Here is a 144,179-nt window from a genome sequence, read left to right as displayed (position 1 = left end):
ATTAAAAACGTGGAGGTGGATGTGAGAATATACAAATCAGAGGACTGGCTTTGCTCACACTTGCATCAGCATAAAACCTGACTGGCCCAAGGGAACTCGGTATAGCTGAAGCCACATAAATAATGAGCTGTGAAATCAAGCCTTGAATAGCAAATAATGCGCTTCATGATAGTGCTCATTTCACAATATTGCTGTACTACCTGCCTCCTGCATTAGCCTGCCTTAGAGTCAGGGCTGAGATGAGTATTCAGCTGATAACCAGCTAATCAGTGGTTACATTAAAACACATCAAATTAAGCTCTGAAGTGAAAGGGAGAAAACTTGTAAATAAGAAATAAATTACTTTTTAAAAAAAATACTAATGAATTTTTAAAACTACCTTTTGAGACACCTACCCAGTTGTTTCACCTCCAAGGCAGGAGAGAGCAGGGGTGGTTTTGCTCTCCCCTCAGTGAGCTGATTGCTGCACACGTCATTTGACATCCTGCAAACACAACGAGCGCTCCACCAAAGGCAGACAGAAGCGTTCTCAACACTTGTCACACTCCCTGGTTTGTTCTTACTGGGCTGTTTGGCATGGAAATGTGGGGAGGATGGAGCTCTGAGAGATGGAACACGGGGAAAGCGACAGCGCAGTGACTCTGGGCTGGGAAACTGAGACAGGGATATGCATGGCCGTGACACTTCTGGTGTTGCCTGCTACACAAATAAAGAGGAAGTTCGTCATTAAATCCCAATTAAGTATGCCTTCGTGGCTTTGCTGAAGTCCATTTATTTTCCAGGAAGCACACAAGCACACACAGCTTCAAAGTGGATGCAGCCCCAGCACAGAGCCCAAGCTCAGCACGCCCCAGAGTGCTCTGCCAGACAGGGATAAACACAGAGAGCCCCTGTGCCTCCAATCTCTAGAAACTGCTTATCACAAGAGGATAAGCACATAGGCAGGCAGCGAGCTGGACCAGAAATTTCTATCCAAAAATGATTATGAAACACTTAAAATCTAAAGCAGCAAAGAACACAAACAAAAAAGAAGATTGAATTGCCCTAGGAAGCTCAAAAGAAGGACATGCTTGATTGGATTCAGATTTGATTGAGATTCGCCCTCATTCATTAAAAAGTTTGAAGATGTTCAGACAGCCAAAAATTAACTCTCGAGCTGTGAGCAGGGTACAGAGGAGCCATTTCTCACAGGCTGGATTTCCCACACAGCTTTTCCTCCAAACTCATCACCTGAACCCCTACAGTTACCCAGGCACTCATAGCCCACACATTAGCAAACCATGTTTGGTTTAAAAAATAATGACTCCCATGCAGGCAGCTGCCAAAGCCCCCACACCCTGGGTGCATGCACACACAGCCCCAGTTCTGCAGCCAATCCTAACACTGACATTCACCCCACTGTTGAACAAACACCCATGGAACTATTTAATTAAATAGATAATCAGGTTAGTATAAAATCAGTATAAAATCATAGAGTTTATGACTGTATGACTTCAGCATTTATGCTTAAATTAAGTCCTGCGCTCTGTGTCCTGTAACTCATCTGAAGTAGACAATAATTATTATCTCCATGCCCTTCATAAATGGGAAACTGAGGCAAGAGAAGGTCAAATGCCTCGCTCAAGAACACCTGAAAGGTTAGAAGTGATGCTGTTGTGAGTGATGAGTAGGAGAGTGGCTGAATAACCCCTTGTTGAAAGCCTGAAGTATGTTTACTGAAACCGATTAAAAATAGGCTCTTTGCCTTTAAAATGCCTCATTGGAATTTTCAGCATTTTGTGATTCTTTTCTCTTGCCCTTCACCAGCAGCAAAGTTCACACACACTGAAAGCAATATTTAGCACTAAAACCTTTAAAAGTTATTCTGGTCCCAGTGGTGTTGACCTAAATTTAGAACAAATTCAAGGATAAGCTTTATCCTGTAACCTCCGTGTGCCCCATGAGCCCCTCATGCTCAGGCTCACAGCATCACCTTTCAGGGAGGAGGCCCCAAAGAACAACAGCCCAGGGAAAACCCTCTCCCTACTATTCCCACCTTCAACACAAGCAAGTCAGCAGTGTAAATCTGCCTTCAAAGTTCCAATCCCTTATGTTTGTACCTGGATGTTCCCTTAGTACATCAATTCATTTACTTAAGGTATCCATCCCAATCAAGGCAGGATAGACTATCCAAGAGCACTCAGGCCCTGGGTAATGAAAAGATCATACATATGCAGCAGGAAAACGGTAATTAAACTTAAAGCCAAGAAAACTCCAGGCATTTCCCATTGTCCAGTGTGCACAAAAGGGAGTGACTCAAAGAACTTGCAGCTTCATTTTGAGCACAAACAAGAGTTGCTCCTGAGCTGGAGGAAGCAGGGTCACAGGGAGCTGCATCTCAGCTATAAATAATTCTGATTTTAAGGCTACAGTTAAATGAAAACAGAAAATACAACTGACAGCACCTATGCTTCTTGTCTTTCTCTATATTCTCTTACAGTTGACCTTGAGAATATTTAATATTAGCCTAAGGGTGGAAAGGAATGTTCTTCCTCCCTGCAATCATTTAATAATAGCTTGTTCTCCTTCTGCTCAATATGCAGGCAGACACTGCTTTTGTCGTGCCTTCAGCAGGTGCTTTGTTCACACGGAGCCGGTGGCCGGAGCACAGGGACCGCCCGTGCCGGGGATGCAGGGCTGTGCCCAGTGAGCCGGCAGAGCCACACCCGGCCAGCGGAGGTGTCACACACGGGGGGACCACGGGGCAATTCCTCTGTCACTCAGCACAGCTCTTTAGAGGGCCCCTCCGGCGTGGGGCTCCTGCCCCTCACCAGCCCAAAACACCGTAAAAGACAAAGTGAATTTTGTCTCAACAGGCGTTTCGTCAAGAAAAAACCGCCCGCCAGCAGTTTGGCGATGGGCTGAAATCAGATTGTTAAACTGTATTTTGTTGCCGTTTGTGAACGCTCCGGTGTGACAGTGTCACGGGCTGCCGGATGGGCGCAGGAGGAGCCCTGGAGCCGCACTGCCCTCTCCCGACTCGGCAGGAGCGGGGTTTGCGGAGCGCATCCCTGCCAAGGATGCCTTTGTACAGCACAGCACATCCCTGCCCGGGCTGCCTCTGTACAGCACAGCACATCCCTGCCCGGGCTGCCTTTCCCTTAGCACGGCACATCCCTGCCCGGGCTGCCTCTGCACAGCACATCCCTGCCCGGGCTGCCTCTGACAGCACAGCACATCCCTGCCCGGGCTGCCTCTGAGAGCACAGCACATCCCTGCCCGGGCTGCCTCTGCACAGCACATCCCTGCCCGGGCTGCCTCTGACAGCACAGCACATCCCTGCCCGGGCTGCCTCTGAGAGCACAGCACATCCCTGCCCGGGCTGCCTCTGTACAGCACATCCCTGCCCGGGCTGCCTTTGTACAGCACAGCACATCCCTGCCCGGGCTGCCTCTGACAGCACAGCACATCCCTGCCCGGGCTGCCTCTGCACAGCACAGCACATCCCTGCCCGGGCTGCCTCTGAGAGCACAGCACATCCCTGCCCGGGCTGCCTTTGTACAGCACAGCACATCCCTGCCCGGGCTGCCTCTGAGAGCACAGCACATCCCTGCCCGGGCTGCCTCTGCACAGCACAGCACATCCCTGCCCGGGCTGCCTCTGAGAGCACATCCCTGCCCGGGCTGCCTTTGACAGCACAGCACATCCCTGCCCGGGCTGCCTCTGTACAGCACAGCACATCCCTGCCCGGGCTGCCTCTGCACAGCACAGCACATCCCTGCCCGGGCTGCCTCTGTACAGCACAGCACATCCCTGCCCGGGCTGCCTCTGCACAGCACAGCACATCCCTGCCCGGGCTGCCTCTGCACAGCACAGCACATCCCTGCCCGGGCTGCCTCTGAGAGCACAGCACATCCCTGCCCGGGCTGCCTTTGACAGCACAGCACATCCCTGCCCGGCTCTATGCACATCCCGTCCCCGCCGGGCAGAGCCCCCCGGGCCGGGCCGGGGCTGCCTCCAGAGGGACGGAACACGAGGAGCGAGGCTGTCTGGCGTTCCCCTTTGGAAAACAGCTTTACAAGAAGGCGGGCGGGGCAATGGGCAGGGAAGCTGCCCCGGAGCGGGGCTCTGCAGGCTGCGGAGCGGGTCCGGGCAGGGAACGGGAGCGCGGCTCTTCCCAGCCACAGCCACCGCACGGGAATTCTCCAGCCGAGCCACCGCAGCGGAGCTTTAGGAAATGCTCTCGCAGCTACGGAGAGCTGCTCCCGAGCCTCGGGCGGGGAAAGGGCGTGTGCACCCGGGCTGCGAGCGCTGCCATCGCGGAGAGAGCCCAGCGCCAGGCACGGGGCCGTGCTGATGGAACACAGCATCCCACCCCATCCCATCCATCCCATCCCATCCCACCCCATCCCATCCCGTCCCATCCCATCCCATCCCATCCATCCCATCCCATCCCATCCATCCCATCCCATCCCATCCCATCCCATCCCATCCCATCCCATCCCGTCCCATCCATCCCATCCCATCCCATCCCATCCCATCCCATCCCATCCATCCCATCCATCCCGTCCCATCCCATCCCGTCCCATCCCATCCCATCCATCCGTCCCATCCCTGCCAGCGCCAGGGCAGGAACTGCAGCTGGGCACAGGAGATCTCCCTTAAAAACCATCCCAGCCATCTAGGAGGCGAAATATAGGCTTCATTTTCAATAAAGCCACTTAAAAATTGCTTATCGTTTTGTTTTTGTTTTTTTTTTTTTTTCTTAAATCATAAAATAGTCTCTTGACATTATTTTTTCACCTTTTTCTCTATTCACACATCCTCTCTTCCCAGCCCTCTCATTTGGGTTCCTGATTTCAGCTCCAGCCCTGCTTTACAAGCTGATTCCTGTCGAAATGGTGACAAATTCTTTCCCATCTTTCTTCCAGGGGTTCATGAGGACACAGATTCACCATGCAGTTCAGTTTCAGAGGACGTCGAGTCTAATGAACTTTTAAAAATCCAGTTTCATTTCTTCATCCTCGAGCCTAGCACTCCGATTTCCCTGTACTGATACACCATGATTGAGTGATGCACACTGTAACTTTATTTAGGCAGAACTTGTGAGTCATGAAGAACATAATGACAATAAACCAACTTTTGGGCAAGTCTTTGCTGCAGCTCTCACACCAAGGAGTTCAAGAGCTTTCAAATCACACAATCATTAAGGCTGGAAAAGACCTCCAAGACCATCCAGTGATTGATTCCCACCTTGTCCCCAGCCCAGAGCACTGAGTGCCATGTCCAGGGGTTCCTTGGACACCTCCAGGGATGGGCACTCCAAACCTCCCTGGGCAGCCCCTGCCAATGTAGAATTAAAAGGATTTCTGCATGTTTATGTCTCATGTTAGCAAGCTACAACTCCTTGCCTAATTTAATACTGGCTGTTAACAAAGTAATATCCAAATATTTCAGCCTTGATGCTCACAGCAGCCACCCTTCTCCATGATGCTTTCCTCTCATGCATTTATAAACATCAGTCCTTCCCTTACCCTTAAACTGAGCTTAAATGGGCACTGCTGTAAAGTTTAGCAACAGCAAGAACTTCAACTACCAGAGCACCTTTTCATGCCAAAACATCTGTGTTTGTGCACCAGCAACAATGATTAATGTCAACAGGGCTCTGGGAATTGTGTTTGTTAATTAACTGCTGCTGTAGAGCTTGCAGGCAGAGTACAAAACATGACGTTCCTACAGGGTGTACACAAATACTTATTATTTTCCTTATGCAAAAAATCCCACTGGAAGACTTATTGTTTGGGTTTGTTTCAGTTAACAGATGAAACAGTTACACTTCGTGTTGGGTGTTTTACAGGAGGGTCTCTAGCAGCAGACCACTGGAGAAGATGAGCAGAAGAGGAGGTCGGGTTTCTGTATTTTCTCTAAGCTAGGTTACCTCTGGAGAAAGGCAATGCCTGCTCCAAAGTGTGATAAATTCCTGAAGGGGATTATATGATACAGCTTTCTGTGATAGGAAGAGATTGAACTCACCGACCCAGAAAGCCCCTTTCTGCTCTTCCCTTGCTAAAATATTTCTTCCCAGGCACTGCTTCTCAGCACTGGCTGTAGGAGAGGAGCCTGGAGTGACCTGTTGGGCAGGTGATGGGGACAGGAGCCACCCTTTGGGCACCCCCCGGAGCCCCTGCTGCTGACAGAGCTGTCTGTGGCTCTGCAGAGCAGAGCCCTGGGGACACCCAGCTGATGGCAGAGCAGGCACAGCTCCATGGGATCTATGGCCTGCAGCCTTCTGGCTGAGCCCTGCACACCAAACACAGCCCGTGAAATATTCCCCAGGCAGGAGCTGATCCATAACCATAGCCTCTCCCCGAGCTCACTGCAGAGCCCTCTTTGCTATCCTGGGCCCTGGGATGCTGCTGTAATTGACTCCATCCATTACCTTAAAGTGTTCTCCTGTTTATCCTGCCTTTATCACATCGAGCCATTGTAAAAATCTCTTCTGGTTTACATCTTCCCTGTGCTTTCAGCAGTGCTATTACTCCTATAATAAGCTTAATGAGGACACTGAGTGGAAGAGTCTTCACATAAATAATCACAAGAGAAAATGCTCCAGAGATACAAACAGCAATGTCACACTGCCCTCTGTTGAAATTTGAGGCACTAAAGTAATTTTGAAACTTCTTATTTCTAAGGACTAAAGGTTAATTCTTTAATATTTTTAACTGCAACACCTCTTTCCAGCCATTAGGGAAGATGATTATATTTTTTTCCACGGATTATAACATACATATTGAACTAAGTTTTAATGAGCTGTCAGAGAGAGAAATCCTTACATCCCTGCAGTCAGGGGGCAGCAGGAGGGCCTGATTCTGAACCTGAACAATCCTTTCAAAGCTCAAAACTTGCCCCAACACTAACCATAACAGACTGACCCAGCATCTGGGTCATGAAACTCATCCTGAAGCCAGGCTGCCTCTCACCAAACCCCATCCACTGTCACACGGCCACTTCCTGCCACATCCTGCGGCAGCTGTGGCAAGCACTCACCTTCAGAAACATTCCTGCAGAGAATGCTTCTACCTCAGTGAAAGGAGTGGCACCTCGGGAGGATGTGCTGGGTGGTCTGCAGGAATCACTGACACTTGCCCTCTGTGCTGCAAAGGACTCTCCTGCAGCACAGCTCATTCTGTCTCTGCAGTATGTTAAAAGCATAAAATACAAATCATTCTTCTTCTGCATTTATCAGGTTGTGCCATATGTCACATTTTAAAAATCCCAGGTGACATCCCATGATTACACCCCAAGGTTTTTAGGGTTTGACACCACAAGGCACAGACCCACACTTTAATCAGCTCCCTTTGCTTTGTGCACATTGCCCCAGAAAGGGTCAGGATCAATGATCAGCAGGAGTGTCATATCCTGTGTGCAGCAGCTCTGTCCTTAGGTACAAGAGGAAAGTTAGACTCTGGGAGAAGTAAGTCTGTATTCTGACCCTGCCCAGTTTGAAGTCACCTTGGTGGGGTGGAATTTGGGGAAAACACCTTTTGGAAGGGCTGGCAGGAGACCCTTGCAGAGAGAGGGAAGGCGCTGGAAGGAGCTGATCATGGCATGCTCAGAGCTGGGAAAGGGCTGGGAGAGCCCAGCACAGCCTGTCCTGCACTGCCTGTTTGTCCTCTGGGGCCAGGAACAGCCTCAGCGACAGCAGAGAGAAAAGGAGAGCAGCTCTGCATTGGCATCTGGGTCAGGAGAACACAAAGGACTGGAATAATTCAATCATGGGCTTTGGCTGTCCAACAACAGCACAGGGCCCCCCTGAGACCCCCACCCAGAGACAGCGTGGAGCCTGAGGCCTCTGGGGTGAAGCACATCTATCCTGATTGTCTGAATGCACATTTTTATCATATGGCTGTTATTCACAAAGGCAAAAGCAAGCAAGGCTCTTCAAAATGTATTTCTAGTAGAGATAATGTTTTCTACCACAATGACAGCTACAATACCAAATCCAACTTATCAGCATTCTTCTCTGATCTGAAAAGTAATTCATCAGCTCTATCATTGTATCTAATAAGAATATGCTGTAAAGCCTCAGCTTTGAAAATGAGAGTCAAAAGCATTTGTAAGAACTCCATGAAGTATCTTTCCTTATCTATCATTTGCTGCAGACATCAGCCTTTTATCATTTAAATTATAAAAGTAAAGAATGGGGGCTTTTGGTGACTCTAAAGATTTCTGGATTTCAGTGCTAAAAAACTGTCCTCTGCAGCATGGCCCAAGAGGATTGGAATGGAGGGTGACCTGAGCAAACTGCAATATGTAAAATCAAACAATCAGTTATTTTCATTTTGCCACTGCTAAAGCAGGAACACTTCTGGCCAAATACCTGGGAAAAACCTGGGTGTAGCATTGAGGGAGAAGTGATATAGTAAGTTGCATAAAGTTTTCCTATGGCATCTTAGGAAGAAAATCAATATTCCAAAGAGGAGAGGTTATGAGTCCCAGTGAAAAACAACACTTTAGCCTAACTGCACATCCAGGCTGGTAAATATCGTGCCTTCTGGCAGGGCAGGAGAACTGGAAATGCATATTAGCTGAAGCCATGCCAAGCAGCATGACTCTGCTTACCAAACTCTCCCAGGCCTGTGAGAGAGTGAACGACCAACGTTTTGGCCTCCCTTGCCAAGCAGGGACAGGTATCTGAGGCCACCTGAGGATTACAAGATGACGGAGTCTGAGCATCCTCGAAGCAACATTAGCTTTAATTAAACACATACTTCTTAGCTGGGACAAAGGTTCTCATAAAAGCACCCTGAGTTCCTGCCCTTCTGTTAGGAATTACATCACAACAGTGATTTGCAGACCAATTACTGGTGTCACAAAAGAACAAACTTTATATCACAATTAAGGTAGAAACAAACTTTCCTGAAATAAATACAATTTTTTATTACCAGAATAATGCATAACAGGGAACAAACAATAAGTATATTGAAGGCTAAGCATTTAGACACACCTTTAAATAAAACACACCTAAAGCCTGGAGGTAGCAGTTGATAACAGATGGAGGCTAAAAGCTCTCTCCAGTAGCTGCCAAATACAGATCTAAAGAAGAAATGATGCACCAGTTTATGCTTGGAGTCCAGTTCTAGCAAAATAAAACTGAGAAAAAAACCTCATCCTGGGCTACCAAGAATCCTGCATTAAAACTCATGGCCAAGTCCACATCACTCTGCAGGAATAAAGAACATTTTCAAAGCTCCAGCCTTACCTGCTGCTAAGGCTGTGTGAACAGCAGCTTTACAGCATTCTTTGTGTTGGCTGTTTGATATCGACCCTGAAATATTCAACTGGAGTTCAGTCTTTAAGACTTGAGATCATTCAAACCAGAGTGAAATTTCAGAGGATAGAGGTAAATTACTGGAAACACTGAGGGCAGGAGGAGGTAATGAAGTTGTTGCAACCAAACAACTCCATACAGTCCTGAACTGGTTATGCTGTGAGGAACAGAAGGATGCCCTATTTGCTAACAGTTCAATTCCCAATAGTTGGATGCCAAGGTAAGTGCAGGAAAAGCCTAAAGAGAAGTTCACACACCTACCTCTGCTTGTAATACCCAGTCAGTACTAAAATAAAGGTTTATATCTGCAATAGGTGTTAATGCCCTTTGGTTTTTACACGTGCATGACAAAGCCACACATAAAACCCAAAAATCCCTTCAGTTTATCTGCTCTCTGCTCTTTTTCTTCTACAACCATAACTTTCTCAGTCTGTTTAAAATTTGACAATCCAGTAGTCCAATATGGAATCACAGAATCACAAGGTTGGAAGAGATCTTTAAGATCTTCAAGTCCAATCCAGCCCTAACAACTCAACTAAACCATGGCACCAAATGTCACATCCAGTCTTTCTTTAAACACATCCGGGGTTGGTGACTCCACCACCTCCCTGGGCAGATGATTCCAAGTGTGTAGTCACTCTTTCTGTGAAGAATTTTTTTCTAACATCTGACTTAAACTTCCCCTGGCACAGCTTAAGGCTGTGTCCTCTTGTTCTGTCAGTTGTTGTCTGGGAGAAGAGCCCAACCCCCACCTGAGCACAGCCACCTTTCAGGGAGTTGTGAAGAGTGATAAGGTCCTCCCTGAGTCTCCTTTTCTCCAGGATAAACAATTCCAGCTCCCTCAGTCGTTCCTCACAGGGTTTGTGTTCCCAGCCCCTCACCAGCCTCGTGGCCTCCTCTGGATGTGTTCAAGCATCTCAACATCCTTCCTAAACTGAGACACCCAGAGCTGGACACAGCACTCAGTGTCCATCCTAAACTGAGACACCCAGAGCTGGACACAGCACTCAGTGTCCATCCTAAACTGAGATCCCAGAGCTGGACACAGCACTCAGTGTCCTTCCTAAACTGAGATCCCAGAGCTGGACACAGCACTCAGTGTCCTTCCTAAACTGAGACACCCAGAGCTGGACACAGCACTCAGTGTCCTTCCTAAACTGAGATCCCAGAGCTGGACACAGCACTCAGTGTCCATCCTAAACTGAGACACCCAGAGCTGGACACAGCACTCAGTGTCCTTCCTAAACTGAGATCCCAGAGCTGGACACAGCACTCAGTGTCCTTCCTAAACTGAGACACCCAGAGCTGGACACAGCACTCAGTGTCCATCCTAAACTGAGATCCCAGAGCTGGACACAGCACTCAGTGTCCATCCTAAACTGAGACACCCAGAGCTGGACACAGCACTCAGTGTCCATCCTAAACTGAGACACCCAGAGCTGGACACAGCACTCAGTGTCCATCCTAAACTGAGACACCCAGAGCTGGACACAGCACTCAGTGTCCTTCCTAAACTGAGACACCCAGAGCTGGACACAGCACTCAGTGTCCATCCTAAACTGAGACACCCAGAGCTGGACACAGCACTCGAGGTGTGGCTTGACCAGGGCTGAGTCCAGGGGCAGAATGCCCTCCCTGCTCCTGCTGGCCACACCATTCCTGATCCAGGGCAGGAGCCATTGGCTCTCTTGGCCACCTGGGCACACTGCTGCCTCATGTTCAGCTGCTGTCACCAGCAGCCCCAGGTCCCTTTCTGCCTGGCCACTGTCCGGCCACACTGTCCCCAGCCTGTAACACTGCAGGGGTTGTTGTGGCAAATGTGCAGGGCTTGGCACTTGGACTTGTTAAACTCCATGCTGTTGGACTCTGCCCATCCAGCCAGCCTGTCCAGGACCCTTTGAAGAGCCCTCCTATCCTCCAGCAGATCGACACACGCTCCCAGCTTGGTGTCATCTGCCAATTTACTAATGAAAGACTCAATCCCCTCATGCATGTCATCAACAAAAATATTGAAGAGCTGGCCCCAGCACAGAGCCCTGAGGGACACCACTGGTGCCTGTCCCCAGCTGGATGCAGCACCATTCCCCACCACTCTCTGGGCCCAGCCATCCAGCCAGTTCCTAACCCAGCCAAGAGTGCTCCTGTCCAAGGTGCACAAGTACAGAAAAGCCAAATATATTCAATGGCTTAATCTTCCTTTGCATAAAACAACCATGTCTGATATAATTTGATCCCCATGGTTGGCTTTTGCCATGAAAAGCTGGACCAGGTGATCCTTGAGCTTGCTTCCAACACACTATTTTATGAATCTAAGATATTCAGAAAAGTCTTTCTCTCCCCAAAAGTTCTGTATCAGAGCTCTTCCATGAAGCTAACATTTCCTCTAGTTCCTTCCTCTTTGAAGATAGAGAAATTGAGGGGAGGTTGATACCTATTCAAGCTGCTTTAACTTCCCAAGTCCCATCACCTCAGGAGTGCACAGAGCCTCAGGAGATTTGGGGTGCACAGCAGACAGATGTTCAGATGCGTGAACTAACTTCTCATAGCATCTGACACTGCCTTTCATTCTGAGTTTTATTTTTCCTTCATGCTCTATCAGCTCATACCAGAATATATTTTAAAAAATTAAAAAGAAAGAAAGAAAAAAAGGAAAAATAAAGCCCAAACACAATGGGCAAATTTCCCTTTAGGTTCAAATTACTTTGCCTCTTAATTAAAAGCACAGAATTCTGCAAAAGTGTCACTTTTTAAGGGCACTGTCTAGTTAGCATTGAATAGAACCAAGGCCACAATTTATTGTTCTACTCCAGTTTCTGGGAGGATCTTTCTCTCCTGTTCTCCCTGAGGCAGCAGGGTCAGCTCAGAGCCCAGAGCAGAGCATCCCCACCCAAGTGCACCCATAAACCCCAACAGAATGGTTTGCTGTCTGTGCCAGGGGTAGCAAAGGCATCCTGTTCTATTTGTGTTTCCCAGGCAGTTTATGTTGAATATTTAGGAGGGTTTAATGTCAACACAGCTTCAATAAAACCCAAAGAGCACAGCAGCCAACCTGAGGAGGCACATGTTAAATGCTGAGGTACTGAGCGAGATCCGGAGAGAAATAACTTGTGGAATTAATTTATAACACCGTTGTGGTTTTCTGAATAATATGGCCTGTTACATATAAGGCACCTGTTTTAAGAATTTTCCCTTTACTCCAATCTCCAGAAAATAAAGTTTGAAAAGCATTCTTCTCCTTAAATGCTCTATCTGGTGTTTTGTATTACACACAAGGCCTGAATTTCTCCTACAATTACTCAGATAATTTATCTACCAAAATCATAAAACAGATCATTTCCCAGGTATGAAAATATCAGTATTCCACTTCAGTACGTGCTGTTATTTCCTTGCCTACAAAAAAAATAAAAAGGCAGAAACCATTATGTACCTGTTACAAAGAGATTTTAACTTTCTAAAAAGCTTAGATAAGTAAAACTGCCATTCTCGAAGGTCTACTTTAAAGCAAGTAAGGTACATTTTATATTTAAAGGTGAAGTTTCTTCTTCCACCCTAAGGGCTTTACATTCTCATCTTGATGTATTAATTAAAGCACATTTGTGGTGAATTTTTAATTATCTCCCTAATAAATGGTATCACAAGGAATAAAATGGTCTCTTCACAAGTCTCTCTAGACTCCCCTGTGTCTTGGAAGCGGCACTCATTCGGCAGCAAACGAGGAATGCAAATCGCTGGGAGGCCTGCGAATGCTGATGGGCAGGGAGCAGATGGCTGTCTTGCACTCTTTCTTCATCAAAGAGCTCCGCGAAATTCTGCAGCTCCGCTTGGCCGCGCAAAAAGAGACGAGTCTCCTCCGTTTCCCTCTGAAATGCAGATATTGCCTTCCGCTGAAAAGCAGACCAAAGGAGCGGGAGGGGCTTGTGAAGCTGATCCCAGTGCTTTTCCCTGGGCCAGGTTTTGCTCCATGATCCCCGGCAGAGAGGGGAAGGACAAGGGGGTGGACGGGCTCATCGGGGCGTTCGCACCCCGCAGTGCTGTCCCTTTGTTTGGAGCGGGAAGGGGAGCAGTGCCGGGGATGGACAGTGTTCATGGATGGACAGTGCCGGGGATGGGGCAGTGCCGGGGATGGACAGTGTTCATGGATGGACAGTGCCGGGGATGGGGCAGGGCCGGGGATGGGGCAGTGCCGGGGATGGGGCAGTGTCTGTGGATGGGGCAGTGGAGGGGCAGTGTCTGTGGATGGGGCAGTGTCTGTGGATGGGGCAGTGCCCGGGGATGGGGCAGTGTCTGTGGATGGGGCAGTACTGTGGATGGGGCAGTGGAGGGGCAGTGTCTGTGGATGGAGCATTACCGTGGATGGGGCAGTGCCCAGGCACTGCTGGGCTCACCAGGCTGCTCCAAAGAACTGGGAAATGTCCATAGAAAACCGCAGGACAATTGCAATTTGCCGTACAGGGTAAGCCGGGCACTCACCCGGGTCAGGAACCGGACTGTGTCAGGCAGTGGCAGCGCAGGGCAGCGGGGAAAGAGGACATTTCCTGTCCGAGTGGCAGAGAGTGCTGCCTTTTTACCCCTACTTATGTACACACAAGCACAAAATGCAGGGAATTATTTGATTCTTGCGTTGCTTTCCAAGAGGTTTTCCACAGAGGACACTCCAGACCGAGTGCACAGACACATCTTTATCCAAGAGTGACAGGGTACAGTCAGCCCAGCACAGGGAACTGCGCAGAAGGAGCTCATAAACACCTCTGGGGGAGGTGACTGTTCCCTGCTTTGCTTTTTGTCCCCCACCCATCCCTCCTGGAGGGGGCCGGTGATCAAACCCAGCCAACACTCCAAAGCCACTGTTAGGGCACTGAGAAGGTAGAGGTAAGTATTACTAATTCCCTCAGAGCTGAGGTCATAAATCCATTTTTGTTGTAAATGCTGGAAGTCAATTGGTACCATGCAGTTAAAATCCTGTTTGCTGTTTCCAAAACAGCCTCTAACCCGTAGCCTCAGTACCTCTGGCCTGTTGCCAGACACTTTAAATACAGGGAAAAATATTGGAATTCATTACTGCTAGACAGAATTCTTCATCGATTAACAGGGAACTTATGACTATTTCTTTAACCACAGTCTAGCTGTTCTAATCAATTTTCTCCACCTTTAGTTAAGAAAGCTATTTCAACTGTGCAGAGCAGCAATCAGGAGTAGCATTTCTTTAAATACACATGCAAAACAGGACCTTAAAGCATCTTACAGCATTACACAGAAGAGTTCCATGGACTGCAGAGCAGGACCACAGCATTAATTGACTGTTGCACATTTAGTTATTTGTGAAATGGAGCTTCCTGTGTTTATTGTGCAATGTTTGAAGGCCTAACAAGCTGTGGATAATTGGGAAGAACCAGGATCTCCTGACTTGTGAGACACTGAGAGGTGTCTTGTATACATGTAGAAGAAATTCATGAGCAGGTATGTAAATAACACTTTCAGCGTATTGAATAATTAACATCCCCGTGGCATTTTCCTGTTCAGCTAAAAATTGTTACTATGCTTTAGCAATTCTATGTTTTCCAACCTGCTGTCTTTTAGATTAAAAGACTTCAGGAGTTCTGCAAGACTTCTGCACTCACCAGTTTAGAAGCTACTACTCGTTCAAGCTTCTAAGCAGAAAAACGTCAATAGGAATTGTATACATTATGTATTGTCATTACATGCTGGCATGATTCCCTTGCAGAACAGATTAGGCTGCATCTCCAACATGTTGATTTCCTAATAAAGCATATTAATTTGTCTATGACAGTTATTGCCTTCAACCGCCACAAATTAGGGATGAAATAAAGTATTTTATTTTTAACATTTTCATTTATATGCTCATCTGTTGAAGTACAGGCATTATTTTCATGCAAGTTATGATGTGGGTGAATCAGATTCACTTGCTTGTAAAGTCTTAGTAGCTTGTAATTAAATTGCTTATTTTATATGCAATGCAGGGCAGAGATTTATGGTGTGTGCACTGCCCTGCCATGTGTGCAACTTCCCTTGCAGAGCTGCCCAGCACAGCCACCACAAAACTCTATTTTACACTCAATTCTCCAAGCCACTGCTAATTAACATTGGCCTCCAGAAGAGGACCAGACCCAGGCTCAGGGGACGGCTGACACAGGTGTGCTGGGGCCATCCAGTCCTGAGCACCCTGACTCACAGACACACAGGAGGAGCCCAGCACCGCAGGTTTGGGCTCTGGCTGGCCCTGGTGAACCCTCAGCTGCTCCCAGGGCTGAGCTGCCAAAGGCCCCAGTAACCAGAGCAGGTCACAGGCACAGCTGGGCAGGAGCACCACAATAAAATATCCAGAGCATTTATCACAGCTCCAACTGCAAACCTCCCCCAGGCAGGAGAGGCAGAGCACAGTGCTCCGGTCTGAGCAGCCAGAATTTCCATCAGCTTTATTCCCTCCACAGAGCCTCAGTGATGGGGACACTTTCTCCGAGCTGCATTCTGCCCACAGCTCCTGCTCCCAGAAATTCAGTGCCAGAGCATGGCTCCTCATTTCATATTCCTGTCTCATTTGTGTCCAGCTGGAGCAGGAGCCTTTTCCAGCAGGTACAGGAGGGAGGTCACAGATGCACAGTGCCAACCGCAGCAGTTCCTGCCAGCGGAAAACCAGCTGTGGCCATGGAGTGACACCAGCGTTCACCTTCCACGGGGACACTGGGTGTGCCTGAAGCCAAAGCAGGGGTTACTTCACACAGATGGCTGTGCAAAGCAGTAGGTAGTGCTCAGGGTAGAGTTCAAGTGCAATAGAAATCTGTGGCACTTTAGAATAAAATAGCATAGACAGCGGGAGGCAAAGTCATGGAAGGAAAGATTCTGGAGAAAGCTCATTCCTTTCTTAATCTTGCTGCAAACAGACGTGTCTGGAAGCTTCTGAAGGCACAGAAGCCACCAGATCACAGACCTTTTCTCTGCCATCTATAGATCCCTCTGAGGTATCAGGAACACCTCCAGCTTTCTCTTAGAGCAGTCTTTTCTCCAAAGAACCCCCACTCTGGATGAGCCCTTCTCTCCCTTGACAGCAAATCAGGGACTTTAAGTACCTACCACCAACCTGTGTTCTCTGCTTCCTTCTGGGCCCTTCAGCTGATCTCAGAGCAGCCAAGATTCTGCTCCTAAGCAATTGCTATTTCCACTCTGACATGAAACACGTCAGAAATTACACTATGAATAATCTCTTGCACTCACCACCTATTGAAGTGTCAACCTTTTGACAGCTGAATTGTCAAGGTTGTGTCAATAAGTGACATTAATAAGTTTTTCCATAATCCTTAGTGGATCCATTGGTTGCTAGGCAAACTTTTTATTACAGCACTGCATGTGATGAAGAGGTTCAAAAAGACATATTAAAAAATGGCAAAGTTGTCCCCCTTCCCCAAAGCAGTTTAACAAAAAGCCCTTTACAAAAGCAAGATGAAATAAGTGTAGAAATTACTGGGGACTTTGACGAGGGGGAAATGTTTTGAGTTGTGCACCATTTATTTGAGTTTTGCACAGTAAACTATTTATCAGGAACTTTGAAACAGTAATTTCTTCCTGAAAATTCAACAAAGCAAAACATGGATATCTGCCAGTTTCCATCTGAATTCCTTCAGAACCCTAAATATCAGCAGAGCTGCCTCAGCACCTGAGGGAATACTTGGGAAGTAAGTCACTATTCACAGGAATCTATCCCCTGGTTCTAATATTTACTCTGGGATATGTACTTAATTTATAAACGTCCACTTTCAGACATGTCTTCGTTTTTGCTGGGTGGACCTAAACTCACCTGAATAACTGCACTATCTGAATGGTGCCTTCATCCCAGAATTCCCATTTTTACAGGATGTGCAGCTACAGCTTTATGCTCTTCAAGGGGCTTCTGTCAAGCAGCAGAACATAGAATAAAGACCTGTAATTAAGTGTCGTTCACCTCAATCCCCCTGTGCTCCAGCAGCCCCAGAGGACAGCCCCTCTCCCTTTTTTGCCTGGCTTTAAGACTTCCAGCCTGCCCCAACCTCCCCCTTGCTCCTGCACCACCTCTGGCTGCCGACAACTCTCCAGACCCAGTGGAAGAAACTCATCTCCTTTTCTTCAAAAAGGAGATTAAAGGATCAAAAACCTCTCACCAGGAGGCTTGGCTACCACCCCGAAATATTCCCTTCCTTGCAAGAGTATGAAGGTTATTAATCCTTTCTCTTCAAGCTTGCGCCACCCAGGAGCCCCACTGCAGCCTGCCGTGGCCAGGATGCCCCACTGCGCAGATTTTCTGCCTGCTCCGTGCCCTGAGAAGCTCCTTTTCTTCACTCCCAACCATCTAAAGTATTTGATGAGTACTTGAGTCAGGCACTAACGTTTAGTTCGTCTCCTGAAAAACAAGGGGGGAAACATATGGGTAATATGCAGCCTGCTCTGCAAAACAATAACGAAGCATCTGGTAACTTCTCCGGGAAAAGGAATGGAAGCTGAGGGGGTATTTTGCAGAACTTGGAAGCGTGCATGGGATGGCGTGCTGTTATCCAGCATGTGTCTAAACACACACAGTCTCCTAGCACAGCTTGAGGGGAGATATTTGGTGTGTTCATTGTAAATCTCTGGCAAGCCCAGCACACGGGCGCTCTGCTGCTGGCAGCAGGCACAGGAGCCAGCCCAGGCAGGAGGTGTGCCCAAAACTGCAGAGACACGGCTTGTGACAGAGCCATGGACACACCTCGCTGTGGCACAGCCAGCAGAGAAAACCCCTCACGGGCCAAGAGGTTTGTGCCAGCTGGGGGATATACCTATCCTAAAATTCAGGTTTTCCCTTCATTTATAGTCTAGCATCAAGTCTAATTTTATCCCCTGCTATGACAAAAAGGCAAATTCAGTTTGTGTGATTAAAATCTGAGGCATCAAAAATAGGCCTTCCAGATATCCCTTTTATTGTATTGCTGCACTCCCCATAAGCATGCATAAAATGCCAAATTTAACAAGCAGTACATGTAATGCACTACATAATGCTCCCATCCACGTTTCAGGTAGTGTGTGTTGAGCCACAATATCAGCCCGTACAACAGACCCGGGCTTGGTCTTAGCAGTGGAAGAAAAGAACACTAATTAGAGAGCTGCAGAGAATTGAAACCCAAGTTGTTATAAAATACTATAAAAAGGATCAATGCTGAGAGAGGGAAGGGCATGCAAGCAGAATACATTCTGCAAGGACATGATCAAAGGCAGGACAAATAGACTGCAAACACTCTGTAATGTGCAAACATCTCCAAGGTGTGTGAGGATCTGAGGAGCATCCTCCTCACAGCAGGAGGCTGCGGGCACATTTGGCGTGGTCTAATTCGCCAACAGATCACAGCCAGCTAATAAAGGCATTCCTCAAAGCCAGGCAGGCCGGGCTGGGCTGGGCTGGGCTGGCAGGGAAATGAGAGAGCTGCTCTCCATGCAGCAGGCTGCAGCCGCCCCTGCCTCTGCTCCACCTCCAGCACTGCAGGTAACAACACATGGCTGGGGCACTCTGGAGTGCAGGAGCCCTTGCTGGGGACACTCAGCAAGCCCCATGTTCACTTTGGGCTGTGCAGGAGTTCTTTTGGGGGACACTCAGCAGCCCCATGTTCACCTTGGGCTGTGCAGGAGTTCTTTTGGGGAACACTCAGCAGCCCCATGTTCACCTTGGGCTGTGCAGGAGTTCTTTTGGGGGACACTCAGCAAGCCCCATGTTCACTTTGGGCTGTGCAGGAGTTCTTTTGGGGGACACTCAGCAGCCCCATGTTCACTTTGGGCTGTGCAGGAGTTCTTTTGGGGGACACTCAGCAGCCCCATGTTCACTTTGGGCTGTGCAGGAGTTCTTTTGGGGGACACTCAGCAGCCCCATGTTCACTTTGGGCTGTGCAGGAGTTCTTTTGGGGGACACTCAGCAGCCCCATGTTCCCCTCGGGGTGGGAAGGGCCAGCAGCAGGTGCCCAGCTCACACCAAGGGCAGGAGCAGAGCCGGGAGGGGCTCAGCCCACACTCAGCTCACACTCCTGCCCTGGGACAATCAAGCTGCCAGCCCAAGCCCTACATCCCACTGACCCCAGCCAGCACCTCAGAGGCCCGTGTTAACCCCCATCTCAGCTGAAGAAATATTTTCTTTTAAGTGCAGCTCATTTCCCAAAACGATCCTCAGAAACACCTTGGATGCTCCTCCTCAAAGCACCAACCCAGGCCCAGAGTCCCTTTTTGCTCAGGAGATTCCACAGGGGAACGGCACAAGGGAACAGCCAAGCTGCAGAGCTCCTGGGGTTCAGGTGACCTCCAGCCCCTCGGCTCAGCCCCAGCTGTCACAGAGTGACTGCTGCCACATCAGCAGCTTTACCTGTCCCCCGCATGTCCCCACCACGAGCAAAGCAGCCCAGACTGGCTCAGGAGGGTCCCACGCCCATTCCCCAGCTGTGTCACTCGTGTCACTCTGTCCCTGGGCCTGTTGGATCTCTGCACCACCACTGGAGACAGACCCTCGGGCTCTGAATTTTTGTGTCCTTTGGAAATTAGGAGGGGATGGTGGCCCTAAAATTTCAGCTTTAACCCAAACCAGACTTCTGTACAGTGCCTGAGCATGCAGAATTCCAAGGAAGAATTAATTATTAATATCTTAATGTACCGAGGGCTGTGGTTTTCATTCTCCTCACAGCTGTCAGGGAGGCACGGATGCAGCAGCACCTTGTGTAATTGGAACCTTTATTTTACAAACAGGGCACTAGCCTGTGTTTTATCTCCTCTGATCCCTGTATAATACAATCAAGGCTCACCAATCACGGCTCCTTCCCCTTTGTTTGCCCTTCAGATGCTGCAGAGAGGCTCTTCTGTGCCCTGCACACTGAGAGTGGTGTGAACAGCTGCATCACACAGAGCTTTTGTCCTGACTTCAAGGTATCCCCGAAGTGCCAACTGGCAGCACATTCCAGCCTGGCCAGGTGCTGTTCTCCGAAAGATACCATTATATACCAACAATTAACAAAGCTATCAACACATTTCCTTTGTGCTCCTCGGTACACGGAATTTAAATACACTGCAGAAGGATAGCAGTGCCTGGCTGGCAAACAGAGACACATCTAGCTGCCAGAGCTGACACACGAACACAACCAAACCTCTGCTGAGCTGCAGAGGGATGGGAGCACACGCAGATCCGGAGCCTGCGGAAAACCCTTCAGCTACAGCCGGAGCAGAGGCCGCCCGTGGGACACTCGGAACTGCAAAGCATCAGCTGCAGTGGAAACCTCGTCAAATCTTAACCAGTCAGGGCACTTCAAAGGGACAGATTTGGTGTGAGCGTTTCAAGCTCAACACTTCTGCTGTTTCTGGGAAGGTCCCTGAAGGAAGAAAGAGCTCATTTTTCCCAGGCTGACTACAAATTTTGACAAATATTTTACTTTAAGGTCAGGATACTTTTTTACTTTTTCCAGGATGTCTTTTTTACTTGCAGAGAAGGCAAGTGGTGGGGAGCAAAGAGATGGATAAAAACAGCTTTAGTTTTCATGATAACCTGCCTGATTTTGAGATCACTTTATAAGTAAAGTTCATGGCCATTGAGTGTAAATATGGCTTGGATAAAGAGCAGGAAAACAGTGTGGATGATGTGAGGAGGGAAGATTGTTAATGATCAGAGCTGGAGATTGTATCAGGCTTTGCAGGTGAGCAACAGGAAGACCAGGACTACCTGAGCAGTGCTCTGGCTTCAGACATGAGAGGAGCAAAGGCTGTGCTTGGGTACAATCAGCTAGAGAATGGGCTTGTTTGAAAGGGAAGGAAAAGCAAATAGGATTTAGGTAAGTGAGCAGCAGAATGTGTGTCCAAATATCACATCCTCTCCCCAGCCTTAGCGTCACATCCTGGGCACAGAAACAATCTTCATTATTTTAGGAATAGGGGAAAAGGATGTATAAGCACAATTGGAAAACTAATTAAAGCAGTTATCAAATTATGAAGTTAATTTACCTTGAGCAACCCTCTGGTAACCCTGCAATCCAAGATCAGGGCAGTTTTGGAGGTCTCTTTTTCTCAGGGAGTCACAGCTGGCTCTGGCCCAAGGGGACATCTCCACTGCCCTGAGCTGTGGCCACTTTCTTCACCAGCCAGCAGTGGCAGAACAAGCAGGAGTTATGTTTTCTTGGCCAGGGAATCTCTAAAGGTGAGTGAATTTGCCTGTGCTGGGCTGGCTGCCCCTCTCTTGGAGCACACAGGGACGTGTGGCAGCCTCCCTGCAGTGCACTCACTGCCTCTGCCCTGGCTCCTTCCTGAACACCTTCCCTCCCTCCTCCCAAAGAGCAGCAAGTGTTGGAGTCCAGAGCATGAGGAAAACCCCTCAACTTGCCCTGGGGGGTCCCAGACCCTGGCTGGGGCCCCAGGAAAGCATTGCCTTTGACCTTAGTCCGTGGGGAAAACTTCCAATACTTAGAGATTAATTGAAAACAACAGAGATTTAGAATAGATAGTGGTTTAGTTTGTCACAGGGTGAAAATTTCGGTTTGGGTTTTTAGAATGGAAGTGGATGAGCAAGATGGAGAGTTTTGGGCGGTGCCTTCAGTTCTTCTCCTTTGACTCCATCTTCTGCTGTGACAGTGGCACAGAGACATTGGTGGAATGTATTTGATCAGAAATTGTGTGTCTAGACTCCATAGTAATTATTAGCACAAACCTGTAAACATAGTACATTTTCAGAGTTAATTGGATTAGAAACTTTTAAAAGCCCTGGAGACTAAGCCTGGTGTGTTAGGCAGTTCTGTTTTCCAGCACTAAGCCTGGTGTTAGGCAGCACGCACACCTTGAGACAAGGACTTGAATAAATGTCTTTAAAGATTGAAGCTGCAAGTTCCATGCATCTTTTAAACCCAGGTACAGGACTTTGTAAGGAAAAGACCCCAAATTAGGAGGTTCCTGGACACCAAATCTGAGAAGCAAGGACATCAGGAGGCTTTGGTGCAGTGTCTGCATTCCCTACCATGTCCCAAGAGCTCAGAAGCTTTCAGCTGTATCCTATTCACCATCTTTTCCTTGTCAGACATCTCTTGATGAGAACAGGGTCTGACAGGAGGGAGAGGAAGAAGGAAATTACATAAACAAAACAAAAGTGTAATATAATTGCCTCTGCAGATGAGCAGATCAGGTCTTGGCTGTTACCTTTATCTTCCTTCTGGCACATTCTGGATAGTTCTTTAAGGAATTCTCTGCTAAATGAAGCTCAGAGGGCAGGTTAAGGATTCCTTTTTCAAAGGAGTGGCAAGCTCTGCTCTCCTGTTTCACTCTCACTGTTTCATGCCATTTGCACCAATGTGAGCATCGATGGGGGAAACCTAAATGTTTCTTTTCAAGGCTCTGAAATAAAAGCACCAAGGCCATGGCTGAATTATGCAGGATGAAAGCACACTTCCATCCAGAGCCAGCCTCCCTGGGGTGTACTCCTGGGCTGTCTCAGCAACTGCTCTCAGCATCACAAAATGCCAGCTGACTGCTCCTGTTAGTGTTCCTCGGGACTCTCATCAATCACAACTTAAGCCTTTCCCAGGGAGTTACTTAGGGAAACAAGGCCATTCCTCGTGCTCATCCTGCTCTGGAGATTTTCAGGGCCTCCATCATTCTGAGTTAGGCAGGTGCTTTGTTTCTCCCCTTGCACAACTTCTAGGTACAAACTGCTTTTGATTTAGCACCCAGATTAAATCCTTACCCCATCTCGATTTTCTAATTGAAAAAAGGCCTGAGGCAAATTTAAGGAAAGTTGTCCCTGATTCCTTCTCTCAGAGTAAAGCTGTGACATATTGAAGAAGGACACAGAGGATGTTGAGAGTGAGGTGTTTCAATGCTGCCTGGAGAAGACAGACCATGAGGTCCTGATGAGAACACAGAGGGATGTCACACTGAGCTGCTTGGCTTTTGTTCAGGGTTATTGGGCAGAGCAAGCTGAAGATATTCCTTACAGTGGGGATAGTAGATCAACTCCAGATATTTTACCTGCAGGCAGAACATCACCCTGGCATTCCTGGAGTGCTTAAACAGATCGAGACTAACTCCAGAGGCTAAATACAGTTAAAACAGGTTAGATCTTGTAAGAAATAAAATGCAAATGACTGAACTAAAACAGGTCTCCACGTCCCATGTCCAACAAGAACAATACTTTTGCTCACTTTCTGACAATTTATTTGCAATATGTGCAACCTGACACAATTCCAGGCTGCTTTGAAAGGTGCTGAAATAGCCATTCAAACTCTTAATCTGATTGCCTACATGGAAATGTTGCCATCCCTTTCAGATATTTCAGCTACAAAATTCTGAAAAGCAAATTATCCAAATCTCTTAAAGGCTCAAAATTAATAAGCATTACCTAAATTTCTTCTAAAAACAAAATTATGTCTGATTTTCTCTCAGTGTTTCTACCAGCTGAAAGCTATGCTTTATTTTGTGGAGCATAAAAAAGGAAGCAGCAAAGTTTTAAAGAAATTATGAACTTCCTTGAAAGCTGGAGAGAAAAGAAGTGAATCTTTCAACTCCAAAATGCAAGGTAGACAGCAAATTCCCAGCATTTAAACCAGCAAGGACTACATAATTTTGCAGTCAAGATTACTGCATTGACAGCTTTATTTCTCAATTTTTAACTTGATAACATTTAGCAGAGGTTTCAGAAAGTATCTGTTTACATGGGGTTTTATCTTACTTCTAAGGTACTTGATTATTTTGTTTGGGTTTGGGCTGGAGGGTTGTTTTTTTAGTTAGTAGGAGAATGACAGTGATAGTTTAAAAAAAATCTTTAGTTGTAGTTACAGTAGAGGAAAACTCTCTCTGAATACCATTTAATTTCCATGATAGAGTTATTTCTGAAATCCAGACTCCAAAACCTATCAATTGAATGCATTAGATGGGTTTGCACACCTAAATTTATGACTTAAAATGGTACCAAGTGTGTTCACACAGAACTATGACCCATGACCACTTAAGTGACCCTTACCAAGGGCTAGCGGTGTTTTCCCAGGCTGAGGAAGTGATTTACTTGAGTGATCCTGGTAAGGGGGAACTCCAGCTCCAAGTTCTGCCTTGCTTGCCCTACTTTAGCACCTCACCAAAACTTCTGGGGGAGCAGTTCCTCATCTGAGAGGTGGAACACAGCCAGGCCTCTGTGGGAACACGGGGCTGCTCACTTCCACATAGCGCTGTGGGAAATCCAGCACCCAGAGAGATTTCTCAATGAAGCAGCCTCAGAGTTAACTGGGGTCGCTTAGGGAGGCCTTGAGGATGAAATGGGATGGCTCCACCAGCACTGCAGCATCCTGAGGACACAGAGTCCAGGAGATCTGTACCCTGTCTGTGCAGCCACATGGATGGAGGGATGGAGGGATAGAGGGATGGATGGAGGGATGGATGGATGGAGGGATGGAGGGATGGATGAGTGGAGGGATGGATGGAGGGATGGAGGGATGGAGGGATGGAGGGATGGAGGGATGGATGGATGGAGGGATGGATGAGTGGAGGGATGGATGAATGGAGGGATGGATGGAGGGATGGAGGGATGGAGGGATGGATGGATGGATGGATGGAGGGATGGATGGATGGAGGGATGGAGGGATGGATGGATGGATGGAGGGATGGATGGATGGAGGGATGGAGGGATGGATGGATGGATGGAGGGATGGATGGATGGAGGGATGGAGGGATGGATGGATGGATGGAGGGATGGAGGGATGGAGGGATGGAGGGATGGAGGGATGGAGGGATGGATGGAGGGATGGAGGGATGGATGGATGGATGGAGGGATGGAGGGATGGATGGAGGGATGGAGGGATGGATGGAGGGATGGATGGAGGGATGGAGGGATGGAGGGATGGATGGAGGGATGGAGGGATGGAGGGATGGACAATGGATGGATGGATGAAAGGATGGTTGTACAACCACAGACTTTATTAACTGTGGTAGTAACTGATGAGCCTGTGGCCAGCCCATTTTACGCACAGCTCCTGGGTTTTAAACTGAAAACTGCACCTGCAGCTGCTTCATCCCTGCACTCGAAGGCTCATCCCTGAATGTGGCACCACCCAGGTCCCTGTGGGCTGTCCAGTGCCATTCCAGGGACCTGGGCAGCTCGCAGAGAGCAGGCACAGCCACCCTGGAGTGCTCAGCAGGAGCCTGTGCACCACATCTTTTGTGCCCACCCATCCCCAGGGACAGGGACAGCTTTCCAAAGCCTGTCTTCTGGTCTCAGCTGTAATATAAACAATAATAATTCGAGGAAAAAAATATGAAGCATTAAAGCATTTCTCTACTTTTTAAGAAGAGCTCAGTAATGACATGAATTAAAATTGCTAAATGAGTTGAGGGTTATGGTTCTCTCCAGTGAGGAAGAGAAATGTCAGTCTGTGGAAACAGCAGGACTTGTACTGGTTGGAAATTCAAATGGAGAAATGGTTGGGATGGAGTTGGCTTTGGAGAAAACAGTTTAAAAACCTTTTTATACCTCTTTCTCTAAAACTAAGATTATACTTGATCTCAAATATAAAAAGTCATATTTTGTCCAAGAGTCAAAATAACAGGAGCATATTTCTTAAAAAAAAAAAAAAAAAACAGAGTTACATCAAATTGTGGTTCACAGTCCCTCCCATCAAATCCTGACAATAATTTTTACTGTCAGTAGCAGCAATAAATGATTGCCCATCTTAGCTGAGGAGGACATGCAGCTTATATGATCCAAACAATTGGCAGTAACATGCACAAAAGTAAGGAAAAAGCATTATCCAGATTACTAGAGCAGCAACCTTCTGTAACAGGCTTATATAGTACAACCTGTAGAAATATTCATTTGTCTCTTTGCTTAATGCAATGCCTAGTACATGGAAATTATACTTTACACCATCTTATTTACTACAAGCAAGAAGGTTAATGCAGGAGAACATATTAAAGGTCATTTCCATTCTTTGAAATTATTAAGTGTAGCACTTGCAGAATCTTTTCAGGGAGATTTGCAACATAAAATGCTTTTAAATAACTCCATGGATAACTGCATTAAGATAAATCTTCAGACAGTGGAGGCTGGACAAAGAACTTGGAATAAAACAGCAGCCTCCATTTGAGAGTCCCGGGTTGTCTTGAGTTTCCAGACCAGCAGTGCTCACTGCACACCCTCATGTTCCATGGCTCTTGTAGGCCCAATAGGAACATTTTTATGTGCTTGTGACTAGATTAATTCAAGATTTCCATATTGGCAGAAACCTTTAGTGGACTGGAAATACATTCTTTACTGTCATTTAACCAGATCCCTCAATGGCTCCAAAAATACTGACACCATTAAAGGAAGCTCACTAAACAAGAGCAGGAATCAAGCTGAATACCCCATGGTCCTGTGGTGTTGGCCCCAGAAACTCCTCTTGTCATCCTGCAGAAAAGGTTTGGTTGATTTGGAGCAGAAAGGACTGTCAGAACTCAGCAGCCAGCACGGGAGAAGCTGGGTCTGTGACCAGTGAGGAAGATTCAAACAAGCCCAGGCATGGCTGGAGCCCCATTTCATGCTGCTCTTTGTGAGGGGGGAATATTTTTTGTTAAACTGGCAGTTTTAAGAAATTGTTTTTACTACTTTTTGTTCAGTGTTGTCTCCTCTTGAGGTAACACAGCTACAATACCCAAAGCTGGTGATAATGAGAGAGATGCACAGAGAAAGGGAGGAAAGCAAAGAGGAGGCTCCTGTATTTTGATCAGCAGTTGTAGCACACATGGCAGGAATCGTTGAGCTTCCACATGCAGGAAGCACAGGAAAGCCAATCATATCTTCCCTAAATTAGGTCATAAGAGGAGCAATGGGATGTGTCAAAATTATGAGGTGGAGAGGCTCCAGCTGTGTAACATTTTGGCGGTCTCTGTTAGCACTGGCAGCTACAGGGACACTGCCATGCCTGAGTTACACCAGGTGACATTCCCAAAGCACTGACAAGCTCATAAACACCACAAATCTTCTCCCCAGGTCCACTGAAATGCTTCAGCAGCCTCAAGCTGCCCACAGGGACAGTGTGAGCCCCAGCAAAGCCCTGCTAGTGCTCCCTGGGCATCAGCTCCCAGCAAAGAGTGAACTACAAACAGCCCAGAGAGAGCAGGAGGGACGAGCTTCTGCTTGGGAAACCTTTTAATTTTGTTAATTTATCACTTTTCAGACTCAGTAATCACTTGCTTCTGCCTAAAAGCCATGAAACCCCAATGGAAAAGCCAAAGTGATGGGAAGTGTCACCATGTTCTTTAAACATCCTCAAGCTGTTGGCACTGGTGGGGTCAGCAGACCAAAGAGTGCTGCCTGCTCCTCCATCCTCACAGCTGCACTTCCACCTGAGCACAGCAGCAGGGTCTCTGCCCATGTCCACAGCCCCTGCAAGGGCAGGGTAGCCCTCCAAAGAGGGGGCAAGATGCCATTGAAGGGCTTCTCCTTCCAGCACAAGTCACTGTGGCACAAACATCAGGAATATTTTCCTGCTGAACTCTGCTGTCAGCTACAGGCCATAATTTCTACCCTCGGACACATTACAAGCATAATGGAGAACACATAAATGAATGTACAATCATTACAGATATTTATATGCATCCTGCTGGTGAGAGATCATGCCTATAATTCATATGTGGTAAAGCCACAAAATTATGAAGGTCTTCCTAGCACAGCCGTTCATAATCCAACAGGAATCCATTACATTTTTATTTCTCGTGCTACAAGAGGCAATTTATGACTGTCTGTATTTCACATTATGTTTTAGAGGTGATGATAATGTAAAAGCAGCCTGACCTCAAAATGGAATAACTGATTGAGGCAAAGAGCCATTGCACAAAATGTATACTTGGTTTCTTAAAGACATAAGCAACTACAGCTTTTCTAATTTTTGTCATGGAATTCACTTCAGAAAAACATTTTTGTCAAATTAATTTCTTTCATTTCATTTTCCTTTTATGCACAGAGGTCTGGATTTATTTGATTTCCTTCATTCCAACCAAACATACAAATTCAGGTTCTTTCAGAAATGTTAAAATGCCTCATTCTCTGGTCTTTCAGTCTGGTCCTTCCCAAGCCCCTCTGCAGTCAGTACTGAGCTGTTCTCAGCCCAAATGGAAATTTCAAGACTGTTACTATTTATCTACTTCCTTATTGTGTTGTGAGACAAAAGCTCTTGGTGTATTTACAAGTATTTAGGAGTTACAGTGGTGATATTGTTAAAAGAGGCCAAGAGTTAATGTCAGAGTTGTCACACCAAACTACCCAAAATTTGATAGATCTGAGATGTACTTATTCCTTTATAGAAGTGAAATAACATTTGTGATAACAACTACCCTCTGTCCTCTGCAAAAGTGTTCCTTTTGCAGTGCTGTTGTTGTGGGGTTTGTTATTATTTCTGGAGATAAGTGTCCTATTACCTCCATTTGATTTCCTACCAGCAGAATAATTCTGTTCATACCTTTGCAAACCCACCACATTTTCATTTTCAGATTCTCAAGTCCCCAGTATTAAGGATAGCCTTGCCATATTCTGATAACAGTTTTTTAAAAGCAGTAAATTCTGTTGTCTCTTGAAGGGCTGCCTTTCCAGGGGCAGGAGTATTTCAGAGCAGATCTATAAAAACTGACAGCTAGCTAAACTTTATACATCTTGACCTCACTAAGAGTCCTGTTTCACCTGCAGCAGAGCCATTTATACTGGCATCAGGTGTTGCACAAGTCTGGCTGCAGTAAAATTACCCTTAATAAGCCAGACTATATTTTAAAAGAAGATGAAATAATAGCTATAATATTTAATGTGTCATTTAACTGTCACATTAATAGTAAATCCATCAGTAAAGATGACAGAGGTACAGTGATTTAGCAGTCACCAATCCAGACCATCAGAGCTTTATGTTAACACCAGCAAAGAGCATTTTGGGGCTGAGCCATGCAATTTCTCAGATAGAAAATTACTTTCTTGAGGTTCCTGAACTGTCACAGCTACACGGGATTGTAACGAGGCTGCTCAAAATTAGTCAGGGTACCAGAACATGTCTCCAGCAGGAGTAAGACATGATGCCACTTTCCAGATTTTACTGGGATACCTCCTGACGGACTATTTTAATTTTTTTAAATATCATTCTGACTACACAGCATTTTGTACTGTAACGGTGCTTTCTTCTTTTCACGTTAAACAAGCCTAATGTTAGGCAAAGGTACAAATTTATTTCCCACAGTGTGATGCCTGAACTGCAACTGAGCTTTTGAATGTTTCAGGGATGTCAGCCCCAAGCTCCTTAGTTCACCAAGGAAAATTCCAGTTGCCAAAACATCCTCTTTTCCATGGAAGGGCAACAGCTCCAGCTCCACATGCCCTGCTGTTGTCCCTCAATTCATTGAAAATGTCACCAGTGCAGGTTTAGCAGATGCCACATGGCTCATGTGCATGAAAGCCCTTTTTCCTGGGGCACTGGGTGTTGCTCTCCAGCCTCCCAGAACAAGGGCAAAGCTCCTCAGTCCATTACACACATCCTTGGCCATTTGATCATTCGGCTTACAAACCCTCTAAAGATTAGCCATGAAAACAGCCCAATTTACCATGATCTGCTTTAGGCTGTGTGCTCTGGGAAGCTTTCAGGACTGAAGCTGCAGCCCTGGTTTCAGTCTGTAGTGCTGACCTCCCCCAGTAACAACTTTCATGGCCACCGCTCAAAAATTCAGTAGCCTCTGGCTGCAGATAACCATCCACCAAGCAACCTTAAATGTTATCCTCTCAAGGTTAAAAAAGTGTGTTTTGGATTATTTTGGCTTTCAGGTCACATTCTTGCATCCTTCCTGAACTCCTGCTTCCCAGGAGATTCTGCCCAGTGATGGATTCAATGTGTTTTTCCTCCTGTTCTTTAAAGCTGATTCATTCATCACCCTAGGTGGGGTACATTTTTTAAGGCCTGGAATGAGAGCTGCTCAGCACAAAACAGCATGTGGGAAAAGGGAAAACTGCTGAAAGCAGGCCTGGGGTAGGACTGGGGAAGAGTCCAGAGAAATGCACAAAAACCTCTCTTATCAAACCCAAAACTTTGTATCAAGCAGCTCATTGCACCTCCCGCTCAAAATCTCTGGAATCTCAACTGATGTTCCAGTTGTTATCCTGCATTAAGATTTACTCATATTAATCTGGAGTATGGCCCAAAAATGTCAAAGTTTTCTTTCACCTTTGCTGAGGGAAGGCACTGGGAAAGAAAACTGCTCCACAGCCAGCCTGGATTGGTGCTGTCTGCACAATGAACACACCACCACAGACAGAAACTATTGCAAGTGTTTTTCACATCACTTTTAATAGACAATGACTTTCCTCCATACATACTCTCTGTATCTACGCTCATGCTCTTGGCTCTCCCAAATTACTGCCAAAGAAGACCTTTTAGAAAACAAGACCAGCTTTCTTTGCAACCAGAGTTGGGCATGTCTTTAAAAGATATGTCTCACCATTTACTTTTCACATTACAACCAAAAGGAATTAGGATGTAAAAACTACACATAAAATAACAAAGCTACTTCCAAGATGGAGTAAATGTAAAAACTGAGGAACTCTCCTCTTCAAATCAGCTTAAATTAATAACAGGCTCCGCCTTTGCACAGTGCAGAAATACATTCTCACTAGAAATTCCCTGGTCATTGAAGATTTGGCTCTTGTAGGTCCTGCTGTGTTTGGGACAGGTCACAAAGCCCAGGGCACAGGGTCTCATCTCTAGGGGTAGTCACTAGTGCACTGTGTGCACATAAACAAACCCACTATTTAGAACTCAGGTGGTTAATACCCAACAAAACCACAGAAAACATTTTGAATTCAGACCTAAAAGCACTGTTGAACTACCAGCACAGAAAAAAAATAAACCCTAGAGATGAAATCTTTCTGCTGCTGTTGATTTTCATGTATCACTAACCTACATAATCTGTTACTTAATCTACCATCACTAATTTTATTGGGCCAATGCTGATGATTTTTTAAGCTGTCATTAGACACAGAAATGAAGACAGACAGATGTCACAGTCACAGAGGAGACACTAACCAGGCAGAAGGGGTGTGCCCACTGAAGTCCTATCAGCACACAGAGTGATTATCATATCTTGAGGCAACAGGTCCTCAGGATGGGGCTTCAGACACAGGCAAGGGGAGACACAACCCTTATCTGTTGGAGGAAGCTGATATGCACAGCAAAGAGTATCTTGGATCTCCTCCAAGATCTCCTATTTCTAAAATGCAGTAGTATTAAAACGCTACGCTAACACAGAAAAACAATTTTCTCCCTTTCCTTGCATTTTGCTTTGTTTCCCCAACAGCCAGTTTCTGAGGCGTGGAAAAAAACACCCAACAATCCCAAAAGAGAAAATCCCGCTGTAAAGGCACAAGTTTGCCATTCTACCACAGTCTCTACCTTCTTTCAGCAAAGTCCAAACACAATGTGCTTCCTGCCCCAAGCTTTGTTATGCAACGGAAATCCTTTCAACAGAAGCATAGATGGTCAAAACACACCAGAACTACTGCATTCAGATGGGAAAAAAAGTTCCCTTTCCCACCTATTATTCTATTCAAAGTGAGCCTGAGGGCGTTAGTGCCACCCAGGCTGTGTGTGTCCCTTCACCATGACAGGTGGGTTTCACTGAATGTCTGCAGAGAGCTGAGAAATGGGTTGGTCATTTTTCTCTTCTGTAAAAATCTCCACTTGTGACAAAGGAGAGGGGACAAGACATAGAATCATTAATCCAATAAGTGAACACATGCAACAAATGCCATGGGAAATCCCAGCTGGGACACCGGGCCAGCCCAGCACCACCAGTGCCAAGCCAGTGTCACCGTGGGGAGGACAGTGACAGAGAGGCCAGCAGGGAGCGGAGCACCCCACTCCCAGCTGCATTTGGGGTGTTCCTCACTTTGCTCTCCGAGTTTCAGAGATCCTTTGGCCCTGCACACCCCTACAAGCAGAGGAGGATGGGGGAAGCAGCACATGACACAAGAACACACAACAACACCCCTGAGGGGCCGGGGAGGCCAGCACTGACAGCAGCATCCCCAGTGTGTTTTTCTTGCTTTGACTGCTGATTAAGTCCTTTGTGTGTTTGCATCATTTATACACCAGAAAGCAGCTCACACTACATAATGCACACAGCAAAATGTTACCAATCCAATTAAAACCAGAAGTCAGCTTCTGCTTTCCAGAAAATGAAGGCAGCAGTTGATTTTTAGTGATAATAAAAGCCTTTAAAATCACCATTGTAGTTCTTAGTACTTTCAAAAGATACCCTTCCAAGTCATATCAACCTCCAAGACTAACGCCAGGATTCAGATTACTTGACTCATTCCAGCAATGCTGTTAAAGGAAATGAGATGATTCTTCCCACCATGGGGGACACAGTAAGTTGTATTGTTATAAAATTCTGGGTCACGCATCAGGATCCAAAATTTAAAAATCTAAGCCATCCTTGAAGAAATATGATCCACAAAAACCAGGAAATCAGTAAGAAAATCGATAGGAAATAATATTTGAGCTATTGAAAGACAGATTTGTTTCACAGAATCACAGAATCATAGAATTGTTTGGGTTGGAGATCAAGTCCAAGTGTTCCCCCAGCACTGCCAAGGCCACCCTGCCCCCAAGAGCCACATCCACAGAGCTGTTAATTCCTCCAGGGATGGGGGCTCCAGCTCTGGCCTGAGCAGCCTGTTCAGAATCCCAGAATCATTTAGGATGGAGAATCCCTCCCAGCCCATCCAGTCCCAGCTGTGCCCCATCCCCACCTTGTCCCCAGCCCAGAGCACTCAATGCCACGTCCAGGGATGTGCACTCCAAACCTCCCTGGGCAGTTCCAGTGCCTGAGCACCCTTTCCATGGGGAAATTCCTCCTGGTTCCAAGCTGAGCCTCCCCTGGCCCAGCCTGAGGCCGTTCCCTCTGCTCCTGTCCCTGTTCCCTGGGAGCACAGCCCGACCTGTCCCCTCCTGGCAGGGACTTGTGCAGAGCCACCAGGTCCCTCCTGAGCCTCCTTTTCTCCAGGCTGACCTCCAGTTCCTCATTTCCAGTGTTTGACAACCGTTCCAGTAGTATTCAGTCACAGAATTTAACAAAAAACACTTTGAAAATTTAATTAAGCTACAGCAGGGTAAATTGATAGAAATGTTGCCCTATTGCCTCCAACGCCTTGCAAGAGTGGAGAAAGGAGCACTTTGTGAGCCAAGGCTGGTCTGAAGATTTCATTTGCCCCATGATCAGCACAACAGGACCCTGTTCCATCCTGGACATCACAATAAACTTCCTCAGCAATGATCCCAGCAGGTCCCAGCGTCATTTCTGATGAGGTGGTTTAGCCCTGAAACACAGAGCACCAGGATCAGACCCTACATTACCCTTCAGCCAGGAGATTTTTGTCATGCATATCGCATCAGGAAATATTTTTGGCACCTTGTAGGCCATATCTGTTGTGGCTGGGGCAGGTCAGGAAAGCAGGAAGGCTGGATTCAATCACTGGAGATTCCCTGGTCCCATGGCAGAGGCTGCTCCCTCCTGCTCTGCAGAGGTTTGAGGGCACGGTTCTGCAGAACAGAGCAATCTGGAGGTGCCACAGGGGGAAACAGGACAAGAGTAAAACCTGAGGAGCTGCAGGAGGAGAAGGAGAAGGAGGAAATGCAGTGTACTGGCTGAAAAATGACAGGGTGAGGAGAGAATCCCCAAACAGCAACAGAAAACACAAATTCACAGCTTTGTGACAGGAGTATCTGCAATCATCCAACCTTCCCCGCCTGTTTAATCCCAGCAGTTCCCTTCAAACCAGCACGTCACACCTCTGCAGCCCCCCAGGCTCTTGGCTACCCCTTATCACTAGAGCTGCGTGCAGCCACAGTGCTCCTGCTGACAGACACAACCTCTGCAGAAGCCACACGGTCCCTGACCCTCCAGCAGTGGCAGAATGAAGCAAAAATTGTTCCACCACTGAATTCTTTTTGTTTCACAAACAGTCGATTTATGATGCAAACTCTATTTGAGCATCTGTATGAACAGGGCACACAACAGAGCAGGCTCAATTTGTCATGGGCTCGTTGGTCTCTTGCTCTGGAAAGCCAAAACAAAACCTGGAATTTCTCCTTGGCCTGATTTGTGATGCATTCAGCCCTTACTGAATAGTCTGACTCTGTGGCTACAGTTCCTTTTCATTTTCCTCTACTTGCAGGATGTCAAATCAAAATAATACTAATACTGCTAGTAGTAGTAGTAATTAAACAAAAGCGAGAAAATAACAATAACAATAATAATAATAACAACAATAATAGTAATTTTCACATATACTCAAGCCACCTGGACTGGTCAATTACCGCTAAAGAAGTGCAATTATATGTCCAATTATTATTTTTATTCTTAATAATAATAATTACAATTGTAAAGTGCAGGTTTTTGCACAATAGTTGTCTACAGCCATGCTGAAAGCTTTTTATATTTGCATGTGTGTAATAATCAGAGATCAAGTCTGCTCCAATAAAGTGATTTATCACAAGAAACCTGACTTTGTTACTAGCTTTCCTGTAGTGTATTAAATACTTCATAACACAAATGTAGCCATTGGGTGCCCATCCTGTTAGTCTCAATGGGACTGTGAAAAAAAAAATCTCCTTTTTGTAACAACAGCAATAACTTTTGTTTTTCCCCTCCAGGTAAGACAGGACAGAAAATCTTTGCTGTGACAGGCAGAGAGTGCTTGTGAAACAAACACACACAGATGTGCTCCTCTATTTTAGCACCAAAAAGCTGCCCCTTGCTGGCCATCTTCCAGGCAATGAAATCCCCGGCAGCCAGGCTGGCTCCCACACCACTGGAACTCTCTCTCCAGGCCCACACCTCTGGATTTTCTCCCCACACCCAGTTGGAAGAGCCACCAAAGAGCATCCCCCAGCCAACAGCACATTCCAGGCTGTTGACTCACAGCATCCTCTGCCATTTTTAAACGTGCTCATGTTTGATGCTCACATTTCATGTTTAATGCTCTGTGCAGCCCTGGCTGCAGCACCACCCCACAGGGCTGACTGGGACTGTCTCTTTTCCAGCCCAGCTCCCCCACGCCAGCCCCTCGGAAGATGTGAAGGCGATTCTCATTGTGCTCCGCGCACCTGCAGCTGCCGGCCAAGGTCACCAGAGGAAACAACAGAACCCTTCCAGAGAGCCCCTTCCTTTGTCATCTGAAAACGGGCAGGAAACGCTGGAAGTGCCCTAAGAACTCCTAATGAGCTCTCAGCCCTTGCAGAAGCCAAAGGCAGACAGTCAGTGCAGGACCCTTCCAGCTGAAATCGCCTGCTCTACCCTCCCCTGCCTTGAGGACAAAGAGCATCAAAAACCGGCTGTTTCAGACCAAAATCCACATTCCCGTGTTCACAGGGATTCCTGTGCTTCAGAGCACAGGGACAGCCACAGAACCTGGCTTTCAGGGAAGGGCAGGGCCAAGGGCTGGGTCAGAGCTGCTCTGGCTGCACCTCCCCATCCACCTGGATCCAGGTTCTATTGCTCTGCTTTCAGCTCAGGAGCCCTTCAGAGAAGGCTCTGAGTTATTCTGTAGTATAAATAATATTAATTACCAGCCCTTTTATTTCATGAGCACTCGAAGCCCATTTAAAAATATTGTACTGGCTGTGCAAATAATACATAAAAGGTGGGGGGTTTTGAAAACCAAGAGTTTTAAAATTATGCTTTCTCTTCAAAACAGATTAATAAAGTTAAATCAGCATAATTTTCTGCTGCATTGAACTGGAGACAAGTCAAAATGGCTGAAAGTCTGCTTGAAGTATTTCAGGAACTTTTCTCTTTCCTCTTGTTTATTGTAAATATATCTTTATAGAATAAGTTAATTTTGCTACATACTTTTTCAGGAGCACACGGGAAGACAGATCCTAACAGAGCTGTTCATGCACAATCCTTGCAAACTAGCAAGATCAATCATTTTCCTTTCCTCTGAATTTCCAAAATTAATGTTAATCCTGAGAAGTCAAAGCAAGGATTTAAGTGCATTAAATTTTCCATTGTGCCTTTAAATATACATATTCTCTCCCTTGAGATTCTTTTTTGGATGTTAGGAACCAGATCTTATTCTTTTTAATCTCTGTAAAAGTCCACAGGGATGGGCACAGTGTAACCATTTGAATGGCCAAGATGAAATAGCAGCAAAAGAAAACTGTCCAGAGCTGATATATTTCAGTAGGAATCATTAATTCCTAAAGCTTGGATTTTTTCATTATTCATTACCCATTTTTCATCCTGTATTACTCCCTCAGTTTGCAGAGCTGCAGTGACACCCTTACAGCTCAGAAGTGTTGGTGTGTGGCTGGGGGGAGCAGCCTCACACCTCAAACTGAGCAATTCACAGGTAAACACGAGATTAAAAATTATTTTTGCACTGCACTGCAAAGATCAGTCACTGAAATCTGGCATTTTAGAGACTAAACCCTCCAAGGTCTGTGACTAATTTCCCTGAGTATTTGCAGGGTACATCCTCATGCCAAAATTCCAAATGATGATACCCAAACCCAAATACTCAGATTTCCATCTGATTTGTACCACCCCTGTGCTTGAAAGCTAGGAAGTTACTTTTACAATTCTAAACAGAGCATTAAGAATCAAATGCTATTGTATCAGTTCTAGAGAAAGCCTGAAACTTTTACATTCCACATTCCACTGCAATGGCTAAATTCAAACCAGCCCAAATGAGAGCAGCCTCACTGCTGAGGAGACATCAGAGCCTGCAGAGTTTTAATAAAGGCAAAGCCTGGCTGCTGTAGCCTGCACACAGATGGCTGCCTTTCAGCAGGCTGGGGGCAGAAATCCATCCTGACTGGTTTCCAAGCCATTAGGACTTCTCACACATCCATCCACTCAGTGGCTAAAGGGGCACAATGCCCGCTGCAGCTCGGGGACAGTGCAGGGGGGATGGCACTGGTGCTCTTAAACCATCTGCACTTGCACAGGGTTTGGCAGCAAGAGCAGGACTGGCAGCCTGGGCCTGGGGTGTAATAAAAGGAGTGTAATAAATGAATAAAAGTCACTGAACCAATTTACAAGGCATTAGTGCCTTGGCTCTCACACTTCAGTCCATCAGCAAGGATTCATCCAGAGTAGCTCTCTCCACTCTGCTTTTGGCAAGTGCTCAGCTCCTCCAACAGCTTTGGAGAAGGCACATCACCTCCTTCCCTCACCCCGTGGGCCTGTGAGCAACACAAAACCCATCTGGGACCCCGTGCCCTTGGGAGAAGAGTGACAGCAACGGGAGTGGCATCCATGTGATCCATGAGGACAGTCTGTGGAGTCTCACACAGGGACTGTGTGGGGCTGGAGCCACATCTGGCACTGCCCAGCCCAGCACGATCCCACATGGACCCCAGGGTGTCCCAGCCACTCCCAGCCAGGGAAGGATGGGGAACACACGACAGAGAGAGCTGGGCACAGCAAGGTGACACCAGCTGGGCTGGGACAGCAAGGGCCAGGCAGGGCCATGGCTGTGGCACAGGAGACATCGAGTGTGTGTCAGTGTGTGAGTGTTTGTGTGTGTGTAGGTTGAGCATGAGGCAGCAGTGTGCCCAGGTGGCCAAGAGAGCCAATGGCTCCTGCCCTGGATCAGGAATGGTGTGGCCAGCAGGAGCAGGGAGGGCATTCTGCCCCTGGACTCAGCCCTGGTCAGGCCACACCTCGAGTGCTGTGTCCAGCTCTGGGTGTCTCAGTTTAGGATGGACACTGAGTGCTGTGTCCAGCTCTGGGATCTCAGTTTAGGATGGACACTGAGTGCTGTGTCCAGCTCTGGGATCTCAGTTTAGGAAGGACACTGAGTGCTGTGTCCAGCTCTGGGTGTCTCAGTTTAGGAAGGACACTGAGTGCTGTGTCCAGCTCTGGGTGTCTCAGTTTAGGAAGGACACTGAGTGCTGTGTCCAGCTCTGGGATCTCAGTTTAGGATGGACACTGAGTGCTGTGTCCAGCTCTGGGATCTCAGTTTAGGAAGGACACTGAGTGCTGTGTCCAGCTCTGGGATCTCAGTTTAGGATGGACACTGAGTGCTGTGTCCAGCTCTGGGTGTCTCAGTTTAGGATGGACACTGAGTGCTGTGTCCAGCTCTGGGATCTCAGTTTAGGATGGACACTGAGTGCTGTGTCCAGCTCTGGGTGTCTCAGTTTAGGAAGGACACTGAGTGCTGTGTCCAGCTCTGGCCCCTCAGTTTAAGAAGGACCTTGGGATGCTCAGATGCATCCACAGAAGGGCAGCAGGAGTGGTGAGGGGTCTGGAACACAAGTCCTGTGAGGAGCAGCTGAAGGAGCTGAGGGTGTTTATCCTGGAGAAGAGGAGGCTCAGGGGGGATCTCATCACTCCCTACAGTTCCCTGACAGGAGGGTGCAGCCAGAGGGGTCGGGCTCTTATCCCAGGGAACAGCAACAGAACAAGAGGACACAGCCTTAAGCTGCACCAGGGGAGGTTTAGCTGGACATTAGGAAGAGTTCCACACAGAAAGGGTGATTGGGCATTGGAATGGGCTGCCCAGGGAGGTGGTGGAATCACCGTTCCTGGAGCCTGGATGTGGCACTCAGTGCCAATGTCTGGGTGACAGGCTGGTGTTGGGTCACAGCCTGGACTCAATAATCTCAAAGGCTGATTCTGTGACTCTGTGCTTGGGTCTGTGTGTGTGTTTGTGTGTTCCACAGCACAGCCAGAGAGCTCCAAACCCATGAGGCCACACCAGAGGAAGGAGGGTGAGCTGTGACCAGGACACACCAAGGTCAGTGCCGTGACTTCACTTGGAATGTACACATGGAGATTGAATCACTGGGGCAGCTCAGTGTGAGGACAGGAAAGGAAAATCCAGAGACTTCAAGGGGCATCAAGGAAAGCATTTGAGATATGGGTCACCTCACGTCCTGCAAACACCATTTCCCTTCAGGAACTGGTTTATTGACAGTCACTGGAGCAAAGCCCCAGTGAGCAATGTCCCGTCCCTGGCAGTGCACAGGATACAGCACAGTGGGAGGGACAGTGGGTGAGCAACAGCCCTGAAAGCACCCTCAACCAGGGGTGAGCTGCCTGTTGTTGCACCGGGCTCTTTTCACCCCAGTACTGTAAAATCTTCCTCTCAGGATAAAACTCCATCTTCACTTGAGTGGCCACATGAATCCCAGCACAGCAGAGCTGTTTGTGTGCTGTAGCTTTTGGGATGACAGCTCTCCCCTCTGCCTGGAATGGTTATTTGGTATACAGGTTGCAGTTCAAGTAATAATCTGACTTTCTATGTCCCCTGAAGCTCTTGTAGAATAATGGGAGGCATAAAAATTAGGTTTCAGACTTTTTTGAATGAAAAATTAACATTATTTAAAGGAGGTAAAAATAACCTTCTGTTTAGGAGTTTTCTAGCAGACATTTAACTGCAGGACATTGAAAGAGGCAGTACTGCTGAGTGCAGGGACCTCTGCCCCTGGTCACCCCAGTGCTGAAGTCAGGAGCTTGCAGGCTGAGCCACCAATGGGCAGAATGCCACAGGAAAGCCAGGGCCAGGATGGACAAACAGTTGTGTAAACAGTGCAGGAAGAAAAGAGAAGAGGCCATCAAACCCCTGGTTCTGTCTGATCCCTCACAGCCATGACATCAGCGCAGGGTTTGGAGCAGCCCCAGGTGGGGCTCCTGAAGGGAAACCTCTTGCAGCTCCTGCTGCTCCGAGAGCTCCACATCATCTCCTGCACACTCTGCTCCTGGGGTTATTTTAAATTATTGCCACACAATGTTTTCACTGCAGACTTCAAAAATCAGGATGGATGTTCTCCCTCTGATTTCAGATCTGGTGTAGCAGAGAGCCTGTCCTACACCAAAACATGAACCTCTCATTTTCACCACCAATTGGAGGTGAAAACTGGGCTGCTTCAACAACCAAGCAAGAGTTCCTGAGTGAAAGGTGAAAATATTCATCCCTTTTGTTTAGGAACAGATTGCCTTGTTTTGGGTTTCTATTTTATGGGGAATTGCAATCAAAACAGATAAGTTCTTTAGATGAAAAAAATAATTCACTGAACTGAAGATTGTTTATCAAGAACATTTGTGGAAAACTTTTTATCAGCTTCACACCTCTACACTAGACTACTCTGCCAGCTGAAATCACATGTAAAGGTTAATGTGCCAGAGTTAGCCTGCAGGCTTGTTGTTCCAAATCCTTGTGGATTGTCTTCAGTGAACACATCAAAGGGATCCACGATTCCTTCCCTCAGCTCAGTGGTGACGCAGTTCTAGTTTATGGCTTCTGCTCAGGCTGTTACAGAGTTTTAGCACAATATGGGTGCATTTTGTACCATCTATTCTTTCCTGGCGTTTCCAAACAAGGTAACAAGACTATTTGGGATTATTCCCTGCTGAACATTTTAGAAAAAAACACGCCTGTAGTCATTAATCTTTATGAAGCCAGAGGTCTCATTAAGGAGCATAGAGCTGACCCTTCCACGAGAGATCTGCTGCAGTGAAATGAGTGTGGTACAGTCAGAACAGAGCTCTGAAAAACATCTCAGCAGATGCATCACACCTCCCCAGCAAACACACAGTTCCCCCAGTTTTAACTGAAACTTCTCAGCATTTTTTAAATACACCTTAAATTAAAAACAAATCAGAGCTACATTCCTTTGTTTAAGAAACCTGACGAGAGGAAGCTGAGTCAGAGGCGCTCCAGGATGCACACCTCACACTGTGACAGCAAGGAAACCAGTGACCAAGTGTGGAAATGACTAAGAGCACTGCACTTGCCCTGATTAAAGGCCCAGAAATAACAACACAACGTGCTGCAGAGATTATGCTTTCCAGATGGAGCAGAAATTGTTATTTTTTCACCTTCAAGTAATGGTCCTTCCAGAGAGGCTGCAGGCACCCATCAGATGCAATTGCACAATTCAGATGGGAGGGATTTTACACTGATTAGCTGAGCTGCTGGAAATTAGCATTTGGGGTTTATTTTTATAACTGAAGGAAAGCCTGTGCTCTTCCCTACCATATTTCCTAACTGGTCACAAAATTTCTGAGGCACCGCTGTGACTGAATTCCCAGCCCTGGCAGACCTTCACTTGCACAGTGCCTGTGACGTGCTGGGTTTAGCAGGACAGACAACTAAGTCTAACTTTTATAAACTGTTCCAAAAGCATTCTTGGGCTGTACTGCCAAGGGTAAAACCCTTCCCTAGTGAGAGTCAGATAGTAGGATGAGAATGAAAAGATTATTAGTTGCAGCTGTGTCCATAGCTGTCTTTGGGTTTGATGACTGTGCTTATCAAGACGGGCCTATTTATCATATGGAATTCCACCATAACTCTAATTACTTGTGAAGAAAAAGAAAACTCTCGCTCAGTGAAAGGCACAGGGCTGCTTTATCCACTTTGCTGGGATTTGTGCCAGTTAGCAAAGCAATGAACTTGTTCCTACAGCTATGTTTTTCATTAATTCTTTGAGATCTGCCCAGAGCACTCATCAGATGAGACAGTGAACAAGCACCACAGTGCAAACCTGAAACCAGCTGTAACCACAAGGCAGCCTGCTCTGCTGGGCACACAGCAAGCAGAGAAACTGGAGCTCCTGATCACCAGGCCAATCTCCTCAGCAAATGACAAAATCTAATTCTGAAGAAAGGTGCTTTAATCTCACATTTCTTCTGTGCACTCACCAAGCCAGTTAGTGTAAGTCACTGGTTACCTCAGGGGTGTCTGTGCACATGAGCAGTCAGAGTTAACAGATTTAATCTGCTGAGAGCTGTGTTTCTGCCCATTATAACACATTATTCCTCTCAGCTGTAGCAGATTCCCAGGAATGTCAAATTCAAATTATGCACAAGCACCTGTAAAGCAAAGTTGAATTCTACCCCATCATTCAAGAGAGGGAAGACTATTTTAAACTTTACTAGCCTGGCAAATTGCTCAGACTCCAGCATTTCAGTAACACAGGCTAAACTCAAAGTTTCACAGAGAGAGATGCTGATCTGAAGCAGACATATCTGACCCAGGTGCCACATAGCCCCGAAGCAGCAGCTAATGAACATCTGTGAAAAAAGCACTGGAAAGAAGCAAATGATCCAGTAAGGGCAGCTGGATAGAATATGGAAGAAAACTCATACAGCAGAGTTGAACTGGAAAGGGCCTGATGTCATTTGGAGAAAGGAAGAACAGGAAAATACTGTGAAATGCCAAGTAAATAATTATCACTCCTTTTGCTCATGCCACCATCTCCATCCATGAGTCACACAGACTGTGTGTGCTAAGGTTTCTAGTCTTTTTTTACTTGTTCCCTTCAACTCCACAAGTGACTGTAAAATAATATTTCAAACAGAAAATCACACAACTAAAAGGCAGTTATGTCTGCCAGTGATGTCTGATCCCGTAAAGGATTTTTCTCGTTAGCAGAACTTAGTGACAATTAATAATATTTTTGAAACATTACCCTCTGGCTTGCAAAAGGCATGAGCCACCAAGAAATTTTTCCAAAGTCTTATGATTTGGCCCCAGTGATAAAGTCTGAAAGTTTAAGATCTTCGAGAAATCCTGCTTGCCAGCATTTTGTGTCAGCAGCTTTAAAAGATGGTGACATTCCCTGCCTAGGAGGGACAGCAGGGCAAATGTCTGGGGTCCAGCAGAGGGAACAGGGCATTCTGAACCATCAGGAGTTCTGCTGCTGGTGGGAGGGGGCTGCAAGAATTGGCTCTTCTGTCCATAAAATCCCAATGGCCCTTTCATCATAGCCAGAAAAGAAACCTAAAGAATCAGTTCAATAGAGATGAAATCTATAAAGCATCGAGGGAAGGTTTTAGATGATAAATCAGGTCTCTAAAATTTCAGTGGAAGTATCTTCCTCTTAAACTTCCAAAAGGTTTTCAGTTTTCTATCAAGCTCTGAAGCAAAACATGTGAAAAGGCCGTTAGAAACTTTCCCACTTTTTTCCTTGAACGTTTTGGGGAAGATGAAGCAAATGAGATAATAGGAAGGTAAGTGAGCAGTCATTGAAACAGATGTGGACAACTCAGCCTGTGTCCTCAGGGCACAGAGAGAGAGAGCCCTGGGCTCTCCTCCTTTCCCTCTGAGCAGAGGGGTGACTCCCTCCCCTCCTCCTTTCCCTGGAGCAGGGGAATGTCACCCCCACTCCCAGCCCCACACAGGGATACAGAGGTACACAGGGCTGGAAATGCAGTAGGAGCCACTTGCAAGGGTAAATGTTATCTGGGCCCCTTGTCTGCTGTGGGTACCAGATAATCAGGGAGCTGCATCCTGAGCAGAGAGCTGCACTTCCCTGGAAAACCCCTATCAGCATCTCCCTGCTCCTCTCCCAGCAGTGACACAGCTTATTTAACAGCTTCTTTTCCTGCAAAGAAACTGGACTCTCTGAGCTCTTTACACAAGGCTTTGAAAAATGTCTCCTTTTTTTCTTTTTTTTAATAATTAATGTAACAAATTCCTTCAGAAGCTATTAATCTTCACTGCTGTACACAATGAAAATGTGAGACAATCTGACCAACCTCAGCCTTCTGGCAAGGCAGGAAACCAGTGCCACCACCTGTGCTGGACTGTGATGACAAATAGAGGCAGGAGAGTATTTAACTGTGGAATAACATTAAAAATTTAATTCAATAATTAAAATTATTAAAATCATACTTAAGATACATTGAACATTTGCCAACATTTATTATAAGTAGTTCCAAAGAATGTGTTTTGAGTAAGCCCTGCACTTCTCAGTTTTCTTCTGCATTATTTAGTGAAAAAAATCCTCTTTCATTTGTAGTGCACAAGGCCAAGAGCTACACCCTTGTGTTCAGTTTAACACTGAAGCATCCCCTTCTGTGTGCCCTGAGTGATCTCCTGACTTGAAACTCACCATAATCAAGATGCTGTGGACATTTTCTCCTTCTGAAATGCCTACCTACCCTGCCTTGCTCCTCGAGTCTTCACTTTACCTGTGAAAAACACTGTGAAATTTCATCCTTACACCCAGCACTGGCAGCTTAGCAGGGGCCCAGTCTCATTAACAGGAAGACTCTACCTTTTTGGTTTCCAGGTATAAAAATCCTTATAGATAGGATGCTTCCAAACTGCTTTGAAAATCCTGTTTGTGCAAAGCAGGCATGGTCTGTGTTGATCAAGTGTCAGACACCAAAAGTTCCCCTCAGATATTTGTTAGCTCCTGAAGCTCTCTCTAAAACAATACTAAATAACAGACCTACTCTGGTGTTTCTCTCAGAGCCAGTTTCCTTTTATTCAGTTCCCTCATTAGAATCAGCAACAAATAAGTAGATAGGGCAATAATAAGGCTAAGTTTATCTTGTTTCCTCCACTCCCTTTTTTCACTGTATTACTAAGGCTTGGAACAATAACAGGATGCCGGGATGCAGGATGGGAAAAGGCTGACTCCCAGCTGGAAAACCTTGGAGACTGGAGAGCTGAACACTCCCAGTATTGCTTAACGAAAAGTGAAGTGGATTTTTTCTGTTTGATCTTCGTTTTTTTTGTATTCTGCTTAACATTTTGGGATACTGTTGGGTTCAGTTTGGCTGATTTGGTACCGGACTGGAGCTGTGCCGCCTCAGACTCGGGTAAGAGAGAAATGTTATTTTCTGTCCTTCAGCCATGAAGTTCATTTCAAAGGGTTTTGTTGGTTTTTTTTACCTCCACCCAAATTATTTTCTAATGTCTCAAATAATTTAAGAAACACCAGCAAAAGGGCTCTGAATTTTATACATATCCACCAAGTCCTTTGGGCCTTACACTGATGGCACCCACACCAGGTACAAAGAGCAGAGCTGTTTACAACTGAAACTGGAAGAGGAAAATCTCTGGCTTTGTTAGGTTATACCATAATATTCCCAGACTGCTTTAAAAAAGAGAGACATTTCATGGGTTTTTTGAGTACTGCTTTGTAATATTTAGGTCATGTCACCGATGTTCCCTCACAATGGAAAAGAGGTGCAGATTATGCTGCCAATTGCACCAGTAAAGCCTTTGGGGAGGGATTTCGCTCGTGGTGTGGACAGGTGCAGCTCCAGGGCTGTTTGCAGTGAGCTGGGGTACATTGGGCTGTGATTTGATGTTTTATTGAAGTGGGGGTGGGTTTGGGGTCTGTGTTTAAGGTGGGTGGCTTTCCTGTGCCCAGGGCCAAGAGGTGACAGCCACTGTGTGCTCTGGCCAGCTCCGGCATGTCTGTTTAAAACTGAGGGGAGTTCATACAAACTCAGGTCAGTGATTTGATCTCCTAACTACCAAGTTTAAAGCGTCCCAGGTACCCAGTACACCCTAACTCTGGAGTGCCAGGTTTTACAGACCCTGTTCTAAAAGACCAGCAATTCTTATTCCAGAGGTTTCTTGATCTCAGTGTTTCAAAAAGACCCATTTTTTCCTGATGAGTTATTTTATGAGCAGTGGCTTGACACAAAAAGGTGGTTGAAAAGGCTTTTATCTTGTCCTAGAGCCAATGTAGTAGGTCCCTGAACTAACAAGCTCAGTGTACAGCTTGCAGAGACAAAGCATTTATGCATAAGAGATGAACTGACTGTAGTTTTTTCTGTAAGAAATCTATTCTGCAATAGTGGGACTGTCAGTGTGCACAGCACCTCGCTGTGCTGGCTGTCATGCTGTAATAAAGATAAAGGAAGGAAAGAAATGCAAGGAAAAAAGATATGGAAGAAGATGAATTTCTGTGAGAAAATCTCTCCCATTCTTAGCTCCCAAAAACATTCCAAGTTGGCTGTTTCTGCAGTTAACAAAGGTATAGTTAATCAATGTGTCCCTGCCTCCTGTGAATATAAATCATTAGATCAGCATTTGTAAAAGCACACAGTATTATAGATGTTCCTGCAGGAAAATATATTAGACAAAAGCAAGGATGCTCCAATGATTTATAAAAGCTTCTCATCTTAGGTTAATTTGTGGCTGGTAACAACTACCCCTATACCAGAAACAAATCACAGAAATGCTGACTTGAAATTTATCTCTGGTATCTCCAGGAGGTACCTTTTTATCCTTAAATAAAGGATGACCCATGGGAGAAAAGGACACAGGATACATTTAGCATAGGAAAGCCCTGGAATGGTACAGTATACTAGAGAGAAGAATGTGAATTTACAAGCAATAAAACAAATTCCTTTGAAAGCAAAGGATAAACTCAATTAAAAAGCATTCCTGCTTTGCCCACAAAGCCACAAACCTAGGTTATTTTTCAGACTGCTACAGCTGCACTGAAATCCAATGGGAAGCATTTCCCAAAGCTTTGCTCTTTACAGAAGATGTCTTTAAACATCTTTAAAACAAATGTTAAGACTGAAATTGTGTCCTGGAAGAAGAGCACGTCCCTGAGCAGTGTGTGGCTCACAGAGTGCTGTCTGTGGGGCAGCTGAGGCAGGGCAGAGTTAACAGCTCTGCTGCCAGCTTTGCTCAAATCCTGCCTCTGCTGAGGGAAACTGCTCTGAAAACAGGATAGAGGTAAAAATCATGGGGCATGGTTCAGAGACTGCTCTGATTTACACCACCTATGGAACAAAGGACTTCACTGTCCATCCATAAATCAATTCCTTCAATTAATAGTTCCAATACAAAATAGAAAAACTTTAGTAAAATTCTCTTTTCTTGTCTGGGCATGTATGTCCACAGAACTACAGGCTTAAATCAGGCCAGAAAATACTTTATGTTTTCTAAACCAGCAGAGGTTCACAGAGTCAAGATAACTGATTATTTCTGGCAGCTGAGCTTTCTGTAAGGAATCTTCATTGTATTTTCATCATAATCCCAGGTTTTGCTCAGGTTCTACAAGTTTAATTCAGAGGCTTAAGTGTTAGTACCAAGAAGAAAATAAGAGGTTCCCTTTGTGAGAAAATTGTTGGGCATGAAATTGCTTTGGTGGGTTTCCCTTGTTATCCCTGTGAGTTTACACACCCAAAACCCCTCCAAGTTTCGCAGTGGTGGGAGTGGTTTCCCTCCCTCCCCCGAGCACAGCAGACAGGGATTATTTGTGCAGATTGGGGAATTGCTAGGACAGAGAGTGCCCAGCTCACAGTCACCAGAAGAGTTCCCCCACAGCCCTTGAGGAGCTGCAGGAGAGCAGACCCTGGCAGCCCAGAGCTGGGCACTGTTTTGACCCATGATAAAGAGGTTTGTGATCCCCCTGTGAGCTTCCCTCCAGGGCTCTGCTCTGCCGAGGGCGTGCAGGTGTGGCAAACACAGCAAACACCCTGGTGTCACTGTCATGGCCAGGAGGCACCAGCTGTGCTGAGGAACTTCAGGGGATCTGCTCCAGCCCTGTCCCCAGCCCAGCACAGAGCAAACCCAGCACTCCCACCAAGTAATGCTGGGAATAAACCTGTGCAAAATGAAGGCATGGTTTGGAAATGAAGGCACACCAGCCCAGGAAACTCCCCTGCCCAGCCATCCAGGGGGGCAGGCAGTGTCACCCCCAGCCCAGACTGTCCCTGCTGGGGCTGGAGTCCCTTCGCAGCTCCAAGAGCCAGCAGGTCCCACTTGGCTCCCTACACACATCCTCTAGCTCCTCTATCACACCAGGATTCCTGCCCGTTCCAGCCCAGCTTTCCATGCCAGACTCTCAGATGTGTCATTCCATAAAGCCATTTATTCCCAGTGCAGGGACACAGAGCAGCCCGAGCTGGTGGCCCCAGGAGGGATCCCCACCGAGGAACCCCTGGGCTTTTACACCCTTACAGTCCAAGAGTGCCAGTCTCACTCTCCCTCCTGAGCCCTTGGCTCTTGCCACAGCTCCCTGTGCCCTTTGTTGTGCACAGAGCTCCTTTCCTGGGGCTCCAACCATTCCCAAGGTTCAACCTGAGCTGCCCCCAGAGACCTGCACAGAATAAACTCCTCATCACACCCCTCCCCACTGCACCTCCTGAATCCTGCAGTGAGGCTGGCCTTGGAATATGAAAAATGAATAAAAAATTGTGAAGAGCCTGTTTGCAGTCCTTCAGTGCAGGAATACAAATTAGCCCCTTTCATTTGATTTTCACTCATCTGCATCTGAATTCCAGATCTGTCAATAAGAATGGAACTGGCTATATTTTGAATGCACGCTTTTGCTGAATATGTTAAGTAAGTTCTCTCTTTCAGCTCCTGAAATGGAAGTTGTTTGTGCCATGGCTCTGATCTGTGCATTTGCTGCTATACACATTTATTGGGCAGGCAGGGAGGTTTGGGGCTCAGCCCTCCCAGGTACTGATTAGGACATGGACAGGACCTGGAGCAGCTCAGGACCTGGGATTTCCAGGGCTGGCAAAGACAGGAGAAAGGGACAAGGACAACTTATCCCTCCACTGCATTGCCTACACTTCAGTTTGGTGCTCTGAGAATACTTCTGTAAAGGTTTATAATCCATAAACCAGGAAGAGTCAAGAGGTGAACAGACACTCTGCAATACTTTTCTCCAGACAAGTATTTCTGTGTGAGACAGAGAGCAAAACTCTTACAATAGATTAGCAGCTGCATGTGAAAGCTCTCTCAAGTGCTATCCACAGACAGGATAAGCCCAGAATTTATAGTGAAAAATGACTGACCTTTTAGAGAAAGGCAAGCATGGTTACCTGGACAGACTAGGGAAATTGCACAGGTACCTTCCCAAAGAGCAGCAGAGAGAAAAGAGTGTTCTTCTGCCCCAGAAATGCAAGGACTTACAAAGCACCATTGTAGTTAGAGGTAGACAAAAATGAAAAAATGTTTTAAATTCCTCATTTTGGAAACCCAAAGAGGTCACTTATATTGTCCCAGTTGTCACCAAGACTCTTCTGTTCCTGTCCAATTTCCCCAGCATCCTCTGCCACAACTTGAGGTGACAGAAGCCTTTTTCTGTTACACATCCTGTTAAAGAGCCACCACCAGCAGTGGCACATCTGGCTTTGTCACCCATTTCTCTGCATCCTCATCTCTCCCAGACCCAGCAGCAGCACCTGGAGTGGTGCCCCTGACCCCTGGCAGAGCTCACCAGGCACAAGGTGGGGGAATGCAGCACACAGGGCCCCTTGGTCTCATTGTGCATGACAGTGGGAAGGGAAACTCCACTTCCACCTCCTGTCTGGAGGATACACTCGAATTCCTTCTCCTGCCTTTGTCCACATCTCTAGCACTGCTCTGGTAGCAGCAGTCTTCCTTTTCCCCTTCCTTTAATGATGCTATCTGCTGTGAATCTGTGCTCTGGGAGTCCTTGAGGAGCACAAAGCCTGCCTGACAGCATTTGGCTTGAGGAGACCAAGGGCCTGGTGTTGCTGTCCTGCAAATGATAGGAAATCCTGCCATTGATGGGAATGGTTCCTGTGATGGGCTCAGCTCCATCAGCAGAATCCCCACTGGCACTGGGCTTTAGCTTGGCTTCTCCATTCTGGTGGTGGGATAGTCCCTCCCTCTACCTCCAGCTCTGGACCTGAATTCAGAAGAGATTTGAATTATTTTTCTGGCTTTTACTGTCATTATCTTTCAGATATAAATGGTCTGTTTGCAAGACAATCAGTTTACTCATGACTTGATGATCTTAAAGGCCTTTTCCAACTTTAACAATTCTGTGATTCTATGTTAGGATTAGGCCAGACAATCTATATTAATAATAATGTATCAGATTTCCAACACCTCCTCTAGGAACCCAGAGTTACAATGGATTAGTGTATATTGGCTGTTTGCTTAGGGCTGTTTATTTAGGGGTTTAGGCTCTCATTAAAGCTTAAACAATGATTGCACATTTTAGTGTCATTCAAATGATCAGTGCACCCCACTCCAGACACTTATCCAGCACACAAATTAAGAAGTGAGGACAGAAAGCAGAGAGCAGGAGAGCTGGAATACTTTTTGCAGTGGGTTCATTTTACAAAGACAAAAATATGAACTCGACAGGGACAGAATTCTCACAGAGCTCCATCCTCTACAGCACCATTGAACAAACACCTTTGCTTTGTACCCTGGATTTGCCAGCAGCAGCTTTAGTAAAAGTTTAGGATTAGAACACATACTGAGTTGCACTTGGACATGACTTCAGCTGTAAACAGTAAGAAAGGGACACATTTCTCTGTGGAATGGATTTGCTCATTTCCCTGCTGTGAAGTGATGAGCTGCATCACCTGCCAAATATGGACTGACCTGCAGCTTCTTCAGATGAAGAGAGAGTTTATTCACAACAGAAGGGGGTTTTCAGTGAGCTGTGGCAGAAATAAATGTTCCACTTACACAGCTTCTGAAGAGAAAAAAAACTTCCTCCTCAGCTTAAGAAATATCTTGTTAAATCACAACCACTCCCACAAAGAAACAAATACACACAGAAGAGAGTCACACAGCTTAAAACAGCTTTACTCATCTTTCCAACTTCCCTATGTCTGAGGCCTGTATTTTCAGGCTCTCCAGCTTTCTTTCATCAGAACATTAAAGTGGAAATTTGTTCCCCTAGTTTTATTTTGATTTAAAGATGGAATTTTCCTTACAAGAGCTAAGCTGCAACTAAAACTATTGAAAGACTCATTGTAAATTCACAAGAGCAGTAATAATATCATTTGCATCATCTCACAACACAGGGAGATAATACAATGGAAGTGTTCCAGGAAAGGACTGTAACTATAGGGATGGACATAAAAGGTTTAAAAGTTAATTAAGCCTGGTCTACATGTCTTGCTGGATAAGGGCAGGAAATAGAGAAGAATGAACTGACATTTGAATGAGACATTCTAAAAAGGGAGAAAAATACAGAACACTGAACAAAATCTACCCAGACACACCCTGTTTCTTTAGCCTCTTGCCCAGACAAAAAAAAAGAGATTTATCAATCTGTGCATGCTTTCTTTATCTGCCACGACATTAATTTTCAGAGGAAATACTAATGCATTCAGTTACCCCTGAGAATACCCTGGACAAAGGAATGAGCACACACAGCCAGCTAAGAAGGGTTTCTCTGCTGCACATTACTGTTGGTGCAGTAAATATCAATTATGGTGACCTGGGCACAATGCTCGTGTTCCACACAGATACTTTTGCTCCTAAACTTTTGTAAAAGAAAAACATGGAGAAAAAAAATCTTATCTGCTGATAACACAGCTACATTGTACTTTTAAAACATCATCTTTATTGCACGTGGTTCCTCAAAGGAGAGGGACTTTTCCTTAATGAGGGGGGCTCAGCTGGAGCTCTGCGCTAGGAGGCCTCCCCTATATTAAGGATTTATGTGGAAGCAAGGGGGAAGTGGAGAAAGCTCTTCAATACATTATTCTTGTGTGTTCTTTGTATTCTTTCAGCTTGGCCAAATTCTGAAACACCCAGTGGCAGCTTCAGCCAAGCTCTGGAGAGCTGAGCTAACCAGGGGAAGCACCAAAACAGACCTAGTCTGAAAGGCGCACACAATTTAGTTTAGGGAGCAAAGCTTCAGGTCAGAGAGGCTGGAGAAATCTTTTCAGTGATCACAAACACCTCCAAGATGCCCAAATTCTTTCACTTCTCTACTGGAATGAGCAAATAATTTTTGGAGGATTCTCTTGTCCTTCTGCTCCCCAAACTCAAACAACCTCAGAGTGTCACTGAGACAGAGAGAGCCCCTTCCCAGGGGGAGTTACCTGATCATCCCTGAAATTTGCTTTTGGATACAAGGAAGGGAATAAATTCTTTGCCTCTCTGCAAGACTGGCACTTCATCACTATTTTCAGCATCTGCCTTTATCAATAATTAATCCAAATGGGGAGTATCTTCCTCTTTATCTTGGACAAGGAATTCAGAGGGGGAAATGCCTGCAGTTCCAAACTATGCATGCAGGGTTATCCCACCCATCTTATCAGCTCACCTCAGAGCAGAAGGGCTGCATTTAACCCGGAGTTAACCCCCAGAATGACTCTGGCTTCAACAGCATTTGGCAACTGTCACCACAAGACATGTGGCCAAAAGCAAATTTTCTGTCATATGATTGTTTATTTCACCCCTGCAACATCTGCAAAGTAAATAAATCATACCAGTCGTAAGTATTGTGGGATTTCTCATCTTAATAAATGGAATGCTCTAAACCAGAGAGCACAGAATCTGTATGACAGTGATGATGAGGTAAGAATATTCTCTACCAACCCTCAAACTCTGCCTGTGGGTTTGAGCACATTCTAAACACCAGAAGATCCTTGCTCCTCACTCAGCTCTCATAAACCTGCTCCCAGGGACCAGAGCCTGTAAAGAGCTACAGCAGAGTAGTTTGTGGACTTAAATTCCATGGGATCCATGCTGTCAACAGCTAAGGGGAAGCCAAAATTTTCTGTTTAGGATAATATTATTATTATTTGCTATGAAACAAAATCAAAAATTGGTTTAATAGTTTAATGACAAATGAGCTTCAGAGTATCTCAGCAGCTGTGTTTATACTGGGCACTGCGCTTAAGCACATTTTATCCCTCATTATATTTTGGACTGACATATTTGTACATGAAGTGAAAGTCTTCGTGCATGGAAAGACTGGACAATGCCACTTATTTAAAGGACTCTAATCAGTTTGGGGAATATTTCAGAGAAAGTAAAGCATTGTGTGATTATAGGAGAAAGGCCAGAGAACCCTTAAGCAGCACCAGAACATTTTCATGCTTCATGTTTTGTATCTGGCCCATTCCAAACTGGTTCTCATCAGCTTTCAAGTGTCTCCACAGCTTCTGTGGTGACAATTAACATTATCATGAAAGATGAGCAAAGCCAGGATTCTGCACCTGGCACGAGACACAATCTGCCTGCTCAGAGTGGGAAACGAAGATTGTTAAAGCTCACCTCAGACTGAGTGTGGCTCTGACAGACCTTCCTGCCTTTCTTTTCTGGGCAGAAGGTCAGCAGATTTACCAGACTAAGGATTTCTTGCTGGACACACCAGGGTGGTCACAGAAAAACAGTCATCCCTTAAGACAACAATTAGCTGCATCACCAATCTGATGAGAAGAAAGTCTGTACTGTCACTGCTCATTTTAATGACTTCAAAGCATTATTTTACCTCCAGCACATCTGTCATCCACAGCAAACAGCCCTCAGGTCAAGAGTGCACTGTCATTTCAACAACAAAAGTCATTCACGAATTATTAATTTAGCTAGCGCAAAAATAATCCTTCCTTGAGATCCATGAACAGTCCAGTAACTGAAACATTAACACAGATTTAATTTGCTTCTCAATTACCAGATTTACAAGAAAGAAACTCAGATAAAAACCAAAGTGGATTACTACAGATTGACAGGAAAATTACTTGATTAAAAATGGGAATAGGAATCAGAGCTTGTGCAGGTTACCTGGAGGAGCAGCCCCTCTGGAGTGGCTCATTTTCCTGGGTGAGATTTCTCACATGACACAGAAAAATAAGTCTTAGATATTCTTGACCTGCATGGAAGTTACACACTTTTGTACAGACTGTCCAGGTCTTCTTTATTACATCATGTAAGGGATTCATTTCCACAAACAGAAGGGTTCCAGATTCCCAGACATATTTAAATTAACACTATCCACAGAAGGCTGGAGGTGCCAAAATAACACAGGACAACCAGGCACAATCTATCAGCCCATCTCTCCCAAATCTTCCCAGGAAAAGAGATTCTTTGACGTTTCCTTGAATTCTAACAGAAGCCAAACTCAGAGCTGATTCTGAGCTGTGCAGGTGTTATGTGAAGGGCAATCAAGATCTAAGCCAAACAAATATGTATTTGTGAACAGGAAATTGAATCTGAACCTACACCAGAAACACATATTCAATAAATAATTTTATTCATCTCTTGTCAGATAAAGTCAGGTAGTAGCATAGAGAGCACCCTCCAAACTGCAAATATGCTTCTGAAAGTTTTTAGAAAATGCATATTAAGAGAAGGTTAGAAATTGAGAGAAAGCAGCAGAGGTAAAAATCCTTCCACCTTTGAGATGTCGGGCCTTGATGCTTCTCTGTCTGACAGGACTCTCAACTTGATCAGATTTATCACCAAGGAACAAAAGGGATCTTCCTTCCTCACTCATTCTCCTTACAACCAAAATCTTCTTGGACCATACATTTCTGATTTTCAGCTCTCACTCTGCCCTCTCTCAGATTCACTGCAGCACTTTAAACCAGCAGGTCCCCTGCTAAAATACAAGGGGTGTTGGGATCTCTGGGAGGACTCTTGGGTAGGTTCATTTTTGCTGCTCACCCATCTTTAGGGCACAAGTTGTCACTCTCTAGCTTGGAGAGTGGTTTTGCTTTTTTGAAAAGAAAAAAAAAAATTATATATAATGGGGGGAAAAAAGGAAAAATAACCACCAAACCAGGTCTTACCTCCCCCATTTTCTTCCCAGTTTTGTACCTGAGATAACAGAAAGACTTGGAGCACAATTTCGCTGCCTGTTTTCCATCAAGGCAATAAACATTTAATATATACAAAACAAGTATTTACAGAATTTTATAGCCAAATTTCTTGATTTCCAAAAGAAATCAAGAAATTGATTGTCCTAGCTGAGGACTCCATCCACCCATGAGATAAAGTTGTATTTTGCATAATCAGGAGAAACTTTTGGGAAAGCTGAACAGACAGGGAAAAACAATCATTAATAAATTTCCCCCAGACCTACCAGAAATTTGAAGCTCAAATCACAATGCAATTTCAGATTAGAATTAATCTTCCTTTCCCCTGGAAAGAAAATATGAGGAGCCAAAATCAGAAGTGCTGAATTATGTCCTCACCTGTGTTTTATACACAGCTGCAGCAGCAAACCAAGAACAGAGCAACACCAAATGCAGCACAAGGGCTCTCACAACACTGATATTTTTTAAATGGCAAGTTTTAAGATATTGCTGAAGTATCTGCTCATTCAAAGATACTATCCCAAGTAGAAAATGCCATTTTCCAATCAGTTTTCAGGCAGGCATTTGCACTTGAGATTGTTTAGTCATCACAGTGGCTATTTACTTAAAGGTACTACCATCATTGCAGACAAAATGACATTTTAGAACCAGTTCCAGGCAGGCATTTGCACTCCAGACTATTTAGTCATCAGTGGAAATCGCTTCTCACATGCATAAAATCGACAGAAGGACAATCAAAAATCCAGCGCCCCGGTAGTCAGGCACGAGGGCTGCTGAAATCAGCTCGATAATCTGGAAAGGAAGAAGCAGCAGAGAGTTCAATAATCTGGAAAGGAACAAGCAGCAGAGTGTTCTCAGGAAAGCCTATTTTGATCGCTGTGCCTTGCTGGGGACATGTGACAGACACAGAGAAACACGGAGTTCTGCCCCGCCACAAATTACATCTGAAAATGCAAATAAAACATGATTCCTCTGAGTCAAAAGTCGCACATTTCCTTAGCCAGCTGCTTTCAGTGTCACTAAGGTTTGAGGACCTCCCCAGTTCCTGTTGTCACCGGGTGCCCTCGGCTCCTGTCCCACGGGAGCCCCGGCAGCGCCGCAGGAGCACGGAGGGGAACGGAGCCGAGGTAATGGCACTGCTGGGGACACCCTGGGGACACCCTGGGGACACCCTGGGGACACTGCTGGGGACACACCTGGGGACACTGCTGGGGACACCCTGGGGACACCCTGGAGACACTGCTGGGGACACCCTGGGGACACACTGGGGACACTGCTGGGGACACTGCTGAGGACACCCTGGGGACACCCTGGGGACTCTGCTGGGGACACCCTGGGGACACTGCTGGGGACACACCTGGGGACACACCTGGGGACACACCTGGGGACACCCTGGGGACACCCTGGGGACACACCTGGGGACACACCTGGGGACACACCTGGGGACACAGCTGGGGACACACCTGGGGACACCCTGGGGACACTGCTGGGGACACCCTGGGGACACGCTGGGGACACACCTGGGGACACCCTGGGGACACCCTGGGGACACTGCTGGGGACACACCTGGGGACACTGCTGGGGACACTGCTGGGGACACACCTGGGGACACACTGGGGACACACCTGGGGACACCTCCTGCTGCTGTCCCGGGTGCTGGGCACGGCCATGGGCACCAGCTCTGAGCTGAGGGCACAGGGACAGCAAAAGCTGAGAGCGTTGTGACTCCTGCCCCTGGCCCTGTCAGGACACCACAAGCACATCTCAGTCCTCTGTGCTCCCCGTGCCTCCTTAGGAAGGGATAATGCTTTTCTCTGCCTGCAGGCCTTGTCAGAGACACGAGGAGCTTTGTCAGCCCCGGTTTGCACAGCCCTTTAAGGCCCCTGAAAGGCAGCATTAAATATTCCTAAGGCTATTTTCCTTTAATAGTGTTCTGCCCGCTCACCAAAACTAAAGCACTGCAAAGGAAAAAGATCATTTATCCCCCTCCTGTGTTTGGTGTGTTAGCTTTCTGTTCCTTAGGGCTTGCTGCATTTACATATTTGCTTTTGGTCTTACTCATCCTATAGAGCAGAAATTCATGTTAAAATTGATTCTATATGGCCAGGCTGTTCAGTCATTCTGCTCCCTGAGACCGGGTCAGGTTCTGCTCTCTGTATCTGCCATGGTTTTATTGAGCACAGCAATTTTGGAGGTATTTAGATAGTGTATCAAAGTATATTTTCTCCATCTGAAAAGTGTTTTTTTTTTCAAGAAAGACTAATTTTTTTGTATGGGGTTTTTAATTTTTATTTACATCATTCAGATTCCAGTGAGAGAAAATAATCTTTCATTTCCAGCCCTTCTCACAATCAAGTATGCAAATGATAACAACATGGACACAACTCTTTTAAAATGTGTTGGTTTTCTTGTGTATGACAGCCATTTCTAGCAAATTTCTCTCTCAAGGTGTCCGTTGTCATAACTCTACCACTATTTGCAGTTTTTGCATTATGAAAAATTCTCAAAGGTAGGCATAACATAGGTTTTAGTATGACTGACCAGGAAAATGCACCATTTCAGAGGCAACTGTTCCTCATTTCCTAAAACCTCTGCACAGCAACCTGGTTTAACTTTTGTTTAACATACAAGCATAGAAAAAATTATTTGCCAACTAAACTAACTTTGCATAAGCATTAATATTCACTTTCAGAGTTAGAAGTAGACTAGGTGAAAAGCAAATACCAGAAAAGAACCCCAGAAAACCACAAACGTTCATAAGAATATTTCATCCAATAATACACACTTTGAGTTTAAAGTAAACTAGGTGAGAGGCAAATACCTCTCACCTAGAAAAAAGAAAAAAACCAGAAAACCACAAATGTTCATAAGAATATTTCATCCAGTGTGGTTTCATTACATAGAGACTGTATTTATATCAGCTGTTCATCACTTTTACAGTTGATTACTTGCCAAAGCAACCTGTAAAATGCAAACTTTTAATTAGTACAGCATTGTCTGTATCTCCACCCGACATTTTTTAATAATTACTCCCAGTCTGGAAGAAGAAACTGCACTATATGAGTCATGTGTCACATAAATCACTTTGAATACCAGAATTTCTCAGTTAACTGTCTATAGTACCCTGCAGATCAAGAGTTATTTGCTAAAATAATTCAACACATGAAATTAATAATATGGGTGGGAGAACCCATCATTTGCTGGAGGAAAATTTAAGGGCAAAGCAAGAAACTCAGCTGCTTGAATAAACCACTCCCTGCTAACTTTCAGGAACATTTATCGTCCCTGAAAATACTAAAAGAAGCTTGAAGTGTTCCCATCAGGCAGGGACAGAGGGATAACGGGGGCTGTGCGAGGGCAGGGCAGGGGCTCTGGCAGCATCCAAGAGATCCACCTGCATTCCCAGTGTGCTGGGAGCTGGGGGTCCTTGCTTGAAGGGATGCACCTGATTCTCTCCCCTCAGTCTGGCTGCCCCAGCAGACAGAGGAAGAAAGGAAAAGCTGATCCCTACCTGTGAATAATCCCCTGTTATCCCTCAGAAACGTTCTTGCTTCTCTCTCCATGGGAATGCATTCTCCTGCTCAGGCATGGGAATGTCCCCTTCTGCTGCTGCCTCTGGCACTTGTGGTGAGAGCTGCTGGGAAGGAAAACTGTCACGGCCAGAAAGGAGAGCATTTGGTACAGCTTGTCAAGGGCTGGCAGCCAGGGAAAGTGGCCTTCTGTCCAGGGCAGAGCCCTCCTGAGCATGGTGAGGATCCACTGACCAGCAGCAAATGCTGCCGCAGGGAAAGTGTCCTCAGGGGCAGCCTGGCCTATGGGGCAGGACACCTCCCATGGCCCTGGAGAGGAGCCAGCAAAGAGCTCCAGAGTGCACTGCCTTTTCCCAAAAAGAGTGGCTTGAAAGATGCCAAAGGTGAAGCAGAATCCAGTTTTTGCAGGGGGCTCTCCCACCTCAGTCTGTGCTTGAGCTGCAGTGCCAGAAGGCAGCCAAGGACCTCCAAACTACTGCCAAAGGAGCTCTTCACTTCCCAGGGAGGTTGGACAAATATTAAGCAGGAATTCGTTAATCAGGAGCTACAAGCACAAAGATGGACATGCTGAGTGAAAGGGGTAGCTAAAGTTTCAGCTGAAATGCACATGCATGTAAATAGATTCAGTCAGCACTTTCTGTTCTAAAACTTCTAGGCATCAGCTCAGCACTACAGGAGAGCTCCACTCAGCACAGGAGTAGGAGAAAAAGGCTCTTTAGACACTTTGGTCTGTTCTTTGGCAAAACCACAACCTGTGCTGGTTGGCATTGTCCAATGGCTTCCTTTGCTTATCGTATTTTGTAGTTTTATGGATAAAAGTCAGACTGTTATGTGATCACAATAGAATCATATCACTGCCTTCCAGTTTCCAGTTGCAAAATGTTCATCTACACAAAGTGTAGAAACACAACTAAGTCATACTTATTTTTCTAAAAATACTTGAAGTCAAGCTAAAGGCACAGGATAGAAAAAACTAGCTCAATCAAAACGCTTTGTTTGAATCCAGAAAACTGTATCAAACACAGTTTATCTATCAAAAAGCAACTTCAAAGGCACCTTATTGGTCACTTCCTACACAACCACAAAGGAGGAACTTTCCTCAGTTTAGGTACAGCAATGTGGGAGACAGAAAAGTACAGCAAAGCAACATTTCATGGTAAATGAAATCTTTTTTACTGACATTGATGCTGCACCATGGGATAACACTGATTGCCTGGTTACCAAAGAGTAATTTTGGAAACGTCTCAGCACCTTCCTGACAAAAATATTAATTTAATCTCGCATCTAGCAGCCTGTGTGATGTCAACTTCTCATCACAATTAGCGGGTTTATTTTTGATGTGCATGCTGTCAGCTCCTAAAAGCTAATGGAAAGTCATTTTTGTGCAATTTAAAGTCTGATTACTTGAGTCTTAAAGTTCCCCATCAGTCCTTTATATCAGGAATGGGAAATTTAGTGAGAAAATGAAACAGCTTTGATAACATTAAAATAACTCCTCTGATATGGAAGTCGAGCCTTAAGTTTGCTAGTTTTAACACAGAATGCAAAAATATGGCTTCACCTGAAAATCATTTCACAAATTATCATTTTGGAGATGTTAAAGTCTGGGAACAGGGGAAAAAGGAACTTTATGTGAGTCTCCAAAAGCTTCAGAAGACAACTAAATCAATAGATGAGCTCTTAAAAAAAGATAATTTGCCGTATTGTACTTGAAATTGATTGAAAATTTCACACAAATAACTTTTTCCACAAAAAACCCCACCAGATTTTATTTTAAATCAATATGCTCCACAGAAAGATATTGGCTACAGCATATTTTATGTCAGGGCATGTCAAAACACTGCATTTGGGTTTGTCAAGCCTGAACATTTCATTTCAGGGGGAGTTAACTCAAGCTCAGCCATGGTGCCAGGCTGCCCTGAGCACAACTGGGACCTGGGCTGTGACTCTGCTCCTCAGAGCAATGACAGCTATTCAGGGGAATGCTGGCTCTTATACCAGCATTCAAAACTCACCTTTTATTTCATTGAAATACTTTGGTTTTTACAGTTTTCATCCAGCTAAAACTCTTTCACAGAAGGAGGTAGCCTTCAAATTTCGATGCTGAGGCAAATGAAAAGAAACAAAATGATTAAACTTCCCTGTGGAAGGAATGTCCATTTGCACCCCTACACATGTTCCCTCTGCTGAATCTGATTCTGTTGCTATTCATATTTTTGCATTTCTATATTACTTTCTAGGCTACAGAAGAAGATGAGCCACCTTATTCTACTTTTCTCGTTGTTCTTGGCTCTAGAATTTGCTGATGGAAAAAGTCAGAAATCAACCCAAAACCTTTGTTCAAATTATGTCAGCCACAAACGCCAGAAGAGAGACTGGATCTGGAACCAAATGCACATCAAAGAAGAGATTGATACACCTTTACCACACCATGTTGGCAAGGTAAGCAGCAACCTGGAAGCAGTGACTAAAAACAGCAAATGAGGATCTTGAAAAGCAGAATTTGTTTGCAGTCTAAGCAGGAGAAAGGAAAAGGAAATAGAAATTGGGCTTAATACCTACATATTAACATGTTAAAATCTTCAAAATGTGGGCAAAGAGTGAATGAAGAACAGTGCCAAAGGAATTTTAATTCCTTTGAAGAATACAAGTAAATGTAAGGGAATAGCAGGTCTGGAGATTCCAAATGCAGGAACAGGCACATTACCTGCAGGTGCATTATCAGGAAGGAAGCTTGGTGCCTGATGCATGTCAGGATTTTTCTGGCAGCATAAGATTCTTTCAGAAACCTCAGAGATCAGCAAATAAAAACATGTGTATTAAAAAACACACAGTTTACATCTCTCAGGTTGTACACAAAACATGAGTTCTATGTTTCGGAATATTGTTACACAATCAAAAATATTGTTGCACAAACCAAAAGCAAATAATTTTTAAAAATACTTACAAGCGTTGACTTGCTTGCAAACTCATTTTCCTCAGGGCAGTGCTCATAAAAGCTTATTATCAACTGCATATTGCCCAGGGAAAGTTCTCCCGATGCAGTCTTTCCAAGGGATGCACTGTGACACTCTGCAGATAAATGCAGCACTGTGCAGCACTCTACAGCACTCACATCTGCCAGGGCTGTCCCAGCACAGTCACACAGCCCTTGCTGCTTGCTCTGGGCTGCCAGAAAGCACCACAGAGAAAGCACAGAGGCCACAGGGTCCTCTCAGCTGCCACGGAGCATCTCTGCTTCATTTCAGACCAATTCACCCCCAGATTGAGGAGCAGCTTCTATTCCTGGAGCTGTCCTAAATAAGAGCAATTCCCTTTTGTCCAGGGTGTTCACCAGCACAGTCCCCGATGGCTCCTGCAGTGGCTGTTTGGTGCATCTGCAGCACCAAGCCCTTGATAAACCCTTTGAAGAAAGGGCCCAGCAGCAGCGAGGCAGGGCTGAGTGACAGCTGCAGGAATGTGCGGACATATCTGGATCTTGTCTTGCACCACCTCGGTGCTTTCCTTTGTGTGTTCATCCTCAGCATCAGAAAAGGCATTCGGAGAAGTTTATGCTTTTTTACACTGAATAGGTACATAAAAATGGAGAAAGAAGACACAGACTACCCCATGTTTGAGACCGGAGTGGGGTTATTTCTCATGTAGCATCTCCAGAGCTCTGAAATGCTTTCCAGCAGTCCCAGCAGCCCAAAGCATGACCAAGGAATGAGGGCTGGAAATATTAATGACACAGTTCAAAAGAGAAAACCAAAATTTAAATGATGCTCAGCAGTAAATGACAACTACAGAATAAATCAAATCATGAACACTCAACAGGTGACATTTATGATAACATCAGTAACAAAAGATTGGAAATACTTGGTCAAACCCAGCAATCTTTGATAATTAGCAGGCTGAAATAAGAATACTGATACAGTGGATAGAAAATTGTGGTCTAAAGCTTCTAGCAATGACTGTGTATGTGTGAGGGCATAGAAAGGGAAGCACCATTACATTATCTGCAGATCAAGTAGTGTGAAAAAGCATTTAGAATTGGATTAAATTATATTTTAAAACTGATTAATGCTCATTCCTCTTATCCCTTTTTCACTGCATATAACCTTAAATTCTAAAATCTGTGGGGTGGAAATGTAACCTTCCTGTCATAGCATGAGCTTATTAAAGGATTGCATGTGACTTAGCACAAGAAAGCTGTCAGCTATGGCAGGAATTCTGCTAAATGCTAAGAAATAGAGGCTAATGCTGAATGATATCAGGAGCTGTGAATACAGATTTCCTCCTGTAATCCTGTGAAACCGAGCAAAAAACCCTGGTAGGTCCAGAAAGCTGCAAACAAGAATAGGTCAAACTGAGCAGTTGCTCATATTATTTCAGATATAATGAAGTTAATTATGTGTAAGTGTTGGCTGCATGAACAATTTATACCTTTAGGAAATATGAGGTATGATTTTAAAAAGGCTGTGTACTGTATAAGCAAGCAGGTTTCAGTGTGGGAACAAGTGTCACCCTGTAACCCCAGCTGCTGCTGTGGTGCTGCTCAGTGCTGCCCCAGCTGACAGCAAAAGGCCCGAGGGTTGCTCTGGTTCCCAGTGGGATGTGGAATTCCTGACCGTGTCAGTCCTTTGCTGCACCCAGCTGCAGACCCCACCTCTATCTCTCTGAATTACTCTTTCCTTCCAGATCACATCCAGTGTAAGGAACAACAACGCCAAGTACATCATCGAGGGGGAATATGCCAACACCATCTTCAAGGTGGAGGAGACCAGTGGGGATGTGTACGCCTTCGAGAGGCTGGACAGGGAGAAGAAGGCAGAGTATGAACTGACAGCCCTCATCATTGACAGAACCAACAACAGGTCCCTGGAACGCCCCTCCAAATTCATCATCAAGGTGTATGACATCAACGACAACGCCCCTGTGTTTGTGCAGAAGGTGTTCAATGGCTCTGTCCCAGAAATGTCCCCAGTAGGTATGTCCTCTCACTCCTCTCCTCTCATGGCTGGCATTAAAAAGCACAATTTATATTAATGTGCACCTTGAAAATCCTTTTCTAGGAACCTCAGTCACCAAAGTGACAGCTGTGGATGCTGATGACCCCACAGTGTCAGGTCATGCCACGGTGACCTACGAAGTCACCACAGGAGGTGAATATTTCACCATTGATGACTCTGGTAAGTCAGACACACAGATGTTCTAATACTTTGTCCATACCCTACCCTTTGAAGAAAACACAATTTTCAGCCTTTTTCATTCTGGAAAAGAGGAATAGTCGTTCAAAAATATTTTAAATGTGATTTAGAAAGGTTTTTCATTCACACTCCACAATGCCACTGTCTGTATCTGGAAATGAACTAATAAAATCAGGATATCAGCTGCCATGAAAAACATGAGAAGATACAAGATCAATTTTCCCCACTCATGGAAAGACTGACAAGGAGCTAAGATGAGTTTGTGTTTTCAGTTCAGCATAGATACTGTTCCAGTGACCAAATAAGAAAAGGGAATACACAATTCAATACAGCATTCAATAACCAATAATCATTTACTTTCCTAAATTTTGCCCAGTTTTAAATCCCGAAATTTTGCTCAGTTTTAAAACCAATGTCAGTACCCCTTGTAACCACACTAGTGTGCTAGAACAAAGAACCCAAGTAAAGAGGTTAAAGATACATTAAAAGGAATATTCTGCTCAAGCTTTCCTAAATATTCCATCATGTAGAAAAATTTATAACATTTCTTGAAAAGTACCACTGTAAAATTTCTACTTAAAGCTGAATGTGTGGAGATAAAAAAAGATAAAAATTTGCTGTCAAAATTGAAGAGATGTTGGGAGTGCTGCAAAATCTAACTGCATTCAATATTATTTCTTCACAGGTGTGATTTATACAAAAGAGCCTAATTTGGACAGAGAGACCAAGTCAACATATGAGATTGTTGTTCAAGCCAAAGATGCTCCGGGTTTCTCTGGGGATTCCAGCACAGCCACAGTGATCATCACCTTGTCTGACATCAACGACAACTTCCCAGTGTTCAAACACAGTGAGTGTCACACAGCCTCTGAGCCACCTGAAAACAAGGGCTGACACAGACACAATGAGTTTTCTCCCAGTTCAGTACAATCCAGCTTTCCTTAAAAATGGGCAAAAGAACTTTACATGTTCAGAAGCTCTTCTGTGTTTTAGCCAGAGCCACTTTTCCTGGGTGATGCGTACCTAGAACAGAAAACAAAAATCTGTATTAATTTCATCCCTTTGCTAAAGGTCTTGACAATTTGGATTATTATTTATATTTCTACATGTCTTAGAGATACAGAATGGTAAATTCTCAATGGAATATTTTTATGTGCATCTGTCAAGTAAGAACAGTTTTAACTAAGTTCAAACTTCCATGTACACACACCTTATGTATTTTTCTCTTTTTTAACAGCATCATTTCACTTTAAAGTTCCTGAAAACATCTCAGTAGGAGGAGAAGTTGGCAGAGTCAAAGTAGAAGATATTGATGAACCACAGCACAGAAACACAAGATACAGCTTTATCCAAGGAGAGTTCAGGGACACCTTCGACATTGAGGCAAATCCGTACACAAATGAAGGCATCATTAGGCCAAAGAAGGTACTTTTCCCCATAGCAAAGATGATTATTGTGGTTTTCCACGTGTAACAAGTGGCTTTTTGGTTTAGGACTAGCAGCAGGAAAAAATAGAAACGCATGAAAGTCAGTATGAAATATACTGATCCTGAACATCGGCTCTTCAAGCTCTGGGAGAAGAGCTGCTGATTTCTAGTCCTTTTCAACCTCCAGTCCTGAAAAACTCCAGAACTACTGCAGAGTGCAGTGGGGCTGTGTCAGAAACACAGGTTGCACACTTTGGGCTTCTCACAAACTTCAAGTGGTTGGGTGCTTCAAAGAGGCAGCGATTTAAGTGTTCAACCAACTGGCCAAGTCAAAGAATCCTTCCCTTCTGCAGCCCACATGAAACCAAAGCAGGAAATGTAAACAAGTCCACCTGACCTCCTTTCTAAAAGTCTCTTTGCAGTTTGGCATTCACTCCAATCTGAGCCACAGTTCCCTTACTTTCCTCAAGAGCTTCAGAGCTCTTCAGAGTTTTCAGAGCTTCCCCACTAATGTTTATAAGTCTTTAAGACTCTCCAAAGCCTTTATTAGGGTCTGTTCTTTGGTTGTTTTTTTTTTAAATTCTCAAACCCACTTGATTTGTACCTAGGGACTGCTGCAGAGCATTGCTAAACCAAGACTTCATTGATTTCATTGACTTGCTGCTTAAAAAAAAAGAGGAGAGAGGACTGTAAATCAGCTCCTGTAATCCTCAGATTGACAGGAATGTGTTTTTCCCTTCCAAGTATCTCTCTGTAACTGCTGAGACTAGAAATGTCATTAAGAAGAGAAAACTTTCAGGAAAAACAGTACCAGGGATTTCAAGATTGGCAGTAAAATCCTCGGTTGTGGTCACACTGGGTATGAGCATCTCTCCTTCCCCTGATGCAGCTCTTCCCCAGCTGCCCAGGAGCTGGGGAATGCAGTGTCTGCCCAGAGCAGGAGCAGTCACAGACCCCACACACACTCCCTGTGGGATTTGGAACCTGCTTTTCCTCCAGCACGCAGTGGGCAAAGTTCATCTCCTTGTTTTGCAATGTGATTTTGGCCATGCACACATCATAATTTTAAATACACAGCCATGTGAGATAAAATATGTCCAATTGCTCCTCTTTGCAAAATCTACTCAAAGGGAAGAACAAGAGTCACCACAAGTGCTGTGTATCTCAGTGTTTTTACAATCTCAGGTGGTGGAACAAAGGAAACTTTCAAAGGAGCATTTCTTACTGCCAGAGCTCCTGGCCTTCCTCCCATTGTGTGATTCCTTTTATAGTCTCAGGCAAGGGGAAAAACAGGGAAGAGGATGTCATTTATCACTTAATGCCCCGGCTGTCAGCCAGTGTGCATCTGCAATCTGCCTTGAGTGCCCTCCGAACAAAAAGCTAAGCCAAGAGGAGAATCTCTTCCCCAGCCTTTGGGAGACAGGAGCTAAGTTTTGGTAGTTACAGCTTTATAAAAAGAAAATTATTTAACCCAAAAGAAAATAATTTTGCCAAACTACTGGATGAATCTGTTCCACACGAGAGGTAATTTGAGCCATGTTACGATAGAGAGGTTCAGCTGGGAAATGCTCTCCCCCTGGGTCCAGTCAAGATGAAATTTGGTAACATTGCCAAACCTGAATTAGAGCACAGATGTTAAATCTGCACAGAAAGCCAATGGAAAGTTTGCTTAGACATCAGCAATGGAAGAATATCTGTAACTGTCTTTTTGGTTTTTTAGCCCCTGGACTTCGAAACAGTATCAGAATACAAGTTTGGCATTGAAGCCACAGACCCCACGGTGAACCTTCGGCATTTCAAACCCGGCAACCCCCGGAGCATCTCAACAGTCACCATCCAGGTCACCGACGTGGATGAGCCTCCCGTCTTCACCAAACTCCCATATGAATTTAAAGTGAGGGAAAATCATGCAGAAGTAAAAACACTTGGTTCAGTTCATGCAGAGGACCCCGACGCAGCCAAACGGAAAATCAGGTAAGACAACACCAGCTTTAGCAATTCTATTTAAAAGTGCAGAATCCACTAATAGTGCCAAGATTTTGACAAAGAACCCAGACTTTGGCCCTATTTTTTTAGAATCTGCATGCCAAACAAAACAAAGAAAATCCAATATAACTTTTCCAGCACTGCAGCCATGTATATATATGCTCACCAAAAGCTGAACATAAACTCCATTTACCCATGCAATTACCACATGGACTTACTGATAAAACATTTGCACATTCAGGAAAAAATATAAACCTGGATATTTTCACATGGTTATATATTATTGTTTTGGGTTTTTTTTTTAATTGTAAGAGCTCTCTCAAACATGTGATTAGAGAGGAAAAATAGACTTTTGAAAGAGCAAAGTGCAATAATCTGGAAACTTTTCCAACAGATGTATTTCACTCACAGCCTGCATAGTTTTAGGGCAATATTCTCAGCCCTCCTGGTCAAGATATTAATGTAATTTGTCACACAAGAACTCTCTGACCTTCCTCTGAGAAGAAATGAAGTGAAACACAGCATTATCAGCCTTGTATTGACATATCTTGTTTTAAACAAAAAAAACAGATATATTCAGCGTAGAGCAAGTCCTAATGGAGACTATGTCAGAGTATCCAATAATGGAGTTATTCAACTTCCCAAGCCTCTGGACAGAGAATTCAGCTCATCATACAACATCACTGTGGCAGCTGTGGAGATCCTTGAAGATGGTAAGTGCCATCCATTTCCCAGTTTGAAAGAAATCCAGCAGGGCTGCAGTTTATCAAAAAGGAAAGTCATAACCTGACAGCCTGTTCCTACTGAGCTAGGAATGAAAGGAGTGCTTCTCCTTTGCATCATCATCTTCCCAACCAAACAAGTCCCTACAAATAGGTCAGAGATCATTTTAGGATTTGGCCCCTGGCTTTGCTCAGCTCCAGGGAGTGGGGCAGGCCAGTCCCAGCTTGGTTTGATATTTCACAATATAGAAATGGCCTGTTCTGTCCACGTTGCTTAAGTGCCAGAGAACAATGCTCAATCCATGGCCATGCAGTGGGAAGAATCAGGAAGCCATAAGCTACTGTTATTTTATTCCTGAAAGATCCTTGATTTAACCACTATGAGACATTTTAGGAAAATATATAAATCTCAGAGTAAACATTTAAGTTTTTAAGTTATGACGGGTCTAGAAATTTTTCATCATGTGGGAGGCACAGAAGTGGGCACCAGGTGTGGGAAGGGGAGTTCAGCCAGCACTGGAGCTCCAGACTTGTGACCTTGTCCCCTTCTGTCATTCCAGGCCGTCTTTCCGACAGAGAGTCACATGCCCATGTCCACGTCATAGTGGATGATGTCAATGATAATGCTCCAGAACTTGTTTCTCCTGAGGAACCCCGAGTGTGTGAAAATGCTGTCCCTGGAAAGGTGAGACAGGGAGAGCTTTTCCCTGAAACCTGAATTACTGCTTGTCAGCTCAAGTGAAAGATGTCTTTTAATAAAAGTGAGTCTCAGTTTATATGTCAAAACACCTGATCATTTCACTGATTTTCAAAACATCAGTGGTCAAGAATATTTCTTAAGGATATTGCACTGTTGGAATATTGACTTTTATCTGCTTGCACACATGGGCTGCACTGCCTCTCTCCCCCCAGGCTCTCACATCTATGTATTAACAGCTGAGCCATGAAGGACAGTCAAGCTCTGCACAGCAAGAATCAGCAGCTCAGTTCTATCACACAAATGCTTGAATGTAATACTGAGAGATACATTTCAAACTAGTAGGACAACATTGCTGCATGGAACATTATTTTGTAGTCAGAGAGTGCACGGATCTGCACACATAAATTGTGTTACTACCTGCACAGTGTTGGTATTTCAGATTTACCTGTTTGACCTCAGACACAAGTGTTCAGCCCATACTGTAATATTTGCTAAATTAAGACATTTTGTGCCATGGTTTAGGGGTGGTACTCCCCAGTTTAGTGTTCCCACTGAAACTCCAAACCACACACCACTCGCTTGCCCCCTTTCCCCTGCAGCAGGAGGGAGAGGAGAACTGGAGGCACAAAAGGGAAAGATTGTGGGCTGAGATAAGAACAGTTTACTGGAAACAGAAATGGGATAAGAAAATGAACAGCAATAGCAACAATATAAATAATAAAAATTATATATTGAAAAAAATAGAGAGTGCAGAGCAGCCACACCACCCAAAGTGTTCAGCACCAGCATTATCCCTCCACCACAACTGTTCAAACAGAACGAACCCCTTCTGCAGGAAAAGAGTCCATTTCCTCTCCCAAAGATGACACGAGATGGTCAAGAATAACCACTCTGCCCCCTCCCAGATACTGAAAAAAAAATTAACTCTTCCCTGGCTGGAACCAGGACACTGTCATTGCCTGGACTCTCTGACAGAACATGCAAGGCATTAATTTCACCTTTAGTTTAACTTTTCAAATACCTTTGGGACATAACAGACACATTTTTTTATATTTTATCCATCTAATGTACATCAGGTTGAAGATTTCAAAACCCAAGTATGTCCTTCAGGCCTGGCAGTCTCAATAGCATTCCAAGAATCACAGACACACTTCAAAGTAGGCTGAGGACTTTAGAAGACACCATCTTAGACATTTCAACAAGCCATATGTCTAAAAATGAGGCTTTTTTCATTCTTTCATTACACAAAATTTTAAGAGGCAAAACTGGTCTTTTTGAAGACCTGCAAAGTAATTGCTTGCTTCAAAAAAACTTGAAGAGGGGTATCCTGAGATGTCTGTGTCCTTCCTTTTACTGAAGGGTTGCACAGGACACATACCCCAGCTCAAATACTCCACATGTTTTATCACTGGAGGAAATGTGCACTGAAAACTGTGACCTCTTCCATCCTTGTAGGTGATCGTCAGGATTTCAGCTGTTGACAAGGATGAAACATCTCCCAGAGGCTTTTTCAGATACTCACTGGCCACAGAAGACAGCAACTTCTCCCTGATAGAGAACTACGGTAATGTATCCCTGCATTGCCCTACATCAGCTCCCCAGAGTGGGATCCTGAGACTCAGGGAAGAAAAGCTGTAGCACTGACCTGTGGTTGGTCTAGCTGAGCTAAGTAACTCTTTATTTTTAAAGGCTTAACATACTGAAAAAAAAGTATGTTTAATGGAACCCAAGTTTCACCTGGGTTCAGGCTGGTGGTGCCGCAGGGGAAGAGGCCCCAGTACTGGTAATCTGTGGGGACAGTCTGGTAGGGATTATCACTAATGGGGTGTGTTACTCCTTCCAGACAACACCGCCAACATTACTGTCAGATACGGCCAGTTCAACCGGGAACTGGTCAAGTTCCACTACCTACCTGTCCTCATCTCAGACAACGGCGACCCTGACCTCACCAGCACAAACACCCTGGTCATCAGTGTCTGCAAGTGCAACGAGAAAGGAAACTTCACCTTCTGTGAGGAGAGAGCAAAGCAGGTTGGCGTCAGCATACAAGCATTGGTGGCGATTTTTATTTGCATCTTCACAATCATTGGTGAGCATCTGACTTTTGGAATGTTCTTTGCACTACAGTGTGAGGATTGTTTTGCTCTTTCTTTAGCTGAGATCTACAAACGCTTTGTGGCTATGAAGTGGTCACAAAGCCAGAAATGCTGTACCAATTTAATTCATCTCACGTGCTCTTCCTCTCTGGCCTGTTAGTACCTTTTGGCTGCATTTGAAATCTATCAGAGAAGGCTGAATTTTTTTTTTTGCCTGAGAACTGGCCTGATTTGCAAGGACCACATAAGTAGCATCTGATGCTTAGCATTAAAAGATTTACCAGTTCAAGGCAGTAGTTGATTCAAAGACCTTGTAACACCATGCATTTGTACTTGTGATTCCAGTTCAAGAGTCAGCTGGACAATCCCTGTCCAGACTGAACTCCTTCAACTAATCCTACAGTTAAATAGAAATTTTAACTATTTTTTAAATAGTTAAATATATGTTAAAAAACAATCCAGAAATAAAAAACCTATAACACTTCAGACAATGTTACATATCTTAAATGCAATTTGTTTTAGTGTCTTACTTCTGTATTCACACGGGCTCATCTAAATTTCCTTTGCAGTGATTGTGTTGCTGATTCTGCTGAGAAAGAGGCACAAGAAGGATCTGAGTGGGCTGGGGAGGAATGTGGCAGAGATCCACGAGCAGCTGGTCACCTATGACGAGGAGGGAGGAGGGGAGATGGACACCACCAGTTACGACGTGTCCGTGCTCAACTCCGTCCGCAAGAACGGCCTCAAGGCGGAAGCTGCTCCCTGTCCGTATGCACAGGTCCAGAAACCTCCTGGGAACGTCACCCCTGGAGCTGGGGGGATGGAGATGATGATTGAGGTGAAGAAGGACGAGGCTGACAACGACAGGGATTTGCTGCCCTACGACACCCTGCACATCTACGGCTACGAAGGCGCCGAGTCCATCGCGGAGTCCCTCAGCTCTCTGGGCTCAGGCTCCTCAGACTCAGACATTGATTATGACTTTCTCAATGACTGGGGACCCAGGTTCAAGATGTTAGCTGAGCTGTATGGATCAGAACCAAGTGAAGATTTTGTGTATTAAGCTCAAACTAGCCGTGAATTTTCTCCCTCCCACTACAGATAGACACCAAGAGACTGCCAAAGAGGAACTCACAGCTCTTCCCTCAAGCCATAGTAGGATTTTAAACAGGCATGGAAAAAACCTGCAGTAGGGTTAAAAAGACACACAGAGATCACCTATATTAACTTCCTGCAGCACTACTGCCCTTGCTAATATTCATTTTTTGCCCCAAAATTCCTGTTCACTGGCCTGCTCAAGCCTTCCAGGACGCACCTCCTCTCCCCATCTTCCCCACTTCTCCTGGTTTTGTCCCCAGTTTCTCCCTCATTCCTCTCCTGCTGTGCTGTTTCCATCCACATGCATCCAAGGTCACCCTCCACTGGGAGGGAGAGGTTCAGCAACATTGGGAAGGGAGGTTTTAACCCCCCTGGATCTCCAGCTGGCTGCTTTGCTTGCCCCTCTTGCAACATCTTTATTGATACTCCACACTTATGCTTACCCAATTGTGGAGAGGAGGAACATATGGTCTATCACTTAGTATTAGGAATTATTCCATCACTTTCAAAAAGAAGCATTTTTTTTTCTTCTTTCCATTCTATTAATTATTTTTACTTTATAGGCTTCTACTACATCTATGAGTTACTCATGATAAAATTAGACAGGATTTTTAGACACACAATCTGGTTTCATCTGTCATTTTTAACAGCCTGATGACAATTTCAGGCACACTTCTGGCATGCTAGAATTTGCTCCAGCTAGCAGCAAAATTGTTTTTTCTCTGTAAATAGGATCTCAGTGTTACTCAATGGAACATATCCTGCAGGGCAGGAAATGTGGAGATCAGGGGAATGTTAAGACTCCAACACTGCAAATCTCTCTAGATGGAAATATAGGCCTGGCTAGATTTCAAAAGAGGTTGAATAGGGGGGTTATTCAGCGTTATTAAAGCAATAGCATTTTATCAGGGACAAAAAAAATGAAGGGCCTCATTACTGTGAAACTGTTGTGCTTTTTTTTCTAAGCAGGTACTGTAAAAGGAGTATTTTCCACCTAGGAAAATACTGTAGACTCCCAAACCAGAAGGCTACACACTCACACACTCAGCTGCATAAAAGCACCAGAAATGTAAGGCAGGTTTGGAGCTGCAGCCACCACATCCCTGGAAAGGGCTTGTGTTCAGTTTCCCACCTGGTGAAGAGCCACAGAATGACCAGAATGAAACTACCCACACTGGAAGTGACCCAGCCAAACATATTTTGGAAAAAGTGGGTCCCTTAGGACCATGGCCTGTCTCTGGCTTCCAGCAGTGCAGAGTCCTGTTGCCTCCAACAGGAACAGAACCCTACTACACAGACCCTCCACTGTGCAGGATCTGTGCTGGAGTTGTATCTATTAGTTTAGTTGATTTGATTATTTAAATCTGGTAGCTAACCAAATAATACTAAATCTTTTTTTTTGTCTTAAACCAGTATGGTGGAACCTCACATATTTGCTTTTCCCTTGTTCACATCATCTCTAATTCACATTCCCTTCCCCCAAAATGTTTTCTTGGCAGGAAATAGCAATGCACAATAATGGTCTCACACTGCTCCTCACTGCTGTAAAAAGTTGTCCAATGCAATACTTGGCTGGACACTAAAGCAACATCAACAACATACTCACAACATCAACAACATATTCAAATGTTCAAATATGAACTAAAGGGAAATTGAGGATAATTCTGTCTATTGGTCAAATCAGCTTTGGATCCCATCCTTTGTTTTTAAAAAGTATCTTGGGGTGACAGCCTTGGTTTTATTTTGAATGGGCTCATTCCCTTTTGTTTAATCCAGCCAGCAGTATGTGCTATAGGGGTTCCACATGTTTGTGTATTATAAAGAATGCTAACTAATAATACTTACAGTTTAAGGATTTTGTCAGTACCTATGGTATTGGCTATCAGCAGATAAAGTTAGTTATGAAATTATTAGTTCAGTAAATCAAGTACTTTGGTAAGTATCAGCCAGATTCTATTACCTGGAATTGCTGTTTTTAAGCCTGATTTTTTTAAAGTTATTTTAAGCAACACTGTATTCATTTCCAATGTATATGATGTTTGCACTGGACAGTTTCTTTTTGTATTCCTGTACTGTATTATGTTGTTTTTTACTACATAAAAGCCAATCTCAAGTCTGAATTTTCTGTGCATTAACGAGTTGCACTCGGAAGACAATGTCAGGCTTTGTGCCACAGTGACCTCAACCATAAAAACACTCAAAGTGAACCCAGCCTAGGCATCAACTCACCAAAGAACTTTCTGTGAAAGCAGTTTTCTCCCTCTCCTTGCACAGTTGTTGGTAGAGAGAAGCTCCAGCAGTTCAGCTGGGAAGGTTGGACCCTGTGGGGTCTCTGCCAGTGCTGCAGGACACATCCCATGACCCAGCAGATGTTTGGGACATCAGCAGCCAGGCAGCAGGGTGGCTTAGAACCACCCCTGAGATTCTGCCCTTTTTTGCTGCCTCTCAGATGGGGAAAGGAGTGCCAGCTGTAGCTCAGCACAGCCCCAGAGCAGGGGAGCCCCAGGGGGATCCGGAGCAGGATGCAGCCCAGCCCTGCCCCTCCCTGGCCTGCCTCCCCAGACTGGCAGCAGGGTCACTGGGCTACAGAACCCTGCAGCTGCCTCAGGACTGACACAACAAAACACATCGGGGCTACAAAATAAAATCACCCCTAAACTTGTGCCTTTAGGCAGCACAGCTCCTCACCTTCTCTTTTTACTACTGCTAATGACTACCTCAATATATTCCCAAGATCATTCTAGCACTTTAAAAAAAATCACATCCATTTTCACCAGATATGGCACTTATAATTTACAAAGCCTGGGATAAAGCAAAAAAGTTCAATTCCTTCACTGCTAATTGCCATGAGCAAACGCCAGATCAAATACACTTTAGCACAAGTTGTATTAAAAACACAATAGATGTGCTAATTATGTTATAATGAAATGCATTTTTCCATAGAAAGAATTTGATTAAACAGCTACTTGCAACTTGTGGGAGAGAATCTCACAAAGGTTTTCATTATTCATTTAATTAATATGCACTTTAATCTCTTATCTCTAAAAATATGTCATAAATTATTATTTTATTACATTCAGATGCAGAAGTTCATGCCATTTAATAAAGGGGTTTTACTCCCATCCCATTAGAACTTTTTATGAAGCAATGGCTTGTGATGAGAATCCTTGATGTGCATCAAAGCAACAATGAAAAGCTGTTTGAATGTGAACATCTGGCACACAGTGGCACATCCCAGGTAGGGCAGGTGAGCTAAGGTCCCCTTATCAAGGCAAATCTCCAGCAATCAGTGAAAGAAAAACCAATTCTGTGATTTATTATCCTATTGCAGTCCAGGGCTACTGCAACAGCAAACCCAAACAAACAAATCCTTTTGTTTCCACGAACAGAAGGATTGGTCATCAAAGGAAAATGAAATAATCGTTTCTGAGCTCTTCAAGGAGTGCATTCTTCCCTTTCCTCCTTTCAGCAGCAAGGGCTCAGAATGACCCCAGGAGGGCCCAGCCAGCCTGGCAGTGACACCTGCCCTGCACAGCAATTGTCACCCTGCCAGGAGTGACTGAAGGGAAAAGCCTGCAAAGCCTCACTAGTTTTTGGAGCTCAGAGTTCAGGGTACAGATCCATCTCGATACATTTATTTTACATCTTTTCACTCCCAAGTATATGTCACATGCAGGGGAAATGCTCTGCTGGCAGTTAATATAGTGGCATACTCTCTTATTTGGCTAGAAGTAATAGTTACACTTATTTTCATTATATTTCAGGTGAAGTTAGGACAAAAATAAATAATTACCATCTTTTCTGACCTATTCTCCCTTTTTTCTTTTTTTTTTTCCTTTTTTTAAAATAATGTTTCAAGTTTGAGAGAGCAAGAAATAAAACTGTTGGCTTTATTTCACAAACTTCCTGGAATGAAAGACATCACCAAGGTGATTTCTTTCCCATTGAAATCTTCCCATTTCACAGTCTCAGTGTACCACAAGTGATCATTTCCTACCAGGAAATGAATAAGAGTCTGATCAGAACACAGGGGAAGATTTAGGCTGAATCTCGTCCTTAGAAAAAACACGACAGAAAACAAAACAGCAAAGACACTTTTCCAGGCTGCATCAGAACAAAGGGAAAGAAAACAATAGCAGAAAAATGCTTTTATGAGCAATAAACATGCATGGATCTTTTCTGACTTCTCTCACTTTCCTGACTTTGTTCCTGGCTGACCTAAAGGAAAAGGGAAAAACAGCACTTCCTTCCCCTTCCCCTCAGTGAGGTGCTTGTCCCACCTGCTTCCCCTCCAGGCTCTCTTAATTCATCCAGTTAACCCCTTCATCAGTGCCACAGTCAGTCAGAAACCTCTGCAACAAATCTCTGCAATCTCTAATTCCTCATCAAAACGGGACCTCCACTTGACAGCAGCGCTCCGAGGGAAGTCCCCTGAGCACAGCAGGACAGAGCTGCGCAGGCGAACAGCCCAGCGAACACAGCCCCGAATGCGGGGAGGATTGCCGAAAAGTCACAGACAGCGGGGCTGCCGATGGGCCCGGCAGCTCCAGTGGCAGCCTCAGGGGCCCGAAGCCGCGCCTGCAGAGCTCCTCCAAAGCAGAGCATCCCCAATGGCAGCCCCAGGGCCCCTCTGCTGTGCCCCGGCAAACGCCACACAGATGGGGACAGCGTGTGGGACAGCGTGTGGGGACAGCGTGTGGGACAGCGTGTGGGGACAGCGTGTGGGGACAGCGTGTGGGACAGCGTGTGGGGATATCGTGTGGGGATATCGTGTGGGGATATCGTGTGGGACAGCGTGTGGGACAGCGTGTGGGGACAGCGTGTGGGGACAGTGTGTGGGACAGCGTGTGGGGACAGCGTGTGGGGACAGCGTGTGGGGACAGTGTGTGGGACAGCGTGTGGGGACAGCGTGTGGGGATATCGTGTGGGGATATCGTGTGGGGATAGCGTGTGGGGATATCGTGTGAGGACAGCGTGTGGCTCCACAAACTGCCCAGAGCCGGGCACTGCAGCGAGCCTGAGACGCCATTCCCAGCTCCCGCATTCAAAAACGGCTTTTGTGAACAGCTGCCCGGGCCTCCCTCTTCCCACGGAAACCTGAAGAACCGAAAATTGCCAAAGGCCTGAGCTGCCCTTGCTGTATCCCACAGCCCCGAAGTGCGGGATGCGGGCTGGTGCCCTGGCACTTCAGGGGACTTGAGCCTTGTCCCTGCTCCCCGCACCGGGACACAGCCCTCTGTCCCTGCTCCCGGAACAGCGCCCTTTATCCCGAGATCCTGATCTCGGCCCCAGGACACTGCCCTCCACCCCATGTCCCTGCTCTCAGCGTCAGGACACTGCGCTCGGACCCGGGACACTGCTCTTTATCCCGTGTCTTCTCTCCCGGGACACTCCCCTTTATCCCTTTATCCCGTGTCCATTCTCCCGGGACGTTTCCCTTTATCCCTTTATCCCGTGTCCCCTCTCCCGGGACATTTCCCTTTATCTCTTTATCCCTTTATCCCTTTGTCCCTTTATCCCGTGTCCCCTCTCCCGGGACATTTCCCTTTATCTCTTTATCCCTTTATCCCGTGTCCCCTGTCCCGGGACACTTCCCTTTATCCCTTTGTCCCTTTATCCCGTGTCCTCTCTCCCGGGACATTTCCTTTTATCCCTTTATCCCGTGTCCTCTCTCCCGGGACACTTCCCTTTGTCCCTTTATCCCTTTATCCCGTGTCCCCTCTCCCGGGACACTTCCCTTTATCTATTTTATCCCTTTATCCCTTTATCCCTTTACCCCTTTATCCCGTGTCCTCTCTCCCGGGACACTTCCCTTTGTCCCTTTATCCCTTTATCCCGTTTCCCCTCTCCCGGGACACTTCCCTTTATCCCTTTATCCCGTGTCCCCTCTCCCGGGACACTTCCCTTTGTCCCTTTATCCCGTGTCCCCTGTCCCGGGACACTTCTCTTTGTCCCTTTAACCCTTTATCCCGTGTCCTCTCTCCCGGGACACTTCCCTTTGTCCCTTTATCCCTTTATCTCGTGTCCCCTGTCCCGGGACACTTCCCTTTGTCCCTTTATCCCTTTATCCCGTGTCCCCTGTCCCGGGACACTTCCCTTTATCCCGCCGCAGCAGCGCGGCTGCAATGACCGCTGCTGGCCGCCAGGTGGTGCCCGATGGCAGCGCTGGGCACGGCCGCGCCCGGCGCTCTCCGGTGGATCCCCCATGGATCCGTCACGGATCCCTCCGTATCCCTGCTGGATCCCTCTTGGATCCTTGATGAATCCTCACTGGATCCCCCGTGGATTATCTAAATCTCCACTGGATGCCTGCTGTATTCCCCGCTGGATGCCCGCTCTGCTTCCCTGTGTGTGACCTCACACCGACCGTGGTCAGTGGATTTAATACCACCCCGAAGGTCACTCCATCCATTTCGTGCTCTAGCGCTGACTCCACAGAAATTCTCAGACGTTCGTGGAAGCCATGGAGGCTGCAAGGCTTGGATTTCTGAAGGGAAAGGCAGTGCTTGGCTCAGGCAGCAGTCCTGAAGGGCACAAGGGGCCAAGGGAAGGGCTCTGGGGAGAGGATGCAAGCTTCAGATGTCTCCTTTAATCAAACCTCGGGCCAGACCATCCTCCCTGGGGCACGTTTCCTGTTTGTCAGGAGGAGTCAGTACCAAATCCTGCTACTTTGTCACACCACACTGCGGTCCGGTTTTGGTGATGAAGATGTCCAATCCTACTTCTCTAGAATATTCTCTTTGCAAACCAAACTACAAATACTAAATGGGATTTTCTGAAGCAAGACCAAGTAATTTTTATCTTCAGTGACTCTTGGTTCGCCTTAAATGAGAACATTTGTTTATAAGGACACACCTGTAGGAGAATCCCCAGACGGCTGGGACAAGGGATTCTGCTGACCTGTATATTCTAGAACGTGTGGTTTTATTGCAAGGGTCATGGGTAAAAGGGCCTTGCCTTCAGCCACCAGCCTGGGCTGGAGGGAAATCCCAAAGAGAGGGAGAAAGAACAGGAGAGTGAGAGCTAAGAGAAGGGAGTGAGAGAGCAAAGGGACAGGGGGGAAGAGAGCAGGGGTAGGAGAGCAGGGATCAGAGAGCAAGAGAGAACAAGAGTAGGGGGAAGGGGAAGAGGAAGAGACAGAGGTCTTTGTTACAATACATTATATCTCATTTTGTGATGAATATTCTAATTTACAGTGACCAACAAATACAAGACACAAAATCCTATAGAATCTACATACAGCCTATAAGAACTACTACATTACCATACTGTGTTACATTTTAAACTCTAAAAACTACTCTTTAGACTTTACTGTTTTGCTACATTGACCTTTAGATCCCTCAGCCAGCAGAAAGGTATTGTTCAATCAAAAGGGATTCTCCTTCAGCTAGCCAGGCTATTGTTTTCAGGTTATATAGTAACTAAGACTCCTATCCTACAACTCAAAGTAAGCTTTCATTTCTATTTCTCTTATAGGTTTCATATTTTCAGAATCTTTTGCTAAGCAATCATATTTATAAGGTTTCTCTGATTCAAATTCCCCAACACACACCTTTATCCACTAGTTATAATTTGTTAATTATTTCTATGTTATAACCATGCAGCAAAACTTTCCCAAGTAGCCACAGAAACAAACCAGTAACAAAAATATGCCATGAGCCTTTCAGTAATCACCTAAAAGCTGGAAATAATCACAGAAATCCTGTCACACAATTACAGATTAATAACTACCTGCAAGTCAAAGACTTCTTGCAAGTGGATGCAGTTCAGCAATTTAATCAGCCTCCATCCTGTCCCTTGCCCCTCCTCTGGACAGATTACTGCAACCCTGCTGATCCAGCAGCTCTGTGGAGAGAGCACAGTGGGAGAGGCCGGCTCTGCCTTTGGGATCCAGATCCACCTGCAGATCACCAGGAGGAACCCTAGCTGGTCAGCCACAAAGAATAACAGCAAACACCCAGGTCAGCTCAGAATCTGTTTATGACATTTCACTGGGCTGAGGTAATGACAAAGGCTACAAATTCAGTGACTGTGTACACTGACAATCTGTCCTAAAGAGCCCTGGACAGCAAGCAGGATGAGAAGGGAGGAGGGGAGAGAAACAGCAGCAGGTAAATTTGGAGGTCAAAAACAGGAGAGGGGGAAAATGTTATTTCTCCCTCTGATCCAAAAAGTTCTGCTATACACAAGCAGCAAACTCCCTGTGAGCAGGGCCAGCCTGGAGGGACACAGCTCCCCCATTGCTCAGCAGCAGCTGAGCCACCTCAGCCTGCTCAGCTACACCTCTGCTGCCCCACAGGTCCCATCCTGTTCCACAGTGTCCAGGGCCTGTGACCAGCACCTGAGCAGGTGCCACCCTGCCAGGCCTCCTCTCCAGAGGAACAGCAGTGAGGGTTTCCCCCCAGAGCTGCTGTCCTGGCACAGGGACAGCACAGGTGACACCTCCAGCCTGGCCACAGGTCCTGCCCCTGGCAGGCAGCCTGGCCTTGCTCCGAGGGCACCAAGGCCAAGTTCTCTGCACACACTCCCTGCAGCTGGGATTTGCCATGCCTTGGAGCACAGCCCTCCTGGCTGAGGAATTCCTGCTGGAGCAGGGAGGATGGATAATGAGGGATGATGTGAGTGTGTAACACAGCTGGGGAGGACAAGAAGCTCTCCTCTGTAACACCCAGCTGGGTAAGAACCATCCACATGGATGCTGAAACTTCCCAAATGTCACTGCTGGCTGCTCCAGCTCTGGGGGTGGGTGAGCTCCCATTCCTGCAGTGTTTTGCCCTTGCAGACATGGGGCAGACACAAGCAGGGCTCTGCTCTCCATGGATTTCCGAGCCTGGGAATGAGGTGAGCTCTGCAATTGCAGCCAAGTGAGGATCCAGAGTGGCAAAACCCACAGCCTTTGTGACCAGTGCAGCCAGGACAAGGCTCAGATGGCCATGGCCAGTGCTGCTGCCTCCTGGAGCTCAACAGAAACTGCCAGCACAAGCAGAAGGCCAGACCAGCAGGGACCCACCACGAAACTTAACAGTGTGAAAGAGCTGGCATCAAGGAATACACCTGGAAAGCCAAGGGATAGATGCTGGGCAGTCAGAAAGGCCAGGCAGCATGCTGGCAAAAAATAATTTTGTCACTCTGTTTACTTGGCAGTGCCCATTTCTCACCAGCCTGAGAAATCACCTCTTGAACAGCCTCAGATCTGCCTCTCAGGGCCTGCCTGGATCTGGCAAAACTGCTGCTCAAGCCAAGCAGAGAAATCAGTTGGAAGAAGAGCAAAGCATTAAACCCTTCCTGAGCACCATAAAAGAACAGCCAGCCCCCTCTCCTTCAAAGCTCTAGAAGAGCTTTGAGTGAGCTGGAAAAATCAGTGATTCTCTTCAACCCTGGTAATACAATCTCCACAATTAATTCCTTCCGATAAATAGGTGATTAAGCATTAACCCAAATCAGAATTGGGCTTCTTGGGTTTCATCACCACTTCAGGATTTTTATGCCCACTGATGCAGGTGAGCAGACAAGGCCACCTGTGGGCATGGCTGTGTGTGACCCCTCTGCTGTCACATCCGTCACTCCTGAGGGAAGTGGAAGCACCACACAGCCTTTCAGGAGAGGGCGATACAGCAAAGCATTCAATGGTGACCAAACTGACTATGTAAAGCTGGCGGCCCTTGCTATTTCGGGAGGAAATGAGGACCCATAAACACCCTGCACTAATAAAGCCTGTTTGCAAGGGCAGAATTTCAGGCTCATACCCTCACTGTGACACAGACTTTCTTTCCATCTCAGGTATGTCACGTAGGCCAAGTTTTGCTTTTTCACATCAAGTGTTCAAAGTGGGATTCCCTTCTGAAAGGTCCTTCCCTTTCCTGTGCCACAGGAGCCACACAGATACACTACAAGGGTTAGTTAATGCACACCAAAGCAACCTGAGTAAGGAATATTTTCTGATGTTTACTCATTTTACAGATGCAAGTTTTAGTACTACTTATCATTTTAAAGTAATTTCCAGGCACAAGAGAATTGTGCAAAAGATCTACAAAAACTTGCAAGACACCCTTCCCTGCCCATATTTACAGCCCTGCATGGCATATACAGCATTATTCCACTGCAATTAACAGAGAACCTGTAACACAACAGAGGAGGGGAACCTGCAGCTCACAGGTCACTGTGACCAAGGGTGAGGGTGAGGAGTTCACATCAGGGAGTATTAAACAAAACAGTCACACACATATCTGGAAGTTAAAATTACTGTCTTAGGCATTTATAGTCCATGGCATAGCCACAAAGAGTATTTATTTATTGTATGCAGAAAACACTGCTGAGAAATAAAGCTTAAGTGCTATTTTTATGGGATGCTAAACATATGAGCAACACATCTGTAATTTTCCTGCCCTCCTCTGAGTACTGCACAACTACTTCATCCTGCTGGAGTAAGTCTCTTGGTGAACTCAATAATATGAGTTGGCTATACTGGTGTTCAGGAATCCATTTTCCCACACAGGACAGTCTGTAAAGAGTCCACATGGCCATGGGCGTCTGGAATAAATATAAATGTAAAAATATATAACTCTCCACAGCTCTGATCTGAACAGGCCTCCACCCCAGTTTCACATAATGATGTTTGGTCAAATGTTAAATCACATTGCAAGTACCAAATGAAGATTTGAAAGCTTAGTTATAGGGCCCTGAAGATGGGTTAGGCCCAGAAATGCAGGTGGAAGCTGAATTACAGAGATCCTGCTGTATGCAGCTCTGCTGGGCAAGCTATTCCAGTCCTTCCAAGAATGCTCTGCTGGAATGGGAACAGCCTAAACTGCAGCAGCAGGTTTGTGACATAGAGAACATTACAGCAGCTGATCTTATTCCTTCCTATAAACTCATTTTAAAATATTTTTTTTTTCTGCTGATCCACCTATCACTTGCTCTTATCCCTAGAGAGCACAGTTGCCTTTTTTCTGACATTTTCAGTTAGTTGTGATTTTCGGATTCAGCTTGGAGGAGCTTCATTCAATATTAATAAACCTATTTTTTAACATATTTCATTTATTGGAAGAAACTGAAGGTTTCCTACTGAATGTTGTGTATGTGATTTCACTGCACCCAGGAAACTCATCTCTTGCTAAGTAACAAAAAGCTGCAACACTTTCCCTACCAACACCAAGGAGTCTGAGAAAACCAAACTCTCACCAGATACTTCCACAGAAGCCACCAAAGGAAGGAGTAAGACAGAATGAGGGGGGGCATCAAGAGAAGCACATTTCCCAGCCGTGACATCTGCCACTTGAAAGCCAAAAACGAATGAGAGTTCTCTCTTCTGAGAAGACAATTTGGGCTTGCTCAGCTTCAAGTTTGTTATCCCTTTATCCCACCTTCCCCAACCAGGAACTGCTCCTTCCACACAGGCCCCCAGCACCTTTCTCCTCCCTCACACCCCCAACTTTTCCAAACAAGAGTCCAAACCCCTCTTCTTGTTACACTCCACCTATCCCAAGGGACATCACGAGGTTCCTATCTGAATTAATTAAATCTGGTTTGCTTTTCTGCATTCTTCAGAAAGAGACACTCCCTACAGCTGAAAAATGGCAGTAGAGCCACAGGGAAACACAGCCCTCTTTGGTCACATCGTATCCCCAAAGTCAGTGACAGCAGCACCTGATCAGAGCCTCCCAGCACAGATCTGACCTGCAGAGAGCAGATCTTTTCAGTGTCCATCAGTTTTAATGTTCCAATGGACTCATCTTCAAGGGCAAGGCATGGTCTAAGCCAATTTGTATACAAACCTTCTCATCAACTGTCTGCATTTATCCTCAGCCTCTAATGTCATGTCTCAGCATTAAGGCATTTTGTTTAATCTCATCTCTAGCTACAGCTGCTCTAGGATTCTAATTTTTTTCGCAAGTAATCCAGTTTTTCACTTAACAGCCTAGTGCTCTGTCAAAAAAAAAAAAAAAAAAAAAAAAGAAACAGGTAGATTGTCTGCTCAACTAATTGTTTCTTTTAATAAAACATTCTAAGTAATGATTGTGGGGCTATATATATATATATACATATATATATATGTATGTATACCTAAGTAGTAAGTAAGGTCATATCACTTGAATTTTTCTGAACTTACCAAAATACAACAAAAATACATTATTCATATATTATGTTGTCTTCTGTCTTGGTATACCTTTTATTTTTTTCATTAGCAATTAATTCTACTCAGTGGCAGGAAGATAATTTTCATAAACTGACCACTTCAGTGAGGATTTCTCAGTGAATTAATGGGGCTTAGCTGCCTTTATGTAATAAAACTTGAAAAATTAAATGTCAAACAGAAAGGTGTACTTTTCCTGTGCCTTGTGTAAGCTGCTAAAACCATGTGCAATCCCACATAACAATGCCTGGTCGCCTTCTCTCTGAGGCCCATTTCAGCCCCCCTGGGGAACCACCATGCAATTCCCAAATCCAAATTCATGTACAGAGCCCCCTGAGGGTGGGTGGACTCTGTAAATAGATCACTCCAAAGCAGCACTAATCCCTTTCTAGCAATAAATTCCCCTTCTTTACTCCCAACCCCTACAGGGCTGTGTCTGCACCATTTAAACGCAGGCGGATTTTGGTCTCCAGCAAGGGTAAGATCTCCACCCAGCCCCTCATGTAGGGCAACTAAAGGGAAAAGAAAGGAAGAACATGTACGGAAAGCTCTAAGTGGGTGGGACATGTTTTCATTTTGCTGTCAGTTCACATTGTCAGACACAAAGTGATTTTGAAAGCAATAAAAAGCAGTGTAATAACAGCGTCCTCAGCATGGCTCCCAAATCCATTCCTGGCAGCCCCACAGGTTCTGCACATTGATCATTGCAGCCAAGGCTGCACTTAGCTCCAGACTAAACACCATCAGGAGGCAGAATGGTAAATAATGCATTTCCCCCGGGCTTTGGACTGAGTATGTGATCCTTTCATGCATTTCATACCCTGAGAAACAGCCACCCACACAGAGAAGTGTCAGCTGCACTCTCCCTGCATCCCTGGGGCTTCACTCAGCCCCAAAGAACCAGCACCAGGCAGCAGAATGAGGACCTCGGTGCCCCAGCAGCAGCAGCACAGTTGGAGGTTTCCCTGCTGTGCTCCGGGCAGTGCTGGCTCCCAGTCCTTGTGTTTATCTTCCAGGAGATGCACGAGCAGGAGCCACGGGCACTCTGCTGCAGCACTGCAAGCAGCCTTAGCTCATCCTGTACAACCTAAACAAGGCCTTTTCAGATTTTAAAGCATGCACCAACTCTCTTCATGCACCTCTTCTTCCTCAAGGACAGTCTCTCTACATATTCACAGATAGGTTTGTTTTCATTTTGACTTGAATATCAAGGCCCAACACTTGTTTTTTACCAGTGTTTGCCAAGCCAGGTGCACACGTGTATCAGCTGGAATGGCTTTCATGCTGCAAAAAGAACCACAGGTAGCATTTAGAGCATTTAGATATCAATCATCAGCATTGATATCAGCTGTTCCTGGAGAGCTCTCATGGGAATATCCCCCAACTCAATCTCACCTTTCAGAGCAGAGGGGAGACATATCCATTTTAAGGTGTGATCACTGGAAACTGGCTGGGAAAACTGACATTGCACCCTCTGCATTGATGTTATTATTATTTGTTGTATTTATAAGAGAAAAATTTAATGTAATTAAATTTCATTTAAAATTTTCTTTGCCAAGACAGCAAATGCATCTGGAATTTAAAAAATCACATGTTCTCTTTCCTTCTTAAAACTTGGGCATTTAAACCAAATATTTCTGGTGGTAAAACATGCTACCATTTCTTGATAGATATTTATACTATATTTCAAAACCTGGCAATAGAGATCGTGTAGACCCATTTTTATATTTATATATAAATATATGAATAAATGTTTTCAGTTCTAAGATTTAACAGATAGACAATTTTGATTTTGACCCTTACTCAGTACTAAAAGAAATGTGTTATCAACCTTTTGACCACAGATATTGCTCTGAAGATGGACCTGCAATTAATTCATTTCATATGAAATACCAAAGTCTAGCACTGTTTAAATAACTTCTTCAGATCCAAACTGTTACTGGTGGTATCAGCAATCCAAGTGCCCCAGAATAAGCAAAACTTATTATATTCCAGCACCTGAACTACTGTGTTGGATTTTTTCTTTGTTATTTTTTAAGGCTCTCAAGCTCACACAGTATCGGGAAGCAAAAGGCAGCACAGGTTGGGTCCCTTTCCTCTGCAGTGATGGGTTGAGTAAAGGTGACTTTCAGAATTAGTAAAATGAGCTCTGAGTGTTTTAGTGGCAGAATCAGGGATTACTGTGAGATGGTTTTAGATGAGCATGGAAATCAGCTGCTCACACTACATTTTATTTAGTTTTGTTCCCTCTCCATGCTCATATTCCATTCTTCGCCTGCTGGGAAGAGATCCAGGTAAGGCACTGGAACCAAATTCATGCTACAGTACAAAAACATGAGAAAATGTCATATTCATGAGGACTTCTGGGCATATCTGCACTGGATAACATCCTTGTTTCTGAGGCTGGATGGTCCAAAAGGAGAAATGCAGTCATTGGGACAACAGCTTTTTTCCCCTCAGACACTTGCTCACACTGTTGTGTAGCAACAATAACCTGAAAAACTAACTGCTGGGGCAGAAATACATATATATAATTTCGCTAAAAATTTCAGAAACAAAGTAATATTTTAACAAGTCATAACACCAAGGCTCAATTCTGAAACTTCTTAGGGTAAACTGAATACTTTAGTGTTTAACAGGTGCTCATTTTGGAACACTTTGTAGACCTTGGGAGTGGTTTCTTTGTTAGAGATCTGAAGCAAAGTAGCATCAGAGTTCATGGATGAGAATCTGCACATTATGTTCATGCTATACTTTAACAACAGATAGGTTAATGATAAGAACTTTTAACAGCCAGAATAAAGGAGCCTCTAAAATATTCCCCTATTCCAAATTATAAAGCACAAAGTATACACTGGAATTAAAATGAAATTTTAAAAGCAACAAAACCAAATTCAGTTACTTTCCAAGCTAATAACTCATCAAATTTTTTAAAAAAATTAAAAAACTAATTGCCCTTTACTTTCCTCATCCCCTGTTTGACATTCAGCACATTTTCAGTTAAGCTTGGGCCAATGTGAGTTAGTAAGAAGGGCATGCTCCTCTGTCCACCTTGTGCTCTAAAGTAATGACAGCAGGAGTGGCAGAGACACAGCTCCAGTGCTTGTGTTTGTACCATTCGATTGTTTTTATTGGGCTTCTGATAAAAGTCAATTGTTCTTTTAAGTACTAAGGAACAAAGAAGTGGCAGTCCTAACTACAAATCAACTCAGGCAGCCTGTGGCTTCCTTCCCCTTCAATTCCTTTTTCTTTTCCCAGCCACTCCATCATAATTTCCCTCTGCAGACAGTTGTGCTGGCTCTGCCTCACTTCTGCCTTAGAGTGCTCAATTCACAACTGCTCTCTTATAATTTTACCAGCAATTTTGGGAACATCATGTTCTGTCCCAAGCATACACAAGGCTGACCAGAAATTGTTGCAGTCTGAGGGCTGCAGCACCCCAGCACCTCTGAGCTGGTTTTGGGATCTCTTTACGGTTTGTGCCACCCTGTTTACTCTTCCCACTGCATTAAACACCTGCCCAGGCTGGTCCAAGTCTTACCCCAAACCCCAGCACAACCTTTTAGTGTTGCAAACCCTCAGTCTGCTCCTCCTCCTTTGCTTTGCTCCATTCCCTTTGTCCCCAAGCCTGTCTCTCTGCAAAGGAATTGCAGCATGCCCCTGACTGCCCTGGTGTCCCACCCCTCATCATTTATCACAGTCCTCCTCTGCTCTTCAGGTTTTAAACTAATTGCCAGATTGCTTATCCTACTGCAGATTTATTCCCACAGGGCAAAACTGTTAAACAAGAGAACAGGTTATACCCTTACTTTAACCATTAATAGTTTATAAAAATATATATCTCATTTCAGAAGTGGTGCCAATCTGTCAGGAAACCCAGAGGACACCAATTTTTTTTCTTATTTTTTTCTCCCCATGTTTCATATAAAATCTGGGTGTATTTGAATCATTCCCTTTTCTGTCACTAGTTTCTGCATCTCATGGCAATTCCTCTAAGCCAGGGGCCTTCCCAGGGCCTTGTTCTACTCTGTGTTTTGCCAGCCCAATGCCATTTAAACCGAGCTGGGATTGAAACACAAGTGTTTCATGAGCCCTAAGGCTCCTCCTCAAGCATTTTGATCTCCAGTCTGCTTCTCTTCCTTGCTACCATGAAAAAGTTCACAGTTCCAGTGAGGAACTTTGCACCTCTGCTTATTCATAAATTTTTTATCCCTTTCAGAGGCTCTGCAGATTCACAAACACTTCATAAATAAACTAGTAATAAAATGGGGAGATACTGACCTGTGCATTCATTGGTAAAACACAAACAATCAATCATGGGGTTTGTACTTCAAGGTGAAAGAAGCATTTCTTGTTAGCACACAATGGTGTCAGAGAGATAAAATCAATGTTGGGTCACAATTACATTTTGGGCTGCTGCCATGCTGACTTTTCCTCATTTGTAGTTTTGGTTTAGGTGAACAAAGGCCTGGCTGGATTCTCATTCTTGCCTGCACTAACAGCACTGCAGGGCTGCCTTCTCTGCCCTCTATCAAAGCTTCTTTTTAAAACCTTCCTGAGAGTAAATGACGAATACTTTACTTCAGTGCAAAAAATAAGAACTAAATCATAAAATGTCGAACCTCTACGAGCATTATATTCACCAACAATCTTTTAAATAGTCAATAAACTACTCTGTAGTGTGGAGCTTCCTTTCATTTCCCTTTTCTTTCCTCCTTCCTGTGACATCTGATGCACACACCGAGCTCTGCCAATACAAAACATGGACTCTGCACCAAAAAACCAGATTTTAAGTCTGGTCTCCCAGAGGGGGATGGATAGCCCTCACCTTAGGAACAGGTATATATCCATGTTTCATGGGATACAGGTGGATCTGATCATCCAAATGGGATTTCCAGCACCAAGTGCAACACCCACATCAAAAGTTGGACCTACAACATATAAAATGTTTTAAATTATTCTGAAATACAAATTTAGTGTTATTGCTGGTGGTAGTGGTGTTACCTAATTTTAAACGCTGTGTATGACATAATTCAGTATTTCTTTCTATATTTCTGTATATTTATAGTTCTGTATCTCCAGGGACACATATGTTACTATTTCTTAGTAACCCATTGGCCATCCTTAATTCCAAAGTGCTATTAGCCTTTATAACAAATTCATTCAAGCACCCATGGAAGTAAACACTGAGACTCTACATTCACCATCAGAGGCTCTAGGGTCTTCAAAAGGTCAGTACGAACTAAATAGCTCTAAATTTAATTAAGGAGTCAGAGAATGAGAGGGAAAAGAACACTGAGATGAAATTTTCCATTCTACATCCTTAAAAATTGGCATCAGGAAGATTGAATGCAGTCAGGGGAAATATTGGATTTTCAATAACAATCTTGGACCAAATTATTTCTTAGCATATATACAGATATTAAATAAAAAAAAAAAAGTACAGCAGGCAATGACAGAATAACTCACCACCTTCCTCAAAGGTCTGCAAGCAGCTGAATAAACAAGAAACTAAATCTGGCCCTAGAGCACCTTTTGTGCCAGGGAATAAGACAGTCGGTAAGCTAAAAATCAGAAAAATGGCCTCTGAGAATTTGGGCATGACATAAAATCCCTACAGAATCCTTTCCTGCCATGGCAGTTATAGAAAGAGAGCCTCTTCACTCCTGGTCTCATTCCTTTACATGGCAGGTAAAACAACAAGACTTCTGCCTTTGGGTCTTCAGGCTGCTATGAAATATTTGTTACTAATATGCTTCATCTGTATTAATAATTTAAAATTATTTTTCCTCTTGACAGAGTTTATGCCTAAAGAACAAAGAACACTTGATTTAAAACTCTAGAAAATATTATTCAAAATAAATTTACCTGTTCTATAAATGCCAGCTGAAAAATGTTCTATGGTAAATGTATATATTTAAAATTCCACCCTTTTCATTAAAATAGCTTTCAGCATGGAGGAAATTCCTTTGTTAATAATTCTACAATAAGCTCAAGCTCAGGAAATATCTAAAACCTGGCAAACATCTGTTTGTTGGGTTTTTTCAGAAAATTTGAAAACTTTTTCTTCAAAGGACTCTTTTTATTACATTTCAGAATCTACATTTCAGGGAGCTGTGAAAGCACAAGATGCTTCCACAGACTCCAGAGCCTCTTTTCCTGACCTCTTTTGCTCACAGCAGCAGGCACAGTTCTACTCAGCTGGCTCCACCACACCGTGGAGACTCCAGTAAGGAATTCCCTGTGCCCAGGGCCTGGTGTAATCAGCTTTTCCAGCAGTGCCAGACACTGGGAATGCCCAGCACAGGGCAGGATGAGCCGGCCTGAGATGATGCAAGGGCAGAAAGCTCTGCAGACTCTACAGCAGTGATGAAATCTCACTGCTCCCAGATTTTCCGTGCAGAAAATACTTCCCCTGTTCCCATAATCGATTTTGCTCATCCTGAGGCATTTTATCTACGACTAATTGTATAATCCAACTGACATTTATTTCATTACCACCTTTTCCACAAAGTAAAAGAAAGATGTGGTGAACAGTATCCCCCAAACGTCCTGCTATGAATACATAAAAATTCTCAGTTAAAAATTACCTCAAAATAGAAAATTTATTTTGCCTTACAAAGATTGGCTACCAGACTGCAGCTTCCACTCGGCTCCAAGGACCCCAAAGCAAACCCCAGGAGATGGAAGCTGAGCTGAGGTCTGTCACTGTGCTGACGGCAGCTTTATAATGAAGTCCCTCGACTAGAGAAAATGTAAAATCATCCAAGAATAATTATCTTTCTTCACCGAGGGTTCCTCACTGTTTTGGTTTTTTTTTTTTTTTTTTTTTCCTTATCAGTAAATTGGGCAACAGCCACTGTGGACAGCAATTCTGCGCAGCTCCATCCATAAGGAATACCATTCCAAACTTTACCTAAATGTGCTTGGGCTCCCACCCAGTTACACTCCTCATTTCTGTAGACTGGGAAAAAATGAGAAAATGGCAGAATTCAGACTGGAGCCACTGCACAGCCTTGATCTCCCCTGCTCTGTGATGTCCCAAGAAGGACAAGCTAACCCAAAGTCAACAGACAGGAGCAGCAGGAATACTGAATAGTTCTAATTTTTGTTCCAGCTCTGCCAAATATTATCCATAAGCAAATCCCTATGTGTTTAATAATTTATTTGTGGTGAATTTTCTTTAATACAAATCTGTTTTCCCAAAACAGAAAAGCAGATGTTACCAGAAAAAAACAACTAAGGATGTAAAGTACCCACAGCGTCACCATGACACAACACAGCAGTGCTGCACTGGGTGTGCAAATATGAGTCTGGCCCCAGGTCCACTCCACAGCCAGGTTCCACTCAGCTGCACAGCTGAAGGAGTGACACAGGAAAGTCTAAAAGCTGAAAAACACACAGGAAAAAGGGGAAAAACCATCCCATCTCCACATGCATGTGATGCAGATTTGGCAGTCAGCAAAGCCCACACCATTGCAGTCCACTGCAGCTGGGCACAGCGAGTACCGCTGGGACCAAGAGAGTCCTGTGGGAATGTTCCTGCAGGCTCTGATGGATCCTGTTGGGCACTGTGTTATCTGACCCAGAAACAAATGTTCTCTGTCTCAGATGCAGTTGCAACTCCTACTGCGGCAAAAGGACAAGACTCTCACAGAAAGGGCTCTAAAGCCAAGCTGAAAGAGAGATTTCTTCAGAACTGCAAACACTGAGCAATTCCCCAGCATCCAAAGCCAGTTACTAAGGCACTTTCCATGATTTGTGAGCTTATTTAATTGTCTGAACATGGATATTTCAGTCAAACTTAAGACCCCACCCAAGTCTATCAGGACTAAGCTTAATACTGATACTGCAAGTAAATGTGAGGTGAACAAAGATGACATTACCAAAATTTGCAGAAGTACTAAACATTAGGAATTACTGAACTTTAAAGTGGAGAAAATATTTTCATATCCTTCAGTGCAGTGTTACACACATATATGATTCTTAACAGGCAAAATGAGGCCAAGGGGCACATATCCAAAACCCAACACACAGAAAATCAGATTTTCTGGTGCATGTACAGATTCACAAGTTCATGCCATAGCCAAACAACAAAGACCCCTAAAAGGAGCCCATGCAGTTTCCATTTATTGAAATTATAAACGAGGAGTCTTTCAAGGAATCAAACATTCTAAGGGGTTGAAGAAATTTATTATGAGGAAACTTCTGCAGCAGCATTCTAAGGGATTTTAGGGTACCAAGTTTTGTATAGTTTTGGCAATAGGTACAGGTTTCTCTGAGCCATAAGGAAATACACCTGTAAATTCCCATAAACCTTCATTCTAATTGCCTTAAGACTCCTTTAATGCTTGTCTAGATCTTAAAAAGAAAATGAAAAAAAGGTGATCAGTGACAGCAGGAAACTTTTTACCAGGGAGTTCACATGTTTTACATCGAGCCCAAACTTCATTACAGCCCTGCATCCATCACTGCTAGACCAAGGAGAAACTGAACAACCTAAATACTAACAGCAAGTTCTGATTGTGAGAACTTGCTCTCCAGGCTACAAAACTACCCAGGGACAGGGAAATAAAGAAGGCTGTCCACACTCGTGGAGCTCCAGCTCCATGTCCCTACAAACAGGATCAGCGGGACCACTCCGTAGTGTCCTGCAGGGCTAACAAGTGCGGCCGACAGAAACTGCCAAGGGAACTTGGATCATAAAAAACCCCTAATTGCTGACTGGACATTCAGAAAAGAGGCCTCATTTCATTCATTCTTTACCTTAAAAGCTAACGATGCTTTTCTGAGAGGTAAACAAGCAGTTATAAAGCTCATACTCATCAGTGCCTGCTGCAGCCCTGTTCCCTCCGTATCCAGCGCAAGGGCATTTACCAAGCACGGTGAGAAACGTCCCCAGGAACCCTGGTAACACGTAGATCTTACTACTGTAAAGTGGGTTTAGCTCTCGCCCGGACTACACGACTACCTCCTTCTCCTAGCCCCCATCCAGCCCCACGGAGTTATATCCTCCGCACGGCCAGATAATCCCGTCCATCCCCGCGGGTTTACTCCAGGCGGTCCCTCCCTTTCAGCCGAAGCGCTGGGCTGGACTCGGCTTTCCGGAGCCGCTATCCGCCTACAGCTCCTCATGCGGGCGGCGAATCCCCGCAGCGGCCCCGGTCACGCCGCTCGCCGCCGCCGGGCGCTGCCGCGGGAGGGATGAGCGGCGGGGTCGGCCCCGGCGTGTGCGGCCCCGGGCCCCCCCGCGCTGCCCCCGGCATGTGCGGCCCTGCCCGCGGGGCGGGGGTCACCGCCCGCCTGCCCCCAGCCCGGGGCCGCCGGCTGCGGCCCGGCCCCGCGCACGGCAGCAGGCGGCGGGGCCCCGCCGGCCCCCGGGGAGCCGCGGCGGGGGCGGATGGAGACAGCGGGCACGGCGGCGGGCTGGGGTAAGGCAGGGCAGGGCGGCATGCGGGAAGGTAGGGGCTGAGCCGGGCTGGGGAGAGGCAGGGAATGGGGCTGAGCCGGGCTGGGGAGAGGCGGCTGGGGCTGAGCCGGGCTGGGGAGAGGCAGGGAATGGGGCTGAGCCGGGCTGGGGAGAGGCAGGGAATGGGGCTGAGCCGGGCTGGGGAGAGGCGGCTGGGGCTGAGCGGGGATGGGGAAAGGCTGCTGGGGCTGAGCCGGGATAAGACCGGCTGAACCGAGCCGGGGAAATGCAAGAGCTGAGCAGAGTCGGGCTCGAAGGAAGGAATCAAGCTGGGGAAAGGCGTGAGCCGTGCCGGGGTAAAAGGCAGGGGCCGAGCCGTACCGGGTGGGGCAGGCTCTGGGGGACCATCCGTGCCGGGCGGGGCAAGAGCCGTGCCGGCCGGGGCAGGCTGTGAGGGGCACATCCCCGGTGGGGCAGGTGTGAGGGGCAGATCCCAGGAGGGGCAGATCCCCGGTGGGGCAGGCTGTGAGGGGCAGATCCCAGGAGGGGCAGATCCCCGGTGGGGCAGGCTGTGAGGGGCAGATCCCAGGAGGGGCAGATCCCAGGAGGGGCAGGTGTGAGGGGCAGATCCCAGGGGGGGCAGGCTGTGAGGGGCAGATCCCAGGCGGGGCAGGCTGTGAGGGGCACATCCCAGGAGGGGCAGGCTTTGAGGGGCAGATCCCCGGTGGGGCAGGTGTGAGGTGCACATCCCAGGAGGGGCAGGTGTGAGGGGCAGATCCCCGGTGGGGCAGGTGTGAGGGGCAGATCCCCGGTGGGGCAGGTGTGAGGGGCACATCCCAGGAGGGGCAGGTGTGAGGAGCAGATCCCGGCCGTGTGGGGCAGGCTGTGAGGGGCAGATCCCAGGGGGGGCAGGCTGTGAGGGGCAGATCCCAGGGGGGGCAGGCTGTGAGGGGCAGATCCCGGGGGGGCAGGTGTGAGGGGCCGCGGGAGCCCGTGGGTTGTCGCCCTGCCGCGGGTGCGGGGTGAGAGGATCCCACAGCCCAAAGGACCGTGGCCGGAACTTTGTATGGGCCGATTCCCCTCCCGGAAAGGGAGCCCCCCCTTGCCGGCCGTGCCCGCGGCGGGGGCGCAGCGAGCCGAGCCGAGCCGAGCCGAGCCGAGCCGAGCCGAGCCGAGCCGAGCCGGGCCGAGCCGAGCCGAGCCGAGCCGAGCCGAGCCGAGCCGAGCCGGGCCGGGCCGAGCCGAGCCGAGCCGAGCCGAGCCGAGCCGAGCCGGGCCGAGCCGAGCCGAGCCGGGCCGGGCCGGGCCGGGCCGGGCCGGGCCGAGCCGGGCCGAGCCGAGCCGAGCCGAGCCGAGCCGAGCCGAGCCGAGCCGGGCCGGGCCGAGCCGAGCCGAGCCGAGCCGGGCCGGGCCGGGCCGAGCCGAGCCGAGCCGAGCCGAGCCGAGCCGAGCCGAGCCAGGCCGAGCCGAGCCGAGCCGAGCCGAGCCGAGCCGAGCCGAGCCGGGCCGAGCCGAGCCGAGCCGAGCCGAGCCGAGCCGAGCCGGGCCGAGCCGGGCCGAGCCGGGCCGGGCCGAGCCGGGCCGAGCCGGGCCGGGCCGAGCCGGGCCGAGCCGGGCAGGGCAACGCCGAGACCCCGAGGCAAAGTCCGTGACACAGCGAGCGACTCTCGGCAGTCGGGCTTTAAATCCGTCTGCAGCCGCAAACGAGCTCATCTTTTAAGAAATCTAAAGATTTGGTTATTTAGGACACGTTTTACTCGTGTGCATTTTGTTGCCTGTAAATATAAATCTTTGAAGAGCAAGTTATAAATATTAATGCCTAAGTGCAATAGGGGGAGTATGTGTATCAAATTTTAGACTAAATTTATTCCAACGCAGTTTGGCACACACACGCCCAATGCATTCAAGCTGCGCTCACAAATCAGGGAAGTTATTTGGTTTTACAGTGCTAGGTGCTTGTTTCGGAGACTGGTGAATGACTTAACAATAATTAGCATATTTATATAACACGTTGTTTATACATGGGGTTTGGAATCTGAGAGGCATTAATATCATTTCCTGAACAGGAGAGATTCCTGGAAGTATGAAGCAATGCTTTGTTTGGCGTTTCCCCCCCCCATTCAAGCTGCATCTATGTGTGCATTCAGGGTCTGAGATGTGCAATCCTGCCCAGAGAGAGCAGGTGAACCTTAATTCAAAATGTTTTCAACTGACATCTGGTGCCAAACAAAACCAAACTGCTATTAAAGACCTTTCTCTTCATTTTTTCCTTTTTAGTTATTTTCTTCCATCTTCCTCTCCTCTCTGGAAGCTCCATCAATATTGGGATCGGCAGCAATTACTCCAATCTCCGTAAGTAATCTCTTTTTATTTCTTTTTCTTTTTTTTTAACTGCATTATTGGCATGCTTTGCAGTCCTGTTCAGCTGCAGGAATATTATATTTAACTAAACATCAATCAGACAGTAAAAAGCAAATAGCTTCCTGACTGAGAAAAAACTGAATTAACAGAAATGTCCTTAACCTTGTCATCTTTAGGCAGACCAAACTCACAGAAATGACAGAATTGTGTGAAATAAAGGACCATAAAATTTACTGTCAGGTACAAGTACTTCAGTATTTTATTTTAAAAATGGAAAAAATCCTCCTTTCAACATTTTCTCCCACAACAGCAAACTAGCAAACTGACAAATGAAGCACACTGACATCGGTCAAAATTTATATCATTTTGGCACTCACTAGTGAAACAAATGTGGCTAAAAATTACTGCCAGTCATTGAAATAAAACAATTCCTGACATTTGACTTCCTTCTGCTCTCCTTTTTATGACTGCCTTTTGTAGTCAGTACATGAAGGCTTTCTGGAAAGGAAACACAGCATTAGGGGAGCCAATTATCCTCGTGTCACTGGTCCTATTTTGGCAGAAAACCACGTGCATGCAGGGAAGCAGGGCAGCATGTCCAGTGTCTTGGATGGAAGAATGAATAATGAGAAAAATACACTCACAACAATTAAACCCACCAAGAGCCCTCTTGGAGCAAGGGCTGCAGCTCAAGAAAAGCTGTGCTGGAATGTTATAATTAGCCGTGCATTTGTAACACTGTTCATGCCCATCATGGCTGAGAAATCATACAATTAAAGGTGCAGTTTAAAGGAAGAACAGACAAGAAGCTCCCTTAATGTTACTTTGGCACATACATGGAGGAACACAAAGTCAGACAGTTACAGTCATTCACAGACTAGAAATCATACCCATTTTAATGTTTGCTGTCACAACCTATTGTGACAGCAAACCTGGAGAAATTATTCACACCGTCAGAACCAGCTTCTGGCCACAGTAGGGATTTTTAGGATCTATCCCTTAGATAACTTTGGTAATTGAGAGCAGAGTTTGGTTGGTAAAGGTGAAGACAGTGCAAAACCAAGTAAAAGCCAAGTGCTGTCTTTCAGCTTGCCTGGAAATCCCTTAAACTCCTCCAAAATAGCACATTAAAGCTGACAAACAACTGCAAACTTCGTAGCTGCTGCCCAGCAGATGCCCAAGTGGCATCACCCAAGTCACAGGACATATGTAAGAGCAGGACAAAAATGTGCACATTGGTATTACCCGCATTGGCAGTCTCCTCATTTGTTAGTGAGCTGCCTCTGGGCTTGGCAAAAAAATCCCTGTGTTGTGCTGGTGTTGTTACAGGTCAATATTGCAAAAGGAATGCTGAGATTATTTTCCCCCAGAAACGCTGGGTTTCCATAATGCACAAAGTGATGTTTCCCAGCACTTCTTTGCAGGTCAGCTTTGTATTGCATTGGGTTTAGATCAGCAGAGTTCTGTAATAGAGCAATTGCAGCAAACAGTTCAGAAGAGCCTGAGGGCTGCTCTCGTTTCCATTCAGGTGCCTACAGAATTCAATGGTTTAGACCATGGTTTTCCTTCAGCCTCAACTGAGTCCAGCACAGGCAGGCCTGACACTCTGGCCCTCTCCACAAGGGCTCTCAGCTTTAATTCCTGCAGTGCCTAGGCTCTGAAATGTTCCACTGACAGGAACAGGTAGTATTAACACAGTACCATGTGGGCATTAGCCAGAAACCAAACTGTGCCTCACGGGATGCTTTTACAGCAAATTGGAGACGAGTTATCCCACCCAGGCTGTGTGGAGGTACCACAGGAAGGAAACTCCACAGTGGCCTCTGCAGAACTCATGTAGGCCAGGTACCAGACCTGTTTGCTCTCCAAACACTGGATTTCCTAACCAGAGGCAAAGGGCCAGGAGCAGGACTGCAGCTCTGCCCATACAGAGTCAGCTGTGCCTGGAGAATCCTGCTCTTGTCCAGGACAAAGGGAAAAGTCACACGAGCAATGTCCAGGCAGAGACATTGCTCTGGGAATGAATACTCAGAGATGGAGCCCAGAGACTTTAACCACACAGAGCCAAGGTGGGCTGACAGGGTCAGCATTTTACAGAACTTCCTAGTCAGAAATAGAATTTGTTTTGACTTTCTTGCTTTAGATGTTTCTTTCTGAGAGAAACATTGGACTTTCTTTCCAAAGTGTTTCTAGGTTTTAGTAAGCTGTGTTTGGATGGTTGGTTCGGTTTCAGAATAAAAAGCCAGATTTATCTCTAGAAAACAATGAATATAAATTATTAATCAGCAGTCATGAACCTCAGTCAGTGTTTCAAATGCATAAATGAAGAGGTCCAAAAACTGTCAGAGAAATAAAAATGCAGGAAAATTATTCTGTGCAAACTACCTTCCCTTTCTGCATGTATCTGCCTCTTCCGCCTCCTTCCCAGCACTTCTGAAATTTATCTCTGAGGAGACTGGTTGTAGACACAAGTTAAAGCAAACAAACCAACTGATTATTCAATCAATTACCCAGATCACCAGTACATATGTGGTATTAGAAAAAGATAGTTATTTCCAGCTATTTAGTGACTCTAGTTATGCAAGTTAGTTAGTTCAGACATTAAGTATTTATGATAATCCCATTCAACTATGTCCTTGCTTTTATATCTAAGAGCACAAGGAATGCCCAGAGATCTGTAAAATGTTAATTTGCATTCATGAATGACAAAACCCAAAGCTTTAAAATATACAGGCAGCATTTTCAAATCCAGCACTAAAATTCCTGTCTTTAGAGAGTCTACAAACTTATCCTAACTGAATGAAATTCTCTCACCAAATCAAGAAGGAACAGAAGCATTCCTACTGGGGCTCTCTGCACACAAAAACCCACCTAAGACAGGCACAGGGACACCTCCCACAAGTGGAAAGTGTATAAAATCCTCGTGCTGGAATCCATAGAGCCACCTTGGAGGCTGTCCCTCAGCACCTGGCTCAGGGACAGCAGTGCTGCCACTGACTCCAGCACTGAGAGCTGCACCCTGAGACCCCAGGACAGCAGTGAAAGGATGAATAAACTTCTGCTTATAAACAAGGAAATCTTTCTGCACGCAGCAAGAATGAAATGCTCTCTCCACTGCTGAAGACTTGGGACTCTGCAGCTCTTGATGGCAAATCCTGTCTTTCTCCCACTCCAAACTCAGCCAGTTTAGTGCAGTTGCTTGAGGTACGGACACAATTCCCAGTGACAGGGAGCACAACACCAGCACAACACATAACTGCATATTCCCAGGCATGAGTGGACCCCAGTGCCTCAGTCCAAAACAGGGAAGAGACTGGGCAATTTGGGGTCTGTGCAAGCACCTTCAGGAGTTCTCACGGCTGTCCCAGATTTGAGATATGCAGAAAGACAGGAGATTGCTTCCAGCTTTGGTGGGAGCTGCTGGCCTGGAGAGGTACGGGAGGCCAGGAGTTTCAGAGAGCCTGACAGATCTGCAGCAAAGCTTGTGTGCAGCACAGCAGGACATCCCCTTCCACTTGTGGGGTGCCTCGAGAGGAGTCAGTGATCAAAGCAGCAACATCCACCACCCATTATCCATTATCAGTCTCTCTCTGAAAAATGCCAGATACCACATAGGGCTGTGGTGCCAGACAGGAGACAGTGAGGGACATGCACTGCAGTCGCCCCCTCTTCTCTTAAGTGCACAGTAAAATTTCATCCCCAGAATAATCTTATCTTTTCTTCTTTCACTCTATTTCTCCTCTGAGTGTGGATGTTTTTCTGAAGGTGCCAAAGAGGTCCTATCTCCTTTTCCTTAAGACCATACCCCAGATCTCCCTACAGTTTTCCACATTGCTCTTCATGTTTGCATGACTCCAGGTGTGCAGGAGGGAAAGATGCTCAAATACCTACAGAACCACACCTTGGAATCCTTTGTTCCTCTCTCCTACTAAGTAATAGCAAACATCTTTCTGCCATCAGTTCATTTTATGATGGCTTGAAATCATCTGTTAGATGAAGAATAGTTTCTTCATCTTTTAATTTTGTATTAGGCTGGAATCTGCACTGAGAAGTGATCCATTTCTCTCCAAGCCTGACAGTTTCTCATCCTCCTGTATGAGGATGTAGGCTGACAACTCCAAGTCATTCATTTACATTGTACCTATTGACTTAATGCTTTCATTTCAAGCAGCTTCTCCCAACTCCCATTTCCCCACTCGAAATAATAGATTAGAAAATAATAGATGAATAGTTCCCATGCACCTGCATTGCAAACACACAGAGTCTAGTCCAAACCTGCTCTGTAAAAACTAAATAAAATGATGCTTTGGTGTTTGGAGGGCATCTCAGCAAGCTGCTACAAGCAGCCCCATAAAGAAACCTCTGAGAGGAGAGTAGGGGGAGGTTTGGTTTAGATCCTGTTTGAGCTGTGTTCAGGCACATGCCCAGATACCTTTACACAGAGAAGATCTCCAGGACAGGTGGACTCCTCTGTAATGCTTCCTTACAGTCTCTGTCCTCAGCTGCTTTGAAGACTTGGCCTCCAGCTCAGAGCTGGCAGAAGCAATTCAGTTGGCTTTGACAGCATTTATGCAAACAGAGATTTTAGCTCCAAGACTTAATACGCTTCTTGCTGGAACTTCCTGAAATACCCCTGACTTTTTGTTTTTTTAATGACATTATATGACATAGGGAAGCCTACAGTCCTCAAGAACCTGTGTGAAGATAATTTACTAAAGGACTTTCCAGCCAAAGCCCCATGATCTCTGCTCTTAACACAAATAGTTCTTTTATGATACTTTGTTTGTGTGGGCTCTTTAATTCTAAGTTCCTTATCTTTTAATTGCTCTTTTTAGTTGCAAGCATGTTAATCCCTCTGTTTCCATCTTAAAATGAGGATTTGTCTTTCAGCAATTGTTTTTTCCTTCACTTACCAGTGATCTTTATTAGTTTTACAGTTTAAGAAAAGCAGCTCTGTAAGCATCTGGTCTTTACAGGTTTTCAGCATCCTAGTGCTTTTTTTGTAGCAAAATTGCTACAAGATTACTTCTACTTAAAAGCCACAACTAAAACTGAAGCTTAATCACTCTAGGCTCTGCACAAAACAACTGGCCTTGTCCTTCCAGATGACAGGTATCTAGAAAACACAAAAGGTGGGCAGAGGAAAAAAAGACTGGCAAAAAAGTTAATAGCTTGAAATTACACAGGAACTTAAGGAGAAAGTCAGGCTCTCCTGGGTGCTGGGTTGGTGTCTGTCCATTACCTGAATTCTCTGAATTCAGTTTCCACTCACTAAGGACCTGTAATGTTTTATATGGTTAGATGACAAATGCAGGCAGGTCTCCATTCCACTGGGGAAGGGATTTCTACAAGGCCTCAGGATTTAAAGAGATGAGCTTTACAAAAGAGATCCCAGATCTTAGGGGGACAGTAATTGTGAGCTCTTAAATCCCAGCTGGAAGACCGGTTCTTACTAGGACCTACTCATATTAAATTTTGCTTCTAACCCACACTTTACCATCTCTTCTTATTAGCAGGAATCAGTATTTTGGTTATTTCCAAGCTAAAATACTGCGGTACAGACTGGCTCTTTTCACTCTCCAAACACACCCAGCACACAATTCCTTGGCCCAAACAATTGGTAAGAAGTACCAGGCTTTATTAAAGAAGTTGGTCACAGAAAGCCCAACACAGAAGCCCAAAGCTTCCAGAAATTTGCAAACCACATTTCCTTTTTGTCACCTCAATGTATTGCCCCGGAACTTGCTCCAAGGGCAGCAGTTACACAGGGAACCACGGGATCCTCACTCCCTTGGCAGCAGAGAAAGGGTAAAGCCCTGCTGCCTTGACCAGACAATAAAAGCTCTGAGAGGTAAATTACTGGAAGGGTTTTGTTTGTTTGTTTTGGGTTTTTTTTGTTTTGGTTTGGGTTTGTTTGTTTGTTTGTTTGTTTGTTTGTTTGTTTTTGTTGGGTTTTTGGGGTTTGTTTTTTTTGTTTGGTTTGTTTCGTTTTTAAGGACAAATTGCTGCTTTATTGGACCAGCCATGTCGACATGTAGCCCGACAATATGTAGTCACTGGATGTTGTAGTTCCACCTCTGCCTCAGAGATGCATCCAGAGAGGAATGTGAATCCAAAGTGATTTCTGGTTTGGCCTGGAACTTGGGGCTGAGGGAAGAACACACATTCTACAAAGAGGAGCAAAAAGGAGGAGCTATTTGGGGTGATTCTTGTGCATCATCTGAAGAGTACATGAAACTGCACTAATGATCACTCTCCTCACAGTTAAACACATTTGTGAAACCAGATGTTCCTTTGGAAAGAATGTGGGACATTCAATAGTAGACTGAGAACAGTTCCAGTGCATCCTCCTGGGTGCTCGGGCTGTACAGCACATCTCTGAGCAGCAATCCCAACTAAACAATGCCCAGGTATTAGGGGAGAGCACAAAATCAGAATATCACCAATACTTTTTAACTACATAGACAATTTTATAAAAATACTTTCCTTTTAGAACAGCATAATCCTAAATGGAAACATGAGTGGAAACTGAACTTTTGCCACTTGATCCTATTAATCATTCTGAAAGATATCTAAAAACCTGATAGATAGCTAAAAATAGAAAAAAACCCATCTAAATTCAGAGCTTTATTTCCATGCTTCTCAGTAAAAAAAAAAAAAAAAAAATAAAAAATAAAAAAATTCTTCTGAATGAAGCAAGCTGTAAACTGGAAATTTTCCTAAAGTTGGAGACATAAGATCTCCAACTCTTCAGGAGAGCTGCAGCATCCATAGAAGTAAAAACAAGAACTTTTCCTTAGATTTTCAAACTATGATTCCCAAATACAGGCAAGGACAACATGGTAAAATGCAGGGATAAAGGTGGCATCGAAGAACTGTAGTAATACACAAATGACATCCTGTGTCTGTCCTCTGGTTTAAGGTTATTGTACATTTCTTTAGTTGCCATCAGTACAAAAATACTGAGGAAATGGTAGGCACAAGAAGTCACCAGAGAGATAAGAATTGTGTTCCTTATGTTGTGTTTGGCACAGATTTCTGTGTCATGCTGCTCTAGATCATAGATACAGAGCATTAAACATCAGCTCAGCCTGGGCCACAAGTGGTTCATTCATTATCACTCAGTGGCTGAGGTGACAACTGTGTACTCACTTCAACAGAGACACAATTCAGGGGTCATATGGCTAAAAAAATTGGTATTACTGATACAGGAAAATTAGCTGCAAACTGTTACCTTTTGTTACTGTATTTTAATACTGATGCAGATTAGTGTTCAACTTGTAGGTCAATTTTTTGCATCACATTTACATAATACTGCCCCTTAGTCTAAATTTGATGTGTCCATTTTGGTGTTCTTAGGTTACCAGTTTCCACTTGCTAAATCCATAAAACATGTGCTGATTTAGAATCCAAACCCTGCACCCCATTGCTCAGCCCTCTCTGATGGGAGCAGGTGAAGAACCAGAAAGGCCTTCTCTGAGAAAGGCTCCTTAGTTCCCTGTCATCTGTAGGAAAAAAAGGTTTCAAATCAATTTTAGTTTTAAAACATGCTTTGAAGACACAATATCCTGTGGCAGCACGTATGGGGACAGAAGGATCACCTTGGGAAGGAATGCATTTTTTCACCAGTGAAACACTCAGTCTCGAAAGAATTTTCATTGCAAAGAACTGAAAGCTCATTATTTTCTCAGTCAGTTTGTGATGCCTCTTTTCCTGCCTGCTGCCTATGCCTCACTCTCTTCCTCAAAAGAACATTAACATATTTTTAGTCTTCATCATTTTGGGGATTATTTTACAGCTCCCTTGGAGAACAGATGGGAGATGTGTATCATCTGGATTCACAAAACACATCATTTCACTTGCTACAGCTGGGATAGGTTTGCACACTCATTTTTTTAACCGTCATTGTACCCCACTACTTCTCAGTCCAAAGGAAATTGGATCTGCCCATGTAATGTTTTACAGTTTACAATCTGAATGGTTCTCCCTGAGGATAACAAAACATCAGTGTGTTTGTGCTGTTCTCATAAAGGCCAGATCCCAAAGTGACTTCCCCAGCTGGCAGAACACAAAGCACAGCATTACCTCATGGGAGATGAGGTGTTTGGATTAGAGTGGCCTTCTCAAACAAAGTGGAGCCAGTAAAGTGGTGATAGGTAAAGCAGGGATTTTATGGTGCAGAAACTGTAGAGAACTTTCATATGTCCAAAAGCTGATGACATCACAGCCAGCGGTAGAGGAGAATTGTGTTGAACTGGTAAAAAAAGGAGCAGTGAACAAGATAAAAAAGGGTATAAACTGGAGCAAATTCATAGCAGTTTAAAATAATTAGGGCAACTTTGAACTAGATTAGGAATTAAACAGATTTATGGAAGATATATTACCAGGACCAATTACTCCAATAAATGTCCTGAAAATTATTTTTCCCTTTGCATCATTTTCCTGTTTGACATTTGGAATGACTGTGCAACCAGTCCAACCCAAATAGAAGTTGTTCCCATTTACATAAGGACTACCCTTGGCATCACGAAGTATTATTGCTTAGCTGCTGTTTCTATCTTTTTTAACTCTAAAAAAACCCAAAACCCAACAAAACCACACATACACACACAGAGAAAAAAAATATATTCAATAAACCCCACAAATAAACAAACAAAACAACTGAGGGAAGTCCACTCCTCCATTGCATTTTAACTGAAATTGTCTGAGATGCCTGCCAGAAGTGCAGAGGCCATTTGGGAGGTGCACCACGATGTTCTGAAGGTCCCCAATGATCCAAGGGCCCAGGCCGAGATTTGCTGTGGCAGTGTGTTGGCAGTGCTGGTGATGTCTATGAACTGGGGACGCTGCCATCTTACCCTGGAGCAGCTGTGCAGGAGGGGAAATCAGGAGCAATTACCCAAACTGCAGGAGTTTGCAGCTGTAAAGGGTGACAAAAGGTTCCAAATGAAAAATACTGGAGAGCCAACAAACCTCGTGTGGCAGCAGTGCCTATGCTCTGCTGGGTGCCAGCCTGCACCTCTGAGCCTGGGAGCTCCCGAACTGAAACTCTTCAAGCTGGGCCTGAACCTCTGTTTGCCTCTGGAATGTTTTAGATTGCTCACATAAAATGGCCTGGATACAACCTGAATTCATAATACTCTGCTGAAAATTAAAGCTGATTTCCAAAGAATCTTTCTGCACAAACTTCTTCCTTTCCAAACTTAAAAATATTTAATTTGATTGTTAACGGAGTATTTTCTGTCTGTTTTGTCTTTCTCTTTATTAGAAGACTCTACACGTGTCACTGCACACTCAGATGCACTTGTCAGACAATTATTTGCTTTTATGTACCATCCAAACAAGATCACTTTCAATAGCTCTTCTCATGAGATGGGAAAAAATTATAAAATAATATATTCTTTGAATAATGTACAAAGTTTTTACCTCTCTTTTCTTGGAGAATTTTCCTGATCCCCATAATTTTGTTTGTTCCTTATAGTATGTCAATAGATTCATAACCTAAGAAACTGGAATATATTTACATGACAAGTTCTTGTTTCAGTGATTTGCTCAGTGGTTTAGATGGTTCAGTGGACACTGAAATTCCATGTGAAGTGTAAAACACACAAGAAAACCCCATATACTTTCTTTCACAGAGATGGCCCAATTCCTTTTTAAACTTTGTGTCATGCAGCTGCTGTTTTAATATTGATGGACATGAAAAGCCAAACTGCTGCTGCTGCAGGCAAACCCTCAGAGCTTTTGCCTGGGAAGGGGTGGCCCTGCTCAGGTGTGACAAGTAAAACCAGTCCCACCCACACTCCCCCTTCTCATGTAAATATATTTTGTACAGGTGAATATTAGCGTGACCTGAAACTGCTTTTCTGGCTGTTACCATCTCTCCTTTGAGAGGAGGAAATGTCTGTTCATTGCTGTCTGTGTTCATGAAGATAAAAGGAACCCCAGTGCACTATCAAAGGACAAGAGAAAATTACTTTTTTCCCCTCTCTAGGCAGAGAGGGGTGATTCAATTTTCTACTCCGTCCCCCCAAAGTGAACAGTAGCCCTGGTACACATCTTCAGTCATTTAACTGAGGGGCCAATAAAACATTTGGCTTCAGGCAGAGCTGCAGACCCTACTGGATAGGATTTCATGTCTCTGCAAACCAACCCTGAGTTTATGTCTCCATAAATTCACCCAAGGCTTTATTAAGAGTACTGAAAAAATCCTTCCCCACTCAGTCAGACCCAGTTCCTACCCTTAATTGTCAAACTGGAAAGGGACCATGACAGAGTTATACTAACAGCTAAGGAGGCCTTAATCCAGTCCTCCAGGTTTATGTAAGATAACAGATATTTCTTTTTTCCCATTTAACCATTTTGTGTGTTCCACTGGGGTGAAGATGCATTATTTTGGATGTTCAAGCATGTCATGCAGCCAGAAGGCTCAGAGACTCCACAGCCTTAGGATTTCTCTGGTGTGCTTCACCTAGACCTCATCTGGCTCAAACCCGAGTGAAATGCCCAGAACAACAGGACAGGATGGATTTGTTTCACTCTGAGACCCTTTTCAGGTCTGACAAAGCAGCGAGTGCTTTCATCCAGCCAGGCCTTTCAAAAGCAGCAAGATTGACTTTCAGACAGAATTGCTTGTTACACAATCATCTATTGTTTCTCCTCCTTTCAGATGAACTGAGCCTTCTGCTGAGTAAAAAAGAACCACACTGCGGTGACAGACTCTGCCTCTTACACTGGCTGTGCTGTCACTAGAAGGGGGACTGTGGCAGAGTCCACATGTCCTTGAAACTCTGCTCAAGTGAGTTACCCTTCACTTTCCTGAATCATGCCCCCACACTCTGTGAATGTGAATCCATCTGCTCACCAACTCAGCGTTTGCAGCAATAGGCTGCTCTGAACAATAGGTTTGCTCTGGTTTTGGTGTTGCAAGGACATGGATATTTAGAAGCTTATTTATTCATCTGTCTAAGTCATTTGTACTGGCTGAGTTCAAGGACCGTGTGTGGTTCAGGCAGCAGTGGGAGTGGAAGATGTGGTCAATCTCAGAGTGCATTAAGCTAATGTATTATGAAAGCTTCTGCTCTGAAATGCCAGTTGAGGAGAGAGAAGGAAGAAAAAAAGCCTAAGAAAGGCAGTTGCCATTGCCAGAAGCAATTAGAAACTGGCAGCTCTGCAGAGCAGTGGCTGCTGGCTGGGCCTCTGCATCTGGAAGTGAATTGTGAATAACCAAACACCTCACAGCTGATGCAAGTAATGCTTGGCCAGGGGAGAGGGAAGAATTACTGCCAGGTCAGAGATATCCAGTGTATTTAAAGGAGTCATGGGGTACTTTTTATACAGAGTGCGGACAGTTTTAGCCATTTGTTTTAAAACCAGATTTGTTGCAAAGGAGTTGAAGGAGGTGTTGGCAGATATGAACACAAGGGTGCTGCAGTCTCAGCAGATGCTGTTTACAAGTAAACTTGAAGATGTAACCACCTCAGCTTCTTCAGTTCCTGCCTTCTTGTGTTTACATGTTAATGTCAAGCTACAGTTTTAACACTGAACTTTTCCTTTTAGCATACCCACTTTGTGACTAGCAACATCTAAGAGACAAACTACTTTTAGACCTCTATTCTACACTCTACAAATAGCATTGATCACATGCTGTCACTAATTAGAAGTACTTAGAGACTTGTGGATTTCAGTTACATGACATTTTACACAGAAGAACATGGCCTCAGTTGTGCAGAAGGACCAGATGTTACAACAGCAGAGTGGACTTTAAAGACACTTCAGGTAAAAGTAACTCAAAAAATGAGATTCAGGAATAAGCCTAATACACCCCATCCTCAAATGGGCATGAGATACATGGGAAAAAAAATGCAAAGTAAAACCCTCTGGACATGTGGAGAGTGGACAGCAGGCCTTCAGCACCATCCTTGCTCAGTACCACCCACTCCCAGGCTGCCCAAAGCAGTTCCAGCCCCACACAACACTCTGACAATAGAGCAGCATCCGGGTCAGATCCATGGAGCACAAAAGATTATTACTTCATACTGAGACTTCCTAAGGTTTACAGTTAATGTGCATGGGAGGCACATAAGACCTGAATTTAGGTTGTGATCTCAGATTCTTACACACTGAATTCAACAGAGATTTTAGCTATACATGGAGTTGTGGTTTTTCTTCTGAGAAAACATGTTGGGTGTGGCTGTGGAAGGTTTAATGGGAACACACCAGTTTGGATGATCTTGCATTTTGCCAGGATCTCATGATAACCTTTAATCAATTTACACTGCACATAAGAATGTGTTATTTTCTGTCCTTCTATAAAGGTGTGCATAAAGTAGTGACTGGCAACAATCTTGATAATATATGTAAATATATTTTTTCTAAATGCAAAGCTGTCACTTCAGTGCTAATAAAAACCTACAGGATTGACAGCTGACAAAATAAGAGTCAAGTACTCACAGGTTTGCTCTGAACACATTACAGTCATTAAGACTCCAAACCAACAGAGCATTTGCAATAGTTACAGGTGTGCACTGAACTCAGAAATTGCCTGGAAGACAATTCATTATTTGGCAGTGCAAGGACTGATGATGTTCAGTCTTCACACAGTGAGTCTTCACAAGTGACTGCGGGAGCAGTGTCAGCACCGAGGCACCAACAGCTGTCCCCACAGACACAGAAACGCTCCAGACCAGGAGGCTGCCGAAGCCCCTGTGCAAGGCCTGTCAGCAGAGCAGCAGCCACAGCTGAGCTCCCCGGCAGGACTGAATTACCCCCGGTGCAGCATTCCCTCAGGGCCAGCCTGCCCAGAGCAGCGCTGCTGCCCAGGAATGCAGGACCAAGCCACAGGGAATCCAAAGGCTGCCAGGCAGATTTCCATAGGAGTTGTGTCCACATCAGGAAGTCATAATGAACATGTGGCTAAATCAGCACATGAAAAAGTACTTGTGTATAAAACTCCCACCTTTGTGACTAATGTATAGGTAACATTATGGAAGGTATATAATTCTATAACTAATGTCCCAGGAATGAGTATATATTTAAATATATATAACCTGTATGTATTGTATTTATTACTTTTCCTCCTATCTGTGTGCAGGATAGAGGCACTCCACCTGAACCATTCACTGTTCTTATTTCTGGTGTTGTAATACTCACATATAAACATTTAGCCCATAGGGTAGAAGAGACCTTGGTTCCTTCAGAATACATTTGGTATATTTGATATACCTGTTCCATCATAATATATTTTAGGACATTTAGGACTTCCTGGCAGCATCCAAGACCCTCGTGTTGCCCCCTGAAGGCAACAGTCATTTAAAGAACTACATCCTTGAGCCATAAAGCATGAATGAAAATCTCTGACTTTTACCTTTTAGTTATCATTATTCTTTCTTATCTTAGATTTGTTACATTTACTTTACTGATAATGGTATCTCAATTCAGAAATTTAATTTACTTTTTATTTTGGTCAAGAAAAACTTCATCTATTTCATATGAAACCCATAAATAATAAAAAACAGGTACAAAGCAGGGAGTATAGTTCCCTTATAGCAGGTTTTCTGTTAAATCATTATTAATAGATACCTTTAAAGCTTATGTCAGTTATATCACTTATCCATTATTTGTGTGCCCTTGGACAATTTCTCATGCTGCTTAAGGACTCTGATTAAACATGCAAATAGGTATATCAGCTAAGATTTATTATTGTTTATTTATTTCAAGGTTTTCAGAGACCATGGGGATTGTCACCTTTTTTTAATTGAAAAGGATTTTATATAGATAAAAGCAGGAATAGATAGATAGATAGATAGATAGATAGATAGATAGATAGATAGATAGATAGATAGACAGATGAAAATTACTTTCATGTTATTACTTCAACAACCTAAAAATAATTTGATATATGGCTTTAAGTGACTTTAAACTTGTTTTTTAACAACAGGCGAGTGTAACACTATAAAGTTTCAGCTGTCAGAGTGTCAGTACTAAAACCCTATGGCCATCATCTCCCCACATTTGTTTAGAGGCCACATCTGCATCCCCCACACTCACACACACATTCCCAGTGGAAATTGCAACCTTCTGCTAAATAGCTGTTTCTTCAAGGACAAAAAGTGACGCTATTTTTTCTGAATCCCAGTGCTGGTAGCCAGCAGTGCTCCCACTGCTCTGTGTGTTTCTGACTCACATTGGCAGGGTAGAGCAGGACCTCTTATTCACTGTAGTTATGATGAATTAACTGCATAGGAGGAGGAAAAAAACAGCTGTTGTTTAGGCTTTTTTTAAACTCAGACCTGTAGCCCAAATCTCTGCCATGAGATATGGTGTTCATTGACTGCAAGTGCCTCAATGGATGCTAAGCAGATGTTCTGAAATCAATTTCCACTTGGCTGGAAGTTTGTAATTCTCATACTAAATCATGTAAAACTAGTGCATAGATAGGTTAAAGTTTCCATTTTCAGTGTGTTACAAATAAATAATTTCTATACTGTAAAAATCTAGCAGAATGAAGCCATGTTCCACCTTTGGAGCTGTCTGTGGAAACAGCCCCTGTCAAAGTTCTTCATCACCAGCCAGGAAGGACAGCTTTATATTTGAACGGGAGGCTGAGTCAGCTCCTCAGATTTTCTCTGCAGCTTATCAGGAAGTTTTCTGTGAACCTCAAGAATTGCAGGGAGAGTAACCCCCAGCAAAAAGGGGAAAATTATCAGGTGGAAGATCTTCACTAGCATCTGTTCTTGCTAGCAGCTTGACTCTGACTAAGTAGGTTTGAGATTACTTCTTCAGCCTAAAAATGTGTGAGCACAGGAAGCCCACACCTTGTCCTCTACAGAGAGGGATGTGTCCCTAAGTGTCATTGAGATCACAATCCCTGCTTCTTGTGGAAGGACTGGACACACAAATATTGCACAGCACTCACCAGGCCAGTGGATGAACCCTCCAAGTAGTACCAGACTGTGTTCCTGGTAATTAGCAAAGCAATTTTGTGATAGAATTTATTGATTACAGTGCCAGGCAGATGGTGATAGAGCCATGTGGTGTGCAGAGCTCTGTCTCTTAAATTAATTATCTGGAATATTTATCAAAGTCACAAAGTCTTTCAATGCTGATAACATGATTTACTATGTTATTTTGGTCTGCTCTATTTCAATTTTATCCCAGTTCTTTCCCCTACCTCTGTCTTTCCCGAAATCCAAATATCTTTCAGTAAGGCTGAAACAGCACTTATAAAACTGTTTGTGTTATGAACAGTAATAGCAACTGGTGGTTATACTTTATCTTTTGTAACCCTGTTGAAAACTCTGTACAATAATTTGACTTTCAAACATACTTGAAACTGGAAAATGAGAACGATTTCAGGTGCTTCTGAAAATAATTCACCCCTCAGTAAATGCCTACAAGCAGGACTTAGGTACTTTTTGTTTCTACGCAGAAGCAAATCCATCATTAGCTTTTGAGATCATGGAATTTTGGGTGGACTGCAGCTGTACAGGGATTCCCAGGGACACTGACCATGTGTGACTTTATTTGGAAAAAAACCCAGCAATTCAGTCTCAGCTATCAACCAACAGAACAGACAGTCACCCAGAAAACTAGGATACAATGTAGCCACCAAAGTATTGGGATGTGTTTCCTGTTGCCCCAAGAAAACTCCCTCATCAGTCTGAAAACTGGTCAATCGTTTCTGTCAGTGCTGGAGTTCTTAAAAAAGAATCACAGAAGCATGATGGGGTTTTGCTTTGGACTGCACTAGATCATCTCTGATGGTGCTTAGGTTTAAAACTACAGCTGTGGTGTGATTATTCAGGCCCTTAAACAAAACCCTAAATTCAGATTCTACAATCCCAAAGCATGGAAGGTTGAGCTTTGTGCAGGTTTGAAAACAAAAAGCTTTCCCACTGTATACCCATTAGAAGGCTATAAGTCCAGTTCTGGTTTTGATCTGAGAAAAGCTTTTTTCTTTAAACAGATAAATAAATGCCCAAGTTCCTCAGTCTGTTACACGTGCCCACAGTGCATTCACTGCAGGGGCTTCTGGATTGGCCTGTCACTAAGGAATATTCATGAGATCTGCTTCTTAAAACACTGGCAGCTCATCAGCCAGGGAAGCAGATTAATGACAGAGGGAGAGGGAAATGACTTTCAAAAACCTCCTGCCCACTGTGCCATTAGTGCCTAATCCAATATCCTGGATTCCTGTTCTTGGGCCTCGGAGGGAATCAAACCCTTTGTTCTGGCATTGATAAAATCAGATTCAGTGATGTCTACAGCAATGACCAGGAGGCCCCAGCACTCATTAGATAAGAGATTGCTTTGTATCAGCCATGCAGGATCCCAGAAATGAGAAAGGCAAACCATAAAGAGCTGCTAAGGAAGGAGTTCAGAAATAAATACTGAGGAAAGAGGAAACCCAAACCTGGCAGCTCTTTCTCAGCCATATCGCACCAATTTTACTACCACAAAACTCATGGAAATCTCAGGCCACAGCTGTGAGAATGAAGTCACGGGGTTCTGAGGAGACCCACTGTTGTGGGCAGGGATGAAGCCGTGGGGTTCTGAGGAGACCCACTGTTGTGGGCAGGGATGAAGCAGTCTGGTCACACTGGGGCTCTTGGCAGTGCTGTTTGAACAATGAGCAAATGGCAGAGACATCCCATGTGTTCTGTTTGAGACAGCGAGAGAGATTCCCCAGGGCTTACACACAGAATGGTGCTAGTAAAACGAAGAGGATTCCCGGTATTTCACACATCCACTCAGACCTAGGCATGTGCAGAAATTGTAGCCAGGCACGATGAAGTGAATTTTCGGGGAAGGAAGAAAGGAAAAAACTTAGGTCCTGAAAATCAACATCCACAGTGTCTACTGAGAGTACGAGTGGACTTCCCAGGGAGGCTGTGTTCCAGGACAGATTTCCATCATATGTTCAGCATATTGCTGCAAGGTGGAAAACATCTGTGCTGTTGCCACAAACCAGCCTGGCAGGAAGAGCCTGAACAAGTGGTGGATCAAACAAGAAGAATGTGGGAGGAGGGAATCTTTGTTCTTTTTGTAGCACCTCACACATGCATTTCCCAGTCATGGCTCCTGGGCATTATAGCTGTGTAAGAATATCAGTCCCAGTGTGCTGAGCCACGGCTCCAAAATTCCTGAAAGGCTTTTTAGGGCATCACAGTAACCAACAACAGCCTGAGAAGCCACATGTGGGATTCATGGGGAGGATTCCAAGGCAGCCCTCAGTGTGTGCTTCCCACAGCTGATATGTGCACACACAAACACACACAGCTCTGCACAGGAGGGGCTTCATGCAGAAAGAAAAAATCAAATATAATTTGATTCTTCCCATTTGATTAGTAATTAAACATTGCATAGAAAAACTTAATTCTGTTGTGAAGATTTTACTTAAAGCTCACATTAACAGGAGGTTTCTGTTCTAAGGGCTGTGTCTCCACAGCCAAGCCCCCAGATTGCCTCTCTGGGCAGCACCTCAGGCCTTTGGGATTCATAACCTTCATCCCCCTTCAGCATCTTTATAGAGAATCACATACATAATCCTGCCTGTGGAAAGTCCCCTCCAGGTGAAAAAGATGAGCAAGGAAAGGGGAAAAAAAAAAAAAAAAACATTAGCATGCAATTCAGGGGCAGCTTAGGAAATAAATTCTAATAATCATGGTGACTAATTTGGAAAGAAAAAAAATGTCGAAATAAAAAATAAAAATTTCATATTGCAGGTTAAGTCCCCAGAATTTAGTTCATTTTTACCCTCCATAGCTGTCCTGGCTTTCAGAAACAGAATTGTTACTTCCTAGCTTACTCTGAGAGCTTAATTTTAGCGTTTAGGAAGCAAAGCCCTGGCATAAAAAGTATTTCATTTAATGTGCACCTACCATGAAATTCAGCCCAATAGGAAAGATCATGAACTGTTTCAAGTGTATTGCAAGTATGAATATATTTGCCTATTCCCTTCTGGCTCAGTCAACCAGAATCCCCAGATAAAAACCCACATATTTGTATTTTTCCTCCTCTCCCTTTCTCTTTCCTGTGCTCTCTTTTCTGATTGAGGGTGGGTTTTGCTGTTAAATCCTTTTGGATGGGAAGTAGAACCACTTCCAGGACTTACCAAAAGCATTGGCCTGTGTGCATTCAGGGGAAGCTGCCCTGAGAAGTGATGCATGGATTTGTTCCATTTGAGAAAACAAGCTAAAATTTCCCTGGCTGGGAAGAGGAAATCAAATGTGTGACCTTTGCTCAAGGGTTAGCTACACATATCTCAGAAAATACTCTTGGAAAAGTGGTGCTGACCTGTAGCATTTAAGATGCTTTTGCCTTCATCTCCCCTTTGTCTCCTCCTCCATCACTCATTTAGCATGAAGCTAAAGCACACAAAGATTTGAGCTGCCTCAGTTTACCTATCTCTTTTTTTTTAGGCTGTATTTTCTATCTAGAAATTTGCCTAAAACCATGAGAAAGTAGATTGAAAGGGTAAAATTCTGCTTCAGGTTTAAACATACATTTTCATGGGAACCAAAGAATTCACCCCGCTTAAGCCAAAGAGAATCACAACCTGTGTAATCATCGCTCCCAGTCCCAAGGGTTACATGAGTGGAGGCTTTAATCTCAAAGAAATTCTATTTTATGTAACTTGACACTTCTCATTTTATTAGTAGCGTAATTAAACACTGCACAAAAGCTTAAAATGATTCTGTCATGCAGATTTCACTTAAAGCTCAAATTAACAGGAGATTTCTGTTTGTTCCAAGAGCAGCACCTCCTCAGCCAAGCTCCCAGACTGCCTCTCCGGGCAGCACCTCAGGCCTTGGGGATTAATAACCTCCATCTTCCATCCCTCTCCAGCAGCTTTATAGAGAATCGTGTATATAATCCTGCCCATGGAAAATCCTTTCTAGGTAATCCTGCCTGGAGTCCACCAGGATGATGAACAGAATCAAAAATCAAAACAGAAGACTGTTGAGGAGAATATGTTTGAAGACTGTCCAGACTTGGGGTTTGGACAGTTCTTGTCTGAAAAGCTGATTTCAAGAGAGTCATGGTACTGTTATTGAAACATCTATTGCATAAACACAGCAGAACTTGAAATATTAAATACTGAAAACATTAAATGTTAACCTAATGACTGCATTCTGTGTTTCCATTAATTTCATTGCATGCCCTTTTAGAGCTGGCCCAGCTGAAGAAAAGGAACTTGCAATTTCACAGCTCTCTTACAAATTTGTACCCAGGCGTCTCCCAGTCCTTGCCAGCAGTTCCAGGGAAGGCACAGACCTTCTCCAGATTGTCACAGACAGGCAGGTACTCAGGAGGGGCATTTCAGAGAGGTTCAACCTCCCTGCAGGTGCATCCAGGCTCTTCTTACTGTCCAAATGGGAGAGCAAGAAATTCCTGAAACAAGCTCCAAAGTTCCAGAAGTAGGGGACTGTTTGATCTTCGTCTATGGGATACTGTCACACCCCACTAAAAGAGATGGGAAAACCTAGTTTTAAGGAACCACTGAAGGATACACAAATGGAAGGGTTATCAGAGGCACTGACAGGAAAGACTCCAGAAGCAAGAGGCCCAGACTGCCCTGTGCCTGCCATTTCCTTCTGAGAAGTCATTTCTGCTTCCTTTAACTTCACTTCTTCACTCAGCAAATGAATGTAACTGTACTTGTCAGCTCGGCAAATTGCTATATCATAGTACCCTTAGCACTTCTATGAAGCAACAAAATTATATTCCTTATATTCAGGAATACCTTTATTATACAATCTTCTCTAAGGAAAAATACTCAAACATCCCAAAGAATAATATAAGGGATGGGAGAAAGTAAAAAACAACCCAATCAGCATCCAGTCTGGGAGCAAGTTAATAAATCAATTCTCCCAAACACAATGACCAATTCAGGCTTCTTAAGGTATCACATTGTGTGTTGTACTGATAGTTTAAGCAGTCTTTGTCAGGCAGTTAAGTTCTGAATACACTTGTAACTCTTATTTCTTTTTCACTTGCATAGTCACAGGCTGTGACCTCCAGAGAGGTTTCAGTTCTTTGGAGCATTCACAACATTTATCAGTGTTCAGTACGAGAATTTAAATTGCTGTGGAAATCGACATCTACTGTTTCCCTGCCACAACAAAATGCAGCCTGTTGCGTACAAATATCCTGCTGCTGGGCTAGTTATAAATTTCATAGATTACCTTAGCCTAGATTATCAATGACAACTAACGACAACAATATCTTTTTCTTATACAACTTTTATTTTCCTTTCTAAGGATTCATTTGGAAGACTGCTTCTTCCAGCAGTTATGTTTATTCAGCCTATTCTTCCTCTTTTATTTGCTGGCATTGGGCTTTATTTAGTGAGTATTTTACTGCCTGCTGAGGGTCAGTATTTGTTGGTCTTGCCTGATAGAGAAAATCCCACTGACACACTACCAAGTTGTGTAAGCAGAAATGAACAGAGAACATAATTGCAATAGCCCTCAAGTAACTGTTAATTGGAGCAGAACTTGTATCTGGTTTTGCATCTCTGATTTGACAGCTTATCTTTTCAGAGACTAAAAGGAATAGAGGGCTTATGAAATAACAACTGAGCACAGAGTTCCAGTCCAAAGGAGGCAAGAGAGACAAACCTGCAGGGCTGTGCCCCTTTGCCTCCCCACTGGAAGCACCGACAGTGGTGAGGGAAACCAGGAGCCTTAACGCAGGAGGAGGAGCAGGGACAAGCTAAGATTGCAGTGCCAGCCCCTCCTGAAATGAGACAGGCATTGTGATGATGACTTCCCTTGTCCCATGAACTTAGAAAATGCTCAGTTCTGCTCAATACAGCCATTTTCAAGATACATTTAACAGCAGTAAATTATCTGACAGGATATAAAGAATTACCAGTTCTGTTTCATAGTGAGAAATGATCAGTAGTGTTGTTATATTTTGAAATATATTAACATATTTCTCTAAATGCTGCCCTTTTTCAGGGGAGAAACCATGGTTTAAAAGTTTCTATGAGAGCAGCCTGTTAAAGGAGTTGCCTTGCTATGCCTTTTCCTTCTATTATATGAATCTATGAATTCCAGCAAAAGTGCTTTCAAACATTCTGGTAATTTGATTTTAACACTTCTAACATACAAACTTTGAAAACAAGACAAGCTCATCAGCAAGGCAAAACCCTCTCCCACAGTTTAAAGGGGTGGAACAGCGACAGTTTTAGAACATGAATCTCAGTGCCTCCTGAATTGGAAAAATTGTAGGAATAAAATCAAGGATGCGTTTACAGACCACAAACTATGCACATAAGCACCATCCTCAACTGAGGCCTAGCTTCAGTATCTTTATAAAAAATGGCAGCCTCCGGTTTTTGGCACATTATCTTTATGAAATATGAGTTAGTGGAAAACACTGTATGCTGTAGAACTGAGGACATGATGAAAAATACAGAGTGAGCAGAGTGAATAGAAAACAGCCAGCAGGGCCAGGGGGCATAACACCTCCTTGAAATGCTAAATTCAAATCTGCCTTGAGTCATAACTGAAATAATGTGGCTGGTTTCATCTGAGTGGCTCCCAGAAGAGACTTGTTCCCATCATTGCATAGCAAGAGAAGTGTTTGTAGGCTTTGTTCCCCAGAGGGGAGTGACAAATAAATGCATATTACATAGATAAACAGAGCAGGAGAAAAGTATATGGAGTGGTAGACAAGAAAATATTCTGATCTCTCTTATTGAGCATCACTGATGAGTCCCACTAACAAGAGCAATTCACAGAACCTGTAAATGATGTTTATAAATGAAAGAAACCCTGAAGACACCCTCGCTGAGGAGGGAAGTGGAAGTAGCTGCTCAGTCCTTTGCTGGGATAGCCAGGGAAATGCACAAAGCAGGATATAGGAAAGGAAGACCAGAGTGGAGGATCTCACTCAGGTAACACTCCTGGGCACTGACTCCTTCCCCGTCTTTGTAACACACACTTGTTGGGAGGTGGACTGGAAATAGAGTCTGGGAATTAAACACCCTTTCAATGCACCTACAGGGATAACCACAACCTTTCTTTTCCATGGATTCAGCTGTCTGGCCCCAGGAGTGCTGAAATTCCTGTTTGGGGTTGGAGCTGCTTGGTGCCATAGGGAGCTTTGTCACCATTGTGGTGATGTGTTTGTGCCTCTGCTCCAGAAAAAGGCCTGGGACCTGCCCATGTCTGCTGCAGGAGCCAGCTCCAGGTGCCGATCCTGCTTCCAGAGTAAAATGGCTTTGGGAAAGGCTCCTGGGCCATGACGGGTTGTGGCGGCAGAACTCAGGGAATGCAGCTCGGCGGGATGCAGGCACGGCTGAGGCTGGCACCGCTCCCTGTGTGACTCCACGTCTGCCACCAGGAACAAACAGAGCCATTCTGGGGATTCTCCAGCAAATAGAAATGTCAGAACTGACACAATGTTTGCAGTAATAAGCTGTGTTGGCAAAATTCTTGTAGATGTCACCCGAATGTAAATGAACCCCGGTGACTCAGGGAAGCAATCTCCCGAAGAAAGAGACACAGAACTTATTTGCATTTAGCACTGGATTACAAATATCACTGTTCTCTCTCTTCCTCTCAGACTGAAACTGCTGGCTCAGTGTCAGCAGTGCACAGATGCATTTCTCCTTGTTTTATAACTTGTTTAATACCAAGAGGATAAAGTGTGCATCCCTGAGCTTCTCAGGCAGCTCTTTTGCACACACTGCTGAAGGACTCCTGATTCTCAATACTGGGAAATATTTTATACAGCACAGCAGAAATATGAAGAAGTGAATAACTGGTGCAGAAACACAGAGAGCAGTCAATGAAAATATAAGATAGATCAATCACTTCAATAAAATACAGAAAGGTCAATCCACAAGCTTCTGTTGGGCTTTAAAAGTTTTCTTGCTCTAAATACCACCCTGGAGACAGTAGGCAATAGGGCTTTGTAAAGTTCTACAGGACCTCCATCCTGGAAATATTCTGGAATGTGAGCTTACAAGAAGGACAGACAGTTCACCTGAAAAAATGCAGGAATGAGATGGGCATAATGCAATTCATTAACTCAATCTAAATTTTTGTTGCCTGAAGAAAGGAGACATCATCAGAATAAAAACAAAATACCCAAAGATAGAACAGGAATGTCATTTACATTCCTCATTTTTTAAGGAATATAAAGAAAAATATGTAAAATCTAACATACATAACTGTCATATTTTTACCATAAAGAATAAATAGCACAGTAATCCCCATTGCAGAAGAGATGAAAGCATCAAAAAAAGAAAAGTGAAAAAAAACCTGTTTCCATAGCAAGTCTCTTTATTCCCACTTTCTATCTTCACATAACCCATGTAATATTCATTCAAAGTAATTGCTCAGCTTAAAGAAACAGTGTGCTGGTAATTCATCCCTCTTCACAGGTCGTGGCAAGTGCAGGAATAGGATGTGACTGAACACAGAGTGTGACAGAGATCATGTGCCACAGAAAGGGCCATTGGGGTTTTAAACTAAATCACAAGGGAATCCAGGGAAGGGCAGAGTTAAGTCACCAGCCAAAAGGACAATCGCTTGGAAGTGCCTCCAGTCAGAGCCTCACTCACACAAGTGGGGCTGTCATTCCTGGTGCTACCAGTGTCCCCCTGTCCCTGCAGCCCTGCCAGTGCCTGCACAGCAGCCTGTCCCCACCACACTGCATCCTAAGAGAGGCCAGAATGGGGTTTCAGGAGTGAACAAGCCAAAAAAAGTCTCCATGTGCTAATCCTGCACATTTAGGTTATTGTTTGGTGCTTGAGCAATTGCCTTGTCTCATGAGCTGAATGAACATCCTCGAACATCCAGCATGGGTGGGAGATGAGCTGCTCCTGGGCACTGATCTCATCCCTGCCTTCTGAAAAGGCACAGAGCACTTGGATGCCAAGTTCCTGGTACATCCTCTGTTCTACTGGGACAGAAAAAGCTCTATTGGCTCTGCTGGTGATAAATTCCTTAAGCGTAGTCCAGCAAGAGCTCCTCCTGTTAGCGAGGAAAACGCATAATCACGGATGATTATGAGGTGCTTTATTGAGAGCTCTGGGAGTCAGGGTACAAACCCAAATCCAACGAGGGTTCAAGAAGGCCCCAATATTATACCCCTCTGTTACACAACTCTATGTTAAACATTAACCTCCCTTGTTCTGTTGTATATACCCAAGCATGAGTTTTGGTGAATATTTTCCCTTGTGATTCTCATGATTCTAGTTTGAGATAATAATTATGTTCAGCTACCAACAATCATTACAATTATCTTATGATGACTAGGTACAGTTTCATCCGACCTAGTAAAGGATAGCTTTATTTCCAAGTACAAACCGTCCCAACCTTTTCCTTCTCCCCCCATCCCGATTACCCAGGCAAAGTTATACTTAATTTGGTTGGAACAATGGAAGCAACATCCTGGTTGCAGTGAAGCTGAGACTCTATTCCCAGCTTCTGTGGTAACAGAAATTATTAACCCTATCCTAACACTCCCACTGTGCGGGGAGCTGTTGAACAGGGGAGCTGACAATGCAAAACAAGCCGGCAGATTTTCCTCCTGGAAGCCAGCAAAAGCCATTTGACTGGTTATACAGGAAACCATAGTGCTCTGTTCCGTGTTCCTCAGGAGAAGGGGCACCTGCAGCCCCAGAGCTCTGTGGGGACACCTCTGCTCCCAGCACACTTCTCCAGGATGTTTTCTCCTGGCAGAGGGAAGGGCTGAGCCAGCAGCCCCCTCCCTCTTCTGCAGGCAAACTGGCATCCAACAAATGGAACTAAAACAAGCCTTAAAGTCAGCATCTCTCCTATTATGTTAGGAAACTTGAAAATCCTGCTGCATTCTGCTAGGTCATGGTGGAAAAAAAAGCCCTTAATTTTATCAGTAGAAATTGCCAACAAGAATTAGAAGAGCTCTTCATTAAAGGCAAAATAAGGCCAACATTAGGCAAACTGATTTTGTCTTAGTCTTGATTTGGGATCATAGCACAGCAATTATTTGTGGTAATATAGATCTATACACATTTGTAGGAGACACAGATGGGTTTGATGCGCTCATATTGAATTATCTTGAGCCAGAACCCAAAGGACAGTGTTTATAAAGTAAATAAAACCTTTAAATTAGATTTCTCTGCTGAAAGTTGCTTTTGAAGTTCAGGGAAAAATACTTCTACTAAGAACAAAAACAATTTTCCAAAATTTTAAGATAAAAACTTCACTGAAAAAATGCAACCATAACAAAAAAGTATTATTTAAATCTAATTAAATAAGATGGCAAATAATAAAATAATTAAAGATATGTTCCTAACTTACAGATGCATGCATGGATGAGTAATTAATCTGGTCTCATACCATTATCCTTCTGCACCTACATTGCCTGCCCCAGCACCAGCATTTCCCCAGTTCATCCTGTGGACACCCTGTTCCCTTGGAATCCTTCCTCAGTGAAGTGGCTGCTCTCTGTAATTTCATCTCTGGGAGTAACTGGGACATGAGCAGATAACTGAGCCCATGCACCAGGTAATCTGACCAGACATTGTACTGATTCCTCCTGCAATAACCCAGGAGCTGCTGGTGAGGAGTAATAGCAAAAAACATTCCAGGGAACCTGTGCTTCATCAGGGATATCCACCCCATGGAGAGGGAAAGAATAAGAGAAGGAATCTTGTGCTAAATTAATCAGAGGAAACGAAACCATCATTCAGTCAGTAATCACCTTGACAGATGTAAATTACTGCATCAGTCGTTGTTCATTCCTTTTTTCCTCAGTCACAGTGAATTTTAGGGGTGACATGTTCATGGTTCTCTTTGCAGAGCTTTTGGGTAATCAAACACTGATAAATGGCAACATGAGGAATAAACACCCACCTTTCTGGGCTGTCTCCAGCCCATCTCCAGGCAGGGTTTATCTCCAGTGGACTCAGGAGGGGAGCAGGAGCAGTGAGTTTCCTTCCTGAACCACAGAGCTCACTGAACACCCTCAGCACTCCCTGAATCACCAGGGCTGCCCACACCTTCTCAAGGCTGCAGGCTCAGGTATTGTTAGCTCATATTGTTGCAACCAGGCATCAGTTTGTATCCTCAGCCCTGCCTTCCTTGGCCTGAAAATCTGGGGTTTCAGGAAACTCTGCAGCAGCTGCTACTTAGAAAAATCTGTGATCTCATTCCCAGAAGGATTTAACAGGATAGTATCAACAAATTACACAGTTCATATGAATCCATCAATTATTGTAATAATCCAAACAGCAGGGTATTTCTTGTCTCATGTGCTGTCAGCACAAGGACATCACAGTGAAACTCCATGCTCTAGGCGCTGTTCAAAACAAATTGCAGCAGGTCAGCATGCACTGGCTGAACGTTCTAAAGCTGTAAATGTAGCCCCAATAAACACAATGATCACCCTTGTTAATATTTCTAGCACATTTCTCCAATTAATCCCAGTGCAGGAGCCATCCAGAAGGCAGGAGGAGTTCAAACAGGATTTTGTTGTTGCAGAGAGTTCATACCTTCCTTGCCAAGCATTGCAGTCTGTCTTTCATCTTCAGCACCTAAAAGAGGCTTAGAACAAACCAACCCCATCAAACAGAAACAAAAACCATACACAAACAACCGAAAACTGACCCAGAGAAGCTGTCAAACCATAAACACACCCAAATCACCTTCCATTTCCAGTTTGCAGTGGAAGGCAGGACCTTCCCTTCCCCAGGTCAGGAATCCACATCTCTGTAGCACAGTTTAAAGACACAACAACCACCCTCACTGGAACCACCCTCACCGGGACCCCTCAAAAGAGCCTTGTGGTGCACTGGTCAGGAATGAGGATTTGAACTGTTTGATACATACAGAGATTTGAAGCCTTTCCCATTTTCATGGTTTTCCTCAAGCTTCAGGACAGCGGGCACTTTGGATTTTTAAAAAAAACATAAATAACTAAAACAATCAAAAAAGTATCCACTTCCCATTGCCATTCTAAAAGGGCATTTTGTCAGTACAATTACATTTAGGATATACTGTGAAGTTCATGGGTTTATAACTTTGACAGAGCAGGTGAAGAGCTACTTCTCAGACATAATACAGCTTTAAACATTGCTTTGAGGCAACAGGTCATCCTAAATTCACAGTTTCTCCACAGCAGATCCACAATGACTGTCAGCTTTTTAATTATTAATGAGGCTCATCTCAGCTGTTTTACTCTTCCCCTTTCCAGTTACAATACCCACAAGGAGTCCATGCTGACATTAAAGCACAGGAGCTCTGAAGAAAAAGCAGCCACCTTTTCTAGACTGATATTTGTTGCAGTCTCAGCAAGCTGTCATTGCACTGCTCATGCTTTAGGCAGCTGAGGTTCAAGGCTCCCACAATGTCTCAGGACTCCTTGGCTCTCTCCTTCAGCCAACCCTCCCTCACTGGTGACCTGCTGGAGTTCAGCCACTCCTGCCAGCCTCTGCTCAGGGGACCTCTGACATGGCTGGGCTAAGGTGAATTCCTGCTCTGGGAGTTGTTCTTGGTCCCCCTCCAGGGGCCAGGCCTTTGCTGCTGTTCAAAGCCCTGGGACTCCACTGCTGCTGGATGGGATTTTGCCTGAGTCCTTCCCTGGAAGGTCAGTCACAGTGTCCAGCACAGACCACAGATCCCATGTGCTGTACAGGGGTATGATAGTGCTCTAGTAACCCTGGAGCCCCATTTCCCCCTTTTATTCCTTTCAGTGCTCCATCACTTCCATGAACAAGCCTTTTTCAGAACAGCACTCACTTTTCTGCAGCTCACACACCCCTGCTTCTATAATGTCTTATAAAATAGGAGCTATTTTCATGCTGTCAATTCCTTCACAAAAACCTCTCTTTGTCTACTAATGCAAAGAATAGAAAATTTCAACTTGTTTTTAATCTGAATGTCTCTTAATCTGATTGTTCATGCGCCAGAAGAGGTTGATCCATTCCCACCAGAACTGAAGAGCAGCATATCCAGCAACTCTGGGTCCTCCTAAGAGCAGGAGAATACAATTTACAAATCTATGTTTATCAGTCTCTTTGAGATGGAGTTTATCAATCTCCTGGTGATAAACTTTAGATTGCCCTCATACTGAAGGACATTCTGATTCTCCTGTAATGCAAGATTGCCTTCAGGTGGGGAAGAAGAATATTTAGGTAATTTGGATAGAATTCCTTAATTGGCCACACCATGCGGGTCCTCTCAGCCTCATTAAGCACCTAACAAGGTAACCCTGACCTGCAGCATGGAGTTAAAATGAATAATTAAGGTGGGTGACAGGAAACTGAAGAAGGGGTTCCATTTTTTTTGGTAATTTTTTAAAAAAATATGTTAATCCACAAGGTAAAAGCCCTTGCTGTTAGCAAGCATGTGGATTAAAATCCCTTTGCAATCATGTGTGACCAGGATAACAGGGACAGAAATTACTTCCTTTTCTATTACAAAGTTGTTTCTTTCTCCATGTGTTTACCCATGCACTTGAAAGGGGACAGAAGATTACATCAGCCTAGATACCAGTTTCTCTACCAAGAATCCCAAAGCTTTGTGCAAAAAGCCTTTTTTCTTTTTTCTTTTTTTTTTTTTTTCCAGTGGGTAAATGGGAACAATTTAACAGATACATTTCCATTATGGGTATTAATAGAAAGCAGCAATAGTTAGTGACCTTTAACATAGACTGAACTTCAAGAAGGTAGGAGCTGGATGGATTCCCTGGATACTTCCAGGCAGTATCCCTACAAGAGCTTTTATTTAGATGGTTTTATTAGAACCACCCCTGCTGGGCACACTTATTTTCTGGGACTGAACCATTTTCTGGTCCCTTTTGTTCAAAAGGCCACAAAACCTAGCCAGCCTTAAATCCAGCCAGTGTTCCAGGTTAAGGCATTGTCCAGGGTGCTCTGAGGGCATCACAGGGGTTCTCATCTATGTGCAGCACCATTCATTACAAAGGGATTTATAAATCCTTTTTATTCAAAATTTAATCAACTTTCCCATAACATATAATTATTTGACTATAGTCTGCATAACAGTGTGCTCACAAAAAAAAGCCTAAGTTCTTGCTCCAGCCTGACTCTACATCCCTCAATTATGACTCTCTCTCAATCTCACTGGGTGGAAATGCTGAACAATGCACACTGCAATTCCTGTTCCTTTAGAAATACTCCCTTATTTAAATCATCTTTGAAAATAACAGCTTCCTTTTAAGAGCAGTTGGGAATACCTAGAGGCTGGACTGTCAGCTGCCTGGAGAGGAAAAGGTGAAGAAAGAACAGCTGATTCTGGGGGTATGTGTAAATCTCAGTCTCTCTGCATGCCTTCTCTCCAGGGACAACTCAGAGCCCTTTGGACTTCCCAGCAAACGTGGAGCTGCTGCAGATGTTTGTGATAGCTCTCTGCTGATACAGGCCTTGGAGTGAGAACTGCATTTTCTATTTTAAATATTCACATATACACACCGCAGTTTATATTTGAAGGTGAATAAATGTCCTTTCCTAAAGGCTGCACTTGGCTTAGGGGGAGGTTTTTTTGTTGGTTTTAAAGTCTTTCCCCTGCCACCTCACGTGAAAAGCAAGCATCGTTGCATCATTTAGAGGAAGGAACTGTGTGGAGCCTGTAACAGGAGTTCTGTGTGCAAAGCAGCAGAATGTTCTGCTGCCCCAGGAGAAACCCCACAGCCTGGCAGCTTTCCCTGCCAGCTTTCCCAGCCCTTCAGGGTGAGTGTCCTCTGCTCTGCCAGCCTGGCTCAGCCCTGCTGGACACACACAGCCCCAGACCCTGCAGAGATCCAGGGAATGGTCCTTGGCCCTGTGGCCAGTCCTGCAGTGACCAGTCCTTTCACCAAATGGGTGTTCTGCAGTAGCAATAAGGATTCCCCCCCCCAAGCTTTTGAGTAGTAATGTTTGTTTCATTTCCACAGATCTTTCAGTGTCCTTGTATTTCAGTGGCTCCTTTAGCAACAGAGAGCTCAGGTGATTGAAATTGTCTCTACAATCAGTATCTGACTTGCCATTATTGACATCCCTGCATCTGTCTATGCAGACATCCCAGTCCTGTTCAGATAAAAATCTGAAGGAACTAAATAATTTCTTAATGGTATGAGAAAACCCCTTGATTTATGCAGGCAGATACTGCTGGAGCTTTCACAGATACAAATGATGATGTAAATCACACTATAGGCTTTGTGTACTCTGCAACACCATCACCATAAATCATGTGGGAGTGCAGAACTCCACTGCAAACCATTTTAATTATTTTTAAAATTCATGTGACCTTGAAAGAAAGGCTGAGATAGATCACATATGATACCACCTTCTAAAGGAAGATCTGGGGATGCCAGCGTTTGTTAACAGGTTTCTATCTCAGCACCCCGTTCCTTACACAACTCCCTGGATTGGTATTTCAGTCACCATTATTTTGTAAGCAGTAAAAATCAGTCATTACTCTATATGCTTTTTCAGTAGATTGCTCCTACTGAGGACTGGCAAGTAAGCTGGAAAAAGAAATGGGATTAATTTTGATAAATAAGAAGCAGCACAAGGGCACAAACACTCTAGGAGGAGTGTAGGGCGTGTGTATGGAAGGTGGATCTGGTCCCTGAAGCTCAGTTCAGCCTTAACATTTAGTTGCAGATGGATCTTCATTACAGAGCTCTGAAGCCTGTGAGCAGGGTAAGGATTGCTAAAGATGATGACTGATAGAGCCAGTGGAACAATTCATTGAAACACCAGAAAAATACAAAACTCCATCATTTAAAAAGTTGTAAATATGAGCCAGTTTAATAGTGATCAGAAGTGGATAACTGATTTGGAGATTCATAAATGCATAATGTGCACAAGTCAGGTGCTCACCAGTTGTGAATATTTGAGCTGGAAAGAATTTCATCATTCCTTCCCATTTTCTCTCTGGAGACTGAGAAAAAAGTTTGTAAGGAAAGGAACTTCTCTGTGGAAGGGTTTGGATTTTTTGGTTTGGGGTTGGTTTTTTGTTGCCCCAATATAGACTATATTTCCTGCCTGGGCTCCATGTCCCATGAGCCACCACCTGCCCTCTTTAGGTTACAATAAATACAGTTCAGACAGAGCTCAGCCTCCTAAAGACAAGACATGAGACACCCAGATCACAGTTCAAGCACACTGATAAGGTAAAATATAAAATAATTTGCCCATTATATTTTTTCAAACCTTAAGGAATATTACTATATTGCAACATTTTTTTTCCAAAGTTTTATATCAGGAAGTTGTGTGCCAAAAAAAACCAAAGTTTCTCACATTAAAAAACACAAAAATTATAGGGTTTGCCCTATTCAAGTCACTACCAAGCTAGGTTGGATCTAAGCTTATGAAGGTAACTTTACTTTAATGGATAAAAGAGAATTTTCATCATACTTATTTCCAAGCCCTAATACACACTTTCTGAGAAAAGTAATAGCTTTGGGTCCTGCTTATAAAACTGTATTAGCTCCAAGTTGTTTGAATATGAGAAAATAGGGGAAAAATATGCCTTGTCCATCAGAAAGTGGGCTGTTATACTTGCAGAGTAATTTGTTTCCCTGCAGTGGTATTTATCATGTTGATAAAAGACACCATAGATCTGAAAATTGGAAGATTTTTCCTGTTAATTTGAAACAGCACCTATACAAGCTGCTGTGACATCAACATAATATCCTAAAGCCACAGCAGCTGAAAAGATTTATTTCCTGAGCCCTTCTGCAGCCACATTCTCTTTGCTTCTGACATTCTCAATTTGCAGGCTGCTGGTGATCCAATCTTCCTCATTCTGGCTCTATAATAAGGATGTCAATGCAAGAAGAGAGAAAGTCATTATCTGATAGGCAGCAGACAGGATGAAAAGGCAGAGTTTGCTGTCTCAGGGGAAAGGCCACCCTGTGCCTTGGAGGAGCTCCTCAAGGTCACGGGCAGCTTTTGTACCTGGAAGGACATCCCACATTCACCTTCAGCTGTGGGATCAGATAAAACTGAGCCATGCCTAGCACAGTCTCAGGTCTGAATAAGGTTTTCAGTTTTTACTATTAATCAGTGAAAAAGTTTAATTTTTATTAGAACATATATATGCAGTAAAAAAGTTCAAAGAGTCTTTGAACTGCAGAGAGCTGCAGAGAAACTGAGTGTGAATTCACAGGTCCTGCCTGTTTAATGGCATTTGTGTGGGTTTGGATTATGCTGAGGTATCTCCCACAGCAGCTATGAACAGGCAAGATTAGTTAACAATTTGTATAGGAAGATTTACCTCAAATTTAGAAATAATAATGAATATCATCTGTTTTGGGAACTGTTAAAATGTGCAGCAACTGACAGGAAAAATTTATTTATTCATTCATTTTGTCAAATAACTACTACATGTCAGTTCTGGAAGTTAAGAAGAGGTAAAAGTTTGAAGCAGTCCCCATAGAGTTATTACTGAACATCCATTGTAGCTTAATAGGCAGCTTAATTTTCTGTGTGGAAAGCAGAAAAGCCTAAAGAAAGGAGAGCTGTGTTTGAGAGAACCAAATATGCTCCTGGGCCTCCTGAACTGAAAATTCCTTTTCCCATACTATTTGTCTGGCCAGTGTAAAAGTGCATTATATAGAGAGGACATTTCCCAAACTGTTCTGTTCATTCACTTATTTCTCAACTTTTCTAGAAGTGAATAAGAGAAATACAAAAGTATAAATAACCTGCCCTGTTCTGAGCATTCTCATCCCTTCCTTTTAGTCCCATAAGCAGATGACACCCTGGTATTTATCAAGCCTAAGTGAAGTTTCAGCCTTCCTTAGGATCCAGTGGAATAGCTTTGACATTTCTTTTTAGTTAGTTTTAAGGTTCATCTCCTGTGGGCCCTTGTACTCAATGCCTGAGCAGCATCCCTCTTCCCCTGGCTGCAGGGATGCTCGTCTGATCAAAACCCTTTCCCAGCTTATTTTTGTGCTACACCTCCCTTACTCCTTTCCTGTGCCACAGAAACAAGCAGTGCAATTTCTGCTGATTTCCAGAGATTTATTTCCCAGGGCAGCAGCAAGGGAGGGTCCAGCTGGTCACTCTTGGCCAGACTAAAACATCTTCAAACAGGGACTTTTCATAAAGACAGAATCAACAAAGTCTTGGATCATTCCAGTGATTCAGTGTATCTGGGTGCTCTCAGATCCTTCCTGATATCTGTCACTCACCTTCCCTGGATAAAGAGACTGTACAATCCAAGGGACTGAGAAAGTAAGGCTATCGGAAATGTGCTTTAATTTGATCTGGGGTTTGAGATGCTTTGTTGCAATTATTTGAAGACCAAAGGGTTAGGAAGGTGCTATGCACCATCCTAAGCCGAGCCTCCCACCACTCCTTCCCAGTCCTGTGTTAATGCAGTGCATTTAAGGGTGCTGGGAGGGGCTGGGTCACCATCCCAAACAGTTTTACTCATCCAGGGCTACAAGGAATACTCTGTTCTGTCCATGTGCTTCAGCTCTAGTTCAGCAAGTCAGAACCAAGCCCACCTGTGCTCAGGAAGGAGAATCCCAGGCTGGCAGGGATGAAGAGGTGGATAATTCTAGACACAAAATCTTTCCAGAACAACACATCAGCACTCCTCCAGGAGCTGGTCATGCCTTTTCAGCCTGGGAAACAAAACCACTCCATGTCTCATCCTCTTCACCAGTCATTACATGAATTATCATCTTTATTAAAATGGTACTTTGGAAACCAGGGGAACAGATTTGGTTATCTTAGCAGGATCCAGCTCTAAAATCATCTCAAAGCCCATCAGTTCCAGAGGCTATTGCAGCCTCACTAGAGCTCATGTGCCCTCAGGACAAAAGGAAACAGTACAAGACTCCACCACTACCACCAAACTCAACTCAGTGTGGGGAGAAGATGTTGGGAAAGATGGGATAGGAAGGGCTTATGGATATGATTGTCTGGTAAGAAATACTGGAGATGTAAAACCTGTGAGAGAAATAGAAATGAAGGCCAGCTTTGAGACAGAGGCATGGCAGGCAGAAGACAGTGATTAGCTGGAGATAAGTTGAAGGACAGAAAACAAAAGGACCCAAAAATGCAGCCCGTCTCCACCCTGCCAAGGCATCAAGGCAAAAGTAGATAAGAACAGTAGTCTTTCGAGTTTAGAATATAGGATGAAATGGTAATTTAGTAGTTCTCATAGGCTGCATGCAAAGTTTGTAGGTTTTGTAGCTTGTGCTGGTTGGTCACTGTAAATTAGAATATTCAACACAAAAAGAGATATAATGTGTTGTAACAAGGTCCTCGCTCTCTTGCCTCTTTGGCCCCTCTCTTGCCTGCTCTCTCCCTCTGCTTCTTCTGCCTCCCTCTCTCTTACCTCTCTGACCGCTCTTGGCTTTTTTACCTCCCTTACCTCACACCCCTCTCTCTCTCCCTCTCTTTGGAGCCTCGCTTCAACCGAGGCTGGTGGCTGAAAGCAGCCCTCTTAACCCACGACCCTTGCAATAAAACCAGGTGTTTCTAGAATATCTCAGGTCTGCAGACTTCCTTGTCACTGCTGTCCACGGATGTCCCTACAAGAAGAGACTCATTCATGTGTAGTGCTTCCCTTCTCTCTCATTTGAGGTACGAGCAGGTGAAAGGCTCTGAGGAAGACAGAAGCCACTCCTAATAAAGGGCTGAACGTTGGGTGAGCCAAGTTCCCAGGTCATGTCTGCACACCAGGACATTTCACCCTGCCAGGGTCTGACCCAGCTGAAATTTCCCCAATACTTATGGCCAGGTCAGAAAGGGGTAACTGTCCCTTCAAAGGCAGATTAGCAAGGGTGAGAAAGAACAATATGCACCAAAAAAGTCAGGCTGTTCTATACCTCCTTCAGTTACTTTCCAAACAGTTTGTTGAGATCCAGGAGCACTGAGTAAAACAACAGAGTTTGATATTTAAGGGATTTTTCAAAGTGCTAATTTATTGTCTGACACTGAATGGACAGTCTAGGCAATTTTGCAATAGTGCTCTCTCTAAAGTCAGTGTTCTGCCAGCCTTGTGTCAGTTGTGCTGTTTTTTGTTACTTACACAGCTGCCACCATGGATAAAAGCTGTGGTGTGTACATCCAACATAATTCATATTTAGAGGATTAGATATAAAATATTCATATTTATGTACATACTGTTTATCATTTACAATTTCATGGGAAAGAATACAATTTACCTCAAAACAAAAGCATTAGCACTCTGTTAGTGGTGTTTTATTTATGGGTTTCACATAAATTTGTAGATACTTCTATTCTGAAGGAAAAACCATAGCATTTTTATATGGAGAAATGCATAGTTTATCAAAAGAAGATGGTTTTGGATAAGAGGAGAAAATTTATAATGTGGTTTTTTTGCCAAAAGTAATATAAACATCTCTTTTTTTTCCCCCACAAAATTCAAAGAATTTATATCAACACAGCATCTCATTCTGCTGTTGTTTGTCACAATAGTAAGTCAGTAGTAAAGTCTGGAGGATCAGAGTCACAGTGTCAGACTGAAAATGATGGCACAGGCAAAGTTTATAAAGTACATTTTGTGTTAGGAGCTGGGCTAAGGGGACTCATTCATTCCTTCTAATAAAAGCAATATTGCACTATAAGTTGTCTGTATGAGAGACTAGATTCAGTTAAATTAAAAGCATAAAAAACTCAGAAAGATTCACACTGAGAAACAATAGATAAAACAGACAAGACTTGGGACAGCCAAGGAAGCCCTGAAAATGTGGTGGAAAAATGGGGTGTCCTGAACTAAACCACACCACCTCAATACCAGTGCAGGAGAATATCTTCTGTATGAAGTCACTCAAAGCTGTTGAACTTCCATAAAGCAAAACAGGTTCAAATATCAGTGCTCACACTGGGTAGCACCACAGGAGTCTCCCAAATAGTCCATGTGGATATTCCAGGTGGCTTCCACAACTGGAAAAGAAGAAAATATAAATATCCTTAGCCAAGCCCTTCTTGTTTAGAGGATCATTCCAAATTTGTCCCAAGTTTTTTTTCCTCCCCACTTGACAGCAGTTTATCACCAATTCCATTTCAGTGCTATTTGACATTAACTTGATGACCACAAACCTGACAGTGTTTGGGGCAGCCTCACACCCCAGGCTCATGTTATCATCATGACAACAAAGTTGATTCTTCTTTTACCTTTGCAAGTCAGCAAAAAACGAAGGCCTTGAAAATCCAGTGAGAGTGAGTTGGACACATTACCAACAGAGACAGCTTAAAACATGTACAAATGAGAAAGACAATTAAAATTTTGTAAAGTTTGAGGAATTTGAGTTCTAGCACAAGGGCCTTACTGTCCAAACATATCCCATACCCAAAATTTCTTTGCACTGATTATTAAGTAGGACATTTGTCCATAACTTTTGATTTAATGCTACACATCAGTTTAATTCTCAGAAAATTCAGTCTTGGTTTTTGGCACAAGATACTCGGTAACAGCTCAGCACATTTCTTGGCTGTCTGTCCTAAATGCCTATTAAGATCCTCAGCCAACAGCAAAGTGCTTCCAGAAAATTAACAAAACTCCACTGCATGCTAATTCCCCTGGTTTCATGTGTATGTTTCTAGTTGGTTGTCTCAATCTCAAGCATCAGCCAATGATAACAAACACTGGCTTGGAGCCATTATCTTCTCTCTAAACTTATTGTGACTGCAAAACATCAAGTGTGTCTCCCAAAGGAAAAGAGCAAACATTGCTGAGAACCCTCTGATAACATCTATCCTTGTAAACAGCACACTGCACTTCCTAAAACACATACTCCACGGAATACTCTAAAGAAAAAATTTTGTTAGCCCTGATTTCAGCAAGAAATAAATTCTGTACTTGTTCAGCCTGCACATAACCAGATATAAAAATATATCCAGGCCAGATTCAACAGCCAAGCTTGATATATGACATCTCCAGCAATTTATATTTTGCATCAACAAAATTTTGATTTACTGATGCTGAGAAGCTAATGGGAGATTTTGTTTTAATTTGGGGTGAGAGGGGGATTCTATCTGCTAAAATCCTGAATCCTTTCCCCCATAATTTCTTCTATTTACCTTCCCTCCATTAGCAATGCGATCTCCCATAAATACATCTGTGGGCAATTAATTCCCATATATAATCATGGTATCAATTGATTTCTTAGGGAATATTATTGTTTAACTTTTGATACTGTACCTGTGGCTTGTCTCAAAAGGATGTTTGACTTCACAATAAATACTGGAGTTATTCTCCTTTAAGAAGATTTATTACTGAACTCAAATAATACATTTATAGATTTTAATTTCTTTTACCAGAGTAAAGCAGTTGCAACCAAACAATCTCACTCTGGATGAGTCTCTTCCTGCACTACAAATCAGTTTTTTTGGGATGCTGACTCTCCTCACAAACCAAAACAAGCCCTGTGCCACAAAAGCAGGCTCCTGTGGTTCATTCTTGCCCAAAACTTCCTCTGCAAAATCTTAGGGCCTTCTTACACCCCTAACAACAGGCAATTCCTCTGTTCCTCTTGGAGCTCACCTTTTGGAATTTCTGCTTTCCTCCTTGTGCACTTCAGTTCTTTCAGCATCAATCAATCCACGGTATAAAGAATCCCGGCAGGAAGAGGCCATCAGTTACGGGTCACACAGCACAGGCTCCAGCAGGATATTCCCAATAAACGGGGAAGCTACAGCCAGTGTTCCCTGGAGTCAGCTCCTGGCCGCCGCAGGAGCGGCCCCAACAACTGTTTCCCCAAGGGCAGGAGCAGTGCAATGGCTGCGTCTGGGCTCTGCGGAACCCTGGGACAAGTGACACATTTGTGTGTGTGTGTGTGTCTGGGCTCTGCGGAACCCTGGGACAAGTGACACATTTGTGTGTGTGTGTGTGTCTGGGCTCTGCGGAACCCTGGGACAAGTGACACATTTGTGTGTGTGTGTCTGGGCTCTGCGGAACCCTGGGACAAGTGACACATTTCTGTGTGTGTGTGTGTGTGTGTCTGGGCTCTGCGGAACCCTGGGACAAGTGACACATTTCTGTGTGTGTGTGTGTCTGGGCTCTGCGGAACCCTGGGACAAGTGACACATTTCTGTGTGTGTGTGTGTGTCTGGGCTCTGCGGAGCCCTGGGACAAGTGACACATTTCTGTGTGTGTGTGTGTGTCTGGGCTCTGCGGAGCCCTGGGACAAGTGACACATTTGTGTGTGTGTGTCTGGGCTCTGCGGAACCCTGGGACAAGTGACACATTTGTGTGTGTGTGTGTGTGTGTGTGTGTCTGGGCTCTGCGGAACCCTGGGACAAGTGACACATTTCTGTGTGTGTGTGTCTGGGCTCTGCGGAACCCTGGGACAAGTGACACATTTGTGTGTGTGTGTGTGTCTGGGCTCTGCGGAACCCTGGGACAAGTGACACATTTCTGTGTGTGTGTGTGTGTCTGGGCTCTGCGGAACCCTGGGACAAGTGACACATTTCTGTGTGTGTGTGTGTGTCTGGGCTCTGCGGAACCCTGGGACAAGTGACACATTTGTGTGTGTGTGTGTGTGTCTGGGCTCTGCGGAACCCTGGGACAAGTGACACATTTCTCTGTGTGTCTGGGCTCTGTGGAGCCCTGGGACAAGTGACACATTTCTCTGTGTGTCTGGGCTCTGTGGAGCCCTGGGACAAGTGACACGTTTCTCTCTCTCTCTCTGTGCAGCTATTGCCTCGAACCAGAGCAGCACGTCCAGCGCCTTCCCCAGCCCCCGAGAGCACGGCGGTGACAGCAGCCTGCTGGTGTCCCCGCTGCTGGTGGCCGGCGTGGTGATCGGGCTGGTGCTGTTCCTGTCGTGTGCCACCATCGTGGTGGGCAGCCTGCGCAAGGACAGCAGGCCCGGCGGCCCGCAGCGCGGCGGGGAGGCCGCGGGGCACGGTGAGGGAACGGGCACGGTGAGGGAACGGGAGCGGTGAGGGAACGGGAGCGGTGAGGGAACGGGGCAGGGAACGGGCACGGTGAGGGAACGGGCACGGTGAGGGAACGGGGCACGGTGAGGGAACGGGAGCGGTGAGGGAACGGGCACGGTGAGGGAACGGGAGCGGTGAGGGAACGGGAGCGGTGAGGGAACGGGCACGGTGAGGGAACGGGCACGGTGAGGGAACGGGCACGGTGAGGGAACGGGAGCGGTGAGGGAACGGGAGCGGTGAGGGAACGGGAGCGGTGAGGGAACGGGAGCGGTGAGGGAACGGGCACGGTGAGGGAACGGGCACGGTGAGGGAACGGGCACGGTGAGGGAACGGGAGCGGTGAGGGAACGGGAGCGGTGAGGGAACGGGAGCGGTGAGGGAACGGGCACGGTGAGGGAACGGGCACGGTGAGGGAACGGGAGCGGTGAGGGAACGGGAGCGGTGAGGGAACGGGGCACGGTGAGGGAACGGGCACGGTGAGGGAACGGGAGCGGTGAGGGAACGGGCACGGTGAGGGAAAGGGGCACGGTGAGGGAACGGGAGCGGTGAGGGAACGGGAGCGGTGAGGGAACGGGAGCGGTGAGGGAACGGGGCACGGTGAGGGAACGGGAGCGGTGAGGGAACGGGAGCGGTGAGGGAACGGGGCACGGTGAGGGAACGGGGCACGGTGAGGGAACGGGAGCGGTGAGGGAACGGGCACGGTGAGGGAACGGGGCACGGTGAGGGAACGGGAGCGGTGAGGGAACGGGCACGGTGAAGGGAGCGGGGCACGGGGACTGCCGCTGGGGACAGCCAAAACACCCGGCCACGGCAAGGGATGGCAAATGACATGAAATAATGGGATGTGTCGGTCACGGGCGGCCCGGCAGTGTAATGGCATCCCCGTGCTGGGACAGGGCTCCCGCAGTACAGCCCATAGACTATGGCTAACAGAACCCAGCCAGTGCTGACGGCGCCTCCTGAACAGCTCATTTCCCTTGGTATGGGATAAGATTTATTCTCTGTTGCATTTTCACATCCCCCGATAGCCTTGGTGCAGCGTTTGCTGTAATTTCTATTTCTTGGAAAGGCAGAGCTGTTCTCATTTCAGCCGAGTGCACCAGCCTACGGCAATCACTGGGCAAATGCTGTTTGTGTGAGTGCAAAAGTGAATATCTGCCTGGAAACAGAACAACGGGGCACCCAAATATCATTAAGATGTCACCATCGTTAACTGTGTCATTGATGACATCGGTGACATTACAACAGTCATCATCCTTAGAGAGTCAAAAAGGTGCCAATTCCTACCCCCAACCAAATAAAACCCATAAAACAAAACTAACACATAACAAAAAACCTTAAAGATAATTTGGGAATATCAAGGAGTTAATTTTAGAGTAGTCTTTTCAGCCCTTTTGAGCTTTGCTGACATGAAGCCACTTTGTCAAGGAAATGAAAGAAAATTATTCTATTTAAGGGAAAAAAAAACAGTTTTAAAAGTTACTGTATAATTGTTCAGCCCGTAAAAATTCTAATGATAAATGGTGGAGCATCAACAACCACGTCCTCTGTGAGCAGGTCCTCTACCTGCAGTTTGTTATGTGTAGTTCTGTGCATATCATTGAGGGGTTTTTATTTATATAGAAAAGCCAATAATAATGAGCCACATAAAAATGCATTGGCTTAAATCTTGTTTTCACTGAGGCAAATTAAGTATCCATTGATACCAACTTAACTTCATTTAGTTATTTGGACCAGGAATTTTTCTGTCTAAACTAAACAAATCTAGGATCAGTTTGTCCCCTTGAAGCAAGGAATAATTTCTTTTTGGCTTTTCCAGAAATAGTTATCCAGGTAAGTGAATAGCATCTATATCTTGGGAATAAAATTTAGAGTCCAAAAGAATTGAAATGTAAACTCCCATGGCAACCTACAGAGGGAAAATAAAAACAAAATCCAGAAAACTAATGTCTACTATGACAGTATTATCAATTTTCTTAATTTTCAGCAGCTACATTGAGGATTAAATAGTCAAACCCAAACTGGAGTTACTGTTTGACCCAATATTTTGGCATGATCAAATACTGACCATTAAGCTTTAATCACTGTGTTTAAATTTGCTACTCTGGTAATTTCATCTCATTGAAAAAGCCTAGAGCCAGGCTAAAACAGAAAGGAAAATTTTCAAACTCCTTATTAGAAATAACAGTGCTAGAGAAATTAAAAAGAAAAACATATTTTGGGAGATATTCAAAAGAATAATCCTACACTCAGTTGTGCCACACTATGTTAGATGGACACACATACACACTAATTATCCTCTAAAACACAGAAAATAGCACTAAACTCTTAATATTTGTGGAGCTGGGAAGCTCTTGCATGGAAGCGTTAAGAAATCCCTGGAGCAGGCAGCAAGATGATTTTTCTTTGCTGTTTCCCAGCTTTTCCCATTTTTGCCAGTGTTTTGTGAGAGCAGCATTTTCTCAGTTATCAAACACCTGCCACTCCTTTTACTCCTCTCCCAGAACAGACAAACTTCCCAGGGATGCAACTGCTGGGAAGTTCAGTTACCCCACAGACGTCTGGTGCTGCACATGGTAGAACCCACACTCCTTTTCAGCCTTTGTGGCACAAGAAAAGCTTTGGAACCTCCATCTGCCTTGCAGGGCAGCACTAAAGGTACAGTCCCTGTGGCACAGCCTGAAACACCACAGTTCATCTGCAGATGGTGTCCATTTACTCTTAAGGAAATAAGAATATCCTGTGAAACCTGATTGTTCCAAAATATCCACAACTCCTCTGCCTCAGAAAGGGTCTGTTTTCTGATTTATGGCAGTGTTATAAAGAGTGACAGAGAATCAGCACAGAGGTGAACAGCAGCCAATATAAATTGTTTTGTAGCTCCAGATGGTTTCTCTCCCGGAGGCTCCTCTGCAGAGCTGAGATCCACCTGCACTGAGGAGTTTCCCCCAGCCTGTGATTTTGACTCCTACCTGGATATACTTTCTCAGGTGAACATCATGTATCCTGATCCACCTCCACGGTAAGCACTTGCCTCAGATTCTCAGGGTTACAGTCAAGCACTGGCAAAAAATCTACAAAAACTCTAAATACAGACAAACCTAGTTTAGCTTGAGTGTAAGCTCAAGTTTTCCTTAGCAGAATACATTTTTACTAAATAAAGATGTGAACAGGAATTCTCATTCAGTGATATTCACCTTGAAATTTATCATAGTGATGACATACTAAAGGAACACACAAGTAGAACTACTTACTAGTGTTCTTTCTTTGAAAGAAATGCATTTACAAGTCAAAGTTTCAAAGTCAAAAATACATACTTTTTCCAAGAACTTCCAAGTTACATTTATTACTGACCTTGAGAGTGTTCAGAGCAAAGGAAACTGAAAAACAAAATTCCAGAAATTATACAGCAGCTCCTAAATTGTGTGGCTACATTCACAGGGTACAGGAACAGCCCCGTGAGCCACAGGAGCTGCACTTTGGGCCATGGGCATCTCATTCATGTGCCTCAGGCGCCTTGAGGTCCAGAAATGAAGGAATTCAGTCACTCCCTGCAGTGAACCAACAGAAATAATTTTAAGCAGAATATCACTTCAAGCTTTCTGTAGTGCTGTGTCTTACAAACAGCAAACAAATGTTGAACAGCCATGCCCTCCTTCCCTTTTCTTTTTTTCTTCCTTTTGAGCAGACTCTCTTTTGAGTTAAACCACTATAAGACCAGCCCTTTCCTGACTGTGATATAGAGCAACTCAGCACTGAGAGCACACCAGACATGGATCTTTGCTTTGTTTATTCTATGCGTGTTCTACAAGCAGCCCTTCATGGATCACCAACTCATCTTATATAACAAATAGGCTTTTAGGGATTGTGTAAATATTTTAGCAGAAAGCTCATATATGAAAAATTACTGTGAGCCTGGCATCTAAATGTGTAGAACTTCATATAAATCCACCTAGGAATTTAGACTGGATTTTGGGCCCACACCCACGAGTCTTTACTAATAAAAGGCAGTCAGCTGACACCCAAGCAAGACTCTGAGTGGGCAGCTGGACAGATTCCTGAGAACAAATTGACAATATATTTCTTTAGCAGACAAACCATCAAAGACTCTGCCAAAGGATGCTTCCATTTCCAGTTTGAAACAGACACAAAGAAGATTTTTCCATCTCTCTGGAGTTCTGTTTAAAGGAGATATGAGTGACACAGGATAGCACAAATTATCCACATTTTGCAGTAAATTCTGCAGTGGCCTCTGTAACAAACCCAGCAAGGGTTAATTATCTTATGTCTTACCTTTATATGGTAAGACACCTTTGACACATAAAGGTGTCAAGCCACTGCCTCCTCCTGGGCAGTGATGCCCTGCTGGGCTGAGTGGACTGTGTCCCTGAGGATCCACTCTGCACACACTGGAAAACCCTGCTCATCCCAGTAATTACAGCCCTGCATCACAGGTCCAAAGTAAAGATTATTGTTAATGGTTTGGCTGTTTTCTCACTGCTACTGCAGTTAAATATTTTAGAAAAAGTAGCTTTGGCAAATCATCAATATCTTAGTAAATTTTATATCTTAGCAACACAACTTGGGGAACTTCAGGGAAAGCAGATGGCTGAAAGCAAAGCTACATGGAGACTTTGAAAGTTGCTATTAATGCAATCTCCAGCCCATTGTAGCTGTTCAGAAAAGCACTGGGTGCGAGGAACTGTCTGAATTACTACATTATGTAAAGCCTGAAAAATTCCTGTACATCTCCCTTTATATTCTCCGGCATGGCAGAACACTGCAGTGTCTATTTTTAATTAGTAGAGCATGGAGATTATTTGAAAGCTGACTGTCAGACACGGCCTGGAAGCAGAAACAAGACATGCCTGACCTTGTGCAATTAAAATACTAACTCCCTGGGATCAATCTCATTGCATATGATAATATTTTGAAGAGTAGGTTTACTGAAACATAGCACTGTCTAAATGAATGTAATTCCGCCTCCTAATTCCTGGAGGGCAAGATGTAATTTAAAGCTAAACTAGCATGGCCAAAAGCTAATAATGCAGCTGTGGCATCAGCAGAACAGAAATGAAGAGCAGCAAAGAAAGCAACTGCACTGGTAAATAACTCTTAAAAATCTTTGAAATTAAAGAATTCAGTGAGTTAAGACCAGTGAGTGCTGCCAGGGTAATTTCCTTTATCCACCTGGTGCTGGCAGAGCCTGCAAGGCCAACTGCATTCCAGCACCCAGACAGGAGTGTGCAGCCCAGGGCTCCTCACACCATTCCTGCCAGTCCACACACCAGAAATGGTTTCAGTAGAAAGCACAACACCTTTATTTGGCCAAGAGGTGGTTGGTCGAGAATGTTTTAGTTAGATTTTATAGCTGAGCTTTAAACCACAAAATGAGTGCAAAAAGGATTTAAGGGGAAGGCTGATGAGACACACAGTCCCCACGAGTGTGGCTGAGGAAGAGCTCCCTGTTCAGGCCTGCCCACTCCCAACTCTCCAGCTGGAAGTCCAATAGCACTGTTTATATAAAACACTATTTATAGAAAGAATGTTATTGGTAAATGAATCTATGAAAAATGCCTTGGGATTTTAATATTTGCTCTGATCTCTAAATCACAAGTTTCATTTGAGACTCAGTCTGATTGTCCCCACAGACCCTTCCACTAACCCCTTTCTTGCATTAGATTTCAAGGGATGCCAGGCATGGAATTTTGTCATTAGCCTGCTGTAGTTGCAGAGTGGTTACAGAGAAGCCATTTGGTCAATTTGTTTTGACAGCCCAAAATATACACTGCTGCTATCCATAAATATCCCTTTAGGACAGTTAATGGCTTTTTAATGAATCTCAGATCTGTGCTAGCATCTGTCACATTGATTTTACATGAGGTGTAGATGGGAAATATAAAAACAAAATACAGGAGGTATGAACCAAACAGTTTCAGAATATGAGGGGTTTGTATTTCAGAGCTATTTCTTATATGTGCAAATACTTGCAGCAGGGCTGGAAGTTAATGTTCATAGTCTTTGTCAGCAGACATGGAAAAGCCTTTGTTTCTAAGAAGCTCAGTCGGAGAAAGACAATCCAAGTGATTTCCCAACAATTCTAACCCACAGAATTCTAATCCCTCCAAAAGAGCAAACTGAACACATCCAGCCAGGACAGAATACAAGCACAATCTCCCTGCCACATCTCAGCTATCATCACAGTCAATATGACATGGAAAGAAACACTGGAAAGCCTGTAAATCCAATATTTGCCTTCTGTTCAACATTCACTGTGCTGGTGTGAGTCAAGTCACACAGTTGACACTGTGGGGATGAAACCTTTATAGACAAACCATGAGCTCATGTTCCCTTGCTGAGTTCTTTGTAACACACACTTCTAGTGAGCAGTGCTAATTATCTTCTTACAAACATGTAGTAAGAAAGCCGGTTAAAAATAAGTTGAGCTCACATGTTTGAAATTAATTGAATTACAGTACCAACCAATGTCCAAGTAAATGAAAAACTATTGGGTTTTCTTTAGGTGAGTCAATAAAATCCAAGCAATGAGGAGATTTCACAGCAGGAAAGGAATTTTATCAACTTCTCACCTTGTGGCTAGGGAAAATGCATCTCACCCCACTGCATAAGTGCTTTTTCACTCCTTAGTGATTGGATATTAATGGTATGTGCAGAGATTTAGGCAACCAAGATTATTGCCTTTTGCATCTGAGGCTCACGAGTGTGTAACACAGACCATCCTGAGGAACAACTGCTCAGGAGGATGCAGGGATTTACCTTCAGGAATGGTTTTAATGGAAGCCACAGAAGCCCTCTCCATACTTTACACTGAATGTTCCCCACAGGGCATATGAAGATAAAAAAGACATTCAGCCCCCTCTATCCCAGTATTCATATTAAATCACATTGTGCAAGGGTTTGTTTGTGGGCTCACTCCTCCTCAGCTGGTCACCCTGCCTAATCTACACAGGATCTGTTCTAGAGAAAATTGTCTTGTTCAGGCTTGATAAATCCCAGTATTCTCAATAACTATGTTCAGCCTGCATTGTTTAAATGGGCAAATCGATTAAAAATTACTTTAAAATGGCAAAAAGAAATGCTCCTGTCTTAAAGTCAGACACTATTTTTCCTTTAAATAGATACTTTTAAAAGCCTACTTAAGTGACTTTCTTTTTTAAGACATTCTTTTCCATCCCCTACTTCTGAAGATGCAAGTTAGCCAAGCCAGCCTCCTGGATTTTCTTGAAAGGCAGAATTAGGCTTGCAGGGAACTGACATAAAATCTTGCTGTATCTGCTGTATTCCTTTGCCAAGGTTGTTTTCCTCAGAGCAAACCAGGTGAGGAGCTTTTGCCACATTACAGTGACAGCTGGAAAAGCATGAGGTGGACATTTGGGGTTAAGTTCAGCTCTTACTTCAATACCCCCATGGAGATTTTCACTTAGTAAGGTAAAAAATGCCACTGGAAATATGACAGGTTTATAAGTCCATTAGATACCATGACATGACCTAAAACTTTCAATCCCTTTAACTCCAAATCCAAAAACTCTAAAGGCCCTCCCTTCACATCCCAGTGCAATTCCTCATTCTGGCAAACTTCTTATTTCAAACTTAACTTTGTTTACAGCCATTTCATGAGAGTTTCTTTCTGTGGCATTTCCATTCCTCTAAAATATCCACACCTTTCTCTTTTTTTCTTGTCTTCATAGTCAAAAATGCTCTCACACCACAGGCTGTGTGTTGGGAGGCTGAGACACAAAATTCCCTTCACTTTCTGTCATTAAAAATATCTGTGGGGAGGCTGCACCTTCTGACCAGCCTCTCTTTACACCTGCCCCAGTTCCACTCTGGCGGTGCAAATTATTGCTGCATAAAAAACCTGCAGCAGTGAAAGCAGCAAGACCTGATGGAAGGGAAGCATCGAGGATTTCTGAGCAGAAATCTACAGTGCCATGTAGAGCAACCACAACTTTCAGCTGTCAAATCTTTGATGACTGTAGTTAGAAAACAAAGAGGATTTTTCTCTGATTTCTGTGTTGTCAGACTTTCTGTTGCATATTGCAGACAGTATTTCCTTCACCTGCTCAGAATTCATTCCTGGAATTATTAAAGCAAAATCCTTTTTCAGAATATTATCCTAAAACTTGTCAAATGGACAAATGTCAAAACTTCTTCAAACATCAGCAGGTTCCAGTAACATGCAAGAATAGGTGGTGTTATTTAGAATCCTGTTTGTGGATTAACTCCATGGCTTGGGAAGCTACAGATTTTTATTTATCTTAACTGATTCTTGTTACTCAATCAGTGCCCAGCATCCTTTACTCTATAATTGACTACAGAAATCCAGAGACCAAACACTGCTGACGACCAAGTAGTTCTTACTATGTATAAAATTAATGTCAGGCTGTATCATATGAAATCTTCATCCTAGAATAACTTGTTTTATTTAAAACATTTATTTCAATCATTTAAAGATGCATTATACTGGCTTCAAATGTTATCTGATATATGTTCTCATGAAAACAGTTTACACTGAATTTCATTTTTCCTCTGGAGTATTTATCCATTTAAGTCATAACTTCCTCAAGAGTATCTTGACACAGAGTGCAGAACAAAGATGCAGCCTTTAAGTGGGTTCAAACAGTCCTCTTGTAGTTCTGAGGAACTGAAAATTCCAGAAATAACTATGAACGGAAAAAAAGACAGAAAAACCCTCAATTCCACCTTTCCTGTCTCTTCAATGGTTAAGTTACTTAATCCCTAGATGTTTTCTTGAACAATACCTTGGGCTACATTTTTTACTATTTTAAAACATTAAAATAAATATGTATATAAATATGTATATAAATAGAATCTCCAATGGAAAGTGTCAGGATCAAAAAGAAACTTAGGAAAATATCCTGGCTTATGAGAGTCATTAGAGGAGCAGTTCTGTCAAAACTGATACATTTCCTCATGGTAATAATAAATTACCAAAGAAAATATGTATTCTAGGAAAACACACCTCAAAGGAATCATGGACAGATTTCCAGGCTGCTTTCCTACAAACTTGGCTGTGAGCAAATTGTGCCATCACAAGGCAGAGTTCAGCATCATCAGTTCAACTTCCTACCTGGGCATCAGATACTTTTTTTTTTTTTTTTTTTTTTTTCCCATCTGAACCTTCTTGTAGAGAGTTACAGCACAATTGTGCCAATTTCAACTTTTCTGTTAGGTAAGAACAGCATCTAAACATCCTTTGTGCTGTTTCATAACAGCTCCAACCTGTCAGCACATGGATGTTCCAGATTCAGGAGCTCTGTTTGCCATTATCAAAAGAACACATCAGGTCACCAGCAAAATGGAAACAGAGCAACAGGAGCAATTTTAGCAGAGTCAGAACGTACAGCAAATGAACAAAGTGAACCACAAGACATCTATTGCACAACAAATTCTTCATTCCCAGCTCTGCCTTTTTTCACTTCTTGCTGTTTGCATCTTTAAAAGTTCTGTCAGCAGAACCTTCTTCCTGCCCCAGAGAGGGGCTCCTAATCTATGAATGACAGCCAGTTAAAGAAGCTCTTTGTTTGGAGTTTCCCTGGCAACAAACCCATCCAAATACTCACTGCAACAAGACACAACAAATTCACAAAGTTATTGCCACTCCTGCCACACTCTGAGTCAACAAGGTCATCTAGGAGAGCTGCTGCCAGTTTTGAGTACTATTCCTCTCTCTGCAGACCACATTTACCTGCAGTAGGATGCTCACAGACACCAGCCTTCCTTGCTTTTTCCAGGGAAATTATCCCTTAAGAACTCAACAGTGTGTCTGCACACAGCTGCAATGCAGGTGTTACAATAGAAAACAAGGCCCAAACCCATGCAGACAGCAGCACATTTCATGGTCAGTAACCTCTTCCTTCTCATCACTGCCTGCTGATACTGAACCTCCAGATAATACAAGTTTTAGAAAGCAGTGGATTAAAGTGGATTCACCACAAGTACTGCAGCCAAGGATGCTTTCAGGGCTGGCATCCACAAGATGCAGTGTAATGAGTTCCTGTGCTCCATTATTTATGTTAT

At 44.6% G+C, this 144,179-nt stretch overlaps 2 protein-coding genes across 2 annotated transcripts; both read left to right on the top strand.

Annotated features, from left to right (window-relative positions):
- Window positions 1-44,673: 44,673 nt before the first annotated feature.
- Window positions 44,674-73,458, top strand: CDH5 (cadherin 5). The gene is made up of 12 exons (XM_066328017.1): window positions 44,674-44,890; window positions 60,363-60,564; window positions 62,803-63,091; window positions 63,177-63,293; window positions 63,997-64,161; window positions 64,549-64,736; window positions 66,459-66,712; window positions 67,295-67,437; window positions 68,007-68,131; window positions 69,602-69,710; window positions 69,990-70,235; window positions 70,812-73,458. Exons 2-12 carry the CDS (start codon window positions 60,376-60,378, stop codon window positions 71,303-71,305), a joined length of 2,319 nt encoding a protein of 772 aa, XP_066184114.1. The 5' UTR covers window positions 44,674-44,890; window positions 60,363-60,375; the 3' UTR covers window positions 71,306-73,458.
- Window positions 73,459-92,777: 19,319 nt separating this feature from the next.
- BEAN1 (brain expressed associated with NEDD4 1) lies at window positions 92,778-134,124 on the top strand. The gene is made up of 3 exons (XM_066327332.1): window positions 92,778-92,904; window positions 95,160-95,234; window positions 133,874-134,124. The coding sequence occupies exons 1-3, from the start codon at window positions 92,874-92,876 to the stop codon at window positions 134,122-134,124; spliced, it is 357 nt and encodes a 118-aa protein (XP_066183429.1). The 5' UTR covers window positions 92,778-92,873.
- The last annotated feature ends 10,055 nt before the right edge of the window (window positions 134,125-144,179 follow it).

Source organism: Sylvia atricapilla, chromosome 12, assembly GCF_009819655.1.
Source record: "Sylvia atricapilla isolate bSylAtr1 chromosome 12, bSylAtr1.pri, whole genome shotgun sequence".
NCBI classification, from domain to species: Eukaryota; Metazoa; Chordata; class Aves; order Passeriformes; family Sylviidae; genus Sylvia; species Sylvia atricapilla.
The sequence above is the reverse complement of the archived record's forward strand: the minus strand, read 5'-3'. Positions and strand labels throughout refer to the sequence as shown.

Coding starts and splice junctions, on each gene's coding strand:
- CDH5 (XM_066328017.1), top strand. CDS start 60,376: ATGAGCCACCTTATTCTACTTTTCTCGTTGTTCTTGGCTCTAGAATTT. Junction 67,438..68,006: donor TGTGGAGATCCTTGAAGATG/GTAAGTGCCATC, acceptor CTGTCATTCCAG/GCCGTCTTTCCGACAGAGAG. Junction 70,236..70,811: donor TTGCATCTTCACAATCATTG/GTGAGCATCTGA, acceptor TTTCCTTTGCAG/TGATTGTGTTGCTGATTCTG.
- BEAN1 (XM_066327332.1), top strand. CDS start 92,874: ATGGAGACAGCGGGCACGGCGGCGGGCTGGG. Junction 92,905..95,159: donor GGGCACGGCGGCGGGCTGGG/GTAAGGCAGGGC, acceptor TTTCCTTTTTAG/TTATTTTCTTCCATCTTCCT. Junction 95,235..133,873: donor CAGCAATTACTCCAATCTCC/GTAAGTAATCTC, acceptor CTCTCTGTGCAG/CTATTGCCTCGAACCAGAGC.